This window comes from Falco biarmicus, chromosome 6, assembly GCF_023638135.1.
Source record: "Falco biarmicus isolate bFalBia1 chromosome 6, bFalBia1.pri, whole genome shotgun sequence".
In the NCBI taxonomy this organism is placed as follows: Eukaryota; Metazoa; Chordata; class Aves; order Falconiformes; family Falconidae; genus Falco; species Falco biarmicus.
This window is the reverse complement of record NC_079293.1, coordinates 14,661,791-14,805,969: the sequence shown is the minus strand read 5'-3', so window position 1 is coordinate 14,805,969 and position 144,179 is coordinate 14,661,791.

Here is a 144,179-nt window from a genome sequence, read left to right as displayed (position 1 = left end):
AACATAGCTTTCCTCAATCTAACAATGACTGTTAGGATCATTGGTAATTTTCTGACAAAACATGCATTCCCATTTAAAAAAAAAACCAAAACAAAACATCTTGTGTGTGACTAATGCCTTGACAGTAGTGGCCTCTGAAGTATAATAATTAATGGTCAAAATGAAACAATTGAGAAATTAGAGAAATCACCTAGGGTTGAAAGACAGCTTTCAGAGTCTTTGTTCCTTCTGCTTCTAGTCAAGCGTTTGAGTATCAAATTTCCATGCTTCTAGACAGTAGCCTGGCTTCCCATCAGTTATTATTCCATGAGTACCTTTGCTACCATTGCCTCGCTCTAGAAGTGTTATATCTTATAGGAAAAGATTAAAGCTTGACTAACTAATGTCACAGACCTAGAACATCTGCTATAGAGAATTCTTTATAGAGAATACTAAATTTAGGAAAATGAAAATTCTGACTCTGTCCCTCTCAGTCCTTCTAAATGTATGCAAATTGTTGTGGGTACATGGTAGTTATTTAGATGTACATGCAACACATATGCAGAAGGTATAACATCAAAAAAATTGCTCTTGGGTGGGAAAGACTTACAACTGACAGCTTATTTGTAGTCCTACACATACATTTATCTGAGTGCAAAAAAAGAGTTTGCTTGTTTTTTCAGTGACAGCAAACAACAAAACTCCCATTTTTCCTACAGAGACACATGTTAATTACTATGCAGTAGTTGAAACATTGTTAATTGGCACCCTTATTCAGTGTGAGTTAATTGTTTGCGTATCTGTGCCCTGAAACTAAGACCGGGCAGGTGGCTGCAGAAATATCAACTCAGTATTTTACGCTATAAATGATGTCTAAATCAGTAATTCCAAAACTGGACACTATCATTACTGCAAGATTAGGTGGTACTAAGGTTAAAACACCCTGATCCTTGAGGGAAAATAAGAGAAATCCAAAGAAGTTGCAAAACTAATATAAGCTGCAAAGTATGGTGTTAACTAAAGTAACAATACAACTGGCAGCTTCACATCTGGTGCTCTTAGTAATGCACGGGTTTCTACCAGCTACCAGAACCATGGGGAGTACTGGAGAATCTTGAGGAGGTTCAGTCTGGATTCTGAATTGTGAAGAAAACCAGGAAGTATTTCTTTATTTAGAGACCACATGCTGTCTGAAAAGAACTATACTGCTTGAGTTGGTTTTGAGTTAAAGGGACCCATGTGGTTACAGATACTGTTATAATCTGGTTCAGGCTGACTTTCAGGGACATGGGCCAGCAAGGCAACACTCTTGTGATAAACTCAGAAGTATATCATAAACTTCTGAATTTACCTCAGAATATGCTGACAATTACTGGCACCTCACCACCTTCCAAGAGCTTTGCATCTAGGAAGACTGTCTTTGGAATCTTCTCATCTCTCAAATGTAGTTCGACAAACAGGCTGGATTTATCTCACTCAGGTTTATGCATATTTTATGCAGATTTCTACTAACAACCTAGTGATCCCTCCTTGTCAATTGAAATAAATGGGTGCTTCTTCATGAAAGCTATCTGACCGTTTTGGAGTGGCACCCTGCAATGAGGGCAATCATGATCATGTCATGGAACTACATATCTGAGCCCTCACTGGTATCCATGATGGGTAACGTAATGTAGCATTTGAAAGCATCCTAATTATCTCCTTTCTGAAATACTGGAAAGGGCATAAGGCTTGATCAGTGGTAAAGACATACACTTTATTTTTTATAAGACTAGAAAGTGCATTCTTATAGCAACTAAAGGCACATTCTTATCAATGGTTTTTGTGATCCTTTGATTTGCTGAATGGCAATTTGGATATATCCTCTCAAGGATTATTCATCACAAAACAAATTTTCAGATCTCACTTGGGATGGAACATTCACATTTGATTTCCCCATACCTTTTAGAGGGAAAGTACTGAAACCCTGACTTATCAATACAATAGTAAACACGACATAAAACTAGCAAATAGGTCAGTAACCACTTACCAGAAGTTTATACCTGGTCTACCAATATACTTCAGATATTCTCCAGCATAGAACTTGAAAACATTTCAGTTAAAGAAAAGGAAAAATCTTAAAGAAAAAAGTAATTTAAAAAAAAAATATGTGAACCTTTTCTTCTGAGATAAAAACAAAACAAAACAAAACAATTTTAGAAAAGAACTCTTTGAGGAAAGCCCGGGGTGCTGATATTTGCAAAGTATTTGGAGAAATACTGCTGTGACCAGAGATACTTGACAGAGTTTCAGAAAAATAATTAAATAATTAAATGTAAAAATCAGCTAATTAAAGAGAGATCTATAAAAGATGTTGAGGTAGCCAAAAGGAAATAATGCCTTTGGAAATTATTAAGGACAGAGACTTATGTGCAGCACAAACTACGTCCCTTCTAGCATCCTGGTGCCTCTAGTCATAATTTGGCACTTGTCTCCTGCAACCCTTCTACTGAAGCTAACCTGATTCTTTCAAGAAAATTTGAAGTCTGAGAATATGGGGGGTGGGGGTGGGGGTGGGAAGTAGTCTTATTCACTGATTATGGAAATTCAAGTTTCCTTATGTTCTGAGGTGCACTGAATTGGGCTTATACCTTACACCTTCATTTTAACAGTTAAAACAATGCAAATCCAGTGGTGTAACTATAGCCTTCACCAAAAGTTCAGATTCCTCCCTTTAAAACTGCAGGACAGCTCTAATATAATGTTATCTCTTAGTCTATAAATTTCCAGTATGAATCCTGTTGCAGAAGTGAGGAGACCGCAATGTTCTTTTTGGTGTTAATATAATGTAAAAAAACCAAAAACCAAACCAAACAAACTACCAACAAAAAACCCCCAACAAAACCCCAAAACAAAACAAACAAAAACCAAACAAGTCCTTGCTGACTATTTGAATGTTCTTTCAATAGCGTTCCTTCATCTTTTGGGATTACCAGTCATAAAAGTATAGCATAGCTGATACATCTACCCAAACAGAGACATGCTGTTTAGCAGTAAATGTTTTGGTCACAAATTATAAAAATGTGTACTTCAACTTCCAAATAATTGTCAAATAATATTACAAGAGGCAAGATGGAAGAAGGATTAGGTCTATATGACTTTGATTTTATTGTTTTGTAAGTAACTAGGTTGTAACCAGTCATTAAAGGAGGAATGTTTGGAATTTTACAAGATCCAAGGGACTGAGAATCTTTTATAAAATCATGTTTTCTTCTTCTGCTGTAATGACAAAGCTGGATTTTACAAGAGGAATATAAATGTCATTCCCAAAGACATTAAAATTATCACTAAGTGATTATAGTTTCTGCGCTTGGATTGTGCATTTCCAATTTGTCTTTATAGTGTCAAAATTGCAAATTTTCTAATTGGTACATTATTAGTGTTCTATTAAATAGAATTTTAATAGCTTTACAAAAGCAGACATTACTTCACAAAGTATTAAAACATCACATCTGACAATAACAAGGAAGATATTTAGAACTCTGGAATGTTGGTATTTAAAGAGCAAGGGGGGGTGGGGTGGAGGGGAAGGCTACAAAATTCCCAGTGTGAGAGGAAATGAGGATTAAGAAGGAATGTATTTTCATGTTACAGTGGTTGTGATAGTTTTTCTTAATCACTCTTTATATAAATATATCCATTGTACAAGGACTGTGCCTGCTCTGCTGCCCAGTTTTTATGTTATTCCATTCTTTTCTAGTCCACACTAGAAAGACTTTCTGTTACTTTCTGGTTTTCGGCCTTTTTTTTTTTTTTTCCCCTGCATTTGATAGCTATCTAATCACTCCATTCTTATTGAAAAAGATGAATTCCTGAGTCTATTCTGAGACCTTCTGGTCCACTGACTTACTAAAGTCCTTGCACTCTTTGTGTAAAACTGCTTACTTCCTCAGGTCACAACCCATTACTTTTGTTGTGTATTGACACCTTTTACCCAGTTGTCTTTAGAGTATTTTAAGGCAATATCGGAAGTGGGGCATCTGACTGTAAGCTGCTTGCATGCAGGGATGAGGTGTGAGTGTCTATTATTCATTTGTGTGTTCTGTGTCTTCTTTGGAAGGAAATTCTGTTACAGATAGGGAAGTAGCCACCATGAGTCTCACATGGTTCCCTGCTGCGGGCAGCAACAGGACTGAAAGGGATATCCTGGGTGATCACTTGTCCCATGAATTAGAACACAGCTTTCAAAGCCTATTTATTCTTTGTCCCAGGACAAAACTGTTTTCACCACAAATGGAAAAACATGTATGAATGTTGTTACATGTCCATGTCAACATATGTGTGTGTGATGTTTTATACTTATTTTAATCTTTGCATATTTTTAGTCTGCAGCTCTTGTGAATTTGTTTTTGCAACAGTAAGTCTAGTCAAAGAGGTCCTTCAGCTTGTAAATTTGTGATTTTTTTTACTTCTCAGACCATGACCTGAGAAAGAGTTGCCATGCACAAAGATGAGTTTTTCCTTACTATGGATAGTTTCATCCTGCTTGAGGAATAATATTTCTGATCATTTGTTTCATCTCAAGATTCTGGACAAACCTTCAAAAACTCTTCTACCAGATTTTTAATTATTTCCTATTAATGGCACAGGGCTTGAACTGATCTATGGGAAGGCAATGTTGAGAATGCAGGACAGTCAATTAACTTTTGTTAGATTGTGTTTTAAAAAAACCAAGATACATGTTCTGTAAGAAATGTAATAAAGTTTGTACCCTTAATTATCTTATATTCAGAAAGAAAAATAGGTTCTATAGCAGATGTAAGTCTGAAATAATACTTACAAAGAGTTGCAGGGAGAGTATTTTGAAAGACCAAAGACAGAGCTAGGGATATAGAGTTCAGATATATAGAACAGATTGAGATAGGCATTTTCTGCACAAGAAAAAGAGTTGGACTGTAAGGCCCTAGACTTCCAATTGCACAAGACCTAGGTAAGCAGGTAAGGTAAAGAGTAAGTGGTCTCCACTAATTTTAGGGATCATTACCTTAGTGGAAGTCTAAAACATTGGATGAAGTTCAGTTACTTGGACAATAGAAAGGCATTACACCAACTGATTTTATACAGCAACATTAAAACACATCACACCAATATGGTCAAACTTACACAGATGTGCATTTATTCCCTAGGCCTCTTCCATCGGTAAAGTATGCTAAAGAAAACAAACCAAAACAGCTAAAACCAAACCAGAATCTCCCAGAAAGGTTTGGATTATACTTGCATCCTGCTGTACACAACTGCTTTTTTTTTATTTTTTTTCTATTTTGCATGTCTTCATTTTAAAAAATCAGTTTGAAGAATTAGAATTACAGCCCCATATTTATGTTGTGGATTATTTCTTGTGTTTAAAACTCTGTCTGACTCCAGAGAGTTATATTCTCTAGAGAGTATTTGTGATTTGAGATTTCTTAAGTAGTTGCCTGTGAAAAAATTATAGTTCAAGGACATGTAAATTAGTACCATTTCCATGAAAGCTGAACTGCACCTATCACACAATGTCTCTGAAATGTACTGCATTACTGGATTCCATCTCATTGGAGTGTATTTTAAATGCCTTACCAAGTTTTCCACTAAGTACACCAGCAATTCCAGAGGTTATCTTTAAAAATCAACAGTTATGCACAGGGGGTTTTTTTGTATTATCTGTATGGGTGAAGATGAGCTTATCAGCATACAAGCCCTTTATCTGTCTCCACAAGGTGAGTGTTGTCAAGGGAAATGGTAAGTGATACGTCACTTGTATATTACTGAGAAGCTGACAGGCACCATTAAACTACCCAAGATGAGAACAGACTTGCCATTCAGTATAAACAGTAGAGTACACAGAAACACCAACAGGCATCTAACTGATACCATCATCTTTGTTGTGGGATGATTTTTTTTTTCCAAAAGTAAAAAAAAAAACCACAAAACCAAAAACCACCAGTGGCTATTGAATTTCAGAATTATTTTCTCTTACTTCAGTTTAGAAGATTTTGTCCAATCTTACTGTATAACATACTGTCAATCTAAGGACAAATGTCTTTGTTCCATTTTTGGGTTTCAAGGTATGTAATTGTAGCCAGATTCTTTTGTTAAGATATAAGAAAGGTGTAAGGGCAACCTATCCATACTTCAGTTTTATTTTAGGGTATTTTAATGTGCAGTATTTGAAACAGTGCTGGTAAACAGCATAACGTTCAAAGATCTTAGAGCAATGAAGAGCAAGCATCACAAAAACTTTATGTAAAGCTTCTTTGATGTTGTTCCACTGAGTTTAGTAAGGTGTTTTACTGTGGAAAGCAGAATTAACAACACCTGATTCCACATGGACTTGTGTCTTCTGTTTTGATTTCTCTCCAGGAAGAATTAGCTCACACAGAAATTTGGCGTGCATTGAGTGTTCTTATGTACTTATATGTATTATAAATACTTATTATATGATATACATATATTTATACATTATATATATATTTGTCTTAATTTATATGGATTCTTTGATTATAACACATTTGTCTGCATTCCCTCAAGGTGCCATTAATAAGGTATTGTTCCTCTAGCTCGAAGTTTTGGGTAGGATTTTTCATACCATATGTAGACAGCTACACCTTAAACATGTAAATTCCCTTTACAACCAGTTGGCACTTCTAGAGTGTAATTCAACATTAAGATGTCTAAAAGATGTGAAAGAAATTTTTTATCATCATTTTAATTGTCAAATTTGATTGAAATTGGACACAACGTTCAACAGTCTTTGAATATGTGTGTGTTCCTTTGCAAGGTTCAAAAATCATTTCGGTTACATTAGAGCTATATCTAACAAAATAATCAGACCTGCACACAAAACTTTACCCTGTAGTTAACAGGATGGAAATGAAGTCTTTAGCCTAATACCGACAAACTATGCTCAGAGAAAGACAGTTGATTCTCTTTATTTTTCTCATATCTTATTATGTAAAGCAAAACTTTACACTAGAGTAATTTCAGTGCCAATTCCCCCATTTATTTGGAGGTTCTCTAAGTGAATACTCAAGGATTCATTGCATTGCCATTGACTATCAATTAACCTAGGGAGAGATAAAGTGTATCTATTGTTTGTGTTAATGCGTTATCAATTCTATTGTATCTTGCTCTGTTCTATCAGAGCACATTTGTCAGTAACCTCAGGAAAACATATATCTGTATCTTAAATGCCTTGCTTAGTGCTTTAAGCCTCTGGGTTAGTGTCACAACCTACAATTTGGCACTCATAAGCATTTTACTATTGTTCTAGCAAGCCTTTAAATATTAGTGTTGATTCCAGAGCTCTGTTTCCCTCTCACATTAGAACCCTTCTACCTGCACAGGTATACTACTGGCTTTGGTGAGCAGTATCCTTAGATGAGTTCCTATGAGACTGGATTTGTTTACAGTTATATGACATGTTACTGAATTTCTCAATGCCAGGTATTCTTAGTGCAGAAAAGTTAACTAGTACCAGGGAACAATCCTGGGCAGCTGAGCTGTGTCAGGTTTGTTGCCAAATTAGTCGTGTCTGGAATGCTTTTGCCTAGTGCTGGTTACTAATTCACCGATTTGTGAGTTTAGCTTGTCTGTTAATCGTGGTACTATTGTGAATAAGTGGTTTGGATGCATCTGTTCTGTTTTAGATGAGAAGAGAGTTTAATAGCATGTTTTTAGCTGTGCTGGTTGGTTTTAGTGCTAGTTCACTCCAGCGCTAGCTAGCTTCAGTGCAAGGGAACATGGCTGAGCACATTCAGTTTAGTAGCATAGACATACACTGTGCATCTATGCAAGGAGTAAGTTAAAGCCATTCTCCTTGACCCTTCTGCCAGAGCCCATAGTACTATGTGCATATTTTTCATCAACTATTTTAGAAAGTAACCTGACCTCAGACTGCTTATAAAGTGTGGAAAGATATGCTGTCACACCTAGAAAAGATTTTTCAGAACAGGGCACTTTCTGCTTGACAATGTCCAGGCAACTGGTTTTGAACCAACGGGTTGTTGAAGAAAGGTAAGTATTATAAGTGTTATTGCATTTAATTTCCATTGATGGCTAGGTAGCTCAAAATTTGCAGTACTAAGATAGTCATCCAGATCTTTCATCCAAGAGTGGAATTCAAAATACAAAATACAAAATTATAAATTAGTATGTAGGTAGGTTCCCCACAGAAAGCTTGAAGAGTGCAATACTGTAATGACAGCTCCAGAGCTACTATGCTGAATAAGAACTACCATGGATAATCAAATAAAATATAATGAAATTAAATGTATTTCTCTGCAGGACCTTCCTGCCTAACTCTAGGTTTCTTTACTTAGATTTCAGTCCTGATCTTCTGGAGTTCTCTGGTAGCTCTTTCTTCACAACACATAGCTGCTGAAAAGGTAGAAGCAGCTGGTCCTCTTTTTTCCACATGTATTTTTTTCCAATAGATAAGTAATTTTCAAACTTTCTCTGGATGTGGATATTATGATGTTATTTGTTTGTCATAGCACATGGTGTGCTTGAAGCAAGACTGAACCTCCTTTTCTATGAAACCAAACTGTGCCAGTATGAGCTCTTCATATTCTTTATTATGCTTAGGTAGAAATACATTTCTATTGAATCAGAAAGTATACTCTAAAGGCCCTTTATTATATTTCTTCCGGCTCTCAACTATGCTTTCAAATTTCTACTAAATAATCTTCTATTGAATCTTCCTATTACATCATTTTTTCAGTACATTAAAATTACCATCTATATGCATGCTTCTTTTACTCAATGTGTAGTCTTACCTAAGAAGACAATTTTTTTGTAAACCCAGCCAAAACTATGAGAAAAAAACAGAATGAGATATCCCACACATTTTGTGGAAAAAATGTACTTTTTCTACTAGAAATCCCTTGTTCTTGTATGATCCAAGGCTTTAATCTTCATGAAAAGACTAGTGTAAATTTTTCATTTGCTAGACTGGAAGAAAAAAAAATAAAATCTTCATAGGCAATAGATTGAGCAGTATTTTTTAAATACATGATACATTTTCTGGGAGTGATTTATCCAAAACCATGTTAAATTATTATTTTATTTTTTTTACTTGTAGTTTCTCATCCAAGTAAATAAGCATAATAATACCAATAATGAAGCTTTCACATAATCATGGAGTAGTAAAGCTCCATTTAAATAACACGCAGAATTAAGGAAAATGAGGTGCAATATATATAATCCTCTATGGAAAGAACTTGTTAGGATGTGAAGAAAAGGTGTATGAATGTTGTTAATATTGATCTATTTTTTCAAGAAGTTTGCTAAGAAAATACACACATTCCAACGCACATTAATTCTTTTTTATTATTGACACAAATCAAATTCACATGCAGACTACAACAGGACAAAATGTTATCAAGAATTCCTGGGTAATAAAGGGTGATTGCAGCTAGCAGCTATTCATATCCTGAAGGTGAGATAATTGGCTCTAACTGTGCTGAATTACTGTGAATAAGCACCTGGGCAAAGCTGCTAGCTGGGTACAAAAGCAGTCCTGATACCTGCATAGAAGTGAAAGTTGTGTAAAGTATATCAGGTTGTTTTTATCTTTAAAGTGGATTGTTTAATATAGATCGGGACATAGGAATAAATGCTGAAAATATATTGATTTTTAATTCTATCTTTTCATGTGGTTTTGCCATGGTGAATATTCTTTGTGTCCTTCTCCAGTGTTATGGAAGAATAGACTTTTCCTTTTCAATATGGTACAAAATTACTTTGATGTTCTTCTTTGTACTGTTCACTTAAAGGACCTTGCATTTCTTCATAGATCTGTTACCTGAATTTTGCTATCTGATGTTGAAAACCACAAACATAGCTGGAAAAACTGAAATACAGTTTTTGATTACTGTGGAATTTGTAGAGGTGCTTAGTACTAAAGGAAGTTTACATCTTTTATGCATAAAAATGGTGAGAATACTAACCTATACTGTACATAACAGTAATAGAACTGTTATAAATTGAGACCACAACGGTTCATAATCCAATTAAAATTTTATTAATTATAGCAAGTAGAATATGACCAAAAACAGCGCTGGACAACAGGGGAGTCTGCGCTCCGCCAACTGCCGTCCTGAGCAGTTCAAACAGTCCCTTTTTATACATCTTTACTTCCGTGTTCATGAGGTAATGGAGGTACTCTACGCATGCTTCAGTTGTTGTTAGGGTGTCGTTTTCTGCCTCCTGGTGGTCGTTGAGGCCGAAGTAAGAAGTCTTCCTCCTTTGTCCCATAGTTGAACCCTCACTCATATGTCCTTATATGGGGTTGTTTGTCCTGTTTCTGTTGGTTCCTGGACATCTGGCGGTTATCTTATCTTGCACAAGCGGTATCTGGTTTAGTTTGCGTAAGCGATTGCGGTTATCCTATCTTACACAAGCGGTGTCTGGTGGCTGTTTGCATAAGCGATTTCATATCTTTTGTTGCCTAACCTTTACATTGGGCTTAACATAAATCTTAATAAACAATACCCTAGTCCATAGTTTCTTACAGAACCCATGCATTATGATTTATTGGAACAATTTGTTAGTTATATTCCAGTGGAAACATTGCTGAGGTTGGTCTGATACTCTGAGGGAAGTCAATAACTGTCATGTATATCCAAAGTACTGCATATAAAAAAGTAATAATTTTGTGTTTTATCCGAATGTTACGTAATTTGATACATATTTTGTCAATGAGTTTTCATGTTGACTGTCATGGATTTCAATAAGAAAAGAATCAGTAGCCAGTGGTGAAAACCAGCAACATACCTTAAAGAGTTTGCAGTTTCACAGTTTTAATTCAGTCATCCAGACCTATTATATGTGCTGAAGCAAAGATTTCTTTGGGTTCTTTTTGTCACACATTTTCCTCTCCATTCCGGGCACTGACAGACACACACACACACACACACAGTGGATACTCGTATGACTAAATCACATGCTGATCTGCATTTATGTAGAGACAGTACTTAAAACATTTCACAATCTCAGCAGCCATGACATGATAATTCATCAGGCATGAAACAACAGAATTATTTGATATGTTTTGTGAGACAATGCATGTGGTGGAAGTAGAAACAGCATTGTTTTTTAGTGATACATTCTTTCAAACAAGCTTTCATGGACAAAAATGTGAACATGTGGATTCCCTTGGAGATACAGGAAAAATTCCCTTTCCTGTCTCAGAAAATTAAACTTCATATTTCCCATGAGAATGTTCTAGTCAGAAAATTATACACTTGCTAGTCCTTCCTCTGAACTAGAGAAATTTAATTTGAGATTCACTGAGAAAATAGCTTTGTAATCTCCTGATTAAAAGAGTATTCTAGTTTAAGCTGTCCACTTCAGGTCACTGTTCCCAGGGTTATTTTTAATTTTAAACCAAACACATATTTGTTGAAATTTATTTCTGTTATTAGGTTATTGATTAATGTAGATTAATGAAACTTTTACTTGTACCTCACTAAACTTTTCACTTAAGAACTTAATTAAGTTGCTCACCCTTCCACTGCACCCCAAACAATTAAGATTCGGTTTACTTGTGTTTTTCTAAACTTTAATTTCCAAAGTAAACTCTAAATGATATGAAATGTAGCTTGTGCCTTTCTTCCTCCACCATTCTCATCAAATAATCACCTGTATTATGATAATTCTATAGTGATAGAAGGATGGAAGATAAAAAACTAAGACAGAAAAGGAGGTAGAAATATCTGTATGTACGGTATTTAGCTAAAGCAAATGCAGTGAAAATTTTTCATTCTGGTCTTTTGGAAGAATAAATTATTTCTTGGTGACTAAAAGTAACTTGAAAGTGAGAAGGCATTAATTTTCCAGGATAAGAATGCAGAAGCCAAAGATGAAAGCTTTACAATTGTCCCTCTGGTTGGTTCCTTAACATACATAAGACTGTTCATACTTCTTGATCTGTAGCAGCTATATTTACAAGATTATTTTTGCTAGAATTTTTAGGAAAAAAAAATGTTTGAAACCCTCCTAAAGTCCAGGTCATTTTCAACTTGCTTGGACCTTCAAAAATACCTAATCAAATCAGCTGCAGTAAGAATTTTTCTAATTGATTATTTTTTACTGTTATTTCATCCCTTATATTTGTAGGTCATAAGACATTTATAGTCAAACTTCTGGTTCCTAGGGCATAGAAGGTACATAAAAACATGTTCAGCTACCAATAAGGTTAGATCCTGAGTGCTATATGTGGTTTTAGCATCTGGCAGTGATATCATACAAAATGTCAAAGACTTGGATGATGATAGACGTGAGGTTCTTCATAAAATCATCGTCAGATGAATATCTAAATCCTTATATTTTCTCTTTTCCCATGGCACGTATAGCTTTCTGATGCTAGCAAGCTCCTATGCGTGACCTGTGCATGTTTTGCTTTGTCCACAAACACGTCAAGTTGGAGACTCTTAAGTTAGCATGAAGGGAACTGGTGGTGTTCACCTAAGTATTTTAAATGCTCTTCCTTTGTGCAGATTCCAGAAAAGCTGGGTAAGGATGTCAAAAAGCAATTTTATGACTTGTGGTCTGACTAATAACTTGAAAAAAGGAATCCTGTTTTCAGAGTTGATGGTCCACACATTTCCATGGCAACCAGAGCATTTGCTTACATTGAGATTTCTATTTTGTAATCTTTTAACACTCATTTTTCTTGTTAGTATATTTTCTCACATTTTGACTTAAAAGTCAGCAGTCATATAATTTACTACATTGTATGTTGGGTGTCTCAAGGGACCAACTTGTAAAGAACATTTATTTAATTTCATGGGAGTTGTTTAGTTACATAACAAGGCAGGAGAGGTTTGATATTAAAAAAACAAACAAACAAACAAAAAAAACCCAGCTCTACAATAATTGCAATTTAGTTAAAATGTTCATACTGGTAGTCCTATGCCTGCAGTGTCTCAGGGTTAAAGCATTTGACCAAAAGGCCAAACAGATCATCATGCTATTATTGTCAACAGGCTCATGAGGAAAAATGTGGCTCCTAATCTTCATATGTACAAATAATGTAGCATTGTTGTCTTCTGTTGTTAGTAAGAACACAAAATTGTCAGTGCCTTTGAATATAGTGCTAATTTTCTTTTTTCTATTTGTTTCTTAGTATGTTTTGACATGTCTAATATTTAATTTTGAAAATCTGGGTTACTAGAGACGTGCCTTTTTTATTGTCATGTTTACCAACAGCTGGAGTTTGAAAATAATGTTGATGAGTTGGTGTTTTTTTCCGAATATCATCACAGATTTTTGTTGGAACACGGACATCTATCACATAAGGGAGAATAAAAGGACTGCAAAGGATGCTGTCATTTCTGTTTGTGTGAGAGAAGGCTGATGTGACTTTCAGCACTAGTTCGGAGACAATGGCAGTAAATTCAGCAGAAACAGAGGCTTCCTTTGTTCTAGATTTACTTCACCAGTTCCTACACAGCATAACTCTTGTCTTTGATGTTTCCTGGCTATACTAGGTCTTCCTCTCTCTCTACATGGTACCTTTATGCGTGCTTTACTCAGGTGTGTTCCCTCTCTTTCTGCAGGGAGTCAAGATGTTAAAAGGCATTTTGATATCCTATGACACACTGGTACGTTGGCATTCAAGTTAGATATTGCAATGCTAAATTTTAATTAATTTCCGAGTCTAGCTTAAAGTTTCTTCATATAATCATTACTGGTTTCCTCAGTGATAGATTAAACACTGGGAACATGCAGAAACTATTAGAAAAATATTAGAAAAATATAAATCCCTTTATATACAGTGGATCCTGTGATATGCAAAAACAAGTGTCCATTGTAGTTTTTTCTTGGTATTAGTTTGTTCCTACATCACTCAAAAAACTCTTTATTCCTCTTCCACAATGTTTTCACATATAACTGAATTATAGGTTTCATATCTCCCTTCCAAGGAGGCCAGATATGGGTGGCTCCTTCCTATGCAAGCTGTGCAGCCACTCAAGTCAGTCGCTATCCTCTTCTGCACAGAACGTATGTTATGATAACTGCTTTTCTTATATACACTTAATGAGCCAGTATTCAGCTGTTTTCATGCTTCCCATTTAAGACACAGGATTTTTAAAATGGCTATATCAGCATTTACACTAATATACATGAACTCACAATAACCATGTCAGAGTACAGAGTTTTACTATTATTCTAATTTTCTATCCAGGCAAGACATGACTATCAGATTGTGTCTGTGATGATATTGTGATTGCTGAAGAGAACTTCAGTTTTGAAACATGCAGCTTGCTTCAGAGTTGGGCTGGCAGCTTTTTGTGTTTGGCTTATCTGCTCCTAGTCCAGGAAACTTGCTGGGGTCCCAGAATTGTCTCTATATATGCATATGTACTCAGTGGTGTATACAAAAACACATCTATGGATAGATTTACATGGTAGATATAAAGCTTTTTTTTGGTGTTGAATAATCAAAACCAATCTTGTTTCTAATGTTCAGATATGATACTCATCTAACAGTCAATGAGAAAGACAAATTGTTAAAAAAATTGGTTGAAAATAAAGAAAATTAAAATGGCTAAAAATACAATATAATGTAGAAACAGGGACTTGGCAGTCCTACCTCAGTTTTTTTACCGGTTTCACTGTCCAAATTCTTACAACTTCATTCATTAAATTGGTTGTTTTCCTAATAAATAAATAAATAAATTAAATAAACAGTGAAATCTGGTGAACTTATCATTAAAAGAAAACCAGACAGATTAGCATCACTTTCAGTATGAGTTGACAGCTTCTTTTTAAACTAGTCCTTAGTTTAACTTTTCCTTTATCAGGCTACACAGTTTTTAATAGCCTGAGATTCATACAGTCATCAGTGTTAACCAGTGCATGGATTCAAAGCTTTTCTATGAGGCAAATTTATGACATCATTGTAACTGAGTGACATTCTTGATGCAGCTTAACCATTAGCTTCTGAAGTTTAAATGAGTTAATCACATTTAAGCATTTTTACTGGCTTTGTTTCTTCAGCATCAGGTGTTTCCATAAATACATTCTCTTATTTTACTATCCAAGAGTTTTAAAATCTGTAACTTTAGCCTGAACTCTGCACAATGAAGAAGATTGCTATTGTTCCAATAACAAGGTAAGTCATAGAAAGCAGCTCCTTCTGAGATCTGTCATTTTTGAAATATATTGTTAATAAAAAAAAAATATGGAAAGGAAAGAGAAGAAAGAGTAGAAGGGGAAATATAGGACATGAACAGCATAATGGCATGGTAAATGACAAAAAGGGAAAGGTGTAGCCAAATTGAACACATGAATAAATATGAACTTTGAGATAAGAACAGAAACCAAAACCAAAACCAACAAAAACCTCTAAGCCAACACCTTGAAGTGTTGATCATCCTTTTTCAAGTCAGTTTGCCATCATTTGGTGAGCATGTTTTGAAAACATCTTTAATTACAGTGTATATAATATACCATCAGATTAAAATTTAAGGGACTTTCATTGTAGGCAGTATTCCCTGTTGCATGGGAAAGATGATTAATCAACCTGGTAGAAGTTAGCACATTAAAGGAGCCATGAATGGGCTAAACAAATGGTGAAAATACCTTTGAATGGCTTTAAGTATCTTAAATGAAGAATCAGGTAGTTAAGAAAAGCTTCACTCTTCATAAACTTTCATTAAGAGCTAGTGACCTTAATGGTTATTGTATTGAAATGTAAAGAAATCATAGTAATCCCTGCTGAGTATGGTAAAGAACATTAGAATGGGCTGTTTTGCTTTCCTAAAAATTGAGTAATGTAACATAAGAGAATTGAAGGAGGAATTATGTTTCAAGATCATTTCTAAAGGAATAAGAGGACAGTTTTGCATTAACAAACCACTGATTTAAACAGAATATAAACAGGTGTCAGAATGCTAGGTTCAAGTGATATTCAGCTTCAGAAGGGTGAAGACAAAGATTCTGTTCAATTTCAGCCTAATAATTGAACACATCTGTTAAATTTACATTAAGAAAACCAGACAATCAACAGAAAATTGAACTGGTCTGAAACAGATGAAGGTGAATGAAAAAACAGTGGGGGAAAAAAAAACAACAAAACCCAAGCAAACAAAATCTAAACCTCCAGCCTAAAACTAAGCTGTTCCCTGTTTACATGCAGTAGAATTTTGGAAAAATGTGAAATGTTGTACATGACAAAGTAGAAATCTTTACAGAATGCTTTTTCAATCAAACCCTATATAGGATAGGTAGAAAAATACTGAGCGCTAACAAAAGATTTACACATCCCAACTGTATATTCTGGTGTTTTGTTTTAATTAACCTAACAAATATGAATAATAAAATGTAACAAATAAGGCAATATTCTTGGGTTCTTAAAGTATAAAGAAGGAAAATATTATGATATAACACCAAAGTGACTTCAGTCAGAAAAGATGTGAAGATGGATTCACTTATTGTTGCAGAAAATGCTGTTTCGCACTGTGAAACAGCGGGTCAGCCAACAACAGAATGGGTTAAGATACACTGCGTGAAGGCTGCTTTTGTTACTTCACTCCAAGAGATCATACATAATCAGGTAGGCTTTTTGTAGGAATTCTTTATCAAGTGGATACTGTTGTTCAGGAAAGATGGGGCAGAATTAAAAGTTCAATTGCTTTTATAGCCTATTGATAAAGCTTTCCTTTATCTAATGTTTTCTCTGGGCTGCCTATTAAATTCTGGAATAGTGTGAGCTCATATTTTTCATGTACAGAAGCTATTTTGCAGCATGCCTTTTTCTGATTAAAGCATTAGTGACCTCATTCTTTCTTTTCTTTTCTTTTTCTTTCATTCTTTCTTTCTTTCTTTGGGAATTCTTAGAACTCTCCAGTTTGTAATGCCCATTTCTTGTTAGAAATCTTCAGTATATAGCACCTAAGTCCTGGGCAGTGAAACTGCTCTAACTATATCTGTTCTAGTTAGACTGTGCTTTTTAACAAAGAAAAGGAAGTTTTTCTTCTCATTACTTTTCCTCCTTTTCTTAACTTCCCAGAAGCCAAAACACTGCACCAGCAACTCTGCCAACAAGTTGTTTGAAAGAAGGGATTCCTTTGACTGCTTGTCATCTGCAGTGTTGTACAGTGTTGATATCAATTGATGTCTATGCCAGGTTGTGAGTTTTGCTGGCCTACGTTTTGTTGCAAAGCTGAATTTATTGTGCACATACAATACATCAGCTTCTGTCATTTACTCCACTCTTTTCTTTTTTGGTTAAAAGCAAGTAGATACATAGAAACAGAACTCAACGGGCTTCTTTTCATCTCTCTATGATAAGCAAGTCTTAAACCATAATATATATCTATGCTTGTGTTTTCCTAATTCAGGCATAATTTCACCACAAAATATTTTGAAATGATGCAAATGTGTACATTCACATGTGCTTATTACATAAAATAATTATTATGTATACTATATATTTGTTTAATCTTGTCAAAATAATCTCTAGCATAGCTTAGTTAGTAAAATAAAGTGATAGCTGAAGCCAAGAGCATCCATAGTAAAAAAACAAAAAAAAAAAAACCCAAAAAAACCCCTTTAAAGTTCTTTAAGTATTGGCAACGGGTTAAAGTCGAATTTTCAAAAGATGTCTGGAAATATCTATTTCTTTTTGCTGTAAGATTCACAGTACTTTATGTACTAATCTGTAAGTACCATCAGAACAACTTGTACTGATTACGTAGCACCTTGTTAAATTGAATGAATTAAATACAGTTAAAATTATAGATTTCCTCTCTATTTAACTTTTCATTTATATTTCTAATATTCCATTATGCAGCATTCATCCCATTTATTTTTGTTCATTTCAGCTCTGTTCTAGTTTGTCAGTGTCAACTAATTTCGATTGACTGGGCCTACATGTATCTTTATCTAGTATGGAAGTATCACATTTATTCTTGCTGTCAAAACTACACAAATTTATTATTTACTAATTATTACATGATCATAAAGAAAAACTGGGGGTGGGGTGGGGTAGGGGTGAGGGTTTTGTTTGTTTTAAGAGAAGGATGTGATCTTTTTTTTTATGGACATGTTCTGTTAAAAAGCAAATGGATTCTAATGTGTGTAGTAATAACGTGATAACTGCACAGCTGGGAGCAAAGCTGATTGCTCTGTGTCTCTGACCCATTTGAATATGCAGCATTCTGGTGTATCATTGTTGTCAAGCAAAGTCCCATTGAAGTCAATGATGCAAGTACCTTTTTCAAGTCAAAGTAGCTCTGCATCATACAAATAGTATGTAATGGAACAACTGTCCAGGCTGCTCACTGAACAACTTACTGATCTTGCAATGCACAAGAGTAAAAAAGGTATCCTTTTTACATAGTAAGTACCATACCTATTCACACAATTTAGTATTACACACACACACAAAATTATTATAGAAATATTATTATAACATTGTTGGAACTTGCTTACTGGCCTTGTTTTTGAAAAAAAGCTTGAAAATATTTCACCAAAGGCAGATATCACATGGGCAAATTTTGATAAGTCTGAATCATTAAAGTTTAGAAAGTGCATAAGCAACTAAAATGAGTCTTATGGAAATATGAAGTAACTTTTTTAATAGAAAAGCCTATTGCCCTGCCTATAAAACTGGTGTTACTGGATGTAACTGGTCTTGCCATGCAGAGTAAAGTTAACCAAATAATTCATATTTATCCTTCTCAGTCTAGTACAATTCTGTTTCTAGATGTATTCAGTGATATTGTTTTTATCTTAAAAATATTAACTTCTCCTATCTTTTACTTGGTCTATCCAGACTACCAACTGTGCAAAGCATATTGTTTATGCCACCTACAAATAATATCACTAAAACTCACAGCATCATCAGTTGATTTTATGATCCTTCACTGCAGCTTAATTGCTTTATTTGACTACATAAAGCCTGAGCTGAAATTAACAGCTTCAAGAGTCCTGCATTTTTCCAAGGATGCTTGTTTCCTAGGTATCAATCAAGATACATTATAATGTATTACCATCAGAGAGATGAATCAAATTGCCTGGATCACACACACTGCATCATCAAAGGAAATATGTTTGGCTGCATGGTACAAGGTACATTTCCTATGGCAAGCAGTGAAAAATGGGTGAGCAAAAAATCCACCGCTGCTGCCTGAACGCCACCTGGAAAGAAAATGTGTAGGAAAAAGGTTGATATTACTTGAAACAAATTTGTTATCACTCCTTCTCATGACCTTTTGGTAAACCACTGGGTACATGGTTTTAATTTGATTAATTTTGAGAAAGGAAGGGGCACTTACAGAAGGTGTCTCTTCATTTTCTGTACTGTTTTGTGAATGTAGACTTGACTTACTAGTGAGATAATGCTGCACAAAAACTATGTGTTTAGACCAAGCAACATATTTATTATTCTTATTGTTATTATTGTTGTTATTGTTATTACTACTATTATTATAATTAATAAGAATAATATTAATTTACAAAACAATTACCATTCTTTTCATTTAAATCTGCAGATGTCAATGTGATGACATAATGTGAGTGGCTGTGCCTTTCACATGGATTTTGAATCCAGAAATGTATATGGTCTCCTTTTCTTCTTTTACGTCTCAGTATTATTCAGGCACATTTTTCAAAGGACAGTAGTTGCCTTTCTTCCGTCCTTGCCTTTTTCTTCCAAGAAGAAGAGGCAAGAGCCTTGCATCTTCTTGAAACCTTTGATTTTTCACTTAATCCCTTTACTACTGTATTGAGTTGCACCTGTTGAACTGCTCAGTGGAAGAAATTACTTTGCCTCTGTGCTCTGAAGCCTGGGACATGACTGGTTTCTCTAATCACTTGTAATCAGTGCTGAATCTGTGGGCATGTTGCCAAGGAAGCCATATCCTCCTTCTCTTTGGAGATTCATTGTTGATGTCATGACTTCTGGGAAACATGGATGATGGGGCAGGTTGCCATCCTGCATAAGCTAGAAAAGGCAGAGTATTGTGGGGTCATGTAAGCCATGACCACAAAGGTGTAGAAGATTAAGGTCAGAACTGTCCTGGAGTCAACACACTGAATCAACAGCTGTTTTCTGAAGTCAAAGAAATGTCCTAACAGTTTTCCAGCCACACTGAATGAAATAATCTCAACTGGATGCCACAAACATTAGATTCGTACTTGCCCCCTTTCTGCAGTCTCCTAGTCTGTTAGAAATGGAAGTACTTGCACAGAAGCTGTGAGCTGAGGAAGACCTGTATTCCCTAGTTTAGCTAACATGAGACATTCCCCTTTAATGGCAACAGTAACAGTAATTTCTGGTTCTTAAATGTTTTTTTATATAGAAATACGTATTAACAGCCTAATTTTAGGCAAAAATGAAAGCAGAAATGTCTTCCCCACTATGCCTCCCTCTCTAAAAGAAATCTCAGGCTATGACATCTTTGTAAGGGTGGAAGATACAGCAATGTTAAAAACAGATACTACTTGTCTTATATTATCTGTTCTGTACTAAGTTGTCAGCTTTAATAAAAAATTAAGATCTCCTGAGACACCAAGTATTCCATCTTGAGATAATTCCACAAAATTAGGTTTTAAAATATCTATTTTTACATGAAACAACAAGAAATACTTTAAAGGTAACTAAGAATCAGTTTTGTCAGAATATCCATTTTCAGGCCAAAAATATTGCCTTTTAAATTCAATTTCTTTTGGTCTGTCTCTGTTGCCTTTAGATTCTTGTTTTGTACTCTCCTGAGAAATACTAGGGTATTGACACTTTTCCTAAGAAATCATCCTGTTCACAGTTCTTGTTGAAACTATTATGTCTCTGTAAAATACATCAGCTTCAATAAAATTTCAATTTCCATCCCATCCTAAGTAGCTTAACAGCTTTAGGGACTGTGTGGCAGCAGCAAAACCTGTTTCCCTAAAACTCTTTGTCTTGCCTCAAAGAACCTTTGTGTTATTTTTTTAAAATAGAGACAATATGGTAACAAAAAAGAGTTTTGCCAAGGCTTGACATGAAAATATTTTAGCCTTTAAAATACTTCTAGAGTGAGAGAAAATTTGGGACAGCTAGGGGGTTTTTGTTTGTTTGTTTATTTGTTTCATGGAACCATAGAAAAACCCAGGTTGGAAGGGACCTTGAAAGATCATCTGGTTCAACTTTTCACAGGAAAAGGAGCCTAGATGAAATTGTCAGGCATGGTGTCCAATCACATCTTGAAAACCTCCAGTATGGGCTACTCCACCATGTCGCTGGAGAGGCTGTTCCAGTGAATGACTGTTCTCACTGTAAAAGACATTTTTCTTCTGTTGAGATGAAACCTTTCACAATGAAACTTGTACCCGTTGCCCCTTGTCTTCTCCATGTGGCTCCTTATGAAGATAGAGCCTCCATCCTCTTTGTACCTACCCATTAAGTACTAGCATACCGTGATGAGGTCCTTCCTGAGCTTTCTTTTTCCCCATGCAGAAAAGACCTAGAGTCCTTCAGTCTTTCCTGAAACCACTCTGAGCAAAAACCATGGATCACCACCCTCTGAGTACAGCCTGTTAGACAGTTTTCTACCTATCCAATTTTTAACTCGCCAGTTTCTTTGGTTTTAATCAAATTATCCTGTAAAGTAATTTTTTAAAAGATCCTTTATGTCTAGGAATATATCAGAGAGAAACCTGGTCTGAGAGGTGCCTATGAGCAAAGAAAAATATATGAGTATTTAAATTACTGGTGAGAATGATCCTGAAAACTTTACACAGCCCTAGAACTTAACCCATAATACTTACTGCAAAGTTACTGTGTTGAAAATACTTACAAGTGAATGAAGAACAAAAAGTGCATTTTTATACATTAATGAGAAAACATTAACAAAGCTAAATGTAGGGGTTTATATTCCATTACTAGATAAAAATATTTTTACTATGTTAAAACTACACTCATTTAACTTTGTGTAAATTATACTTACAGTAATCAAGCAATTTAGCATTAAATAGGTTCCAGAGTTTAAGCATATGTGAGAGCATCTATGAAGTACTCTTGTTAGGTGCTAAGACTAGCGTCTATATGAGATGAAGACATTCAGAGACCTGCTGAATAAAACCTGAATACTCAGGACTGTGCAAGCTGAAGTTCTACAGTCATGTAAAAGCCCCTTCTCCTATGAAACAGAACAAGATCTTAAAATAAAAGGGTTAGTCAGGATGAGTTTGGTACAATGCTCTGGGTGATGCTCTGTTTGTATTGAGAAAGGAATGTACTCTGAATAATTAGAAAAGATAAGGTGGGCACCTGAAGGAGATAAGGAGACCATCAAGTCAAGAAATCATTTAACAAAGTAAAACTGAAAGGTCTATTCCACCTAGATCCCACCTGTTGTGAATGGAATGATTGGGTGTCAAAATCAAATGAGTATGTATGTAAAGATGTTGTGTAACCTCTCATGAAAACCTTATAGAATACCTAACTTTTCACTGAAAACTTTGGAGCTAGTTTGTCTGGTGCAAATCGGCTAGCTCCCCAGCATTGCACGAAATAAATACCTTTGCTGCTTAAAGACAAAATTCGTCTCTGAGCAGTTACTCTGTGCCGTTTTGGCATCACCTAGGGCTGTTTGAGAATAAGTTATAGCAGTACTAGTAAGATTAAATTTATAGACAAGAAATTGAAAAAAAAAAAAAAAGCTGCTATAGACAGTATTTTAGCTTTCATTGAAAACAGAATTAGAGGGGAAAAAAATAACCTATACATTTTCCTAAAAACACTCAGAAAAATATTAAGGAAGAAAATGTAATTTCTGGGTAATATTGGTTGTTTATTTTGGTTTAGTTCTTTTCTCCGTATAAGACAATTTAATTTTCAAAAATTTAGCATGTGTTTACAAACTTATTTTGATGAAAGTGTTTAAAGTAGAGGTCTCAAAATTTTCATATTTGTATATTAATACATTGAATTTAAACTTTCAGCTTTTATCATTATTGCACTTCACTACCATAATTTCAAAATCTTGTTCATTCTCTTCCTGTTTGAATCTATTGGAGTAGTTGTGATTTAACCCCAGCCAGCAACTAAGCACCACATAACTGCTCTCTCACTCCCCCCTGGTGGGATGGTGCAGAGAATCAGAAGAGTAAAAGTAAGAAAAATCATGGGTTGAGATCAATACAGTTTAATAGGGAAAGCAAAAAGCGCATAGACAAGCAAAGCAAAACAAAGAACTCATTCACCGCTTCCCATCGGCGAGCTGGTGTTCAGCCATCTCCAGGAAAGCAGGTTTCCATCATGCATAATGGTTACTTGGGAAGTCAAACATCATAAAAGCAAATGCTCCTCCCTTCCTTCTTCTTCCCCCAGTGTTATGGTTTAACCCCAGCTGTAACTAGAGCACCACGCAGCTGCTCGATCACTCTCCCCTCACCCAGAGGGATGGGGAGGAGAATTGGAAAGGAATGTAAAGCTCGAGGGTTAATATTTGAAATATTGTTATATTATTATATAATTGAAATAAATATTAATAATTGAATCGAAATGAAATGAAATAAAATAAAATAAACCAAACCAAAACTAACAAAATAATCCAATAACAATAACAGTTACAATGAAAAGGAGGGAGAAGGGGAGAGGAATGAAATCCAAAGGGAGGGGAGAAAAGGAAACAAGTGACACACAATGCAACTGCTTACTGCCCGCTGAGCGATGCCCAGCCAGTCCCTGAGCAGTGATCGGCAGCCCCAGCCAACTCCCCCAGTTTATATACCAAGTATGACGTTCCATAGTATGGAATACCCCTTTGGATTATTTGGGTCAGCTGTTCTAGCTGTATTCCCTCCAGATATCCCATGCCCCTCCAGCTCTGTCACTGGCAGGGCCTGAGCAACTAAAAAGCCCTTGACTTGGTATAACCATTACCCAGCGGCAACCAAAACCATCTGTGTGATGTCAATATTGTTCTCACACCAAATCCAAACCACAGCACTGCGCCAGCTACTAAGAAAATTAACTCTATCCCAGCTGAAACCAGTACACCCAGCTATATGGGCTGAGCATGACACCATATAGTATAGAATATCCCCTTGGTCAGTTGGGGTCAGCTGTCCCAGCTGTGTCCCCTCCCAAGTTCTTGTGCACCCCCAGCCTACTCGCTGCTGTGGTAGGGTGAGAAGCAGAAAAGGCCCTGGCTCTATGTAAAACATCCCTGTGTTATCAACACTGTTTTGGTCACAGAATCAAACATAGCCCCGTATTATCTACTATGAAGGAAATTATCCCAGCCAAAACCAGCACAGAGTATTAGGTCAGAATAATGAACTGTTTATTCCTTAGGATTTGCTGAGTCAAAAGACCTGAAAAATATATTACACACAGCTGCATACTTTAATACATATGGAAATTATGTTCAAATGCACTTAAAAGAAAACAAAAACAAAAACAAATCCAAACTACACATTATGTCTTATACATATACACTTACACATAACTCACTGCTAGCAAATGGAACAGTGTCAAACCTGCCTGCTTTCCTTCAGGAATCTGTCATCCATACTCAATTCTTTATTCCCTACATTTGTGGGTTTTTTTCTCTCTTTCTTTTTCTTTTCTCTTGAATAGGTGAGAATAATGATCATTGTAGTTTTTGTTGCAGGCTAGCAAACCATTGCCTTTCTGGACCAAACCTTGAAGCCCTCTGGGAAAAGTATATGTAGCTGAGGCTTACTTCTGAGTAGTTATGTTCATTTTAGGTGACCATAAAAAGGATCCGTCTTCCATACAGCAGCACAGGTAAAGGTTACAGGACAGCCACAGGGATAGGTGCTTGCAGTGGTTTCATGGTTTAGGCTGTCTATGTTTCTTGAAGATAGCAATGATGATACAGGCATACCACCACTTCATGTTTTCTGAGCTATGAAGGTAGGCACACAACTTTCTAAACAAAAAATTTCACTATAAAATATAAACCTTTTAAAATTGTAGATTTTCTTAGCATTAATATAAATCCTAGTTACACTTGTAATAAACTCTTGTTTTATTAATTGCAATTACTTCATTTGAGTTAAAATCTTTCAGTATTTTTTTAAATTCCTTACAGGTAATTAAAAAAAAAAAAAATCTAAGGAATGCATGACCAGATGAACCAATGAGATCATCCTTCTTTGGAAGTTAAAAATGTTTGCTAAGTCAAGATCATTGAGAGCCCTGCCAAACTGACTTTCCACCTCCCAGTCTAGATAATCTCTGTCCTGTGAACCTCTAAGAAAAACTCCACAGCTGGGCACTAGAGGAAGAATATATCAGAATATTTCCCACGAGCTCTGTATTCAAATACAGTCTATCACTGATGCTCTGGGAGAGGTGAAGGGAGTAATACTCTCCAGTTGTTCATCATGGAAAAGAGACTTTCCCACTTCTACTAGATGGCTGAAGCATGAGATTTAATTATAATCATTATTATTGTAATCATGTAAAGCTGCAAGTATTATGAATACTGAAGAAAGTGAAATTCTTTGTGCTTTCTCCAATGTGGACAACAATGAAAGCAGCAGCTCAACCCAGATGTCACCACAGCCAAACCACCTTCACAAACAAACTGCAGAATTTTTCGCAGAAATTGAATCAAAATATACTAAAAAATCTCCAAACAATGATCAATTGATTACCTGTCTTTCTACACAGTTTTAAAACTGGAAAGCACCCCTCAGAGGATTTCCAATTCTACATACCAGTGCACACCAAGTAATACCAGGAAGATGACACCTCTCATCAGTAAAATCAGTTTCCCTTATTAATAGATTATAAATATGGAAAGCCGCTTCTATGCCTGCATTTTTAATTCTGTTTTCGGACCTAAACTAACAAACTGCTTTTTTGCGTTGTTATTAAGACTTCTGCTAATGGAGAGATTGTCTCAGTAACCTCCACAACTCTTTATAATCATGTCACACTGTTTCTCTCACTTAGAACCCTTAAGACCCCTGCGGCAAAAGCAGCAATTGCTTACAAGGGAAAGTAATATTAGGAAAGTATTTAATGTGTTTCTAGCTGTCTTTAGTGCAATATAGCAGCTGGAAACAAGGAGGACAGCTGCCATTCTGTGACCAAACAGATCTTCATGGGTCAACATCAAGTGATCCATGGCTCACTGGCAGCCCACAGACCCCAGTTTGCCTTAGGAAATGAATGACTGGTCTCGTTATCCTGGTAAATGCCTAGGGCACAGGGCAATGCAGAGGCAAAGGATCATTCGCTTCAAGCAATGCGCTTTTGGGGAAAATATCTGTCTTGTGTGCTTTGGAGTCCTGAGGAAATCCTTTCCTCAGGAGACTACCTCCTTTCCTTTGTAACTGTACTGTTGTTGACTTCCAGAGAGGAGCCTGAGCTGGAGCATCCACAAGAAGGAGTAGAGCAGAGTCAGAACCCTGCTCCTTTGGAATTCATCCCCTTACTATAAATAAAATGACCCATACGTAGTGAATTTCAGGGCTTATTATAAAAATATTATTTAAAAACTACAGCAAAAATAGACATGAAAACGGGCTAGATTTGCAAGCGTATGAGATTATTTGAAGAAAAAAAAATTCTGCTCCTGTGTGTAGGAGTTTTGTCATTTTTCTTTCTGGGAGAAAAGTGTGTGGAATAGCAGAACTTCTACAATTTTAATTTTACTCAAAATATACTATCTATCTCTATCAATGAAAAGTTTCACTTCAAAAGTCTGAATTTGACAAGTTATGCAGGAAAAAAAGAAAAAAAACTTAATTATTTTAGAACTTTCACCCAAAATTCTTCCACCTTGGAGGGTGGAGGCTGTGACTTAAATATGAATAGCTATTCACACTCAAAATTAAAGACAATAGGATTATTTTTAGTCACATTTCTGAGACCCTGATTCCAAGACTCCCCTCATCTATTTCCCACAAAGCAAGAGAAAGATCCTCACAGGAAATGTGAGCTGATACCCACTCCCGTATTTAAACAAATTAAAAACCAGATATATTCCAATACAGGTGTGAAAACAGATTTCTGTATGCAAGCCTGTGGTGAAAATTTATTCAATTCATTACTGCTTATTAAAACTCTTTCTCTTTAATTAAGGATTGCTTAACATGGACAATAAGCTTAGGGAGCTCAAGGACAACTTTAATGAGCAGGTGGTGTTTGTCTTAAGCCCCCTGAACAAGCAAGATATGAGCAGGAACATCCAGACAATAGATATCATGTGCAGCTATGTCATGACAGTAAGTCCACCATGCTCGAGCATCTGGCCAACCTCCCTGGTGTGCGTGAACCTTACAAATCATGAGATAGTGCACTCCTGCACTTAGTCTAAACTTAAGTTTGCATACACGGGGTGTGTAAACTACTTTTGTTTTTCACGAAGGGTAAAGGCAGGCAAACTCCGGGACTGGGCCAGAAGCCTCACCTACGGGTGGATGCACCACGTAGGAATTTTCTGTCACTGAGAGACTCCTGGCGCCAGCTGCAATGGGACTTCCCAGCCGAAGTGCATGCCTGGATGGTGTTAAGGTGGTAATCGGTGATGTATCCATTTCTTAGTCTCTGTAACACTTTGCAGTAATGATTTCATGCTTCGCTTCTATTGCTCTTTTATCATATTGTGCACTGTAACTACTACTGTTTCCTTTTATCATATTGCATGCTATTTTTCCTTTATTATAATGTAATAAACTGCATTTATTCTTATATTTTATTTGGAATTCATTTTTGCTTGGTATCCAGTCAATCAGCAAAACAAAGCCACTGATCTATTTCTTTAACTTTTATCTGGAACAGGCCCCCACAATTACTTTCCAAATTTTCAAACCTCAGGCATGGAATTAACCTTACTGATTTGAAGAAGGAATATGTCAATGAGAATGGATGCATAGGTAACCTAACCTGTTAGTTATCTGTAAAGATCCCTGGCTATGCATAAAATCAGCTTTCTCACACAGTTTCTGTAGTACATTTTTGGACACTATGGGATACATATTCGTGATATGGTAATTTGCAGTCAAGTCAGTGGCGTGTTTTTTTTGAGGTTTTTATTTATTTATTATTATTTTCATTTTCATTTTCATTTTTCCTTTCTTTATTCTTAGTGAAATGCCCAGGTATTTCAAAAGGAAACTTGAGCCATTCTTTGTAATACTGTTTCACTGCTGCTCCCCTCCCACATACTCTCAGTGCTTCTAAGCTGCCTTGGGTAAATTGGCAACCAAGATTTCAGGCAAAATCTTTCTGGCTATAATCCCTGCTGTCACTAAAATAACTTCCTAGGACCTATCTCTCAAGGGCATTTGTCATCCCATACTAAAGAGCACTTGCCAATGCAGTTGTTGAAGCAAACTGTAAGCCACTTCAATATAAGAGTTTGATCACAAACCTCAATCATTTCTGAAATCCCAGACAAATTCCCAAACCACTAAATTATGGAACAAGCAGAGTTTCTGCTCTCCACTCCTTTGCTAAAAACATATCTTTATAAATGGGGATTGAAAGAGTGATGTGACCAAACTTTGGATAAGCAAACTCTGTCTTAGTAGCTACTGAACTGAGGTGTAAACTAATAATCACACACTAAAAGCACTTCAGACATTAAGGATGAGTTGTTGTTGTTTTAAAACTTAGATATTAGATTTTCTGAAGTATCTGAGCTTAGTAAGTGAGGTTTTCCCCATTTTTTTTTTTTTTTTTTCAGAATTTATCTTATTAAATTAAGGACCCTGAATAATTTGTGGAACGTAAAATTAGAATCTAAAATCCCCATTTCACAGTAGCACCTACAGAGATAGTCCTTTGAGGCCACAAGGGATTTTCAAGTATCTTTTGCCTGACTCCGATGTCCCTCCTGCTCAGTACACTGATTCTATGATTTCCCAATATGGGAGCAAATATTTATATTATGTCTACAGAAACAGCTGGGTATCTAGGCCAACATTACATGTTTCATTTGAGGAGGTGGATTTCTAATTTTGAGGTACTACAGCACTAAGCATCATAATGTTTAATCTCTTCTTTTGCATTTCAAGGAATTCAGATCTAAAGTCACTGTGTGTGTGTGTGTGTGTGTGTGTGTATATATATATGTATATATATATATAAATATATGCACAGTAACATCTATAAAGTCCAAGGTGACATGTAAAAGAAATACTCTCACTTGGACTGCAAAAGTGTCTAAAGCTAAATGCCTCTTTCTGTCCTGGGCAATTCATTAGGAGAAAGAACAATGAAAAGGCTTTGGTGTTCAACTATGCCACTCTGCTATCTGAGAGCTCATATTAAGTTTGAAATCTGCAGCAAATCCAACCCAGTAACATCCATCCGTGCAAGGACAAGAAATAACCTGAGAAAGTGAGAACTCATTTTCTATTTCTGTTTTAGGAAAGCTTTTTGTACCCTCATCTCTCTATGAATCTGTGAACATGAGTTTATGCATATATCTTTCTGAGAAAATGTCTTTTTAATTCTTTCAAAGTTAACTGCAAACACCAAAGACCTTAATTTATATTAATGGGTCCATCCTAGACATAAATGGTGTTATGGAGATTCTATTGTTTAGTTTATTAATAAACTTTGGGTTAAAACTTTGTAAATTCTATACTATAGTGTGTGATGAGGAGAGGATTAAGAAGAGCAGAAACATAGCTGTCTGACAGTAAGAAGACTTAAGAAGAAACTGTTAAGTGGTAAGCTGCTGAGAAACCATCCTTGAGTCCATAATTCCTATATACTAACCAAGATAAATACAGTCTGCCCCAGGCTATCTTGTTCAAAGAGCAAAGACCCAAATGGACGTCATGTCCTTCAATTACAGGATTGTAACTACAATGATTGCTAAAATGATTGCTTATCTGAAGTTTAAGAGTAATATAGTACATTTCAGTTATTTAGAAAACTTGGATACTGATCTGATTTTCCCCATCAAGTGTTATCAGAAATCAGGAAAGATTAGGGTGCATCTTTGCTTGAATTTAACTCAATCAAGAACAGGAACACAAAAAATCAGAACAGTAGTAATTTAGAATGCATGGCACTTTTTCAGCCTGCATTGATTGCTGCAGTCAAAGAATTCGGACAAATTGTCAACATCAGATTTGGAAACCTTTACATCTATAATTTAGAAATGAGTTGATACATACATCCACTGTGGAAACCAGGGCCTATTGAAAATTGCTTTGATCTTTTCAATTGGAAAATTCTCATAGAGAAAAAATAATTTCCTGGGAGCAGGATAAAGTTTCAGATCTAAACAAGATTGATTTGAGGTCTACCATGTATCTAGATTTTTATTTGGTACAGAGAAAAAACATTTGAGGAATATGGACTGAGTAAGAGTTACACAAATGACATGTAATTTTTCAAATTATTCACTAATCCAGTTCCATTTTCAAAAGCTCTTCCATTAGACCTATTTCATTTGAATAGATAATAGATAATCAAAGACTCATTATAATACAGAATGGAGCCATCCAGTAAGTGCCCTAGATATTGAGCTACACTAAAAAAGATTTCTTGGAAGGGTTTTTCACAGACTTCTGAAATCTTGGTTTCCTCCCAGTGGATAACAGAAAAGTGTTTAAAATCTATTAACAGGAAGAGAAAATATCTCCTGCTCAGCTCTACTGAAAATTAGTAACAGTTGTTACCTATAATTTCTTTAAGTGAACTGGAGAACTGTTTGGGTTGACAGTGTTGTCACAGTTCCATAATCTGCATAAATTTACAAGTGTCAAATATCTAGCCAATAGTTCTGTAGCTCACAATTAAATTACTATCCTCTGCTCAAAAAACGACAAGAAACCAATATCTCATTCAGAATTTCTATGCTTCCCAACTCACTAATGACTTGCAGAGTGTACATGTTTTTAATTTAAGCAATACATTTTGGACAGGCATTATCTTACTTGTGAGTATGTTAAGATAGAAATCAAAAGAGTTATAGTGTTCAGAAATTTTTTGATTCATTCTTCTATTCACTGAGTAATATTGTCCCGGGATTAACAGATACTTACGATATAACAAGTATCATTCATGATCATGTGAACAAAACAACAAAGCATTTCCTTATTACTGCAGTTTACAATGATCTCACTTTGACACTACAAGATGAATGCAGAATAATATATAGTGGTTTAAGGCTACCATTTGTCTCAATTTACTTGGGATTGTAATGACATCTAAAGAAAACAAACATTTTATGGAACAGTTCACAAAATACTGATAAAAACCTCTAAATTGTAACTTTGCAGGATTTGAATAGAATAGAATAGTTCAGTTGGAAGGAACCTACAAAGATCCTCTAGACTGACTGCCCGACCACATCATATGCTGACCAAAAATTAAAGCATATTATTGAGGGCATTGTCCTAATGTCTCTAGACACTGCCAGGCATGGGACATCGATCACCTCTTCAGGAAGCCTGTTACAGTGTTTGACCATCCTTTTGGTAAAGAAATACTTCCTAATATCAAGTCTGAGCTTCCCCTGGTGCAGTTTTGAACCATTCCTACTCATCCTGTCACTGGATACCAGGAAGAAATGATCAGCACCTCCCCCTCCCCTTCCCCTCCTCAGGAAGCTGTGGGGAGCAATGATTCAAATTTGGTGACAAAGCAGACCTGCAAGCAAGGTACAGCAAATAAGATCCAAAGGACCACAAATAACTCTCGTAGTTGTAACATATAACAATATGTGTTATTAGACACATGCCAGAGGAATACAAAATGTTCCCTTTGTTTCCCTCTGACTTGGTCTGAAGGATGAGGATGAGGGAATCTTTTTACTGTTTGGTATGCTGCTCTTCCTGAAGATGTATTACAATATTATTTAGAAAAGCAAAATATGAATATGAAAGGAACTATGAATCAGCAAAGTATTTCACTGTCAAAAGAGAGAAAGGGAAAGGGGAAAGAGTACATCATAATTTTCTTAGTATTGTCTTCTGTTCAGCTGTCTAAGGCACACTGGAGTTAATTAGACTGTTTTCATGAGCGAGTTGAGAAAGGTGGCTCACAGAGGGTATGGGTTTAGAAATATTATTAAGTTTGGATTCTTCCTGGCTTTCTTGGTTATGATGTGCCTTTCTAAAGCTTTAGTTTCTAACAAAATTGGAATTGCAGTCACAGCAATTGCAGGAACAGATTTCCAAGTGCAAAAACAGTCTTGCCCTTCCCCTGCTCACAGCTGTTTGTTTGCTGGCTCCAGTACTGTATAGCTCTGAAGTGAACCAAGATGCAGAAAAAATAAACAGGCCAGCAACACAGACAATAAGAAACTGATTGGGAAACAAGATTGCCTATGGAAAATCTGGGAATCCGTTACTATGATTCCTTAGAGATGGCTAATATCCCTTAAAAAAGGATGTGTCAGCATAGACCCACTGTAGAAAACGAAAATGGGTCAAAGGGGCTTCACAGCAAGTAAGGATTTATGGAGGACCTGACAGGCCGCCATCTCCTTGACAGGCTGCTGGCACTTCTTACAGTGGCATTCCACTAGATAATCTCTGATTCTTCAGGGAGTAGGTAGGGCTGTGCTGAGCATATATGCTGGGTACATACTGACCACAGGCACTGAGTGGTGCCAGTACTGCACCCTGGCTGTGGGAGACAGAAGCTGGCCAGGAGGAATGAGGGGACAGAGCTCATCTCAAGCCTATGAACTTGTGCTTTCTGGGTCCGTGTCAGGAAGGACAGGAGTCCCATAGCAATCCGAAGCACTGTAACATGGAGATCCATTTCCTGAGGTTATGCCTCTGGTCCTGTGACTCCAAAGGGGATTTTTTCAGCCCCTGTTCATATCAGAGCTACTGTGGCTGCACAGACTGCTGTTACACATCTGCCATCCTTTCCTCCAAATGAGCCTCCCTGCTTGCTGACTCCTGAAAGAAATAACTATTATGACTGAAATGTTCAGGTGGCTATGGAGAACACATTCACTAAAGTCTAAAACAGAAAAGAGAAGGGGAAAATAGAACTCAAAAGTCAGTCACGCAATACACTAATACATAACTGAACTAGAATGAGCAAAAGACATGCATGCTGTCAATCCTCTGTGGCTCAGCCTGACTATTTTCCTACTGTTCTGACATAGCAGATAGTCACAGTCAGACCAGAGTTGGCCAGATCTGGAGCAACTATGGCCAGGGAGCCATACAACTATCACCTCAAGCTCATGTATCTTGCTTCTCTACAAGGCTGATTAACTTGGGCTCAGCATCTGATGCTCAACTCAGCTCAGACAGTGAGACCTCAGGGCATGCACAGCAGCAAAATTTCAAATGCTTAGATGAGTTTTCATGTAAATGTTTATGCATCCTGAGTGCTGCTTACCATTTTTGGAAGGTATTTATTGATTTCTCTGTTGGACATATGCACCTAAATCTACCTAATTTGTATTTTTATTGCTGAATGCTGCTTGGCTCTTATCTATAGAATTTTTTTTATAGCCTTTAACCACACCGTATGTCATCTGGAACATAAGAATATAGTTTTGAGGTTGTAAAGTATGTATATAGCACATAATGCAGCCCATGAAGTACTTCTTGACCTTGCTTTGAACAAGCTATATCTGGAACTTGAATCACTGTCAGTAACAGTCATTAGAGTACTCAGCTGGGACATCAGCTTCCTCCTAAGTGGTTTCCCAGATTCAAAACCTATAGTATTAACTTTTCTCTGTGATCTTGGATCCAAGTGATAAGATGTCTATGGTTCAGCTGCTGTGGCATCTTAAAACAACCCAAGCTGATACTAGAAAATCAAATTCACTCATTTGTATTAGGTTCAATATTAGGTTTAGAGTAGATACGAGTTTTTTGAGCTGCTAATGTCACACAAATGTTAATGACTGATATTTTTAAGCAATTCAAAAGGAACAAAATCATTTCCCAAAGGGGAAACTTCAGCACAATTACAATATGCTGTGAAAAATATTTCCTAAAGCAAATGATCAGAAAATGGCAGTTAATTAGTGTATCAACTATGAAAAAGAAGTTAAGATTCACTGTATTAAAAGTAGGACCATATAACATCATTTGCCAAAGATACACAAACTCTCAATTTGTGTGTAAAAATGTGAGTGAATCATCAGTGGACATTTTTTATTCTATTTATGGTTTTGTGTCCACAATATCTTTTCAGAAAATGAACTATCTTGCTTAGTTCAAAAAATTTTAGACTCTTTCTATATCTGCAATACATCTTGTGGCCACTTCTTTCCACTGAAGAAAAAGAGGGGGGTTTAATTCTATTTTTGAGGTTGTATTATCATGACTAAACATCATTACATGATTTGGAGTTCAATTCAGATCCAAATTCCTAGATTTTTTTTTTCCCCTGATACGGCTCAATTGCAGCTAGTAGCTCCTAAAGGCAATAATTTATAGCAAGTTTCCTAATAAAAATCGGAACATTTCTAGACTAGCATGAAGTGGTTTGAAATTTTGTCAAAAAAAGAGGGAGGAGACTGCAAGTTCTTCATTCTTCACCTTCAAATCTGAACCTCAGTATTTCTGAAGCCAAATACAGATTAAAATATCCTTTCATCTCATGTTTAGAAAATATAGAAAATCTTTATGAACTTGCCAAGAAGTCGAAGTTGCCAAACACTATTTGAATTTTATAGACTCCATACTGCATTATAAAATGCTGTTTGGATGATCGTGGCTATCAGCTGTAACCATAGAATCATGGAAGAGAAGACAGAAGACCTTGAGACACAATATAGCCCAAAATGGATTTAGACTCACTATAAACTTGTAACTCCCCCTGCATCTTTGTCTCATCTTTAAAAAGTATAATATCAAAAAGTATACTATCAAAAAGTAGACAACCTCTTTAGTAATGTCCTTTATAGCTCATTTATCTTTATTAGAAAAGTTTCCTAATCTTGTGGTTTAACCCCAGTAGGCAGCTAAGCCCCAAACAGCCACTTGCTCAGTGTCCCACAATGGAATGGGGGAGAGAATTGGAAGGGTGAAAGTCAGAAAGATAAACACCGTTTAATAGGTAAAGCGAAAGGTGCATCCACAAGGAAAGCAAAACAAAGAATTCATCCACTACTTGCCATTGGCAGGCAGATGTTTAGTCATTTCCAGGAAAGCAGAATTCCATCACACATATTGGTGACCTGGGAAGACAAATGCCACAGTTCTGGATGTCCCCTTTCCTTCCTCTTCCTAACAGCTTTTATTGCTGAGGATGACATCATGTCCTATGGAATATCCCTTTGGTCAGTTGGGGTCAGCTGTCCTGGCTGTGTCCCCTTCCAACTTCTTGCACACTCTCAACCTACTCATTGGTGGGACAGTGTGAGAAACAGAAAAGCCATTGACACTGTGCAAGCACTGTTCAGCAATAACTAAAATATGGGTGTGTTATCAATGCTGGTTTTGTTACAAATCCAAAACTGAGCACCACACAAGCTACTATGAGGAAAACTACACTCTATCCAATCCAAAACCAATATACATAATAACAAGCCTTATCTGTATTTAACACATTGTTTCTTGTCTTGTCTTATCCACAGCAGATAAAGTGGGAAAAACAAACAGAAAAGATTAAAAAAATGCTTTCTTTGCTTCATTTTTTACACAACTGGAAATAATTTTCATGTTTCTCTTGTGTTTTTTTCTAGATTAAATAAAGCTGGTATAATTTTTTTCTTCAGAGATGAAATTTCTCAGATATCTGGTCCTTTCACACTTTCTGAAAGTGAAGAAAGAACTGCTCTTTCTCTCTCTTGCTTTTCCTCCTCTCAAGCAAAAGAAGATTTCTTGTGTTCCAAAAAATCAATTTCACACCTGGAGAGACTAACCATTTAAACTTACAAACAAGTTCAAGAGATCAACATTGACCTGAAAAAAAATCAAAAAATCCTTTTTTTTTTTTTTTTTTTTTTTTAAATTAAGGCTTTATGACTTAAATGTTTATGAACTAGGACAGGATTTGAAAGATACCTTTTGTTCAGAAAAAAACAAGAAGATTTTTTGTGAGACAAACAAAAGACTCAAACACTGTGTGTTTTTCCCTTCATACCTGACACTGGTTATTCATTCTTCTTGGCAAGTACCAAAAGACTCCACTCCCTCAGTGTCACCTAATGGCTTAGGTAATTTAGGAAACAGTCGAACTCTGAATTCAGGAATGGAAAGAACAAACTTTATCAGTCAGTTGAACCAACTCCCAGTTATCTGTTTTCCCCACTCTTGCATTGTTCCTTTAAGAAGTAACTTCTATTATTCATTCCAAACTGCACTATTTCCTGTGGTTTACTTGATTTTTCATTTCTACCGTAAAACTGATTCATGTTTGTGCTTTAAAATAGGTTAATATTTGTAAGACAAACTAAGATACATATCTACGCATATTTTACAAAGCATAATATACCTGTATCCATTTTCACATAGCTCTGTGGATTTGGGATTTTTTTGCAATCCTTGTTTTCCTGAAGTAGGGAAACATAAATGTTCCAGTACTTTTACAAAATATTATTCTCATAGCTGAATAGCTTTGTAATTCAAAAAATCGATTTAATACAACTATTTTTAAAACCATGTAATAAAAAATACCTAGCAATGGAAGTATCTTACACACTGTCTACATTTTCACCTGTAATTGTAGATAAATGCAGTAGACACATGCATCACAGCCCTTTTATTAGATTTCCTCTGTAATTCTTCTATGTGATCCTACTATTTGTCCCTACTAAGGGACAAAGTATGAATTTAATGCTTACAATGAAGCAGACACATCTCTGTGTGGCTACTCTGCCATTCACATATACACAATTCAGAATGAGTATAGACCCTTGAGCAAAAAAAAGAGGTTCTAACGGCTGACAAACTTTTTTTGGAAGTTATTTCTCCTCCATTTTCCTATGCAAGCTCAGGAAAATCACTCGTTTCATAGCCTGGTTTCCCTAACAGCAAAAATAGGATAATTGTGTATATGGGGTTGAAGAAGACAAACACGTATATCAGTGCTATGTTCAGGGAGTGGGGAGAGAGGGCAAGTACCTAGACAGGCACAGGCCGTAAACAGATGTGATATGGCTGAGCATTAATCTGAAGCTTGCAACAAGTGAATCTACTGTTAGTATTGGTCTCAATAATATAGCCTGACCAAAATTTAGACTGAATTATTTTTATATAAATCACCATGAAATATAACATATTATAACTGAAGAAACACCACCCTCTGCTTGACCTTAACTATAGCTGGTGCACTAGAACTATGGAAGAGAACTATGCAAATTATTTAAGAATAGAGAGGAAAATGGGCAATTTAGGTGGTAGCTGTAATGAACAGCAATGACCTTAGAAAACCTGGAAGTACTGACATTGCAAAAATGGGACTTCCTTAGCTGGCAGTTTCTCAGACACAGTGTATGCAAAACTAAGGTGGTGGAGCAGACTGTATTTGCGTCGAAAAGTTTGATGAGACAAATAAATAAGAACATGTGATGTCCACAGTCTAGAAATGTAGCAGCAGACCTTGCAGCTGTCTTGGAGGGCTAGCATTGCACTTCTTTGTGGAAGAATAAGGAAGACCAGGAATGGAAAAAAAAGCCCAATTAACCAAAAACCAAAGTCTAAAGATCTTTATAAATTCTTTACAAGGGCAACAGTACTTCAGGTTTTTGAAAATCTATGAAGCTCAGGTGCAAAATATAATTCATTACAGTGACAATGCTACAGGGCTAGTTTTTATATTGGTAATGACCAAAGGAAAATAAAATAAAAATATATGTCATGTGTAATATATAATAAAATGTATATAAGTACTTTTTCTAAAAGACTTATTTTTAACATTAATGACATTAATGTCAGGTGGCCAATTTTAGCTGATTCAACTATAGCATCATTACATATATATATAGCATCATTACAGATATGTGTGACAATTACACAATATAAATGCGACTGGAGGTCAAAAAGATTTTAAATATGTGGTAGACTGAAGCAGGTGGATATTTAAAACATAAAATTAAAATATTTTTTTCTCCCCTTTCAACTGAGCAATCAAGTCACTATGTTAGATTTAAAGGTAATATCAGTATCTACTAAGGAAATATGCTAGTTACATCGTTCTTGTGATTTTAAGAGCTCAATTTATGAATCATTCATACAGTATTTAACAAGATGTGTAAGACATGATCAAACAGCTCATGTAGTAAAAAGTGAATTTGAAATAAAACTCACATTGTTTAAACTTTGGAAATATATGAGATTCCAAATTTTAATACAAGCTTTGGCATCCAGTTCATTTTAGATTGATCCAAATATTTCTTCTAGTACAATTGTTTTAATTTAGGAACATATAATATAAAATAAACTTCAAAGTGTAGTGTTGGGGTTTTACATGTTACCAAGGAACATTTTTTGTAACATAAAATATACCAACAAAATTATCACCTTCCATGGAAAGATACAGTCTCATGGACTTGTATATGGAAAAAAAAATCCACCCTAAATTTTATAGAAAATTTATAGAAAAAAAATTAACTAAATTTTATCTCCTCTATAACTGCCATGTAATAGAGAATAAATTATAGATATAAATCCATATCAATTCATCTATTAGTTGGCTCTGGAAACTAAAATACCCAACAACTCAAATAAGAAGAAACAGACAGCATTCCTGAGAGCTAACACTTTCCAAGGAAGGACCAAGAAGTAAGTAATTAAACTGTACATCAAAAACCTAAGCCAAATCTAGTGTTCAGTTATCTGTACTTTCTTTAAGTCAGGGCAATTCTGATATATATTCTGATGAGGAAATGAACATGAAGTCTTGTCAAACTACACAGAGAACAAGACAATGAAAAAGTAACTTAACTCCTTTCTCACAGTCTCTTCAAATAACATCTCATTTTTTTAGTTGTAACAAAGAAAGATAATTCAGTGCCTCTGCTGGAGCAGCTGACTGTTTCAACATACAAATGGAACACCTAGCCAGGTGAAGGAAAAAATGCATTTTCATATGAAAGCAAATATACATGAAATCCACACATTTATAATCATTCACTGGTTAGAAGGTACTATAGTTATATTTAAGGGTTTGAGAAGGTATGTCCTAAAGACAAAGGAATTAAGGGAAAAAGGTAAAATGGGTTACAACTTGGCTAAAAATCCTGTTCTCAATTTCACAAATAAAGATAGTGTGATTAGCACTATTATAAATTAAGTTCCTCGGAAGAAGGTTTATATATTTGTAAGGAATTAGTGGTTTTCACTGTTTCTCCAAATGTGATAAATATTTACCTTGTGTTTTCAGCAAGTGTTTGTTAAGGCAATTATTCAAAGAGTCTTAACAAGAAGCAGGAGAAAAAATTCTGACCTCCTCCCTAGACATACCATATAATGCCACACTGCTCATTTGAGGGAAACAAAGAACTAAGGTTCTTACGGGGCAGATTATCATGCTCTGGTTTTGGATCACCCTGAAACAGGACTTAATACTGCTTGTTGTACACACTTCAAAATAATTAAATTAACATATGAGCTCACTCAAACCAAACCTTAAATCTGTAGTGCTAGGACACTGATTATGTCCCACTCCAATTTTTTTTTTTTTTAACCCAGGTTAATGGAAAGATTACAGGATGAACCTTCACAGACCCTGCTCCTCCTGGTCTGACTCTTGCCATTAAGAGAAGCAGAAAAGGAATGTACTGTCAGGTAACAATCAGTAAAGTAGGACATGGTGTACCTGAACACAAGGATTCCCTGGGAAGGTAGGCCTATGTATAATAAGAAATATTATTAATGAGCAACTTTGACTACAACTGTGATATTACAGAGGGATTTTTGTTTTGGTCTGGTTTTTAATATGTGGAAGATACTCTTAGAAATCTTTCTAATCCTACTGGGCATAGTTCTGTGTTGTGTACAGCACAGACGTGAAATCAGGAAGGAAGCTAATGATCAACTTAGAAATTCAACAAACAATACAGGCAAGAAAACTCTCACAGGTTCTAATCTATAAGAAAATGAAAGTTGAAGTATTATGTACAAATTGATATCTAGATGGTGACTGTCATAAAAATAAAAATCTTGGTTATAGTCTCAACTTGAAAGGAAGCTCAGAACATTTTTAACAGATTTTAACTTGACGAATGGATAGATAAATGTATCCAAAGGAAATTTTCTCTCTCATAAAATGGAGCCCTAAGCATTTAGACGTGACTGAAGACAACAGAAGAATCATATGAGATAATTTGCCTCAACTGATTATTATCATTATGATTGATTGTCTTCCAAAATTTGAGATAACTACAGGGTAATCACTTAATTGAAAGTAATCTTCAGGGGACTTCAAGTAAATCTAGATTTCGGAATATAGTTCTCTGATGTAAAGCAAAATGGCTTTACTGGAATCTTAATTTTAATATTCCTCAGTGTGGGCTACAAAAAGAACATCTATGGAGAAAAAAAAGAGAATACATTTCAATATATCAAGCTGAAACCTAAACTAGAAAATTGAAACTGTTACAGTGTTAGGATTTAAGAACCTTTGGGAATGATCTCAGCATAAATTTCAGGGACCAATAGCTATCTAGATTTTAGGACTAATTAATATACCTTCACATATTAAGCAGTGCAGTGTTAAAACTTAGGGGGAAAGTCAATGGGTTTGTGTGTTTTGCTGGCTGTCCTGATTTCAAATGTCATAGAGTTGATTTTTCTTCCTAACAGTTGGTACAGTGCTGTGTTTTGGGTTTAGCATGAGAATAATGTTGATAACACACTGATGTTTAGTTGATGCTAATTAATACTTTCCCCAAGTCAAGGACTTTTCAGGTTCCCCATGCTCTGCCAGTGAGCAGGTGCACAGGAAGCTGGGAGGGAGCAGAGCCAGGACAGCTGACACAAACTAGCTAAAGATATATTCCATACCAAAGAATATCATGCTGAGTATATAGACTGAAGGGAGTTGGCTGGGAGGCGCCCATCGCTGCTCAGGGACTGTCTGGGCATTCGTCAGCAGGTGGTGAGCAATTGTATTGTGCATAAATTATTTTTTTCCCCTTGGATTTTATTCCTCTCTCTCCTCCTCTTCATTACAATTGCTATTGTTGATGTTGCTGTTGTTGTTATTACTTTTATTATTACTACTTTATTTCAATTATTAAACTGTTCTTATCTCAATCCATGGGTTTTATCTTTTTGTCTATTCGCCTCCCCATCGCACTGGGGGAGGGCAGGAGTGAGCAAGTGGCTATGTGGTACCTAGTTGCTGGCTGGTGTTAAACTGAGACACTGGCAAACCCTAAAAGAAAAAAACCCACAGTCCATTATACACATGAGAACTGTTAAATCAGTAACAAACCAATTCTTCTGAAAATATTAGAGCCAGTCAGATATTTTTCAATGAGATCCTTTTCTGTCAGAAAAACACAGCTTTCAAAGAATGAAAAAATGAAGTCGCACTGAGAAATGTTCATTTTAGTTGTTTCAATTTTCCATTCAACTGCTATCATGTTAGAAGAAGTAGCTTTCATAAGCTTGAAATATTTAACTTTTCTATATCTCTCAACTGCCTTTCATTCCCTTATCATATAGAGTATAAGTTATTTTTGTTTACTTTCATCGTCCCCCTTCTTACCCATAATCTGTCACAAAATGATGAAAGGTCAACTCCTGCGTCTGTATGCCTCACGATATCAACATTTATCGCCCACTGGTTAAATTTATAAACAAACTCCTCTGCACTTTCTCCACTTTAAGCTCCTATAACCAGCCACAAAGATACCTCATTGTTGTCATAGAGAAAAACTGTTCAGCTCACATAGCTGAATGACCAGGATCAGAGAGCTTTACAGTTACATAAATGACACATAATTAACTAGCAATCAGTGAGCTACGCATTCAGGATCAACCTCAGCAATACAACCAATAAACCACAATCCCAAACAGTAGGAAAATGTTAATATACACCTACAGATTTTCAAGTCCGTTTCTGTAATTATATGCCCCTCTTAGGCATTGCACACCCCTCACCCCCCAGCATTACCGGTTACCACCCTCCCATCCTCAGTTTGTGAGTGCAGGTCCCACATGTGCAAACCCTCCTGTAGAGACACGAGTGCTCCTGCTGTGCATGCACCCCTGCCACTGCTGGCACCCCGCTAAGACACCAGCATGGGCAGGTGCCTCACATGTCCCGGTGTGAACCTGGAGAAGAATTCCCCCCATGCCACCCCTGTGTTGTGATGCCTGGCTTGGTGTAGGCTGCCTCTGTGTCACATGGGGAGCTGCTGAGCCTGGCCTAGGCGGGGCTGGGGATGCCATGGGGTGGTGACACCTCGCAGAACCCAGCTAGGCTCACTTCTCTTTTTCCAAGGAGGCTTCCTCAACCCAATTACAGATTTTCATGTTCTATCTAGGTTAGCCACACATACATGTAGATAAGCTAGTGTGTTTTGAAATGTGTGGTATTTTACACATAGTTGTGCAATATTTTATTTATTACTTCTGGCAACTACAAGCCAAGTTAGAGATTACATGTTGAATTTGTAGTATACCATTTCTAAAGAAAGAAAAACCACAATAGCTTGATAAATAGAAAAAGCAAAGATAAAACAGGTATTTGCTTCAAAGGATCCATGTTTTCCATATTAGTGAATATAAAATCTTCTAATATGCTACATTTACAAGTACTTATACACACATTTTTGAAAGGAAATATTCTAAAGAATAAAATCCTATTGTTCTACAGTGTAGAAATGGTTTTTTTCTGAAATAATCCTCCCATTAAACAGTACCTGTTTCTGGGCATTAATACAACTAGCAACCCTCCTACCCCTGTTTATATTCTACTGAGTACCATAAAAGTAGACTAGGATTTTTGTTGTGTAGGTTTAGAATTTCACTTTTCTTTCAGGAGATATCTCTGCAGGGCAATTGATTCTGAATGGTAGTATAAAATAGACACTATTATTAGGACTCCAGGACTATACTAATGTTTCTAGGCCAGACTTGGATCACTTCAGATCAGTTTGTTCTCCAAATAGCCAGACACCTTATTCAGTTCAGGGAATACTGATGTTTGAGGGAGGGAGTATTGATCTCCTTGAGGGCGGGAAGGCTCTGCAGAGGGATCTGGACAGGCTGGACTGATGGGCTGGCGCCAGTTGTATGAGGTTCAACAAGAAGTGCTGGGTCCCGCACTTGGGTCACAACAGCCCCATATAACGCTACAGGCTTGGGTACGAGTGCCAGAAAAGGTGCCTGTTGGAAGAGACCCTGAGCTGCTGGTTGACAACCAGCTGAAAATGAGCCCACAGTGTGCCCAGGTGTCCAAGAAGGCCAGTAAGGCTTGTATCAGAAATAGTGTGGCCAGCAGGACTAGGGAAGTGATTGTCCCCCTGTACTTGGCACTGGTGAGGCTGCACCTCAAGTACTGTGTTCAGCTTTGGTCCCTTCACTACAAGAGGGACACTGAGGTGCTGAAGCGTATCCAGAAAAGGATGAAAAAGCTGGTGAAGGGTCTGGAGTGGAAGTCCCATGAGGAGCGGCTGAGGGAACTGGGGTTGTTTAACCTGGAGAAAAGGAGGCTCAGGAGGGACCTTATTGCTCTCTACAACTATCTGAAAGGAGGTTGAAGGCAGGTGGGGGTAGGTGCCTTCTCCCAGATACCTAGCAACAGGACAAGAGGAAATACCCTCAAGTTGTACCAGGGAAGGTTTAGATTGAATGTAAGGAAAAATTTCTTCCCTGAAAGGGTGGTCAGTCATTGGAACAGGCTTTCCAGGGAGGTGGTAGAATCACCATCCCTGGAGGTATTTCAGAAACACATAGATGTGGTGCTTAGCAATGTGATTTAGTGGTGGACTTGTCAGTCCTAGGTTCATGGTTGGACTTGACAATCTTAAAGATCTTTTCCAACCTAAATAATTCTACATTTTTTTGGCAAAACAGCTGGGGATTACCCTGCATTCTTCACACTGAATATACTGACGCCACACTTGTAAGTTAATGCTACAGCAAAATATAAATTAATTCCACTTCTACTGGTAGCAATGATAACAAGTAAAGTAGGTCACTACGCACATCATAAGCCTCACAGAAAACAAGGGCCACAACACTAGCACAAAAAGGATGAATTTTGTAGTAGTGTTTATCATCAGAAAAGCTTATATCAGAAGGTTCTGATTATTTAAGAGGATCACTGTAAAACAAAAATGTATTCCTTTCCACACAGAAAAAAAATAATGAAAAAAAGAAAAAAAAAAAGTCCAGACATCATCAGTTTGGGGATGGCTTGAACAGGGCTCTGAAAGACAGATTAGTGTGTAAAAACCCTACTCAAAGTGTACAAAAGAAGCTTCTGACTAAAGCAAACTTGGCATCTAAAAATGGTGCTAAAATTGCAGTGTCTATGGAAACTGTGATTTTATATCTGAAGAATTATACCCAGGGACAGGCAAGAGGGCAATGTCCATAAAATATGTACCACATCAAAAGCCAAACAGTAGACTGGAAACAGCAGATAGCTAAAGATCCTGACATTTGCTACTGCTGTGGAAGAGGGTCAGGCATCCATTCCAAAACTGTAGAAAATGTAATAAAAGGGACATATCTGAAGTGTAAACAATCCAGGAGAGACTATGATAAAGTATAAAAATTCTATTTCTATTGATACATGGATAGCATCACATTAGCTAAGAAGCAGATAACTCCCAAAAAGCTCGGTAAGTGTTGCAGCACAATCAAACTAGCGGACTGCAACCAGGCCTTACCATTAGCCAGATTCTATTGCCTGTGCTGTAGCTCCTTCCACCAAAGGTCAGACCACACTGCTCCTGCTCCACCTAACACACCCCACCCATCCCCCTCCTCAGGGCTATTTAACCACTTAGCAGGAATGAGCTACACCTGCATATCATCTATGTCAATCAACCCACAGCCACTGAGGCAAGGTCACAGCTGCATGTTATCAATGCTAATCAACCCACTGCCTTCATTCCTCTACAAGTAAGAATAAAAATGACAACAGTACAATTAATGGCTAAAATAGGAAACTAGCCTTCAAATTAGGAAAACGTTCAGGTTTGTATAATGAGTAGATGAACCTCATTTTGACAGGATCAACTATGGGTTTACAGTTTACTCAGAATATACTGAGAATCATGTGTCTGGTTTTTGACTGTCTCCCATAATCATAAAAACTTTGTTTCTGATTCAGAAGACAGAAATAGCATGGAATTGTTCAAAAAGTTAAATGTGTATTTCAGATGCTGCAATTCTGCATCTTAACAGGTGTTAATACCCGTTATCGGGGGTTCAGCATGAGCAAAAAAACCAAATGAGATATCTTGAGCACTGAAGTGTTAGATGGAAGTATGCACAAATGGAGTCTCCAGAAATGCACCATGATACATACACAGCTGCATGTGGGGATATATAATTTTAAAATCATAGTCATAGAACCATAGAATACTTTGGGTCAGGTGAGATCATTACAGTTCATCTAGTCCAACTTCCCCTGCCATGGACACGGACATCTTTCCCTAGATTAGGTTGCTCAAAGCCCCATCCAACCAGATCTTGAACTTTTCTAGTGATATTAGACATGCTGCTAAATGGTCTTGCAATTGGCACGTCTCCTACTTTAATATTGGTTCATGTGATTGAAAGACTGCTCAGAAGTGTTCAAATCTGTAGAATTATTTTGTTTAAACTCTACCTTTTTTTTCTGTTCCATAGGGTAAGATACTTTGCAATCAAGACCGTTTATTGAAAATGGAACATGTGCAAAAGTGCAAATCCATTAAAATAGAATAAATGGAGATCTTCCCATTTCTCTTCATGAACTGAGCTACATCAGTCGCTAAACTGTCTGATGGTTGCACCAAGTGGAGGATGTAATGACACAAGAGTGCTCTTGGCAAAGCAGCTGGGCTGCACTAGAGCTGTTGACCTGTAGTCACCAAGACAAGAACCTTCTGCTGCTGTCTTTCCTTCCTCACGTTTCTTCTCTAGATCTGCCACATACATTGACAGAGGACATTTCTTTGGAAACTTTCCTTCGTGATATTTGAATGTGTGCAGTGAGAGTGTACTGTAATTCACACAGTATATAGATCTAAGTTTGCTGGTTTCTTAGTTTAAACTTCAAGGCATTTTTTAATATTCTTTTTCTCACAAAAACTATTATTTTATTATTTGAGCAAAATACCATGGAAATTAAAGTTGGATAAAAAAGAGAATAAAATAAAGGAAAATAAAAATTATGGCAGTATATCTTCTTGTATTAATAATTTTAATATAAATTTGGTGATAATTAAAATTTATGCTATTTTAATTTACTTCTGCACCACTGTGAAGTACACAATATTATAAATATTTGCTATTTGCTTTAGACTGTTTTTTTTTTGCCTTGATGAATACTTTGCAAGTAGTACTTAATTAGTGTTAGCACTCTGACATGATATTCCAATTACGGAATGCTACTCCATAATTCAATTTATTTTAGATAATTATGTATTCTCTCTTTTTTCCCAACCCTTTAGTTGCTAAAGTGATCCCAAAGGTTCTTTATATGTTAGGACCTATGTTCATAATTCAGTGAGGTTATTTTGTCATTTACAGAATCCCTTGTAATGAGGTGAGTGGTATGTGTAAATGCATGCTTTATTTTTAATTACTTGAAGTACTGAATATGTAGTAATTCCAGTGTAGTGGAATATTTAAAAAAAGTTATTGGAATTTCTTAATTTTGCCAGAAAGTTTATAAAAGAGATCATATTTAATGTATAGAAATACAGATATTTAATGAAATAAATGATGTCTGTGACAAAAGAAATATATTCACACCTTTGTACCACATACAAAAAAGAAATTGCTTCAATTCAGAACTATGTAATTTCAAAACCTAACACACAACCTATCAGACAGGAAGAGAAAATACACACAGATGGAAAAAATAGGACAGACAAATCTTTATTGTTAATTTGATTCATATCATAGCAACTTAAAAATTCCCCAGAGTGAATCCTTGACAAATTATGTAACTACTCTAGAAATGGTGGATGCAAAACTGCACTTAGAAAGTGTTATGAATGGATCACTTTCAAACTAGAACTACATACTGAGATTCTCTTCCCCTGGATTCTATCTGGTACTATTCAATGCTATTCAGTACTCTTGAGAGTATGTTGGATGTTGGAACAGAAATTTAATATTTATTACAGACTTATATGGCACCACATTAGAGGAAACTGCAATTGCAGGAGGACTGGATTAGAATTCCAACCATTCTGAGAAACTGGAAAACTGGTATGAAAAAAAGGAACAGTGTTTAATGAAGTCAAAGACAACTCTACACTTAGATGGGAACAAATGATTTCACAAGCTGGAAGAACTGTGTGAAGGTAGACTGCAATTTTCCAGAGTGGGATTTTGGGATTACGTTATGAAGTAAACTATAGTAAACTACTCTTGAACTAGCCTGCTGTTCTGAAAAAAGGTAAGTTTTATGTTGGGATGTACAATTACGTGGTGCTTGTAAAGGTAATGTCTCTTCTCCACCTGAACATGTTAAATTATAGTGTGCGCTCTCTCTCTAATATGTGGATCAGCTGAGAAAAGTCAGGGCTAGAAAAATGTGATTTACAAGAACAGTTTGAAAACATTTGGACTGTTTACTGGGGATGGGGGGGGGGGGGCGGGGGGGGGGCGAGTTATAGCCTTCTTCAAATACACAAAAATGTGGTTGCAAAAACCAAAGATAAAATAAACTTGTTTGCATGCCCACAGTGGAGTGAACTGGGGGTAATGGATATAAATTGCATCAAAAGAGACTTTAATTACAGGTTAGGAGGAACATAAACTATTTTAAAAACCTATAATAGATTTCTTACATGCATTGTGGGCTTTCCCTCACCAGAAGTTTTGAAGAACCAGTTGATCCATCAAAAATCATTCAAGCAGATGAAGAGGTATAGATTTGATACCACTTAAAACCCACTTATCATATTCTGTGAGCCCTTTGGTTTTGATAATTTGTAATGTGCACATTCTAAATGTGGATGGTTCTTACCTATTAAGTGCTAATTAACAGGATGCACCAAGCTATGCAGATTGAGAATGAATGTGATGATTGATAAAAATGATTTTCAAGAATTTGAATCTTTAAGATGCTGTTAGATTTGGGTTTGAGTGAAATGGTTAAAAATCAAAATTGATGATGTAAACACCTTTTTTTATTAAGGTATAAGGATAGAAAAAGGAAATGCAGAATTACATAGCTGTGGGCTGGGAGATAAAAATATACATTCCAAACAGAAAACTGTATCAAAGACCCTTAGTTTAAAATTTTAATTTTCTAAATTAAGAAAAATAAATTTTCCAATAATTTCTCAATAAAGAAACCCAATATTTTAAATAGATGATGAAATGAGAAGTTTTTCCATTCATAATATCTGTTTATTCTATGTAAAATGTATTCCTGTGCAGGTTGTAAGGAAAACAGGAGCATATTTTTCTCTAAAACAGTGAAATGTTCTTTCTTATAGTGACATCAGTACCGGGAACATCTAACAGAAGATAAGTGAGATATAAACCAAAGCATTCAGTAGTGAAAAATACTACTTTCTTTTTGCATTCTGTTAAATAAAGAAAATTTAGCATTTGGCCATTTTAATATAAGCAACAAAGGGTTACTCTTAAATTCTGTTTCAGAAAGGTATACCTTTTCAAGAAATTTTTCTGGTGGGCGGAAAAAAGCCACATTTGGCCTCTGAGATTGTGACATTATTTCTGTGCTTGAGAAATGCACTAAAAACTTTTACTTCTCTAGGCAAAGGAAAGCTTTGACCTTTTTTCAGATTAAGTACCTGAATAATATGGTGATGAGGACGACATAAAGAACCATAATGGGAAGCTTCATCGTCCCTGAGGGGAGAAATTGATCTCACAGGTTACTTGTTCCAGATCAGAAGCCAAAATAAGACAAAATCTTCTCCAGTTCTAATGTGTACTTAGCTTTCTCCTCTGTAGTTTATGCTTCTAAATATAGCTTTTTAACCTGAACATTTAGCTTGGGACTTTAGTTATTATTTAAGATCCCACATAGGAGAATTTTGAACACAGATGTTACATTAAAATTTTAACCCTTTTTCAAAACTTCACTGTTTATGTAAATTTTTTAGGGAATTTAGTTCATATGTTACATAGGTAAGCAATAAAAGAATCTGTATTTACTAAATGTTTCCTAACTGCTGTTATTGCATTTTAGATGTATAAATTTATTACCTTCATGGAGTCATTCACTAGAGGTGTGTTGAAATCAATTTTATGCACTTAATCCTTTACTTGACTAGAAGAAAATAGTGTATTAATATGGAAATATTTTTATTTTACTTTTCAATAATGCTTTTCAGAAAAGAATTAGATTATTGCATATTTGGTCAACTGTACATAGTAGGGTTACAGCATATTTTCTTATTTAGGCTAAAATAAAATAATACATTTACATAAAATAAGTGAATTTATGGTCAATAGATTTCAAGTTAAACTTGCAACATCTTTAAAGTTCCACTTTTAAAATCTTTTTAAATGGCTAAAGTGCTTACTGATTTTCTTTTGTATTTCAGTTACACCTTCAACTGTATTTCTATGCAGCTTATAATAATGTAACGAATCATTAGTAGGAAATGTGTCAGTATCATGAGGCACAAATGGCTACAGATACTCATGTGGAATATTTACAGGCAATGATCAAAGCAATGTATCTATGTTGGGTTCCGTGACACTCTGCTGCCACTGATCTGAGAGTAAATCACATATTAGCTATTTGTTATTTATAAACTAGATCTAAACATATCTTTAATATTATCCCAAACCATCTCTAAATTACTTTATTACTTTGTATTAACTAGTCTTCCCTGATTTCCAGAAATGTGGTTCTTAGTGCCTCATCTTTCGTGTAAAGTATGGTGGAATTAATTTCAGGGGCTCTGAAGCAATGCATTGCAGCTTTTGCAGCAGTGTCAGGCACTACCGTGGTTAGTAGTGCCAGCTGGCTGGTCTCACAGTGGGGATTTATTCCTCTTGAATAAGCATCCTATGACCCAAGGAGGCCTCCCATGCTGTTCTCAGTGATTCAGCAGCTTGTAGGTGACAATCAATACACAGAGAAAAAGCAGTTAAAGTCCTTACACTACTCTGCTCATTGAAAGGAAATTTGACTTCTTAAAAGTAGTGACATTGATCGCACTGGTGTGTCTGAATTTTATTCAAGGTCTTCCCAAAGTCCCATTGGCTGTGTTGCCTCATAGCATAATAAAAAGATGAAAATTCAAAAGAAGATAAAATTATATTTATGTTAAAATTTGATTTTGCCTGCTTCATCTGGAAGTAAACAACCCACAATTAAATTAAAACTTATTTTCTTAGAGAGACACATGCAGAAAATCAGTGCTTGCTTCAGGCATTCTTTAGGCTTTTTTCTGCATTTGTTAGACCAACATGACCAAAGTTTATACTTTTATTTTTATTTTAATTTTTTAATCATCAGCTAACAGGCCATGGGGACATTATAAATAAATATATAAGTAAGTAGGAAATAACATTTATAAATAGTACTAATATTTTGTAATAAATACAACTACCTTTCTAAACTCATAGCTGACTGCAAATAAAATTAACAAACCATTTGCTTCATATGGTAGTTTATATTTTAAGTGTTGTAGAAAAACAAAGTTTCTCATTCATCTGCAGAGGTATCAGTAAAGATCTGCAGTGTGTGAGGCCTGACTGCCACTGAGAGAGAAAAAAAAACAAACACAAGCAAATCATGTATTCAATTGCCATAGCCAAATGACGATTGTGTCATTAAAGTAAATGAACTCTCAAAATGAATGTCCAGTGTCAAGAAGATTATTACGTTCTTGGTCCTGTACATATGTGGAGTGCAGAGATAGCCCAAGTGCAGGAATCCTGTCAATTCTTAAGTTAACTCTGTATTACTGTTCTAACAGTGTAGTGGGAAGCAGATATCACAAAGACTTCTTGTACTGTCTTTTCTCTTTATACTTTCCTGGAACAGTTTATCATGACTGAGTCATAAAGGTAACAGTTTGTAATACTGTCTTGCAAAAATCCACCAACTTTGGTAGAAACTCTTGTGAAAGAGAACTCAGCTTAGTGTAAAACATAAAAGCAGGGGCATTGAATGAGTTTCCTGCACAGAAAGAAGTCATAGGGTGGTGGGTTTTTTTCCTACAACAGAGCAACCAAGCAGTACCTTTCAATTAACTATTTTGAATTTGACTTACAAAAATAGTATTAAAAAATAACTCTTTTCCGCTCTCATAGAAGCAAATACACTACTTACCTACTGGAAAACAATCTATCAGATAAGAAAAACAGGCATATTTTATTCCTAAACCAGTTACTTATGCAGATTTTACACCAAATGAATATTAAAAACCCCTTCCATGTCAGCTGTAAAGTAGGAAAAAAGAAGTAAAAGTAATTATTCAGCAAATTTGTGGTGATTAAGGACTATATGCAAATCCTCATCCTCAAATAGTTGTTTTGAAATTAAATCTAAAGCAAAATAACCCCCAAACCCCTGCAAATCTCTCATTACACTGCCATTTACAAATGAGATTTCCAGGCGAACTCCAATTGTGTTTAGTTAAACGAGCTGTCAGATTGCAATTGGTATATTCAATATGGACGTTATTCAAGGGTAACATTGTTAACATATGCAATAATTATCAGAAGGAAAGGTATGCAATGTATTGATTTGGTTTCTATTACCAAAAAAGCAACTGTGAACTGCAGTATATAAAGGAGTTTGACTTGTCTATATTTGATCATTTCTTATCTGAAGAAAGGAAAAGAATACACTGGGTCCTCTTGATCTTTATTTCAAGTCACCAGTTGACAGTGTAAATGGCTACTAGTGTTAGGAATCCACTGCAGCAGGAGGTCAAACTACATGATTCTCACTGGAGAAAATACCTGGTTTACCACAACAGTACCTATTTCACTGTTGGAATCTGTCCCTTCTCTTATGTGTGCAAAAACGTCTGAATTTCTAATATGCTACGTCTTTGATTCTTATCAGAGTTTTGGAACATGCCTAGAATATCCCCTAAATAATTCATACTTAAAAATGCCAGTTATCTAAATGCAAGTATTTAGAAAGCAGATTGACCAACTCAACTGCTGCTGGAGAAAAAATAAATAATATCGTATCTCTTCAACAAACAGGTATGTAAGCCCAATCTTTTTCTTAGTGTTTAAGCTCCAAAATGGAATTAATGATCTTGGTAAAACCTCTATTTTAAATAATTATGAAGAAAGAGTTTCTCTGGGTTGCATTTTTTCCCCTGTGAAACACGTGTTTTCAATTTCTAGGTGAAATAAAACAAAGATGAAGTATATAGTTGTAATTAGTATAGTTATAAGTCGTAATTTTGTAAATTTACAGTGCAGAAGACAACTATTTTATGTATTTCTCAAAAATATGTATCAGCATTTCCTGTTTTCTTACAAATATTCTCAACCTTTCACAAAAGAGCTTCTTAGAAATGTTTGGGCATGTTTGCCCAAAGTTAAAATAACAAGTGTTGAGAAGATAACAATAAAGATCAGAGACACAGAAAATTATAGCAGACAAGTGCAAGTTTCAAGGACAAACATTGAACTTGTATCTGTGGAGTCTTTCCATTCCTCTGCAAATCCCATTTGCTTATCTTCTCATAACTTCTGCTTTCTAATATAAACCATCACTTTTTCTGCATCAACTTATGTTAGTAAGAAGGTTTTCTAGGGCTGAAGAACTGAATAGTTCAGTTCCTTCCTCAATTTGCAGCTAATAAGGTGTTTTACTTTGATGAAAACATACTGAGTAAATGTATATTTTCTTGGGGGGCTTGTGGTTGTGCTTTTTTTATTTCTTCTTCTGAGGAACTTAACTTTTAAAATCTTCTGGTACTCAGTTTTCAAACAGGGAAGTTTGCTAATAAATTCAGAATCTCTTACCTTCAAATGTCATCTGGAAGAAATGCCAATAATATATTTAAATATAATTTTCCCATATCTCCAATAGTCCAGATTCTACAGAATTGTTCATCTTGATGATTAATTATATAGGGAGCTGTATAATCAATCTGGGGTTTGATTTTTTTGTAATGACAGCATTATAAAACAAAATCTGGATTTATTTATGTGTAAAAAAGGGAGAGATGGACAAGGAGAAATGTAGAAAACAGCACTAATTTTGATTAATTAGAAGAAACAGAATATTGTTTCCAATTATCTGTTGGTATCCAAATACTTTCTGTCTGAAATGAAGCATTTATTAAAGTATGATGATCAGAAATAATATTATAAAAATATCAGCCTAAGCTGATTTAGAATTTCCTTTAGGCCATGGTCCTGAGATATTTGAAAGTTTGCCAATAAAATCCAACACTTCAGTTCTGAATGAGTCTTTAAATACAAATCTATTCATTCTCATTTCCTTTTGTCACTTTTTTCCTTCCATGCATCTTCTTTTTTCTTCTCTCCCTCTCTCTCCCTCTCTATGTATACAATCTTTGACATATCTGTCACCTGTGTAAATTTCTACTTAAATGGAAAAATGTTCAAATAACCGTTATTGGTTGTTTCAGAACACAAAGAAAAATTTCCTAAAATTTCTCAAAAGAGGATGAATTAGCTATGTAATTGCAGGAAGCCATAAGTAAACAAAAAACTCCACAAACTTTTGAAATATGTTAAAACTGAAATATACTTATCACATTATATAATTTAAAAATAGTTTGTGAACAGGACATAAGGTTGCTTTTAAATTGTATCCTTTGTCCAGTAACCTATGCAAAATAATACTCCTAATAATAAATTTGCTTAATATAATATCCCCTGTTAATCTGCATTGATATTTTTATAGCATGAAGTTCTGCAATTACTCTCTAGGGAGAAAATAAGTGCTTGCAATGCTGCTTGCTTTGGCTATGACTGCTGAAATTTACTTTGAGGCTTCTTATTTTATAAGCTGGCTTAGAATATTCCAGCTGTTTTCCTACTCATAATATTCCTGTTTTACAACAATGGCATTGTTTATTTTTCATGTGAGTACAATGCTTTATATGAGGCTTTCATTTGAGCTAATTTTGTTTCATTTAGAGTTTAACAACTAGTATTTTCTATTTTCTGTATTATTTCAGTGCCACTAGTTAATTGTAAAAGCTTTTTTAACTCTTCTGAAGAAAGGGAGGGAAATAATTTGCAGGTATAATAGGATGGAGAAGTTACCCACAAGTCATATGAGGTTTGCACCTTATCTGCCATTAAAAAAAGAAAAAAAAAAAAAAAGAAGAAAAAGCATAATTGGATATATCATATATGTCTTGCATACTGGGTTTCATAAAACACTGTCCTGCTATTAGGTCTGATTTAATATGGTGAAGAAAAAAATATTCCTTTCCCTTTGGAAAGACAATTTCACAAATGCATTAAAAATTAAAAAGGAAATTATAAGCATAATTTTATTTATTTTTTTTTTTTAGATTAAATTCACATATGTTTCTATGATAGCTTTCTGTTCTCAATAAACTCATTTAATTGCATTTAGGTACATAGTTAATCAGTGAACCACTTAGGTATTTTTTTCCCTAAATAAAATAAATTGACCATAGCACCATAATCCTGACTACCAATATCAAAACACTGATATTGCTAGCTAAGTGAAAACAATGTTATCAGGGTTTTTTTCCCTCACAGAAGCAATCTTTCATATTTTCATCAAATTTCCAAACTAGATTGTTCATAATTTCAGCAAATATACCTACTAGATGGAAGTTTTTCTATTAGGAAAGATCTCCTGTCTGTCTGAATGCACAAATATATATACAGTGTATATGTATTCTTTATGGAAGCTTTTTTTACCTCATTGTAGTGTCTGATGCATTGCCTGAATTTGTAAGCTTGGAAGCAAATGAACTACACACAGTGGGGTGCTGAGCTTTCTGAAGGAAGGGAATCTATGTTGTCACATGTGATGTGTGGAAAAGCATAACAGCTTTTAAAAGCACAGAACATTTCATTCATAAAAGATAAAGCAAATTCAGAAAGATATTTGTCCTTTAGACTACAACTTTCAAGCTGCTGTGTATGTCATAATTTTTCTTAACTTTTAATATTTTTGATGCAAATTTCCCCTCTACAATACCTTTTTGCTTATTTTATTGCAATAGCTCATGTTTCATTGAATCCCAATGATTCATTCATTAATAAAATGTAATAATGAAACATAGCAGCATGTTAATGAAACATAGCAGCACAGACAGAAATTACTGAAATGTAAGAGTACTAAGACCACAATACACACAGATGTTGCTTGCCCTAATAATTGTGACACTCAAACATATGTCTACTTTACCTATTTTGTAATGATGGATGCCCACTAAGAGACTACTTTTGTAGACATAAAATCTATGTGCTACTACATGTATTTAAACCTTTAAGAAATTTTTAAAGGAAGAGAACACATCTTTTTAATATCATTAGAAGGAAACACTATCATTTAGGGTAATGATTAATCTGCCAAAATGAGACGAGGACCCTAACTTTAACATGTGCTCTTGCACAAAATCTCACTGGACTTATCAATCCTGGCAGCTTTAGCAGGCTTCATTAAGCATTAGTTAAATTAACCATAAATTCTTAACATTATTGGATAATTGCTTTGTGATTCTGAGGTAACTCCAGAGTATACTAAAACTCCATATCAATACAATAAAGTTGTGCTTCTCAGTATGATATCACACTGTTTAAATATTGATTGATGGTTGATCTTCAGAAGCTGGAATGGACTTTATTGAATTCCTAAATAGGAAGAACTGAATAGTAGAGTGAAGATTTTATTGCCTGGTGCAAACGTAGCTTTCAATATGCTAAAAATAGTGGTGAAGATGACCAGCTGAAATTTGCAGAAGTGGTTATTATAAAGTATTCCAACACAGAAAAAAACCCACAAATACTAAAGATAAGGACACATTATATCATTTGTTGACTAGAATATTGTGGCATTCTTCCAACATAAAACAGTATGGCATGAGTTGATATTTCAAGCAATAAATGGGTTGGCTCTTTCTGAAAAATATGTTGTAGGTTGCCCAGAAGTTACAAACTTGAGAAAGAAATTACTGAATGAGTAGTATAACTTGTTACACAGGCAGATGGGTAAAGAGTTACAGTTACCTATAAACTTTCTACAAAAATAAAGAAAAGCAGGAATGATTTCCTTCCATCAGGGAGAACAGAGCATTTATCCCTGTTCTTAACTTCAGGAATTACTGGCGTAAAATTTTGAAAATAATCATATGTCAGCATATCAACAGATATAGGCTGAGTCCAGTAATGCACCTTGGTGCCAAAAATGCTTTGATATTACACTTCAGGCATCCTGGAAGGTTTAGAGCTCATCATAGAATCATAGAATGATTTAGGTTGGAAGGGATCTAGTCCAACCCCGCTGCCATGGGCAGGAACATCTTTCCTAGATCAGACTGATCAAAGCCCCATCCAACCTGACCTTGAACGCTTCCAGGGCTGGGGCATCCACAACTTCTCTAGGCAACTTGTGCCAGTGTGTCACCACCCTCATAGTAAAGAATTTCTTCCAAATATCCAATCTAAATCTACCCTCTTTCAGTTTAAAACCATTATTCCTCATGCTATCACTACAGGCCCTGGTAAAAAGTCTCTCCCCATCTTTCTTATAAGCCCCCTTTAAGTATTGAAAGGCCTTAATAAGGTCTCCCCAGAGCCTTCCCTTCTGCAGGCTGAACAGTCCCTACTCTCTCAATCATTATTCATAAGAGAGGTGCTTCAGCCCTCTGACCATTTTCATTGGCCTCCTCTGGACTCTAATAGGTCCACGTCTGTCTTGTAATTGGGGACCTCAGAGCTGGATGTAATATTCCAGATGGGGTCTCATGAGAGTGGTGTGGGGGAAGAATCACCCCCCTCAACCTGCTGGCCATACTTCTTTTGATGCAGCCCAGGATATTATTGGCTTTCTGGACTGCAACTGCACATTGTCAGCTCTTGTCTAATTTTTCACCCACCAGTATCTCCAAGTCCTTCTCTGTAGAGCTGCTCTCAATCCATTCATCACCTAGTCTGTACTGAAGAAATATGAAGTACCTGATTGCTTTTCCATGCCTCTTTGGCATTTATGAAACATTTCATGGCTGCAAAGTGTATGCCAGTCTATATGCTGGTCTTTTCCTGAGAACAGGCACCTATCAGTGCTTCTAAACAGTAACAGTTCCAGCCCAAGAACGTGAGTTTCAAATTAACAGCCTGAAAGCCAGTACTCTAAGAAGAATTAATTAATCACCAAATTACAGAAATGCCTTCCCACTTCCCTGTTGCAGCTGCTTCACAATAATTAAATCTTCGTGGCCTGTGCCTGAAAATATAAGCAGAACCCTGTCTCTGTTGCTTAGCATTAAGCAATGTGCAGTCAGGGAGTGAAACATCTTTGATTCCAGTCTATGGACCTAGAGTACTAATGCGTGGTAGGAACATTTTTATTAGGAGGTGGCTGCAACTGAGACATCCAGGGAAATTGTACTGCTTGCTGCTCTTCTGTAAGGAACAGGTCACCCTGGCTTCCACAGCTACAGCACTGCAAGTGCTACAGCACTGCACGCAGTGCTGAAGGGCAAAGCCAAGGAAGGAATGGCACAAAAGAGGCGTTCCTCTTGCATCTTCTGGTCAATTAAGAGTTTGTCCTTAGATGTCCTCTGGTATCTGAATTCTGAATTCCTCCACTCTTCCACCAAATCTGACAGCATTGTGTGGATGATATTAGAGCAATAGGTGAGCTTTATTACAGCCTTTTGGAGTTGTCTAAATTCTCAGCCTCATCATTGTATCTGGATAGCAGAGGGATTCCAGACAGCTAAACAACTCCTGCCAGCCCTCTAGGCTATAGCAACAGCTTCCCAACGAGAGGCCAGAGAGCCTCAGGCAGCAGACGGCAAAGAAGTAAAAATGTCCCCGCTTTGGTGATTAACTTTGTAGTCAAGGAGCTCAAGACAGGTATCATAAGAAGATAACTGGCTTCCTAGAAATAATGGCAGGGGCTAATTTCCTTTCTGGAAAATCAAAAGTGGACAGAGGAAAGTGCCAAAAAGAAGGCTGAAAAATCTCTCTGCTTTCTCTGTTTTTTGGTTTGGTTTTTTTTTGTTTGTTTGTTTGCTTTATTTTTACTATTATTATTTTTTATTATTATTCTGATAATGGCATCTGATAGCCCAAGAGAAGCTTTAAGAACTTCCCAGTTCAAAATCCCAGTGAGGATTCTCATGTGGCAGAAATTAGTCAATGGGATGAGGACACTGGAACACTGAGATGGAAACAAAGGAAAATCAAAGCTAGTTAAATCACTGTAATAGTTATAGTTCACCATATGTTTTGCTTAATCACCCATCCTGTTAAATCAAGGATAAGGTTATACATTTTGATTAGAGAAATCTCCATCAAGAACTGTTAAATATGGGGATGGGCAAGGAAATTACAGAAAAAGTAACTGTCCTCAGAAACACAATATATTTCCTAAAAGCTGTTGTATAGGGAATTGTTCCTTAAATGAAAGCTGGGAATGTGTAGCTGGAGACTGTGAGCAAATGGCCCCAGGAGGTAATCCTGTGAGGCTTCTCTCTGGGAGGTGTGCCATGCAGGTGTGTTAAAGTTAGCACATGTCCATTACACTAGAGTCAGGCTTCAGAGGTAAAATATAAGGTGTGAGGAATTTTTATAGTTTAGGAAAAAATAACAGAGATTTCTGAGTGTGGCAAATAGTTTCTAACCTAATTGTTCCCACAGCTTTGGGCTACAGAAAGGCATTTCAGATATGCAGTACATTTTCCTATAATACAAGGTATATGTAAACTTGCACCCTGTTATTTTAGTATCATGCTAAATAAAGCTATCATCCTGTATCTGAATTCAAAGCAGTCAATTTCTTTTTTAAATTTCGATACCTTACAAAATAAAAATTTCCTGTTGGGTTGACCTTGACTGGCTGCCACAATCCCACCCCACTGCTCTCTCACTCTTTCTCAACAGGACAAGGGCAGAAAGTAGGATCAAAAAGCTTGTGGGTCAAGATAATGACAGGGAGATCACTTATCAATTAACATCATGGGCAAAACAAACTTGACTTAGGGAACATTAATTTATATTACTTTATTACTCTATTAATAAAACAGAGTAAAATGGTGAGAAACTAAGACAAAACTAAAACCACTCCCCTCTCCCCTCTTTTTCCCAGGCTTCCCATGACATTGAAATCTGTTGATATCTAATATGCAAGAAGGTAAAACTGTCTAGGTGATATAATTTTAGCTGTAGTATAGAAACAACACAGGCTAAGACTTCAGTCTCCAAATTGATTACGAAAGATTAGGATAGGAACAACAATCTAAACCTGGGACATTGATGGGCAGTTGGGCAGATGTCTGGACATTGCTGTTCTATGCAATGAAAGAAGGAACAGGAGACCTGATAGCAGTGAGATTTACATGTTAAGGTACAATTCGCTTTCACAGTGAAATAATTGAGTTTGAATGCTGCACTGTCAGAGATAAAAAAAACCAAGAGCTGACAAGCCCTCCTAGCACTCCTGAATAAACATGATTATCTTGTTTCAATGCAGGTAGCTCAAATCTGTGTTACCCTGCTTCAGTACTTTACTATCAGAATTAATGTGGGCAGACGGAGCTCAGGTCAGTCTGTCCAGTGGTGGTGTCACAGGCAGAGTCCCTTGTATTTCTCTGTGAATCCAGCGTTGAATAGCTGCAGCTGTTTCTTCTTTGAAGTGATAATGAAAAATAGATTTTGACATTGTAATTGCCAGCACAGGGTTTTTTTCCTTAGATGTGAATGCAGGATAAATTCAATACATAGCCTCAATACCTGTTACAGCACTCAAAAGTGAAGAATTTTCTTTTTCCCCCTTAGATGTCAAATAATTCATCAAAATTATATGGGTGGGCACGTGTTTATTATGTCAGTAACTACACCTATTAAGTTGTACATGAGGCAGGTTGCTTGCACGTTCAGTCACACTCATAATTCCAATGCTTATCACAAGCTATTCTTCATAGCCCTTTTTATATCAATACATTCTGATATACAAAGTGAAACTGCACGTAAGTACAATGTATAGAATCTGAGCAATATAATGAGATTTTTAGTATGTTTCACTATGTCACCACAACTCACATTGTCTACTGCTAGAAACAGGCAGTTTTGAGGAATGCTTCACGCTAGTGTTCATGTTAAATGTGCACATTCATAGATGAAGATATGTGATACATTTCTCAGCAAAGGGCAAAGAAATAGGAAAGCCTGTGGCTTTGTTCTTATACATTTTTTAGTAGTGAACTGCGCAGGCCACAGCTATTTATCCATTTTAAATGGGAAAATTAAAATAAGCTGAAAAGAAGTGAAAGCTGGGGACATTCAAATGGGAAAGGATGGTGAAAGGTTAAGTCCTTTCCCATTTACCAGTTTGAATGTCCCTTTTACTTTTCTCTCCAGATTTTTAATAAATAACCTCTTTATTACCATTTTAATCTTTCAAATACTTTCCAAATAAAATATATTTTCGATATAATCTCTCTGTACATTTTATATAAACCTGATTTTATAACTTTATAAATTAAAATATTCAGATCTGCTTTGCTGAAGAATTCATATCTTCATGCAATATCCTAAAACTTAGTACTTACACCCATGTTCTTAAACAATATTATTGAATAAATCTGTGTTACGGGACGTTTTACAGTGTGAGGGTAGATAAGTGAAAAACAGAGCTGCAACAAGCAGGTTTTAATTAAATAAAAACCATGTTGGACCCTGTTGCTTCAAAACCTTTGTAGTTTTTCCCATGATTCCCTGCAGCAGCAGGAAGCAGAGGGAAGCAAAAAGCTGCCACAATGCATACATCATTTTTTCAATACTGCATTGCAGGGCTGCTCATTAAAAAAAAAAAAAAAAAACAACTCAAAATGTTACAAATATAGAGTTTATCTCTGGGGAAAAAAAAAAAAAGAATCTCAAATGAGGAGGCAATTCTGTTTCTCAAAGCAAAGCAAATCAGTAAAATGTAAAATGGGGAGAAATTAAATTATGTTATGTAGGGCAATATATTTCACTATCAATCAGGGCTTCCCTGAGGTAACAGTCTTTCCAATAGATCTTCAGTCTGAGATTGTAGGTAATAAACTTCCAATAATTTGTGAGACTAGGAGGATTAGTGGATTAGTGCACAAATCTTTGGACCCTGAAGAACTAGGTTAAGAGATCTGCTTTGGGTCAAAAGAGAAATGAGTTTGATAATCTCTGATTAGTCCCTGAGAAACATTTGTACAAATCACACCACCACCTTTTAAGCATTTCCTACTATTGAAATTCTTTACTTACATAGGTCAAAACTGGTGTTACATGCAAGGAAAAGCATCCAGCAAGGCCATGTCTTTCTGATTGAAACTGAGCTGCTAAGCCAAGGCATACCGAGACACTCAAACTGTACTCTGATGGATTATAACAACTCATACAAATCAAACATTAAATATTCACATTCTTTTTTCTTTTTTAAAACATCCATTTCACACTGCTTTTCAGTTCTTGTAGTGAGGCAGCCAGTGGAGTTCACTCAGTCTGTAATCCCATATAGAAAACTGGCATTACTGGTTTTCAGTGTAGAGCAAAACCAAACCCACACGAAGCAGCCCCAGCTCTTTCTGTACAGGGCTGACGGCCCATGAGGGGCGGCTGGGGCTGCCTTGGGCCGGGCACAGCCAGTTCCAGCCGGCTCCAACCGGCCCCCACAGGGCACAGCCAGCCCCACTGCCCTGGTCATGGGGGTCAGGGAAATGACTGTAAAAAAGGGCAAAACACCGCACCCTAGAGTGAGGGGGAAGCGGAGGAGAGTGAGGGGAGGACGGTAACAGTGAGAAACAGCCCTGTGAGCACCGACATCAGAGAGGAAGTAAGGGGAGGAGGTGCTCCTGTTGCAGATTATTTTAAGATTTTACTGAATCTTTCTGTATTTTTTGTAACAGTTAGTTATAAGAGCATTTTGATTTTAAGGCATTAATCTCCATATTAGAATTATTAATTCTATAATAGCACTATTAATTCTATTTAATATCAATATTAATTTAATATCAATTCTATAATAAGCACTTATTAACCAATGACATATGAATCGCTGTGCTGTTTGTTATCCGAGACTGTTACTTCAAGTCCCTATGCTATAGACCATAAAACCCTTAGTCTTTACTCTCTAGACCATAACCAGAGCACCTAAGTTCTATTGTGTATAGGATGAGTTATTGGACAGTTTGGCAAGGCTGATATCCAGCCTTCCAACTTGGCAACAAAACTTACTTTTAAGGTGTCCTGAAGTGAACTACCTTCATTATAATACTAAAAATCACGCCCACAGGTCAAGAAAACCCTTGTCCAGGTGAAGACCCTTCCCCTGTGCAAGTGTAGTAACAGAAAAGGATGACACAGCAAATATTACAAGTATATGCAAATTACTAACCAATCATTGTAACTGGGAGTGTATGACCTTGTAAATTGTGTATAAAAGTAACAGTAAAATCTACACAGGTGTGTTTGATTTGTGGAGATGCCACCGAGCACCCAGTGCTGCAATAAAAGAGTGCCTGCTTCTTAATACTACATTGGTGTTAAGAGGTTTGATTCCCGATTTTGGTGACACTCCAGGCACTGCAGCACATTCCTACAACCTGTAAAGACCCCATGCTCGTGTACATGTGTGTTTCCTGAAGGAATTCTGGCCTGTGGAGGGCCTGTGCAGGAGCAGGACTGCAAGGCTGCAGCCAGTGGAGAGGACCAGTTCAGGAGCAGGGGAAAAGTGTGAGGAGGGAGCAGCAAAGACAAAGTGTTAAGGACTGACCACAACCCTGATACCTCATTGCCCTGGGACGCATGGGGTGGGAAGGAGGTAGTGGACTCTGCAGTGAAGGAGTTAAGTTGAGCCTGGGAAGAAAAGGGGGTAGGGGATAGGTGTTTTTAGTTTTGCCTTCATGTCTCACCACCTTAATCTATATTAATTGGCAATAAATTAAATTATTGTTCCCTATGTCATGTCTGTTTTGCCTATGATGATAACTGGTAAGCGATCTCCATGTCTTTATCTTATCCCATGAGGTTCTTCATCCTATTTTCCCTCCCATCCTGTTACAGAGACGGAGAGAGAACAGCTGGGCAGGGATCTGGCAGCCAGCCAAGACTAGCCCATCACAATCGTATTTCTGAATTTTGTGAGTCCAGCTAAAAACATTTGAAAACCACAGCCATGAAAATAAGCTCTATCCCAGAAGTTGTCCTCAGATCGCTGCAGACTTATGCAAATGCTTTTCCATGATGGAATCCTGTATCACAGATAAAGGAGATCAATCAAATTAAACTAGAACCTGCCTAGATTTGGAAGTTTTCCAGGTCTGCATGTGGAATCTTATTTCAAAGTAATTACATTCTCAGGATGAAACACTATTTTAAAGTAATTATTAATGATCTGTTACGTCAATAAATTTGACAGCTGTAGACAAGTCCTTACAAGCCCACCTTTCCAAAAGACTGTATTTCTGGAATCATTTCTTTAATCAGTAATGAAAAAGTTAATAGATTCAATAGAATTTGAATGTGACATATGGTAAGACAGGACCAGTTACACTAAATCAGCATTAATGGCAAAACTGCTGTTGTCATTTGAGCTTCAAGTTGAGCAGTTTCACAAATTTATCAGTTGTACAAAAAACCACAAATGCATCAGGACATAATGGCAAACCTTTCTGAAGGCATTGTCTTGCTATTGATTTCACTGAGCACTGAAAAACAAGTGATTCTTTGTTATAACTAATTGTTGCAACAGCACTAGAAGCAGTTAAAATCTGTTTTATACTAACAAGTGTCAGGTATCCTTATAACAGTTCAGGAAAGAGTCCATTTTTCTTCAGGGATTTTTTTTTTCCTAGCTGTTTTTATTGCAATTCGGTAAGAACTGAAATATAAATGCAGTTAGGCAAGGCTGTTAAAATAAGCAAGCTTATCTTTATGAATAAAAATATTCTGCTGCTCTGAACTCACTGTTGCATCACTCTGGGCCAGATGAAAATTTCAATTTTGAGTCCAAATAAGGTTTAGAATATTATAGAAATGGAGCTTTATATAAAATAAAGAAGCCTTACTTATGTGGAAAAAAAAATTACTAAGTCAAAAAGACTTGTGTGTAACATGGTTGTAAGGCCAGATGTGATTGTATATAAAAAGATATTCTGGATCAGACTAATACATTCTTCAATCTGCTGTGAAGTCTTTCATTGCACACTTAGGATATTTGGTGAATGAGTAAAACTTCAGAAGAAAACTCTACATATGGTAAAAATCAGTCCCACTCTCGATGTTATCAAGTTAAAATGAATATAATTGCATTTATCTATAACTACAACAAATGCAGTACCTTAGTTATCTTGAGAAAGACTCTGAAAGATTAAAGTGATCTATGGTTCTTGTGAAAAATCAACATTAATTATAATCAAATTGGAGTACTTCAGACAGCAGATTTATTCATGTTTTCAAGTAAAAATATACCTTAGAATTATCAAGTTAAGGACACATTTCATCTGTGTGGAACAATATTAAAATAGTTATGTGACACCTATTTTACAAAAAGACTTAATGCTCTTAAAAAAATCAGACTCAGTAAAATCACCTATGTTCTGAAAACACAGTTATTTTAGGAGAAAAAATGTCTGGACTTTTTGTACAGTACCTTTTTACATCTGATTTTTTTTCTGCATAATCTTGTCAGTACACTATTAGGCTCACTAGGCACTTCTCATTTCTCTATTTTCATCTAAAAATAATTATGTAAACATTTTGTTTACCAAATCTCCATGGGAAATCAGCCATTTCAGAAAATTAATTAAGCACAAATATTAATTTAATTATTTCTAAACAATATTAAAAATTGCAACTATTGTTGGTCCAAGAATTGTAACAAAATTATATTACTGTAAGGAATACTTTCAAAGAAACAGAAGAAAATCATAACAATTGACTTTTCAGCATCACAGTGGGATGTACTGAAATTGAACTGTACTGGTAGCAAAGCTGGAAAACAATAGATACAGTAGCAATACATCAAAGAAATTGTGATATCTTTCATAGGAACATAAAATTTAAAGTGGCCTTTGAGGTCGTGTAGATTGGTCCCTGGCTGTGTCAAATCTATTTGATAGAAACACTACCATTGTAGGGAACTGTTGCCAGATCATTCTTATCCTAATAAAAGTTCTTATCCTAATAAATTCTAATTTCCATACTGAATTAATTCATGCATATGTTATAATCATTTCCCTCATGACAACATTTGTCCATCAGCTTAAATAGCTTTTCTTATTCAGTATTTTTCTTCTCTAATCATTTAGGGACAGTCATTACATTTCTCTGATTCTTTGTCTTTCCTGTACTGAACAATCCATGTTTTTCTAGACAGCTTTGTTAATGAACAATCTTCAGACCTGTTTAGTAGTTTATTTGATTACCTGCTGTATTTTGAATGTGTTTTTTTTTCTTTAGCTTTTTATATTTCAGTGTTATCACAGCCTTGTAAAATAGCATGGTACTTTTTTCCTCAGGTTTAGTAGCATCCTAAGATTATTCATTTTTTTCGTGGCTATCATGTATGGCACTAGAAACTGATAACACACCCAGAACTTACTTTCTTTTTTTTTTTCCTTTGTGTGTATGTGTTTGTAACTCAAGATATGAATCCCCAGTTCATTTGATCAACAGTGCTTAAAGCCACGTTACACTATTCTGTCTCATTTCCTTGCCTCAGTATGATACAATTTCCTGATGGTAATATTACTCCCTAGTTTTCTGCCATTCTCGAACTTCATTACACAATTGTAGATTATGTGCAAAGCAAGCAATATCAAGTATAAGAGCTGCTCCATAAGGAAAGAACACTCTCTTTACTAAGCAAGTATTTGTAAATTAGTCTCATCTCTTTATTTCTCCTAATTATGCTAATCCTGTCTTCACTAGGGAACTGTAATTTCTGATCTTTACTGTGTCAGAAGTCCAGCTGAGATATATTGTACTAGTCATGTCTAGTCATCAGGACAAGATTTAAAATTCATCAGGCACAAAGTAACAAATATACTAAAAATTGTGTTTTCCTCTCTTCTATTTTCATGTAAGTTTACAATGTGAAACCTGAAGTGACTTGTGTATCTCTTTCATTTGAAATGTATTGTAGAAATTATCTATTTGAAGTTGTTTTAAACATAGAGATGCTGATTTCTTACAGATATATATTACCAATACAGATATTTAATAACTTGCCAGTGTATCATACTAAAATTAGGATTATAAACATGAGGCAAAGTTTAGGTATCAATGAGTAAGACCTCAGTCTCCACTTTTTCAAATTAAGCTTCCCTAAATGACCTTGTTTAACATTCTGTCCTTATCCATATTACTAATTTCAAGCACACATTAGGCTCACCAAAGTTAATGAGATTATGTACATTTTAAATTAAGCTTATGTGTTGAGCATTTTACTGGGTTGTAGTTCTTTACATTGTCATGGACTTTTTGATCAAAACCTTTTGAAATTCAGGAAAAAATTTCAAACCTGTAAGTGCAATAGTTCTTAAAATGCAGTACTTTGTACTATGGTGATTTGACTTGATGCTCATCTACTGGGATTTTTGGGGATGGTGGCTCTTATTCATAGTGAATAACTCCTGGTTGGATTTTCTCTTCCCACTGTATGGCATCTTTTTACTGGCTATGTAGAAAGAGGATGGTGATAAAACATTTCAGTGGAATCTGTATTACTGGTGAGCTAGTAGGAATTTAATGAAATTCAGTCAAGGCAAAACCAGTATCTTGTAATGACAGAATTACTCCATGAATCAGCACAGGCTGGGCTTGCAGAGAAGGCCCTGGCATCAAAAATTTGAACATAAGCCCGCAGTGTGCTCCTGCCTCGGTCAAGGCCAATGGCATCCTGTGCTGCATTGGAAAGAGCACTGCCAGAATATTGAGGTAGGCTGCCCTGTCCCTCTGCTCAGCACTGGTGAGACACATCTGGAACGCTGGGTCCAGTGCTGAGTAAAAGTAAGGCTGTTCCCAGTAAAAGAAAGGCTGTCAAATTGGAGCAAGCCCTCTGGAAAACCACCATGACAGACAGCTGAAGCCCATGATATAACAAGAGAGGCTGATCAGGCTGAGGAACAGAAAGTTGAAGAAACACAACTTGTCTTCCACTCTGTTGTGGGAGGATACAGAGGAGACAGAGTCAAACTTTTCTCAGGACTGTACAGGAACGTTTGAGAGAGAATGAGCACCGGATGTAACAAGGAAAATACCAACTCAGCATGAGTAGAGAATGTTTTACAGTGAGATTGGTTAAGCCCTGCAATAGGTTACTTAGCCTTGTGGGATGTCCATTGAGGCCAAATCCTACTCACACTCTTCAAAATACTATGCTTTAAAAGCTGTTCATCAGATATATTTGCTACTAGCACCTCTACAGAGGAATCTGTGAAAAAGAGATTTGATATCATTCTAGAAGTGATATCTGAGCTTCACTGACGAATTGGGAAAAAAGTCCTATTTAGTCCTATTTGGGGTGGGTTGCTATTAACAGCTTTATGTAATCTCTTAAGACCCTTACAGTGGGGGGGAAAAAGGTGCTACTGCCAATCTGCAATAAACAAATCAGCTTATATATGACACTGAGTGCACAGTAAGTCATTATTTCACAGCCTGCACAAACATCTTGTTCACTTATGGATCCACTTCACAGTTCAGAAACTAACTTTCAAAATGTTAATAGGATTTGTCAATTAATTCAAAATACCCTCTGCAACACAACAGTCAACTTTGACTGATCTGCTTCTGGTTTGACAATTTGAGTCCAGTCCAAAGTGAAAAGAAACCTTGGTTCATTGATTTTAGGAGGCTTTGGATCAGTTTTATTAAAACTAATAGGGTTTGGATACAAACAGACAGGAGCAAGAGACAAGCTTTCTTGATAGCTGGCTTTACACAGAGGAATAACTTGATTAAAACTGAAAACAAAGCACGCAATGAATCACACGCTTGGACAGGCATATTTTTCTGTAAGGTGCCAACTAAGTGCTTAGTTAAACAGTACCCTTGTACAGTCCTCACCATCTTTTTTAACTGTGATTCAAAGGATGAGGAGAAAGGGTTGTGTGGCATTAAATGGTTCCATGGAATAAGGATGAGAATACAGGATTTATTTTCTCTGCTGAATGCCCTTACAACTGGAAGACTAATGTATCTTTTTTTATTTTTTTTCTTTCTCTACTCTCTGTTATCTATCTTGAATTAATTGCTTTGCAATGACCAGACTTTCTCAGACGAGGATTGGAGGGTAAGGAAAGTAGAGTCATAGCCACGTATTCACTGGATCTTACGGCTTTTGATTGATGCATATAGCTTTGGTCCTCCTAACCTCACAAGAACGTAGTGAATCTCAAGATTCTTATTTTTCAATAGGTGTGTTAGATGTTATTTCAGAAACTGTGTATTGACACTAACACTTTATCTTTCTCTTCATAATGGTTTTCCCCCCAAAATCCCAAGTGGATGGACCTACATGTAGAAAAGACTAAATCACATGCATCACCTTGCAACCCTGATAGAGACATCTTAATCCTGTACATCAGGAATCTAAGACATGTTTTTATGGTCTATCTCAATAGTTAGCATGAAGTTTTTCAGTTTCTTAGCTGTTCTCTTCATTGGCTAGGAATTCCGTGTAACAAAATTAGAGTCTTAGAACCCATGGGAACCAAAAGTTCTAACTTAGAGGTGCCAAATGTTCTTCACTGGAACCAACTGTTGGACTTGGTGCATCCAAACTGCAACCAAGGCTGAGGAGCAAGATACAAGACCGTTTATGCTATGCAATTTTCCTGGGTTGAAAACTCATGCATTTATATGCAAAACAAAGAATTCATTTTTAGGCTATTATGTTAATATTAGTGCAACTACAATGATACTAACACTAATAGTCCAAAGTATCTGATTATTAAAGAAAAAGCCTCACTAGTAATGCAGTTAAAATTGCTATACAAATGTTGTTATCCTCACTCTTTCACTGTCCTGATTCTTCAAGTCAACGGCAACAATTAGAGAAGATGAAGCTGGAAGAAGGCTGCAGTAACTTGTAAGCACCCCAGGTTCTTCACTTAGAGGATATGATTTTTTTTTTTCCTCATCATTGGAAATTATTTTTATGAATTTGTTTCTATAGTCTACCTAATTATTCTTCCCTCATTGGTCCACAAATTCTGCATTATTTTGAAGTTTAACTGTACGTGCTATGTTTTGCATGTATTCTACATTTCTTTTTTTCCTTTAAAATGCCTAAACCCTTTTTTAGCCAGCTCCCAAAATACCATTCTGTTAATAATCAGTAATTGGTCATTGGAGATTTACTTTTATACCTGTGTGCCCAAACGTTCAAGGTCCCTGCTATCAGCCATAACTGAACTTCTCTGCACTACATTTTTATTCTAAGGCAGAGCTAATTAATTCTATATGAGAAAAATACTTTTTATTTCTATCAGTTACTGATCTATATTAAAACAGATATAGAACTACTATGTAGGCTACTGTTACATGACAAAGGGACTATACTACACAAGAATAGAAAGCTAAGCTAACGACAAGAGTAACATTGTAGTTGGACAATTGCTGTTATGGCTAAACAAACTGAAGCAAAGGTTCAGGCAATCCAGACTAAGTCCAGAAAAAACAAGTCTGACAAGCTATATTTAAGTGTCCTTGCAGGTGTCTTAAAAGCCCGTGATTTGTTACTAACAATGGTAATATTTTATTTTATGAGCTACAGGGCTAGAGAAAAAATAAAGTCAAAATTTTTCTTACATATACCACAATAATCACCAAAGAAACATGTTCCAAAAGTAGCCTGTGTCTCTATAGAAAGAAACTTTATAATGTACATAATACTATATATCACATACATATCTGAAGAAAGCTACATATTCTATACTGACTGGCTACAGAGGTCTTCAACACAAGAAACTGTCTGTCATAGCCTCCAGGCCAACACAAGTTGAACTGCTCTGGAAAAAATCTTTGCTCCCTGTTTACTTCTATTTCCTGACTCCCCAAGAGATCATCCATGTTGCAGTCTAGCTCTCCTTTGTGGTCAGCCAAATAGATCTATCCAAGAAGACTTACAAGCACATAAGTACAGTTCTGATATTTTTGTTCTTTCTCAGTGACCACTCTATATCAATGAATCAGCTGTGCCAATTTGGGCTACTTTTGCTTCATAATCTGCCAAAGCTATCTCAAAAATACTTTCACCCCCAGTATTTTATTATGTCACTCCTCCATAACATGTGATATATATCCTTAGCAAAACATTGCAGAAATATCAAAATAGAAAGCTGTAACACAGCTCTGACAATATTTAAACTCTACCCAACTGAATAATATAGACTGAAAATATCAGTCATATGCTCATGGCAAGGGGCTGAGAGAGAAGGCAGGTTAAAAGTTATCCGACGTCTTCATAGCCATTCTGCTTTAGAGGTTCACACAGACTGAGAATGTGAGACCCTGTGCAACACTAGTTTGAGAATAGGACATTTCTCTGTTGGTATTAAAAATGTAAATATTTTAATATTTTAGGCACTGATTCTAAATTTTCCTGGTGTAACCTCCTTGTGTCACAATGCTCATGCATTTCATCGTGTCCACATTTAACTCCAATCTGGGCAAATCATGAAAATTATAACTTTTATTTCTCTTGAATGACAAGCATTAAAATAGCTCTGACTTTGGGCTGCAACTAACATGACTATTACATTATTCATTGTTCCCCACAGATGGTAATGTATAATTAGCAAAATAATAGAATATAGCATGTTATAATTTTTATGGGAATAGTAATCATTGAACACATGTAGCTGGGCACAAAATATTTAAGTAAAATTTAGCTTTGGATTTTTTCCCTTCTCAATATTCCCATGTAGAAGAAAACAGATGGTTGAAATTCTGTAAGTTTTATAGAATATTATTTATTTCTATTTTATTCTTTGAAATTTACTACCAAAGTTTTAAGAAAAACAAAAAAGCCAGGAAAGGGAACTTGCTTTCTGTGGAAACACTTAAAAAAATAATCTTCTATATTAGACACCATTAATGTAGAAAGGCAATCCAGATTAATAACTGGATGTAGAAACATGGTCAGGAGTAAATTTAATCTTCAACAACTTTGACCCATTTGTATGAGGAAGTCTTTTTTCATCAATCAGCATTCTCAAAGGTAAAATATTTTACTTAAATTTTTTTCTATTAGATCCATTAGAAATATGTTCTCCTTTATAAATGAATTTTTTATTTTCAGTTTGTGTGGCATGAATCAAAGAGTGTTCCAGAGTCAATTGTAATAAAATAGCAAATTCTTAGATCAAACATAAAATCAGCACCTGAATCAATATATGCCTGTGATATCCTGTGTTATCAACGCTGTTTTGGTCACAAATTCAAAACATAGCCCCATGCTAGCTACCTTGAAGGAAATTAACTCTACTGTAGCCAAAACCAGCACATCAAATTTCAGTATACTGGTGTCTAAGGTACAAAGTTATGATGAAGTGAGTCCATTGCATATGATCTCTCAGTCGTTATGTGCCTGCATGAACTCTGTGCTCACTCGGAATCTCAAGCTGACAGTCAAGTATACAATAATCTTCTCAGAATATATCAAGTGTGTTGAGGGAACAGGAAGAAGGATTTTGGCTTCACAAACTTGTACCATCGCAAGGATCATGCTATCCATTATCTTGGAAGGCCTATTTATTTCAAAAATTTTTTCAGGACTAAAAAATTTCTGGAAAAAGGTCTTGATTCTGTGTAATCTTATTTGAAGAATGTACTGCTCCACTAATGAGCAGACAAGTTGACTAGTCATGATCTATCAAAATCTGATGTGATGCTCCATTATTAACTGGTGAAAATTACAAACCCCAGAAATAACCCAATATAACCAAATTGGCACATATAATAGTTAACTTTTTTCCTGTTGGGTAGCTTGAAAAATTAGCATCTGTGGGCTTTTATTTTACACTTGGATAATGTATCTATGAATGCCTTCATTTAGGATTATATTTTCCCTTCTTCCCAACATTCTACCGCTTTGGGCAGTTCAAACATTGTTGCTGTCTAGACTGCAACACTGTCACTGTCATCAAATAGATGTTTTCCTGGGATTGGAAAGTAATGGAGATGAGGAAAATCTGAATAAAAGTAAATCTAGGCACTTTTCAGGGTTGTGAGAGAAAAATTTTCCAGGGGCTAGCCAGATAAAAGGCTTTTGTACCTTTACACAGGTCTGTCAGGTAAATGAGGTTTTGTGACTGTGTGCAAAAATATAAACATAAATACGTTTAATAAATTCATCCAATCAATACAAAATTTGCTACACCAGTAGAATATTGCCAGTCAGAATCAATATAATATGAAAACAAGAGGATCATAAGCTGCAAGAAATACTTCAAAATTTTCTAAACTGCGTCTTTTCTGAATGGGGAACAAGTCCTTAGACAGTAAAAATTCCTTATAATTTCATTTTAAAACCTCGTAATTTTTGACATTTTGTTCCAAAAGGTCCCAATATCTTAAAAATGCAAGCAATTCTGAACCCAGAAGGGTAACAAGTACATGAATGTGATTCATACCTTTTATGGATATTGATGTCTAGGTGCATTTCTTATATCTATACCTATGTGAATTGGATAACAGTATTAAAGTCTTTCTTTCTCCAACAGGTTCAAGGAACATCACAACCACAGTCTTTTGATTCTGTCAGAAATTTTAATTTCAGTCTGTATAAGAAAAATGTTTATGTATTAAAGAGAAAGAGCATGGGAAGGAGAGGGAGAAAGAGCATCAGAAAGAAAACCCATCTCAAGACTGACTATTATAGAATATCAGCTTAAAAATGTTCCCACTGGGTTTAACAAAATTTTCATTGAAGTGTATTTTCATCTTCAACATACAATATGTACAGAATTTTTTAAAATCTAAACTCCTTTTTCTGTCCTTTTCTTTCTTCAGCACTAATGAAATACTGTGACTGGAGCATTTATGTTTAACTTGTGTGACTCAGGACATTAGTCTCAGTTGCTCAGTGTTCATATTCAAAATTGAATGATCCTTCTAAAAATCTCTTACATTATCCAATGTTCAAGTTTCTTCTTAAAAATATAACACATGTGCTCTCTCACTTCAGATTGTTCTGGCTTTTTATCTAGTATATACACCGTGTACCTTTTGTGTTTTAATGTTTGATATTTTCATCATACTGAAATATGAAATATATTAAATACCTAGCAGATATTTTTTCTCTAGCAATGTTCTTTGCCAAAAATTTAGTATTTGTCAAATATTTCCAGGTTGTATACTTTATGAAATATAATTCCCAATCCACCTTGTAACTACAAGGCTAAGTATTTATATTTTAGAACTTCCACATTCCACCATTCTGCATAACCCACAAGTCTTACTTCTTTTTGGCACACCAGTAGCATTACCTAAAACCACACCAGCTACAGCACTGGAGATAACATCTAGTGGCTATGGTTTGCTATGCACCGTCAAACCAAGGTAAACCATAGCTGTCTAGAATATTGTCCACTGCAGCATCTCTCCAGTATCAATAACCATACATATAAAATTTAACCTCAAACTCAGAATTAAACATCCAGCAGTCTATATTCTTTTCAGATTGCAGCACCTACTTGCATTCTCCTTCTTCTGACATTCTATACAAGAATGATTATCAAATGATTATAAAATACATGCCTCCCTTTGCATTCTTGAAATGACAAATGTCAACCTAATAATTCAGCATTCCTGCCATGGTAACAAAGGTACAGATATCACAGTCATTCTTTTTGGCAGAAGTTTGGTGCTTTCACCTGAAGAACACAATGAAATTGGTTGCCCTGTACTGCCAGTGTTAAATTTTATTGACTGTTAACGCCAACATCATTGAAATATTGAAATTTAATTGAAACTTAAATAAGTTTATTAATATTTTTAATAGTATCCTTGTTGCATTTTTAGTTTTATAGCCTAACTTATGCAACTTTTCTCTTTGGTTTTGGGTTGGTTTTCTTTTTTTCCAAACTTAGGTGTTGATAAAAGTTCTTTATTGGTTTGGGTTTTTGTAGATGTATTAGAAAATTCATTCTAAGCATTCCTTGTATCCTCTAGTACATGGCAGAGGTAGCACTGACTTTAATGACTATCCAATCAGCTTCTATTTTCCTCTAGTAGAACAGAAATTAAAACAATCAGATTGAAAAGGTCAAAAAAAAACCCAAGAAAAAAATATGTGATCCAGTTATCTGAACCGAACTCAGAAGTTCACATCCTTTGTCAGTTCTGCTGTCTGCCTTGTGTGAATGGCTTATATTATCTGCCTCAGTTACCCCTGTAAAATAAGGGTAATTGTACAAAGCCTTGCACACATGACTTGTTAGCTTCATATTTCAAGACATTGTATGACAGGGAATGAAATAGATTCCAGATTTATTATAGATATGTTTTTTCATGACAGGGTCCACAGCTTCAGTTCTGTGGAAAAGACTATAACACATCAACTTCTGTTCCCACAGTGACTTTTTTATATCTGGGTTTACCTTTGTTTCTGGGGAGTTTCATTTTCCTGAAATCGGTGCTAAGAATGGAACCTTAAATATTTTTTTCTTGGTGGTATGCTTTTATCTTCCCTAAACTTTTTGGAGGTTAAAATATATACTGTTATCTTGAGAGAGACCATAAAAGTAAGCTTTTCTGATTTTTAAACAATACGAAGTACTGCACATATGTAAGCAAAATTTAAAAGGTTTATTGGACTAGAGAGATCAATATATTCCCTGTATCTCCTCTTTTCTGTAATAAAGAAATTCCATCAAAAGCATCATAGCATCCAGATTAACAGTTAGTTGTACAAGAGTAACCAGCTTTGAACACCTTTCTTCATCTGAAATCTGTGACTGAATAATTTCACAGAAAAGAGAGAACAATAACCTTAGAAAAGTATAGACCTTGTCAGGTAAGAAGAGGCAGAGCTGATACAACCACAGAACAGAATGTGCTCTATAGATCAGGATTAATTAGTGCAAATGTTACCACCAACTGGTAGAAATGACAGGGCAGAGAAAGTTCAGTAACATTCAATGAGTTCTTAATAAAGTTTTGAGCTATTTAAACATGTCGGGTGAAGTTATCAAAGTCAACTGTCTTTCTTGCCATTAGATTTTCTAGTGTTAAATTTTATCTGAACAGTAATGGGATACAAAAATAACTTGCTTGATTTGTAGAAAAAATAATATTAAAAAAACCACCTGTTTTGAAATTTTTTTTCTCACTTGCAGAAGTTGCTTTCCCAGGTCAAAGATGACAACAGCAAAGAAAGGAAAGAAAGAAAATGAGAATTGTTTCCTCAAGTTCTACCTACATCATGTGCTTTTGAAAAACTGCAAGTTCTCCATGAGCATTTTTCCATTTATTCATTTCAAAGTGAGAGGATAGCTATAAACCACTCTGGAAAAGATGCTTCACTTCTGCAAAGTAGTAAATTGTGTAGATGTGACATTGTCATAAGTTAACTCTGGATGACAACCAAGCACCACACAGCCACTCACTCACTCCCCCCACAGTCGGATGGGGGAGAGGATCATAAGAGTAAAAGTGAGAAAACTCCTGGGTTGAGATAAAGACAGTTTAATAGAGAAAGCAAAAGCCACACACACAAGCAAAGCAAAACAAGAAATTAATTCACTGCTTCACATCGGCGGGCAGGTGTTCAGCCATCCCCAGAAAAGCAGGGCTCCATCATATGCAGTGGTTACTTGGGAAAGCGAACTCTATAATGCTAAACAGCCACCCCTCTTTCTTCTTCCCCCAGCTTACATACTCAGCCTGACATCCCATGGTATGGAATATCCCTTTCTCTTGTTTGGGTCAGCTGTTCTAACTGTATTCCCTCCCAGTTCCTCGTGCCTCTCCAGCCCACTCACTGGCAGGACCCAAGAAACTGAAAAGTTCTTGACTTCGTATAAACGTTACCCAGCAACAACCAAAACCACCCATATGCTATTGACATTGTGTTTTGGATTTGGTGTAAGAACAACGCTGCACAAGCTACTAAGAGGAAAATTAACTGTCACAGCTGAGAGCAGGACAGATGTCATCCCAAGGGGCTAACAAATTAGACAGGAAAATATTAGATTTATTCCAATACTTTTTTCCAGAGTCACATCAATGTCGTAGGTTATGATTTAAGTATTTACAACTTCATTGAAAGATACAAGATTTATTTTAGAGAATATGCATTTACCTAGGAGGTTGTGTATTGCTCTGTATTTTGGAATGAAATAAAGTTAACATTACAATGCATTTCTTTTATTTTTAAAAACAGAGAATCCAGTTTTGATGCACAAGCAGAAGACACTGAGAGGCTGCACTTGTCATTTCTACGAAATTCCTTCAAAATGAATTTAGTGTAAAGCTAATTAACTGCTTTCTACTGAAAAGGAAATTTAAAAATAAAATTCATAAAATGTTTACAATTTCTTTTGGACAAGAAAGAAATGCTGGAATACTTTTAATGCCTTGACATGCTGTAAGTAGTAAGCTAGCATTGATATTCAGTTTCCAAGGAGTCATTGTCCATTCCTCTACTAATGAACATGAGAAGTGTGGGATGACAAAAGCTTGTTTTCTAGGCATTTAAGTTTTGGAATTTATTTTCTTACCTTCAGTGTGTTTCTGAAGACACTTATATCCTTAACTGTCAGTAAACAGTATATGGGAATTTTGGGGAGACATGACCTGCTAAACCTTAATTGTTCATATGCATCCACCTATGCAAAACCTGCTGATAAGCCCATGTGGGAAGTTTAAGGACTTGCAGGGAAAATCCCAAAAGCAAAGATCTAGTATACACAAATGTAATCTATTTACTCCACCTGAAAATTTCAAATGATGTGAAAATCATGTCTTTGATAAAATTGAAAAGCTCTTTGCATGTAAAGAAGGAGGAAAACACAGTTTTTAAAGAATAAAATTACAATGAAAGTTAAATTTAGAGAAAGAAAAAATACTTTTTCAAGTTATAAAATATGATTTCTTAGTGAACTGATACTTTACTGTGTACTGAGTAAAGTTCTATTGTACGTGGGTTATTTTCTTCATTTTAGGTTTGTGTTAGGGTTTTGTTTTTTTTTAATGGCTAGTGTGTGAATTCAAGAACACAAAAAAACATTTCTTCTGACATTCATAATCAAAATTTAATAAATGCAAATGTTAAAAGAAGAAAATAAATAAATAAAAGTATCACCTACAATAATTATTACTTAACACAATCAAAAAGTGAAAGATACCATGCTTCTTTTATTCGAAGTGTGCTCCTTTTACTCACAGTAGCCCATATAGTTGCATATTTCAATACCACTGCACATAAGGACTAAATCTCAATAAGCACTTATCTGCCACATGGAACCTTGCCATGCATTCCTTATTTCAGCAAATGTTTCTTCATGCTCCAGAAGATAAAGGCATGTCATTGTAGCAGCCTTTTTTCAAAATACTGAAAAGCTTTCCAGTAGACCTAGGAGCTCAGATAGTTTCAAAAGACCATTCAGTAGATCTAACAGCTACAACAGTTAAAATAACAACATTGTCAAGATATAGTGGCTTCACTAAGAAGCTTTTTTTTTTTAATCACCAATTCATGCTTTGTTTTTTGTTTTTTTTTTTTTCCATTACGTGTGTGTTACTTTTGTTGATGATGTTATGGTAAATTAAAAATTAACATTCTTTAGGAAGAAGATAATGACTTTAGTTTAGGTGCCAGGGACATCTTAATTTCTTTTTGTTCTCAGGATTCTTTATTCAAATATATGTGCATAAGAAGAGAAGAGATCAACCCTTGAACTGTCAATTTTAATATGAAGTGAAGTTGAACTAACACTGAGATTTCCAAGGACTTACATATATATTAACAGACCTCCTTGCATTCTATGATTTAGGAAAAAGTTTTCGTCTGTACGGACTTCAGTTCAGTGATAACAACTATTTCAGGAACTCAGAATCCTCCCTGTATTGCAATTGTTAAGTGGTACCTTTGCCACTCTACCAAGGAATTAGTCTGCTGAGTGTAGGACTCTAAGTCAAATCCCCTTCACAATAGTGCAAAGTACTGCTACAGTAGCAGTAAAGCAACAGGAAACATAGGTTGAGGCTTCAGTATTTCAGAAGAAAGAGAATGGAATTAAGTTTTCTATATCATTTTCCAATTTTTTGCTATGTAAACTGAAAACATGGTGTATTGCTAATGCTATATGAGTGTTACTGACAAATCTCAAGCAAACTGAGAAAGTACTCTACCAGTTTACATGCATGTGAGCCTAAATTTGCAAATTTTTATATAGTGTGTACAACCCAAAATCTTCATATGCCCTAACATCCACCTGAACCAGAATGTTCTGTGTGGTCCTGCTGAAATGTCAACAGTATTTGACAAAATCTAACTCAGTAAAGTATTGGTAATTTATATTTTTTGGTGGTGAAATTGCTTTGCCATAATACATTAGGTAAATTCAATATATTTCAATAAAAAATAATTTAAAAAGTTTTTTATGTTAACAGTCTCTATAAAATAATTCAACTCGTTATACATATAATGTTGTAAAAAAAAAAAAAGGACTGTATTAACAGAAATAGAAGCATTTAAAAGAATTTTAAAGTCTAAAGAGAGGAAGTCTTGGAATATCACCCAAAATTACATTATAGCTATGTTCTTATTTGTAGTACAGCTAAAATAAAGGTAAATCTTACTCCCTTCCCCTTCGTCAGAACTTAGTGCAATAAACTGTATAATGAATGACTATAGGAACAATAAAGGGAAAATAAAATATGTGATAATATGATAATTATTAAAATGACAGAAGTTTCAGATGTGCCATTTTTATCTCTAATGTGCATGGATTGCAGTTCAATGATGTCTTGACACATAATTCAGAATTGTTCTTAAAGTATTATAAAATAAATCAATCAATAAGGATGTGTTCATTAGTCTGCTTTTTGGAATTTCTTGACCCTTTTGTCTTTCATTTCTCCTTACTCTTATCCAGGGACCCAGCACTGATTTGACCACAACAAAATTCAGAAGGAAATCTGTTGTTGATCTTATTTGACTTTCAGCTTCTTCTGAAAGTTGGAAAGAGTCATGGCATATTTTTATGTTTGTATTTAGAATAATCTTGCTGTTTTAAATAATAAAAACCCTATTATGACTCAAGAGTGAGCATGAGCAATAAAGTTCTATAGGATGAAAAGAAGTTAATACTTTAGAAATATGAAGTTTAACAGGACTAGAAATCAGCTGAAACGATGAACATGTCTGAGGAGGAATACCCAGATCATATAGGCAATAGATTATTAGATTACAACCTCAGAGAGTGAAAGAACTGAAGAAAAAAGAAGCAAGAATGAACTACATAGCTAAGATCTGAGAGTTGATAAAGACTGAAGACTAGAAAGCCTACACTAGGAAGAGGTTAGAGATTCACATTACCACGAGATGCTAAAGGTGAGTGAAAGGCAAGGGACAAGAATTTCTTTGTCCAAGGAAAAAGCACATCTTAATCTTAAAATGAAATATTTTTGATTAGACAGTTACTTTTCTTTTAGTAAACTTCTAATTCTAAACCATCTTGGTGAATTCTAAACTATCTGTCTCCACCTAAAGCCATTCCATACACTCTCCTACTGGTATTACTCTCTTCAGTTCAGTGGTGTTGGTCTGTGTGGAAGATTCTAATTTTTCAACCCTGCTGATGAAACCTACCTGGAACTATGACAACCTGGGTTCCAGAACTCTGTTTTGTCTCAGTGACTCCTCATCTACTGGTAGCTAAAACTATTCTCAAATCTATTGTCAGACTTTGTATAAAATTTTCAGTCTAGGTTGATTGATTAAAAGTCAACAAAAAGATTTGGGCTGATTACTCTATCCACATCACCCTCTCTGTAACTTGCAAAATAAGATACCCTAGATAGAATCAGGACTTGAATCAAGATTTCATACATTCTTAAGTAAAGAAGAAAACTAAAGCCAAAAATTCTTTTTCTTATGTCATACTTTTGAATTGACAAGTCACAGAACAACTGCTTTACTTGCTGTACATATAAATAAAGCAGTTAATGGTCTCAGTATTTTTTAAAAAAGTGTGTATCTTTGGAAGAAATCTTTGTCTACAGGAGTGCTGAGGTCAGAATGGAGAAATGATACTTCTATATATGTGAAAAAAATATTCTGAAATGCACTTTTTCCTAATTCCTGTTTACACAGTAGCTTTTCCGAATCATATTTTGAAATACATTGTTTGCCATATAGCTGAGATAGAGAACATGTATTTAGCTTAATGTAGCACGCTCCAGTTTAAGGACCAGATTCCTAAAACTTTGTATTTGGAGTAAGTAACACCACCAGAGTTAGTCCCCTTGTGAATCTGAACTACTGCCTAATTTTCCACACGTTTCTTGTTATAAGGGTGCTTGGTTTGAGGAATTTGGTACTAATTTGTGGAAAAAATACTACTCAACAATAACTCAGATTATGCCCTTAGATTTGCATAAATAATCTATACATACTAAAAAAAACCCAACCCAACAAAAAAACACCACCATAGCTCCTAGTCAGTGAAACCTGAACACTTTATTTTTTAAATGCTAAAGTTTTGCTGCTTTATACTCATATTATCCATATGTAAAAGGGCAATAACATCTTTTATACTCAAGAAAACACGAATGACAATTTGGTCACACTGTGTCTCCTGCACATACACATTAAATATTGAACTAGTCATCCCCAGAATCCTACAAGCAAATGTGTATTACAGTTCACAGGACAGAGAAACAAAGCATCACAAAAGCAATGTGCAGATATCAAAAGCTCAGCCAGTGCTTTAAAACACAGAAAAAGTGAAATATGCCGAGATGATCCTTGGAAGCAAAACATTCTTCACTACAGATGAAGGCACAAAAATCTTAGTCATTCTGCTAGTTTCAAGTGGAAGAAAATTCTTTCTTCCCCAATCTCTTGTGATTATTTTAACAGAGAGCTTAGATTAACATAGTGTCTCTTGGCATGGTTAATCTTTGATCTGTCAGTCTTAATTTCTAAAAACAGGAGCTTTGTTTTCTGTCAATAGGTTGCAGGTTCAGTAACTCTTAAGAAGACTAACTAGTTCATAGAAAATAAACATAATTCAGCAAGTACTGCAAACTCAGAAGTTGAGAAGTGTTTCAATATTGGTATTTATGAGGTACAGACTAAATGTCTATAAACTACTCATGAAAAATACTAAAAAAAATCAGATCAAACAAAGTTTATATAGTGAGGCCTTATAATGCATTCTGAATAATATATAAAAAGAAATATTCAAGCGCTGTACTGATAACCTTTAAATCTGTAGTCATATTTTTAATGATTATATGATACTATGCTTATACGGCTTGACTTTATTAGGCAAAAGACTGTAAAATATGTCACAGATGGATGAATGTTGGCACAACACTGCAGTGTACAGAACATCATACATTTTATATATAAATATTTATGTAAGAATATTCAGAAACATTCTGGTAGAATGGAGGGTATGTTATAGTCTACAAAGGGACACAGTTTCTACTGTCCATTTTTGGGGAATAAATGTTGAGCTATTTTCTATCCAGATAAAGGATCTATTGATTTTTTATTTATTTTTAATCTCTGAATTAGTTAAAATGTTTTAACTACATGAAAAGACAAATTTTCCTCCATTAGGTCATTTCCTTCATTTAATGCAAGTTTATATATCCTCTGATATGCCAATATACGGCTGGAAAGCAGCCTTGCAGAAAAGGACCTAGGGGCCCTGGCAAACACCAACTTGGATGCAAACCAACAATGTGCCCTTCTGGCAAAGAAGGCAGATGGTATCCTGGGGTGCATTAGGAGTATTGCCAGGAGGCTGAAGGGAGGTGATCTTTACCTTCTAATTGAGCACTGGTGGGACCACACCTGAAGTACTGTGTCCAGTTCTGAGCTCCTTAGTGCAAGAGACATGGACATACAAGACACAGTCCAGAGGATGATTAAAGGTCTGAAGCATCTCTCCTATGACAAAATGTGGAGAGAGTTGGGGCTGTTCAGCCTAGAGACAAGAAGTTTCAGGGGATCTCATCAACATACATAAATACTTCAAATGAGACTGCAAAGAAGATGGAGCCAGGCTTTTTCCAGTACTGCCCAGTGACAGGACCAGAGGCAACAGGCACACACTGAAACACACAAGGTGCAATATGAACATCAGGAAACACTTTTTAGTTGCAATTTGAGTTAAGATGAACATCAAACATTGCAATACACCCATATTGATTAGCTGCCAACAGCTCACCTCTCACAGTGTCTGTTATGGGTCATAGGTTCTCCCACTTGCCTCAGCTAGATTGGGCACCAGTTGTAGTCAGAGTCCAGCTCAGTTTGCCTCACACAGGACACCAATTGTTGCAGCACAAACAAACTAGTAAGCTGCAACAAGACTTTCACCACATCAGATTCTATTGCCCATGCTGTTTCTCCTTCCTCCAGAAACCAGACCACACTACTCCTCCTCCATCTAACACCACCCCATTCTCAGTGGTATTTAACTACTTAGCAGAATGAGCTACAGCTGCACATTGTCCATGTCAATCAACTCACTGCCTTTGAGGCAAGGCCACAGCTGCATATTACCAATGCCAATCAACCCACTGCCTTCATTCCTCTACACTTTTTCACTGTGAGTGTACCTGAGCATTGGCACAGCTCGGTCAAAGAGGCTGTGGAGTCTCCATCCAGAGTTACCCAAAAGCCATCTATACAAAGCCTGCTTGAGCAGGGGAGTTGAACCAAATGACATCTAAACGTTCTTTCCAACCGTTCTGTGATTTTATAAATACATTTTTCAGACTTTTCAGTAAGTTTCTAATTTTTATATTTATTAATTTTATTGGTGAATATAAAAAGATGTGGGCTTTAAAGTTGATTTGAACAGATAATTACTTTGTTCTTAAAAGAGTGACTTGACAGCACCAAGTTGATTGGACACATTATAGAAAATACGTATGGTTCATCATCTGACTTAGGCATCCATAGTGGGTTAGTCTTGGCTAAAAGCTGAATTCCCACCCTGCTGCTATCTCATTTCCCCTCCTCAACTGGACAGTGGGAGAAAACCACATGTGAAAACTCATGGGTCTAAGACAGGGAGATCATTTCTCAGTTACTGTTGTGGGCAAGAGAAAAATATTTTGGGGAAAATAAATTAATTTATTGCCAACTAAAATAGATTTGTGTACTAAGAAACAAAGACAAACATTAAACCAACATGTTTCCTCCTGGTTCTCCAGAGTTCAACTTCACGCGTTAACTCCCAACTCCTCTAGCCCCCACTGATCAGCATAGGGGTAGGGGACATGGTTAATACACAGCTGTTTCTCTCTGTTGTTGTTTCTTTCATATCTTTCCCCTGCTCCAGTGTTGGCTCTTTCCACTAGCTGCAATCCCTTCAGGGAAAAATCTGCTCCAGGATGGGATTTCTATGGGCTACAGTTCTTTCAAGAAATACCCACCTGCTCTAGTGTGGGGCCACAGAATCACAGAATGGTCAGGGTTGGAATGGACCTCTGGAGATTATCAAATCAAATCCCTCTGCTAGAGCAGGTTCTCCTAGAGCAGGTTGCACAGGATCGCATCCAGGTGGGTTTTGAATGTCTCCAGAGAAGGAGACGCCACAGCCCCTCTGGGCAGCCTGTTTCAGTGCACTGTCACCCTCACAGTAAAAAAGTTTTTTCTTTGTATTCAAATGGAACTTACTGTGTTTCAATTTGTGCCCATTGCCCCTTGCCCTGTCATTGTACACCACTGAAAAGAGCCTGGCCCTGCCCTCTTGACACTCACCTTTGAGATATTTAGATGTCTTTGTAAGATCCCCTCTCAGCAGGCCCAGCTCTCTCAGCCTTTTCTCAGAAAGGAGGTGCTCTGTGGCCTGCAGTGTGGATATCTGCTCTGGCACGGAGCGCTCCTCCTCCTGCTCTGACCTTGGTGTTCCCTCTGCTGTTTCTCACTCTTTTCTATCCTCTCTCTGTTGCTCCTGTGTCTCTTCAGTTTTAGCATTACAAAATCTTACCTTAGATTTTAGCATTAAGGCCTGCACTGAATATTTCATTAACACTATTTTCCAGGATTGGACTAATTTGCTGATATTATAAGAATGTTATCTTTCTTTACATTTCACTTTGTCCAAACCAAAACAAGTAGAACAGAAGTATATAATCTGTTAGGGGAAAAAAAGTCAATATATACTTTATTATTAGACTAAGCAAACGATATGATTATTTACATTTCATTTTATTCATCCATCTGGACTTTTTTTCCAAATTATTAAACTGTGGGGTTAGTTTTGTATAAAATTATGAAGCAAAAGATTAATCACTGAGAAAAAGATCTAATAGTAACAGGATGTTTCAGCAGCTTTAGATTTAAACTGCAAGTACATTCTGGCACTCACAGATTTGCGTAACATTTCTGGAGCAGTTAGAAGGCTATAATGGTTTGTAATGTTCTTTTGCAATGTTCTGTCCTGGCAGGGATTAATAGAATTAAAGTCTCTCTGACTAAGATTTTATTTCTTATATATTGTTAAGCAGAACAAGAATCTTAGTTTTAAGGCCAAGTCTTTATTCCAGAGACCATCAGTAACTCTACTGGCACACTTACAGACAGATGAAGTAACATATTTTTGAAGAGTAAGCTTAATGTGCCATAAAGTATGTTTCACATTATTTGAGTTAAAATCTTTTGAAATCAGGGCTAACCAATACTGAATTCAGCCCAAAAAGCCAGGGTAAACACCTGACTACTTTCTTGGGCTCCCAGGGCATGAAATGTTTATAGTCTGTCTTTGTTATGAGAACAAGATTTGCAATTTGCCTGTAATAAATGTTCATTTGCTAATTTTACTTCACCTTAAGGTTTAAAGTACTCCCCTCATCTTTTGGTTTGTTCTCTGTTGCTGTTTAAATGAACAACTATATAGTCCTTACTTCTTAATGCTAACAGGATTATGAAACCGTCAGATCAAAGAGGCTTAGATAAAGCCATTGACTTAACAGCAACCTAATAAAGCAAAAGTAGATGCTTAGAAAAGTGATTGTCATAGTTTGTGAAAGAAGCTAACAGTGAGAAATGAAATTTTTTTTCTTCAATAGCTTGTTTCCAGACTAGTAATTTCTACAGCAACAAAGAATGAGGAGGATTTGTAGCCAGCCTCAGAGAGCCAAATTAAACAATGCCTGTTACAGCAAGGTCCTTTTTTTTTCCTCTTCTGGTTTGTTTCTTTTCACTGAATATTATCCTTCAATCAAAAAGAGCCTCTGCAAGTCTAGCAAGGCCTGGCAATTAGTGAGCTGAAATATAAAAGATACTCTTTCCCTATGCAAAAAAAACCCCAAAAACCCCAAAAAACCAAAACAAATCACAAAAAAACCCCAACCAAAACGAATCCTAAGCAGCTTGGCAGAAGAGAAGGCTCAAAAGATGTATTTATTTAAAAAATATTCATGTCAGGAAGCTTTTGATAAGAGGTACCAAAAGAACTAAGGGAAGAAGAGGTGCCAAAACAAAGAGAATTGTTGATATAGTGTGGTATGTGCTTAATATAGAGCACAGTTATTTCAGAAAAAAATCCATCAAAAAATTATTCTTTTTCTTGCTGTCAAGAGTCTTCCTTCAGAATTAAATTAACAATAATGTTTTAATGTTTTCAGTTTATTAATAAAAGATCTAAAAAGATCAAGGGGATGCACCAGGGCTTCAGCTCTGTTATATCAGTGACCTTGTAATTCCCCTGACAGATGTGGTTGAATATTCTAATAGATCCCATCTGATCACAGGCATGTCAACAGTTCACAGATAATACTTTCATCATACATTGATTGTGGGCCTATTCTATCTCACCTTATCATGTAAAATATTCAGAGTATTTAGAGATAAATCTCTGCAACATGAGTGTATTGAAGTACATGCACTTACATAAACCCAAAAATTCTTGCTTTGTGTTTATTTGTCCAACATTCCCAGTATAACTATGATTGCTTTTTACAAAACAACTGAATATATCTAATGTAATCCCATAAAGCAGGGCATGACCTTACATATCATTTCTTCCCTCAAAAATCAGCAAAGCTTTGTTTCCATATGGAAACAACTGAATTTTTCCAGCTAAAAAAGAAAAAAAAAATCTATTTTTTTTCTGCAATGTTGTCAAGGGGAAATAGTCAAATGAATTTTACTTACTATTCACTTTAAAATATGTGAAATATTCATGGAGCAAATGAAGTATCACAACTTTTCAAAGCAAAGACTGCTTAATAAGAATTAAATAATGATGTGATTACTTTCCAAATGACTATTAATTACTTTTTGCTAACTACTTTTTCAGTAATGCCAAGTTTAATTACATGATGTACAGGGTATAAATAACTAAGCATGGGAACAAAGGAAAGGCAGGGATGAAGTTGAACTAGCATATGGCCTGCAAGTGGTACACAATTATAGTCTTAAATCCATGATGAAAATATTTAAAATACAACAACTCAACAACCCAACAGCCCTCAACCATGCTTTGGAATATTACTCCTGCCTTCACAGATCATTTATTCTATTTGAAAAGTCATTGATATGCAAGTAAAATGCTATGATTAAAAGCCTGAGTTCCTCTATATACCTGGAGAAACACACGGTGGGTCCCGAGGCAGACTCATAAATCTCAGTTCTGTATTGAAGAGAATTCATTCTTTCAGGTAAGAACAATATTCTTTGTTCCTTCAAGAGGAAGCATCATGGGCCTGCAGAGCAATTTGCAAGCACTCTAGTGTAACAGGATGCATCCTTACTTAGCAAAGAGGTAAACTGAAGTGTGATTGTATTAAATTATTTTTTTCCCTTGACATGAATGAAACCCTTCTGTTTAGAACTGTGCCCTGAAAGGCCCTGAATGCCTATATGGTTACCCAGTTGCTTGAGCATTCAGCCCTTAGCAACATCATGAAGAGTGGGAGACTAACTATTTTATTATTTTTTTTTCATGGGAAAGCTTTTTTTATGTAACTAAGATTTTTGGCTATCACATCATTTTACACAGAAATGCACAAAGCACTGACTTTCATTCATTACCAACCAGGGATGGTTTTATCTACTGATCTAATTGTAGTTCCTTTTACTATTGTCTTCATCCCTTCTGCAAAGAAATCTCTCCAGAGCTGTTTCTTCACACGTTTTTAGCAAAACAAAATTTCTAGGGGTTCAACTCTCCCTGCCCCCAGCCCTATACCTATTTATATATTTTATCCGTATTCGGCTTTTTTATGTGGAGGATACTTGTGAGTGTAAGATGATGATTTCATTGTAATTCCCATGTGCCATATTGCACTATGGATATTGTACAGTTACATACACTTGACTTTCTAAAGACCATGTAGTTGCCATTTTTTTGTGAGCCAAAAGTTAAAAGCTATAACCAAGGACCTCTTTACTCAGCTGTCATTTAGTCACTTTAGTAAGCAAATGGCTATAGCCGGATTAAGGTAATGAAGCTTTGGACTCTGACATATTAGTGAGCATGGCTTTCTACAGGATGTTTTTTCATGATTTTATAATTTTGCCTTGGACAGTGTAAAATTAGCTCAGGAGCTCATGTAACAATTTCTGAACCAAGCAGTATGAGTTCATCATGTAAGGTGTCCCAAAATTGTTGCCAGCTTTAATACATTTGTTGTAAACTGCAATGGAGTGGCACAACTGCTACTTACAGTTGGTATACCCCTGGAGTGGTAATGAATTTTGCCAAGTAGTGGGACATCTGAATACTGAAGTTATGACATTCATACATTCTCTGAGTCATTGGGTAAGTGGAACATAGCTCAGCGTAGCTGTGGGCAACTGATAATAGTTACTCCTCCTTGCAGTCTACCCTACCACTGATGCATAAGCCATCCAAGAACATTGACTTGCCTTTGTTTTAGCGATCCCAAGCTATAACTTTCCATCAGTCAAAACCTGAGTAAGATCTGCAGTAATGCTTCTCAGCTTGTTTTAGCCATATCCATCTTCTTTTACATCCTCCCATAGTACCTGACCTCAAGGATTTGTAGGGTGCGTGTGTGTGTGTATAACGTTCATAATTTATTGGGGCTTAATTTACTTGCCTCATATTGGTGTCTAACAGCATCTCTGATATTGTAGGGTGTCCAGAATTTCTGGACAGGTTGACAGACACGTGACAGGACCTGTAGATCACCTGCTCAAGCTATGTCCGAATGATAGCTGGAGCTCATATTGTACACTAGGACAATTCAAATGATACTCAGTTATCTGTATATGGGCAGGTAAATTAAGTTTCACATTTTCAATTTGGGATTCCACTGTAGGCTAAGACACCTACTTATAAATGCCTACATGTGAGCTAGGTGTTTAAGTTCCTGTTAAAATCGGTGAGGATCTATGACTGGATTTCTCTGCTTCAATATAGACAGCTACCATCCTTTTGGTTGAGGCAGTACATCCTTTCTGGCTTCTTCTCTAGAAAAATATTGACCTCCTGTAAGTCCTGTGACATATCTGCCAGCCTGCAGAAACATTTTGAACATAGGGCATTTAATTTGGCTCTAAGTTCCCATGTATATGTAAGCAGCTGAATTTCACTGCTAGTCCATTCAGTCAGTGGAGCCTAAAGAGTGACTCAGCTTACTGTATAGATAGCACCAACTGGTTAGTCAGTGGAATGTCTGTCTAGGATCTATCAGTTGTATTGATGGGGACTTTTGTTGCCCAACTCTAAGTATGTGGTGACATTTTAGAAGTTCTAGGGTGTCTGATGCTGACAGGTATGACACAAGATCCATGGGAAATCCAGGCTGTTCTGGAGCTGGAAGTTAGACAGCATATGCTAAGTCATCTCACATAACTTTACATGCTTCTGTGTGTTTAATGTTGAACTCAGTCCTGACCTCAGTGTTTTACACTTTAAGAAGAGGTAGCCAACAGAAATTACCTCGGATGCCTAAGGATTTCAGCCTTTTTGGTAACAGAAGGCTGAACAGTGGCTATGGGGCACCATGCATTATCCCTAAAGAAGATCCTGTAATTAAATATTTTTCTTTGCTTTTAAAACATGATTAGGGGAGTTTTTTAAAAGAGGACAAAAGATGATGCCAAAAGGTGTGATTTTAAATAAAATCTTTTTCAAAAGATCCTTCATCTACACTCTACGCATCCATCAACTTCAAAAAGAACTTATGTACTGAAGTCAATTAGTGGTTTTTTTCTAAAAAACAATCTCACTCAGACTAGTAATGAAAAGGTGATGAAGCATAAGACAGTATTCTTAAATATTGATATGAATGACAGGACACTATAAACTAGATAAGTACTGACAAACAAGTTTCAGCTGCTGCATGAGTACAGTGACACAAAATTTCTGAAATGTGTGTCTTAGTCAAGTACATTGCATTAGGACATTTTTATATCATTATAGCAAGACAAGCACTATTGTATGTCACTGAAATGTAGCCTTGGAAATTTGACCAATAATTGCTACTGTCTTGTCGCGACGGAGGGAAGACACAGTCACTCAATATGAGTGATCAGCAGACTTCATTTATTGTGCCTTACAGTCACCTTTTACGCCTTGTTATAATTAGCTCATACATATTACAAAAGTTAAGCTCATTATTGGTTAGTTGCCTAAATACCAAGCCCGCCCCTAGTTTCTCTTCTGTAGTTATCTGTTCCCACCTGTAACATTCTTTTCCCACCGCGATCTTCCTGTTATTGTGTAACAAGAACAGCCAAGGATAGTGTATTTTTGCTTTACTTCAGATAAGCTGAGAGCGATGTGCATTTTTGTCCAGCCAGCTGGACTATGTCTATGTGAACTTTTTCAGCTAGCCAGTTATCCACACTGTCTCTTTTCTGAACAAATTTTATTTTAATTTTTATGTACCACACATCCATTTTCTGGGATGATTTGCTTTAATGAAAGTTAGAGGTGCAGAATGATATTTTGATTTAGAATACAAATTCCACTCAACTGTTCAACCATGGTACTAATCTGTAGTAATAATCTGAAGTCTATATTTAGAAGTCCACATAATATCTCTATGTATAAACTACTTTGTTTTCTGTAGAATAGAATCATAGAATCATTTAGGTTAGAAAAGAACACTAAGATCATTGAGACCAACTGTAAACCTAACAATATCAAGTCCACCACTAAACTACGCCCCTAAGCACAATATCTACATATAGTTGAAAAATGTTTTAATTAATCCTTCTTACAGTCCATAGGAATATGTAATATAGAAAGCATGAAGTGATATAAACATGATGCAAATTGTTTATTTTCAAGTATGTAAGTAAAGTCTGCAGCTAAACCAAACAAAAGCAAAAGAATATTGTAGAGTAATATGCAAATAATATTGTGAAGGCATCAAAAGCAGAAGTTATTTCTTTTGCCTGGAACATTCATTATTCTAATAATATTTTATCCACAAAGGATGTAAATGTAAGTGGAACAAAAAAGAGAGGCATACCTTCCTTATGTTTACTGCAAGTGCCAGCAGTACAGAAGCAGGAACTGCTGTATATATAACTGTTAATATTTATAACTCTGGACATGATCACAGAATAAATAAAGGCAGGAAATTAATTCCAAGTGTAAACAAGATGGTAGTCTCCTGGTGAATTATAGAACTATTCACTTTTCTTTTTTCTTAATTCTTGCACAATGGTTTTTACCAATGGATTTTATACCTATAATATAGCCATACAGACAACTATATATATGTTCTAAGTTTAGATAAAGGAAAATACTTATTCTCCCCTCTTCATTGAATAAGGGTAAAGACAATGGATAAAAGTAAGTCAGTATTTATATAACATTTGTAAATGTTCCTAGATAGCTACAGCAAGCCATATCTTGTCTTCTACCTAATTTAGTAGTCAATATTGTCAGTATTCTTATAAAAGTCTAATTTCATTTGGATTCATACTATTCCTCCCTTTACAATAATTTACTTTAAAAATATTTTTACTGTCCTAAAAATTGGTGCAATTTCAATTTCATGTAAAGTTTTGCTGTTGTGTGGAGAGGAACAACAGGAATACCCAATCTAACTCACTTCACTCAGTTAAAGTAAAGAAAAATTGTGATTATTCTTTATAAGATTAAAATGCTTAAAAGAAACAAGCAAAGAAACCCTAGGCCCCTCTTTAACTTGCTGTCTATTCAATTATTTCATTTCTTTCATGTTTATTTATTAAAATATTAAGTAAATTCTAAAGTGCATGTTAAAAGGTGTCATGTATTATATAAATCCTTTTCTGAAAGGATAAGACCGATATGTAAAGGATGAACAAAGGAATAAAATACGCCACAGCAAAGGCTGAACTCTGTATATTTATTTTGCACTGTCAACTGGAGAGACTACAGTTGTAGCTTTAGAAGAAATTGTTACAGTCCTTTAAATTACCTTCTCTTCTCAACATAAGAGATTTAGTGATTATGATTTTTTTCACAGTTAAAAAGCACTGACTTCAGTCAGTTACTGGCAGGGATAAAGTAAAAAAATAAAAACATAGTAGGTAGACAGTAAGACCAGAACAAAGAAACCAGTAGGTTTATCAGGACTAGAAAATCACAACTGGTTTCTTACAGATTTCTCTGTGTTTGACTGACTTGAGTAACTAAGAAAGTACAAGTTTTCCCAGAAACCTTTTGTTACCAGTAGGACACTTAAAAAAATCTCTCTCCTCTGCCTAAATGGGTATTTATCTGAAATTTTTGAGACATTAGAATTCTGTTCTTTGTAACAATGTAATTGTTTAAAGTATTACCATAAGACTTGTACTGAACTCACATGGCTTCAGAACTGAGGCTGGTCAGGCTTGTTTTCTCTGAGATTTTCTTGGTCTGCCTGCCAGTTGAGAAGTTTCCAGAACAAACCATGAGGGTATATGCTCAGTTTAGTTCTCTAGATGGACAGTATTAAATAGGAGCATGCTTTTTCTTTAAGTATTATTTTGGGGGTAGTTGTCACAATATAGGGTTGTTAATTTGCCTTGATTCTTGACTGTGCTACTCAGAACCTATCCATTCTACCTACCTATCTAGCAAGCTGAAGTTAGCCCAGAGAAGGGCTCCTGATCTGATGGTATGAATAAACTCAGAAAGAAAAATAACAAGTAAAAAAAGTGCTTGGGAAAAAAACCAAAAACAACAGACAAAACCAAACAAACAAAAAAAATCCCAACCATAACAAACAGTTGCAGCCATGTTTTCAGAAGTCAAGAAAGGGTAAAGAGAAACCTGGAAAAAGTCAAGCTGAAAGATTTTATAAAACATATAGAATATAGTTAAATGGCTTCTAGACCTATAAGTGAAATGGAATAGAGATATTGCATCAGAAATGATGGACTAGAGGTGAATGATAACCAAAACTTCCTCAAGGTTTTCAGGAAGAGTAATAGTTATGGATGGATACTAGTGGAACATTTGGTGAGAAAAGTGTTAAATCAGTTGGGCTAGGTAATAACTTGTGTTCCACCTTTTACAAATAATAATTTAAATTACAAAACTGAAGCAAAGTATTGTATAGATACCATTCTGTTAGAGTATGAATGATGTGATGGGAAAATATGTTGAACTTATATTTGTGAAATAGAAAACTGTGATCTAAGTAAGTATGATCATGTTAGTCTAATATTAATGATATGCCAAGCTTTAACCCTATTATGAAGGAGAAACAAGTATAGTGAAGTTTAACTGGAATTCCTCAAAATGGACCATCACATTTAAAATTAATTATAATTACCCATTGATAAACATTTCTGAGAGAAAAAAAAAAAAAAAAAAAGCTGGATGGAAATCTGCAGAATAGTACTGCATACACAATTGAAGAACTATGAAAATATCCTGAGAACCTTTCATAATAAAATTATTAGCATGCATTTAGGCATCAACATAGTAATATACTTTTTCTATATATACTTAACAATTTTAAATATGTGATAAAATAACCTACACCTAGACACTCATATCCAAATTCATAATTTGTCTGTTTGAAACTCAGAGTATGGTTCAGTCTATGCACTGTAAAGTATCTGCAATAAAAAAAGGATGAGCATGCATAAATACACAAATCAAAATAAGGTTATCCTCAGGATAGAAATGGCTCTAGTCAGGATCTTTTCTCCATTCACTCTTTGCAATTTATTATAATCATCCTGTATGGCAGCACCCAGCAGAGTTTCTATGCTATACTTAAAGCTGACTTGCTGCTTCCACCATGGCACTTTTCTTTTTTATTGATTTTAGCTTCACTGTTACATTCATCTTTTCCTAAAATTAGGCACATATATTTTGAGATTTATAGTCTTCATCCTACACCTCACCCTTCCCACACTTCCTTCTAAATCACTTTACTAGTGCTTAGCAGTAAAATGGATGTTTATCATAAATTGGCTTAGCATTTACTGTTGTTGGAGTTGCGCATGGAGAGAGAGGAAGTGAATGAAGTCTTCACCACAGCTGTTTTAGAGTTAAAAAATACACCCGAAAAGTCTTTTAAAAATTCATTATTTTCAGTTCTATTCATTTTGAGCACATTAATATAATTGAATCAAAGTCCTACCTCATATGCTTAACACAATTCTGGTCTATATGAAGATGTACCTCCTTCCTCTCTAGTGAAACCTGAAAGAATCAATTTTTGATTAATTCTACTAGGAAGATTAAAAATGACAATAAAAATGAATAAAAGCTTATGCATAATGAAGTTATTATCCAATTAATGTCCAAGAAATAAGATGCTTCAAATCTGAGCTTTTTCTCACTTCCAACACTCATTCCAGGAGTGTTTGCCTAGCCATGAAATTAAGTGATATGCAGGATTTGAGTACTTCTATTCTTGCTGTTCAAATAAAGCTCACCTGTAACCAGGAATGCCCAAATACTGGAAGTAAAAGGAGGCTAGTATGTTGAAAACTGGTTTCAGGCTACTAGATAGGTAGAGGTACAGGAACAGGTAGGTTTTGAGTGCAACAACGGTCAAGAATCAAGGTAAAATAAGAACCTCATTTAGCAACAACTACCCCCAAAAGAATACTTAATAAGTAAAGTCAAATAGCAGTCCTATTTAATACTGTTTAACTAAAGAAATAAAATCTCTGAACACATCCCTTCATGCTTTGTTCTGGAGACATCTCAAGACTGTACCCAAAGAATTATGCCCAAGAGCTATATCTCAGGTTGTCTTTAAGAGTTTTTTTGAGAAACCTAGCGCTCTTCAAAATTAAAAAGACCTTAGGTCCACCAGGAGACTAACTCAAGTCACTTGCAGGTCATGATTCAGAAGCCCTGAAGTGTTATATTGTCCCAGTGCTGCTCCATTCAGGTTGTTAAACTACTACTCTGGGTTGCCAGACAATTGTTTCTGAGGTGGGTTGAAATCAGGGCCAGTATGTCTCCACTGGCTCATCTCCTATCTCTCCAGGATGTCTATGTATCCTATTTAAAATACTCTTAAAACACCTTTATTTACGGCATGGTTTAACCCCAGCCAGCGAGTAAGCACCACACAGCTACTCACTTACTCCTTGCACCAGCAGGATGGGGGGAAGAGATTTGGAAAGATAAAAGTGAGAAAACTCATGGGTTCAGATAAGACCAGTTTGAAAACTGAAATAAAGTATTATAATAACCACAATTACAATAACAATAATAATAAAAACAACCTGTAATGAAAAGGAAAAAAGCAGAGAGAGGGAAATAAAACTCAAGCAAGAAAAGTGATGCAAATGAAAACAATTGCTCAGCACCAACCAACTGATGCCCAACCAGTCCCTGAGCAACAGCCCTCCAGCCAAACTTCCCTCAAATTTTATTGCTGGACCTGATGTCATATGGTATGGAATATCCATCCCTTTGATCAGATGGGGTCAGTTGTCCCAGCTGTGTCTTCTTCCAACTTCTTGTGCACCCCCAGGCTACTTGCTGGTAGAATGGTTTGAGATGCAGAAAAAGGCTTGGCTCTGTGTAAGTGTTGCTCAGCAATAACAAACACATTCCTGTGTTGCCAACACTGTTTCCAGCACAAATCCAAATCATAGCCCCATACTAGCTACTATGAAAAAAAATTAACTCTCCAGCCAAAACCAGCATAGTTTAAAAGATTCACATGCAAGGAAGTGGAAGTCACACTGGGAAAACAAAACACACTGGATTTTGGGTGGCCTACTGCGTGATGCCAGGCAGGCTTACCTTTCTTTGCAAGATTCTTCTCTTTCTGTTATTTCCCTTTTCATCATCATCACCATCATCATCATCACCATCACCATCACCATTATTATTATCATTATTATTATTTACTTAATTTCAATTATTAAAATGTTCTTATCTCAACCCATAGATTTTACCTTTTTCCGATTCTCCTCCCCATCCCACCACGGGGTGGGGGGGAGTGAGTGAGCAGCTGCGTGGTACTAAGTTTCTGGCTGGGGTTAAACCATAGCAATAAACTTTTCAATTTGTACACATTTGAGACCTATGGCTTTTATTCCCCTTGCCCAAAAGTTTAACTGATTCTTTTAGAGAAATTAAAACACTGATGGTCTTTTTCTTTGCAAAAGATCCCCCAAAACAATTTATTTGAACATTTTTTTCCTATTAGACTTTTCTCAGGTCATGAGTCTGCACTCTAAAAGTCCCTATAGACCTATGGCTAACACCATAGGTATTCATAAGGGAAAAAGTAAAGATGACTCTCAGCAAATATTTCATAGACAAGAGTAAGTCCTGTGTTTCCTGAAGGCCAAGTTGTTCCCACAACAGTGCACGTATGAATATTTCCAGACCTAAGAATTGCACAGGGTTTCCAGATTCTATACAAGGAAATCTCCTTATGTATACTTTATAAAACTCAGCATCTGCAATGAGAAATATGTTGTTAAACAAACGAACAGATCCACTGGACAGTCACGGACAGAAGAAGCTACTGTGAACTCCAGGTTTGAGGATTTTTTGAACTCAGAAGATTCTGGTTTTGTCACAGGGCAAAAATGTCAACAACCAAAACCCACATACCTTCTGTACAAAGAGCCATTAGAAAAATACAGATCAAAAAGGCAGATGAGCTCAGCCAATCTCTCTCTCTTCTAGTATAGCTCTTTCTGTCTATATTTTCGCTAATTCTGTGATACCCATCTGTCTTCTGGCCTGTTTATCTACCTTATTGAAGCTTAAATGCAAAAGAGGATGGTAAAAACTTCATCATTTTGTTTTTTGTAAGAATGATCCAGTTGAAGACACCCTTTGGGGAGAGTAGAAAATAAGCAATAAAAATCAACTCTTCAAAATGGAAGCTTTATTTCTAAACCTAGAATTAATTGTAGCAGTGGGAATGTCGCAGAAATCATGACCTTGTCTACAGTAAGGGCAATTAGAAAAAATAATCCCATTGCTGTTAATGTTAGCTCAGCTGAATTTACTAGGGCCTTAAAGACATCTAAGGAGCAAAATCCAGAGGAGCTAAGATCAGACAATAAACAATCTTTAATCAGAGCTTCAGGATCATCAGAAAAGCTAGATTCCTTAATACAAACAGCAGGTGGAGAAATAGCAGCAGGCTGAAGTGTGTTGCAATGTTTTAAACAATTTTTAACAAATCAGTACAAGACAAGATCAGAGACTAATGTTGAAAATTTTCAATAGGCCTTTTACTTCTGGCTTTCTATTTAAAAAGAACATGACAATTTAACAATTGACAAAAATAGATATATTTTGGTGGCTTCTGACTTTGGTAATGAACATTTCCTCATCAGGAATTTCAAATTACTTGAAAAATAATCTATAACCTTTACCTAGTTGTTAGAAAGAAATCTTTGGAAGGAATGCATTTGTTGGTGACAATTTCTTAAGCCTTCATTCTTTTATGTTTACATTTTATCCACATTTCTGAAAACATTTATCTGGTGCTATTATATATTCCTTCCATTCAATAAATAAATAAATAAATAAATAAACAAATAAATAAATGTCTCAGTTACATACAGATAAATATTACGAGCAGCTTAAAAAGAAATTTTACTGTCAGATAAAATATGAGTATGCAATCTCAGAGTCATCTAAATTTCATTTGAGATTAAACTCTCAAAAATCTATGCTGGGTTTGTGTGCCTTAGTTATGAGTAGCACGTTGGACACCTGGGAATTGTTTCATTTTCATGTGATAGGTATTAAAAAATAGGTCAGCTGAAATGCCTATTATGATGTGCACTAAAGTACCAGGAGGGATGATGGGAACATGGAATGAACTGCTGCATGTCAAAATATATCCTCATTCTGAATAAAAACGAATAATTCAAACCCTAGTTTTATGCAGAGTTTTTAAACTTCGAATGCCTGTGAAACTTGGAAAAAAATCAGGAACTTTCATTTCAAAATGGCTTTACTCACACCTGCTACCTCCAATGTTCAAAATATCTTTTGCCTGGGGAAAACTGGATTGTGTATCTTTTCCCAGGATTTTGACTTAGACTGCAACTTCTCAGTTGAATCCTGTAGAGTTAATATCAATAATAACAATCTGCAATGGGATGAAACAATGCTCATTTATGTGGGACCTTACGCTTGTCTATCAGCTTTAAGTCATTAGATATTTCTGGTATGTGTCAGGAAAACAAGGGAAATAACAACTTTAACGAGGTGAGGTTTTCCCAAAAGCTGTGGACTACGTATTTGCTGTTCTAATGGCTGAGGTATATACCGGGGGGGGGGGGGGGGGGAGAACCCAAATCCTAACATAAACTCACAGATTAACTCTTAAAAGCTTTGTATCTGTATAACACATTTGGGGTAGGAAACAGGAAAGTGATAGTAACTCAGGTAAAATTGACTTGTGATACAGAGCAAGTCACGGAGACTGGTCTGGGGTGATAGAACCAGCAAGGCTGTTGGCAGCTTATGAGAAATTAGAAAGCAAAAACCAGGGAAAACAGTAGTCCCTTACACAGACATCCAACAATGTGCTGAAGGCAGAGCTGAAGTGGAAGTACTATACACAAAGTCCAGCCCACCAGCCACCAGCCAGGACAAGATTCCTGCACCAGCAGGAATGAGTGCCCTGTGTCCCTGAATCCGTGGTGTGGTCTGGAGGAGACAGGGCCTTGGCTGCTGTCAGTGTGTGGCTTTGAGTGCTGTGGCTATGTTACTGAGTTTCCCTATTGCAATAGGGAGGTTGGGGTATATGATTAATGCCAAATTTTTTGAAAGCACTAAGTCAGTAGCTAAAACACAGCTCTAGAATATTAGCTGTTGTTCTAACAGTCCTGTGCTTAAAAACTTCAGCTGCAAAGCAAGTGTGCTTGCTAGTGCCCATCAGGTGCAGAATTTTTGAAATACTTTGAAAGTGTAATCAGATAAACATATCCCTAGTATGGGTAAAAATTGTTACACAAAACATGTTCCTCAAAGACTCTTCTACCTGTCTTAGAAATTTTGGTAGCAATTTTGCCTTTCTTTGTGTAGACAGTAGTTAAGAGCATACCCCAATGAAACCAAGGCTCTTACACGTTTATTTGCAGATAAGGGTGACTCAAAACCAGTTTCTGAGACACAGGGAAGTGCCTTATCATCCATTCATAGGGAAAAAATAATTAGATGTATGTAGAAGAATGTTCCTGCTTCCTGTTCAACCAGGGTTACTGCACAAAAAGTGACATTAGATTCAGTATGCCAGAAGGAGAGCGAGTACTTGCTGTACTAAGAATCAGAAGTATGATTTTACACATTAGCTGGTTGCTTAGGAAAAAGGAGGACTGGACTGGGCCTCTGGAGAGTTTTTTATACATTTCACATTTAAATCCCTGGATTTAAAAAAAAATCAAAACCACTAAGCCAAAAAGTATTTTCCTTTTTTATGTGTACTACTCTAGCCTATTTATTTCTGAAATTTCAACTGAATATTAATCCTTGCATTTTAGCCTTTCTCACAAGGCAGATGGGAGTTTGTGTTCTTGTAGAGATTAAATTTCACTTAAATTAAACCTTGATCTTAATGGGAAATATTTTAACTGGTACAGATTGTAGTTAACATCATAACTCAGTAACTTTAGAAGTCAATATTTTCAAAGAATACTTACTGGTACTTGGCCCCTCGAGGAAGAAGACACTTTCTTCAAGTTCTGATTCAAGCACTGAGGCCCTGGAAAGACCAGTATTGGAGTTTAATGCTCATCTTATTCCCTAAGGAGTAGTTCCTCATTGTTCCTCACTGGTGATTTTTTCAGATCATTTTTTCAAGGCAGCTGTTTATTCCAGTGCACAGCAGCTTGGTTCCAGTAGCTGAATTACAGGCTCCAAATTGTGTTTTGGGGCTTGGTCACTTCACTCATAACTTCGAGGTACCTGGTTTTGTTTGCAACACCTGGAAGTCTCCATAGATCTTAATAGCTATGTATTGAAAGATTGGGAATGAGCTATACATTAAAACATGTAATGAAAAGTTTTCTGCTATTCACTTCAACAACTCTGGCAGAAAAAAGAGAAATCGAGAATAAATGTAGAGGGAATAATGCATCTTCAGTAGTGGTTGACCAAGAAGTGCTTACTCACTACATTTTAACAAATACTTAATCAATTAAGTGTTCTTGCATACAGATATCAAATTACATCTTAAAATTTAGAGATATCTCTGTTTAATGAAATTGTGTCAAAGAAACCATTAGTCTGCCAGAGGCATTAACCCCCCACCCACCTACCCCCACGTTATGGCAATAGGAGGCTGCACATTAGGAGTGCAGCACTGTATCCACATTACAGGATAACAGAGAGCCCTGGGGCAAATTTTATTATGCAACCAAGGAGAAAGTTTTCAGGATAATGTCACAAATGGGTGATTTAGATTGCTTAAAGAACCACTGTGAAAGGTATTAACAAAAGTGGTTTTAATATGACGTTGTAAAAGTGCAACTTAATAAGTTCAATGGCAAGGTTCTCTCTGTTGCTGCATGGCACAATCATTTGAACAACGATTCAAAACTACGAAGACATAAATCAGTTACCAAGACAAGTTCAAAGTTACCAAGTCTAAAATCAAAGTTACTGTACTAAAAGGTGTTGTGTGTCATTGGTTGCTTACCAAAGATCTGCTGCTGGTTAAAGGTCTGTCTCCCCCAAGGAGAAACCTTGAGAGGTGTCCCAGCTCAAGGGGAGATCACCGTCATGCAGCCAAGCTGCCTAACAGGGGGACCTCAAAGAAGGGTCACTTAGGCTGTCGTATTTATGGAATAAAGTGTTTGGCTCAAAACCAAATATGAGCATGTGATGGGAAATGCATGCATGAGACTACTTGTACCCACAACTTACTTTGTTCCTTGATAAATGAGCTGTGGAAAACATACCTGCTATTCATGCATTAATCGATTGATTGGTGTTCCAAGCTCATATGCATCAATGCTCAGTGTCTCACTCTGCTCCTTTGTGGGTTTTCAGAGAACGGATTGAAACTAGAGGAGTTCTTGGCCCAGCTACATCTCAGGCCTTCTCCTCCTTTGGAGCCTGTATCAACAGCTGCTACCTTGGTTAAAGGGTCCAGTGTGTCTGTCACAGATAACAAAGCAATCAACTGAACTGTGCAGCAAACAGGAACGGATCCTACAAATTATAAAAGTTCAAAAAGGATCACTTCATATCCCATGTGTTCTTCAGTTAATTGAATTACCACTTGACATTAAAGGATATAGTTAATTTCTATCTGACCCATGACATTGGAAAAATAGAACTGCAACTACAGAAATAAAAACATTAATTTAGATTTTATTTTAATGCAAGTGTGTGGTTTGTCCTAAAAGCAACATTTGGGAAATTAATGTATGCTATCATCTTCTGAAGATTAAAATTCAACTTTATTCAGTACCTCTGTCAGGCACTTTGAGAAGCAGGCAAGAGAAATCTTAGGTCCTCCCATTTACAGGATGAAATGAGAGGAAAAATAAGAGGAAGGAGCCCATCTGTACTGCTTTGTCCTGCAACGTATTTTCAGATGTTCTATGTCACGTTACCAATGCATATCACTAAAAAAACCTATCAATCAATCAGATTAATAAAATAATATTTGGAATTACATTTGGAATTTTCAAAATGAAACTGCAAGTTTTTAAAACTCAGGAGTTTCCATTATGCTTCGAGGTAAGTTTTTTAAACTTTTGCATGATTCTGCAGAAGAAAAAAAAAATCTGCAGTTTCATTGATTCAGCTTTGAATGGTAAAACAGTTTCTTTGAAATTTATTGCAATAAACTCTGTTATATGCACACCTAGCACTAAGATACAGTTCATATTTGTGGCTGACACACATTTCCCAGACTTGCCTTATTCAGTCTCCTAGGTATGAAGTATGTTTGTGTGTGTCTTTAGTAATCCAGTGTATGGGTCCTTTTTCAGCACAAATATGCACTCCATCTGTAATCAGTGTTCTGAAGCACACACTCAAAAGCACTCCTGATAATTCATGCAAAGTAGTTTTGCTCCCAGTGGATGGTACACTTGGGTACCACCTGCAGCGGCACCTACTTTGTGGACAGGTGATCCTTCAGAAAGTCTTCCACCTCTACACTTACCTAATGGAAGTGGACACCATTGGGGCAGGTGCAGTGTGGATGGGTAGTGGTGGAATAGATCACAGATATGAGCCCTAGCCTCACACCCCTTTGGTGACAGGCAAAATCTTGTGGAAAGTGTTCCCTGTGATCAGACCAATTTGGGAGTCTGATGTCTGATACCTTGAAGTCTGCAGGGTGGCCAGAAGCTCTCCAATGAAGATCTAAAAGCATTATTGCACTCTGAAATAGTCTCTGCTGTTTCACCTATGTCATGACACATAAGATATACTCTGTTCAGTATTGATTTAACTAGAAACTGCTTTCTTAATCAATATTGTATCATCACATCACTGTACTGATGTCTCAGTAGTATCTACTGCACATAGGGGCACTTTTCTGTGTCTCTCCATGGTTTCTGTTGGCTTGTGATTCAGCTGTACTTTTATTGTAAGCCCACATATGACCAGGAAGTATTGTTGCACAGTAAGATCACAACGAATAATATTTTCCCCCCTCTCTTTCTGTCAGTCCCCTGCATATGGAAAATTTCTGATAGTAAATGGTATAGACAGCTGGCTTTATGCCAGTGCAACCCACAAGCCTGTTTTCTAAGACTACATGGTATTTTTCCAGAACCCTGATACAGATGTCCATTTACTGAATATTTTTGTATCTGATATCAGTGCTGTTTTCCCAGGCATTGATTTATGATGCATTGGGTACAGCTTAACCAGCCTTGTGTTGTTGCCTCTTTTGCTTGCATATGCATTCTGTAGTACTTGCTGGTTTTACGCTTTCCCAGGATAGTTCATTGCTTTGGGGAATGTTTTTTCTGGTGTTAGAGACATAAATCACAGGCATCAAAAATTTGCATATTAGAATATCTTCAGTATTTTAAATGTTACATATGGTTGTGAGCACTGTAACGTAAGTATCTGTCCTCTCTTCAAGTCTTGTACTCTACTGTCTTTGATGCCACATTTAAAAACACACAAAAACCCTCAACACATTTATGTCTGTAGTGCCTTTCTGCTGTGAGTTATAAAATGTATCAAAATACTTTTATCAACTGTTTCAATGACTGAAGGAGGATTTTTTGGTAAGAAGTGCCCTATGTAATGTAGGAGTTCCTGTATTTCAGTCTCAAATCTCACAATCTACATTAAACTATATAATGTTACTTGTCTACCCCTGTACATATACTCTTAATGAGGGATGCAGGACTTGAGGCTGATTAATAGTTCTTTGTATGTAGAAGACCATCCCATTATGAAGCCTATATGAATCTGGAATAGTGGCTGTTCCACATTTCAAACTTTGAGAAACTGTCAACTGTCCCTGGAAATAGCTTCTTGTTCACTTTTGTCCTTTCTTTGTGGAACAAATAGTAATAAAGTTTTACCTTTTTTCCTTTTTCTCCCATTCATCAGTTCTCTAAAACTCTGTGTTCAGTTTTGGTCCCTGCTATACAAGAAGGATGTAGACAGGCTGAAGAGGATCCAGAGAAGGGCCACAAAGATGATCCAAGGACTGGGAAGCCTGCTGTGTGAGGAGAGGCTGAAAGAACTGGGTTTGTTCAGCCCTGAGAAAAGAAGGCTTAAGGGAGACCTTATCACCATGTTTCAGCATTTAAAGGGTGGCTACAAAGATAGAGACTGCCTTTTTACAAGGAGTCACATGGAAAAGACAATGGATAAATGTAAAAGTAAAGTAAAATAATGTAAAAAAAATAATGGATATAAATTACACCCGGGGAGTTTATGGCTGGACACAAGAGGAACATTTTCCACAATGAGAACAATCAGCCACTGGAATGATCTCCCCAGGGAAGTGATGGATTCCCTAACACTGGACACTTTTAGGATTCAGCTAGACAGGCTGTTGGGCTATCTTGTCTAGATGATGCTTTTGCCAAGTTTGGACCAAAATGATCCTGGAAGTCCCTTCCAACCTGGTATTCTATGATGTTTCTATCATTATTTGAAATTGTGATAAGAATCTTAAAAATAGCATACTGAGTGGATAATTCTTTTAGAATATTTCACTAACTTACGCTACCATAAACTGATAATTATATGGATCCATTAGCTTAATCTGTCACGGTCACTAGCAATATGAACACAATTTTTTTTTTTCCTCAGGTTTGTGAAGTTTAGTAGAAAGACTGAATCTGCTTGCATGAAAAGTTGGGATGAGTGTCAACTTGTAACTCAATAATAATAATAATAATAATAATAGAAGTGCTGTATTTTATTTAGTTCCATCTCTGTCCCCTACAGAATAAATGAGAACTTGGTTACAAGCACAGATAAGACAAACATGAAGTTTTTCTGCTCAACAGATAATTCTGCATTTTCAAAAAACCTGTCCCTTTTTATTTGAAAAATATTGAAGTATTTTCAGAATCTGAAGTACACACATGCCCTCTTCAGAATCTTTAACATACTAGTTATTAAAGGATAAGAGAAATACAGGTGCAAGTTCCTGTTTAGTTTACTTGGGTATGATGAATCTGATGAAAATGAGCCTTCTTTATGCTGTATGTTCTCTAATCTCCAGGTTAGTGAACAACTAGATGGAATTACGTCTGTCTTTGCTAATGGCACTGTTTCACTAAGTATGAATAATTAAATACCCAATACTTGAGAAGGAATAGATTCAATAGCCTGGAAGTTAGAACAGTTAAGGAAAATTGAGGTTAACATCCTTGTTTCAAAAAAATACAGTCAATTTTCTGGAGAAAACCAACTCAAATACGAGAGGTTGAGATTAATCATTGAGAGCTAGCTCATGTTCATTGATTCTTAGAGAGTCAAAATAACATCAACTATAACATAAGAACATGTGTTTTCTATATCCCGTATGAGGATATAGAAATCTGAACTTTTCTGAAGTGAGTGAGGGAACATTTCTCTGGGATATTTATTATAAATTCCATTTTAGTGTTGAGGAAAAAAAACACAATTAAAAAAATGTTGAAACCAGATGTTACACTATCTCTTAGTTAAAATGTTAAGGAGGCTATCGTCTTAAATTCAGTATCACTGCAAATATTTGATTATCATGATGGTATTTTGTGTTGATATCGATGTGCCTTCTACCACTTGTAAACATGTTATTTGAGGATATTGAGGTAACAGATTACAAATAAGATTGGTTTTGGACAACAATCTGGCAAATAAAATATGAACATACTGAGACAATTACAATTATGTAAACTGTGTTATTCCAAAGTTTTGAAAACCTGTGGTTTTCTGGTTGTTTTGTTGTTTGTTTGGTTGGGGGGGGGGATTTTTTCCTCCAAAGACAACAGTATGACAATTGTATATCAACTTGAGAGGTGGTTTGTAGTTTCAGGAAAGAAATAGCTGTCTCCCAGTGTGCACTGGCAGATGAGAAGACTGCCACAAGGATTTTGGAATGACATCCTAAACCCTAGAGTTCATAAGGAGTTTCTCACATATGTTCCCGTAGAGCTTATGGGTTGGATTAATTTTTTTAAAAATCTTTTTTTTTTTTTTTTTTTAAAGGGTCTTCATTGATGCCAGTTATAAATTCATGGAGTGACTTGTCTAGAAAGGCATAGGAAATAATGGGAGTTAAGGCCTTCTTGCTAAAAGGCTAGGTATTCATATATTCATACATGCAATTGTAAACACGGTGATGATTTCATTTTCTGGACCTGAGGTATCCTGAACTTCATGAACAAGGAGTTCAGGCACAGGACATTTCCGTTTGTCAGGAGTAATAGGTTTTTTACTTTAAATGAGTTTGAAGGAAAATTTGAGAGAAATTGTGTGCACCATCAGTCTGAAATCAGAAAAATAAAAATGAAGACAGGAGCATAAGAAAGCTTTGCTGTTAGGAAGCATCAAGACCAGCTCTGAGCTCAAGTGAATGAGGCAGTTGCCCTGGGAACAGAATGCTAGGGCAGCAAAATTTTCCTACTTACTTTTATCAGACACCAGGAAAGGATTTCTCTCTGTTGTCTATGAGCTGTATAAGCATCCCCTGATGAAGGAAGGGGAGGGAGATTTGATCCTTTCCAACAGTATCAGTCATTGCCCAACTCCCATAACTTCCCTCTGATGGGCACAGAGCAAGCTAAGTCTCCAAAGCATTTTCTTTTCTCTTTGACCTTCCCCTCCTTGTGGCAAGAGAAAGCTGGTTCTTCATGTTCAGAATAGCAATGATAATTCTTTGTCATACTTCTGAGGAGACTTGAGCTGGTATTCTGAAGTAGTTATTACAGGGGAAAAAAAAAAAAAAAAAAGAAAAGAAAAGGAATTCCAGTTTTTAAGTGTTTAATAGTATAACTGCAGATTTAACAACAGGCAGTAATCTAATAGAAGAAATTATATGAGTACACTGAACATCTCTAGATATGAAAAATTTAAAGTAGCAGGTTCCACCTTCATGGATTTTATTGAATTTTCTTAAAATGTCTGAAACAAAACCAAGCCTGCCTGTTACTATTTATTTTAGCACTCGTATATATGTCACATAGTCTGTCCAGCAGCATGTCTGTCTTGAGAAGTCATAGTCATCACTGGTAACATACTCAAAAAACTTTTCATGTGCAAATCGCAAATGGTAGCATTCTGTAGGCTTGGGTGAAATCAGACAACTTCTACTAGTCATGTACCTTTCCTAAAAGCAAATTCAGAATGTTCTCCTATGATGTCTACAGCACCTAAGTTTATAGATTTCTTCTGGAGTTCATCTTCAGGCAGGAGGCAGATGAAATGACCTTTTTGCATTCAATATATTTTCTATGTGTAACTACTACATTCCTGACACTTTTATAGTTCAAGAATTGCATCTTTTCACTGACAGGTTCTTGAAATATCACAAAAGAGTTTTTATCTAAAAAAATTAACCATTAGACCATAGTGAAGTTTATTTAATTTTTATTGTATTGTGCTATCAGATTCTGGATCAACACTGGTTACTTTACATCACAAAATGATAAAATATAATTTCCTTTTCCAGGTGAGTGTGATCTATTGCATTGCCCTAATGTCATACTAATTCTTTACTTTCTACAGTGTTTGGAGAAAATTGTATCTGGATCAAGCGTAAGATACTGGTATGCAAAAATCATTTAGCTTTATAGTCTTAAAAATCTACATAATTATAAGTAAGCTGAACAAAATATATATACACACAAATGCATAAATTAAGTATGCACGACTGATAAGAATGACTCAGTACCCTGGATAGCAGATATTGGTCCATAACATGATTGCTGCAGCTCAGTTACTTCATTTTATTTCATCAAGAATTGCAAACAGATCTTATTTTAGGAAATATATTTCAAAATTGTATTAAACATGCTGTACTCTGCCCATGATTTGTGCACAGAAAAGTCACCAAAAATTTGATGAGTATGTTTAAACATATTCTTATACGTATTCAGATACATACATTGCCTAAACCAAGAAGATCTCTAGGGATCACATTCACTAATATCTTCAGAAAAATATCAGTGACATTTTACCTGAGAGACATTTTGCCTTAGATTTCTCCGTATGTTTTATTCTAAAAAAGTCTTAAAAAACAAAACAAAACCAAACCAAACCAAAATTCTATCAGACTCTATCAGTTTTAAATCATCATAAACAATTCAAGATAGCTGTCTCTGAATTACATCTGACAGTGATGCTGATGATCTGACATCCATGCTGGTAGAGATATATTAACCCAAAAATAATTGGGGCTGGTAAAGAGTGTGTTGTAAATCACCCAGGCCTTCCTGGATTGCATACAGTAGAGTTAGATTTTTTATGACTGGAGGCAGAAGAAAAAAGAAAAATATTTTAGCAGAAAAGGCACTAATCTTCCAGATAGAAAATGAGAGGAAACATTATTTCAATTGTCACAGAACTGAAGCTATGTTTCTTGCATATCCAGGGAAGGACCAGAACAGCAGTGACACTTCGTTAAAGAAAAATATCCCCAAGCCTAATAAGCTAGAAAATTCTAGAATTAAGGTTGCTTTTCAACTCCACATCTCCTTGGGAATTTGCAACTAGATATAAATTCTGCAGCTGCATACTTTTCTCCCCACTACCTCCTCTCCCCACAGGACTACCTCATGAAGTGTGTAAAATGGATGATCCTCATGTAAATAAATAAATAAATAAAGTATTCAATATTTTGTCTTATCTTTTTATTTTCACTCTACAGCTGTATATTTCATTTATTAGACTTTATTGAAACCATGTCCTCAAGACAGTTACTGCCTTTCTCATAGCTTTTTCTATCACAGTCATCACTATAGCAACACTACTTCACAAGCATGAAGAAACTTATTTCAGAAATTTCTGCAGAAGTGAAGTTTGCAGCTGAAGTTCTGTATTTGAAAAGGGAAAATTGATATATTAAATGAACTAATAAATGAGGTCAGCTGTACTGAAAATCTTAGCCAAATAAATATAAAGATTTTGTATTTTCTTCTAAATTGAAATCTGAACTGATTGCATCTAAAAAAAACCAAAACAACAAAAACAAACAAACAAACAAACAAAAAACCCAAAACCAACAGCTTGAATTTTAGAGGTAATTGGATATATAATTTTTCAAAGAAGTATACTAAGAATAGTCAGAAATCTTAACACCTAAAAGGAAAATTGGGCAGACATCACAGATTATGAGTAGATAGTGAGAATTCTTAGAAGTCAAACTGAGATATTCTTTGAAGAGGAAACAAAAGCAAGAAGTAGAAACCATATGACTGTTTTAGTAATATAAATGCAATTGGAAAAGTAGCATAGTTACTATGCATGAAACTAGTAAAGGCTAAAGGGAAAAGGAAAATCTTACTGACCATAGTGTAGCATAGGGAGTATAGGAATGAAGGGTAGAAATGGAAAGTATCATTGCTTAGTAAAACTCAGAAGCATAATAAACTCAAAATGACAATGCCCCATTATATATCCATTGCTGAATTCTGTCTAGGAAGCAATTAAGATGGAAGGAAGTCATTACAGGTATTCTTCAAAGACAGTTTAGAAGCAAATTTCATTTTATATTTTTGCTAATTAAACACAAAAATTAGGAACGTCTGAATGAAATTTAAACACAAAATTTGATCAATGCCAAGTGCAGAATGTGATGACTTTAGGGCTACAATAGTAGAAGTAGGTTAAAATATGATATTATAAAGTGAAACTTCATTAAATTAGGCATTCAGAAAAGAAGTATAAAGTTTTCTTGGAAATAATTAAGGAGAAAAAGGTATGGTAATAGATGTGACTTACAAACTAGGAATCACCTTGTAAAAAAATACATTTACATAAAAATGTAAATGATATATTTGTTTCAGTCAAAGGAGGTTCTAGTTCAAGAAAATTAAGTGAATTCTCAGTGTTTTGAAACCTTTTCATTTAATTTGTCTTACTGAGTGTTCTGAGTCTTCCCTGGGGAGTGGGAAAATTACCTGTCTGCAGTTATTAGACTGTTCTAAAAATGCCTTGCCTAGGAGTCTGGGAACTATTCAGTATCTTCTGGCCTGCTTACTTTCAGGAAAGTGGAACTTTCCACTTTGAGGCTTAGCCTGATACCTGCTTATAAGAAGGGTAGTAACAGGTGGTTTACTTTTAAAATGGACCTGACAGATCTATGAACTTTTTATTTTGAATGGAAGCCTCCAAAAGCATGGGATGAAGCTAGCTGGTTCTTCCAGTCCTCTACGTTGCCTCAGCTAAAAAGAACAATTCAGCTTAGAAATGGAAGTGTGCTTTTTTTATTCTTAATCAGAGTTTGAATACATTTTGGTTTCTTCAGTCAAAAAATTTTCCTCAAGGAGTAACAGAATGCAGACATAAAACTTTTAATTCCCAATAATCAGGGAGGACTAAAAAATACAGTGGGAATTCCATTGAAAGAGTTCTAAGTCAGTATGAAATACCACTTGGAGCTGGTGGTACCACCTCAGCAGCACAGGCAAAATTAGAGGTTCTGCATGGTAACGTGCTTCTACCCCAGGCAGTGCACAGAGAGGAGGAAAGATGCTGCAAAAGGACTGAGGGGAGGACAGACTCCTGCAGATTTAGGCTCGCTGTTCCTATTGGCCTCTAGGAAGAGATGAAAGGAAAGCTGATCTTAAGCAGTAGCTAGCACCCCACAACTGTATCATCCTTTCTTGTGATTCTGGACATCCCTTGGGAACATCTCAAGGGTTATTAAGTCTTAATAATAACATACTTTGCCTATGCCTGCTTGTCCTGACAGTACTTTAATTGAATGATACTTCTAAATACAAGTTTTAAAATAATTACTTATTTTATATTACACAAAATATTCCACATTGCATGCTACATTACATATGAGTATTATATTACATTATTGTTATATTATTTATAACTCCATCAACAGGTAAATACATAAAATATTGTCCTGAATTTGCTCTAACGTAAATAATCCACATAAAACTTTGAGAGTTTGCTTCCCAAAACAGTAGACCTAGATCATCTTACAGCAGAGAAGTTGTATATTTCACTATAAAACTAAAAAAGAGTAGACATACCCATCTCCCTTGAAGTTCTCTTTGCTGTGCCAAAGGTAAGTACTAAAAAATGCAGCACAATATTAACACTATTTTCTAAAACTTGTCTCATATATTCTGCATGTTTAAGTTTGATAAATCAGTCTGCTGTATTTGAGTCTGAATTCAAGTTTTTTCCAACTTTCTGAAGTTGGAAAGCATAGTCTGCTATTAATTTCATTAATAACCTCAGATTCAAAATTGAACATCTCTGCCATGTTGGGGATCTAAGCATTAAACAGCTATTAAACCTCATCCCTAATTTCATGCAGTAATGCAGCTTTATCTCGCTGAGGTCAAGATGAAATATTATAAATATTATCTTAAATGATGATAGTTTTAATTATTAAAATTATGAAAAACGTAGATTTGTTAAAGATCATTTGATCGATATTTTAACCTTTAACATGTTAATTAAAACACTATATTAAATATATCCAAAAGAATGACAGCATTAATTGTGAAGACAGCAAAATATAAAATGTAGTCTAGTCTACTTATTTTTACTGGCTATAGTAATGGGGTTTGGGTTCCGATTTTGGTTTAGGGGGGCAGTTGCTTTTTTCTGTTTATTTGAATAGTTATTAAATATAATACTGGCATATAGTCTTTATGCATGCCGGAAAGCTTTTGCTTTTACAGCTGTTTCAGCACATCCCTCTTCCTGACACTAGTTGCCTCATGTAGGCAAAAAATACCTGTATCAGTATAATTTATATATATTTCCCTAATTAAAATCAGAATGACTTTGGAGAATCTTTGATAAAATAACATTTATAGAAAGTAACTGTTTGTCTTGTGCAGCTATTTGGTGATTTGTGATTGTGATTTTTTACCAAAGCTAAAAAATATTTGTGGGCTTTTTTTTATATATCCATCGAGAACCCCGATTGTCTCTTCAGTTTAGATTTATATTGAGTCCACATCAAACCCAGTGTTAACTTATGCCAATAAGGGCCTAGGTCTTTTTTTCCACCTCCTAGATTAACTGATTTGCTAGAAAATTCCTGAGCTTTTATAAATTTTCTGGCCTCTTAGAGATCATTCTTATTACCTGCTTGACCCATTACTGGCAAAAAGAATGTTAAATCACTCCTTTTCCTGAAGTTACACCATTTTTATGCTTTTGATAATCTACTTTTTTACAATACTGTGCACTTCGTAATTTGCTAGAACTGTCCCTAACAGTACTCTCATCCCAGGTAAATAAAAAGATCTATAGACATTAGGACTGCAAGTCTGATTTGTCCTCAAATGCAGACTGTCTACATGAATGATCACTCACTATCTTTACTCAAAGAAAATAGCTGGTTGATAGGACAATTTCCTGAAATAGGGCAGAACTAAGTTATGAACCTTGTTCACAGGAGCCATTTATGTGTTTTGTTCACTAACTGTTAATATAAAATAATCCCTTAAGCACTTAGTGGAACCAAAGTTGTCTCTCTCCTGAGCAAATACCTTAGTTGCTTTATATGCTGTTCTTTCATCTAACTGACCTCAGATATTTTTTTTTATTATTCTTATTTTGCCCAGGGATAAAGCTTTAGACAGAGAATTGGAAATATTGTTCCCAACCTCAGAACAGCATATAATTTAATTCTGTTACTCTCCTAAGAGATTAAAGATGAAGGCTTGAAATCCAAAAGACTGAGGAAGTTTTTAATACTTGATCTTCACGTTGGACACATCCTTTCATCACTTGTGCTTTAGATTACAGCTGGAGTAATGCTGCTATTTCTTAGGCCTGTTGAGAATCTAGGCTTGAGATACCACAGTTATGAGACTTCTTATGTGTGACCCTTATGATATCTTTTGAGAGACAAAGGTAAAGTAAAATCTCATTAGAACCAGTGATATTCTTTTACTGCTTTTGAACTGCCTCTTATACCCATGAAAGCAACCGGTGACTGAAACTTGATAATTACAACACTTTTGTGTTACAATATCAACAATGACATATGTTCTGGCAGTTTAGAAGCATAGAACAGGTATGTTTGGAAATACTAGGTGATATAGGAAAACTTATGAAAAACACTGGATGAGAAAACCCAGAAGGTATTTTTGTAATTGCATAAATAATATGCTTTTACTTTATCACCATAGCCCACTTCGCAAAAAGGTATAAAATCCCTGATTGTGCCACTGCAGAAAAACATGTCCAAACATCAAGTAATGCAGGAAGTTCCAATGCACTGAAAATCTACATATTACATGCTTGATTGACCTTGGAAGTGAAGGAAAACTGCAAGTAGACAGCACAGTACAAGATAAACAAGGCTGACAGTGTCCTGACTTTTGTTCTTTTTAATCTACTTGCCATTTTGCTTATCTCTTGTGTTGTGATGATCGTTTGAGAAGTTGATTTAGTTATGTATGTTTATGCTAGGTCTTGCAGACCCTTCCAGACATAGTTTTACTTGGCAAAACATGGACCTTACTTGAGAAGGAACAAGGTCCTTAAGTAGTAGCTTCAGCAGGGGAAAAAAGCAGAGGGAAGAATAAAAGAAATACTCTATATATTTACAGGATTGTGAATAATTGCAATCCACTTATCTATTGGCAGCATTTTAAAATTCAGATTTAAACAAGAAAATTAAACCCACATCTGAACAGGAAATAATTTTCAATCCACTTCTCTCAAAGAAATAATACAGACCATGGCATCTTTAGCTCCTCCTTTACAGGCAATACATGTATTTGTTTCAGGCAGGAATTTCAAGATGTAGGACATGAAAAAGTTGCACAGAAAACAAATTCTGCCAGGTGAAAATGCAGAGTGGGTTTACAGCTGTATTGATTTCTAAGGAAAGGTGATGAGATAATCAGTGATGGTAACTTCTATTAGATAAACACAAAAGGGCTAATCTTCCACTTTAAAAGTACCAGTGTTCACTTTCCCAGATGGCACTTTCATACAGGAAATCTTTACTTGTTCTGTGGGACTCTGTTGAAAGGTTGCAATTTGCTATTAGATTTTATAAGTGGCTTAGAACATGTTTTATACAGAAAAATTGAGTTTATTACATCAAGCATGATGATTTTCCCTGGAAATGTGGCTATTTTTATGAAGTGCTATTGGAAGTTAGATTCTTTTAAAACCTAGTCTAGCTTGCAGCTGCTAAGCCTAGTTGAATATTTGGTGTTTTGTGTGGACTATTCCATAGACATGAAAAAAGGCTGCCAGAACATGACAGCTAAGGAGTGTGAAGGTTTACTATCAAAACTTCCTATTTTGGCTGCATATCAATATCTCTAACACACTGTGCCCCCACTCATTTTCAATGCAATTTATCTAATTTTCATATCTTGAATATCATAATGCAGCTGGTTTGGGCTTTGCTTGGCACTCCATTTCTTGTTAAATAGTTTAAACATTCATCAAAATATTTCTAAAGTTTTCATAATTATTCATTTTCTTTAATTCAAGTAAAATAATACCTGTTTGTCACGGGAGTATTTTTCATTTAGTTCAAATAGCTGAACTGAATGTAATCACCAGTATTTTTTTTCAAACGTAAGTTCTATGTACCTGTCCAGAAATAGCTAATACCCTGTTTTCTTCAAACAAAATATTACAGAAACTATATTTTAGAAAAGGTGCAGGTAATAATATACAGGTTACCTATACCATACATCTGTGCCATATCCCAATGTAATGTAAACCCCACTCATTTCTTTGATGCTTGAAATATGTTTTATATGCATACTGTATGTCCATGCATGTACACATACGCTTATTTCTTTCTGTACAGAATTAATAAACCAGTTTCTTCATATGTTTTTTCTTGTTTTATTCATATTTTATTTATAACTATTTTCCCTTCTGGTTATAGTGTTTTTACAAAGTTTTCCTGTTATTGATGGGTTCCTCCTGAAGGGTCTCATGGGAAAAAGTTTTATGACTATAAATCACACATATGTTTAGTGGTTTTCTCACTGCAGACTCCTGCTGTGTGGATGTCTAGCTGTCATTACAGAGTCTACCCCTTGGGCTGTCAGTTCTCTTATCCCTGCCTCTACTGTAATTGATCCTAGGCAAAATAACCTTTGCACACTGTTTGCTCTTTTTTAATGAGTGCTTTCATACTGTCTGCCCTATAAATGATAAATTGTTCCAATATAAAACAACAAAAAAAGAAAATATACTATACATTTATTTTTATTAAATATATAGTATAGTTTTAAAAATAATAATTTGTTATAATTAATGTTTTAGACCATTTAATTTCCTTCCTCAGGGATGGAATAATGAACTCAAAATCTTTCAAGTGAAGTTAAAACTTGAACTAAGCATTACTGTAACTATTAGTGTATGAAGAAATATAAACACAACATTTTCTTAGTTAACTGAGGTTAATTGCACAATCTTATCAAGATTCACCTCTATCTCATATGATTTTAAAATTGTTACAATAAGTGTTGTATGGATAACTTTCATCTAGACATATTTAATGAAATGAATCCTTCAAAATAGTACATGTGATAGATATTTAGTTCTTTATTTCACTATAAAAAGGTTCTGAAATGATCAGATTCAAACACTTAGGTCATGGTATGGACTACAACTTATTTCCACAATAAATTACAGTTCAGAAATCATAGTACAAACTGATTTGTATAGGTTTCACGATGATTTCTTGTGTTAAACACTTCTTTTTAGGCCGTGAAGTAGACAACACAGAGGACTCATGAAGGGTAATAAACAATCAATTTTTCACAACCTGCTTAAGGTAGCAATGAAATATTTTTATGTTAATGCAATTTTGGTGTGCTTCATGCTGTAGGATTGTTTTCATTTGATTAATATTTTGTTGATTGAAGAAGAACAATAATGAATGAGATTATTATGATAGGAGACTCATTTTCTTCCCAAGTTAGAGTTGTTTCCCATAGAAATTGATAAAGGACCAGCCAGTCTGCTGCCCTATTAAACACAAAATGTTTAATCATCTTTTCTGGCCATGTTAGCATAGTGGATGGAAAACCTGCTGCTCTGGGAAAGGAGCCCATGGCAGGAAGGATACTGCTCCACTGAACTGGTTTTTCTTTTCTGCTGCCTGGCCGTCTTAGCTCTTCTCTTGAGAACCTGTGAAAAGATATGGAGGGGAAGAAGGCAATCCAAACAAGACAACAAGAAGAAGATTTTAGCAGTTCTATGTGGAAAAGGCCTGAAGCTTCAGAGCTTGATAGATGGGCTAGTTCTGACTTTATCTGGCAGCTTTACCTTTCTGATTGGATGTAATAGCAAGGTTATAAAGACAATTATGTGTCAGGTGTTTGTATTTGTTCCTGACATACTAGTCCTTCCCTATATTTTACTGGGAATATTAACTGTGGAGTAAATGTCAAAGTTGATTACTTTCAAGGCACACAGAAATTGGCTTTACGCTACACTAAGGTAAGCTGTGCTTACAGGTATTTCAATAGTATGGTTTGAGGACTACGGATATCATGAAGTATGGGTTAAACCTTCTGTGGAAGACAAAGATACTTTATTTTTTTCAGAAGAAACAGCTTTGAAATTGCTAGCAGGGGAGCATACAAAGAAGGCACTTGGAAATAAAGGCAAAGCAGGGGGGGGAAAGAATAGAAAAAATGAAATTAAATTACATTTTATACATTTGCCTCTTCCCCATTTTTTTTTCTAATATGGAAAGTCTCTGGGGCTCATAAGAACAAGAATTTTTAAATTAAGTGTATTTTTATCACAAATCCATTCCTTCTCCTTCAACATAACTTATGTAAGACATGCCTTTCAGAGGCATGAAAAACTCCAGGTCAAAAACCAGAAATGAAAATAGGCAGAAAGTGGTTACCATAAACTATTATTTTTAGGCAAAAATAAGCATACAAATTAAGTGCTAATATTAAATGCTTTTGTTTACGTTGAATTTCTTTGTTTGGAGATATTGGAAAGAGTTTTCTCATCTCAGTAAGAAAATATTTTTAATAAGAAAACATTCTGATTTTTCCCTCATCTTATGTGAAAATGAAACACCATTGAGGTAGATGTGTAATTACAGGATAAAAGGGGATTTTTAAGGAAAACACTTGCAATAATATCAGCAGCACATCACTATCTTTTTGTATACTCCATGAATTTGTCTTGCTCATAAGAAAAAATTGATTTAGATGAAAAACATATTGAGACACACAGATTAAAAGGAATGTCACATTAGTATTTACTTCCATGACTTCTTTGTACTTGATGGGAAAAGCTATGATAATCTTGAATTACTTATATGAGTTTATCACTATATCAGAATTCTCTATAATCTGATGTACATATAGTGTATATATATATACACACACATACAAAAGTGAAACTCACAGGAGACAAGTTTTTTGAAAGAGAATATGCTTTACATTTTCAGTATGAACTTTACAAATTAAATCAGAAGAAAGTTCTGAGTATGTATTACTCCTAAAGTAGTAATTCCCTCTCATCTAACTTCAAAAAGAATTTACTTTATTTGTAGAAACATTGAAATCTGTGAAACAAAATGAAATATGCCCTATTTCATATGAGAAATTTCATATTTCACAGAAGTAATGAACAGCTACACCATAGCCAGTACACTACATACCCTATAATTAAATAAATCACTAAGAAATGTATTCACTTGAATACTTTATCTCCCAAAGTGAACGTTACAGCCAACAAACCTTCTGTCTGCTGCAGAAATGGCCTATAGTCAAGCACTTTTCTTCAATGACTGGAGATAAAATACTATAGCAAAGCAAGGTGGTGATATATAGTCTAATGAAATAATAGAGATTGAGTGACTATAATTCACAGAAGTAGCTTGGAGATTAAATAACTAAAAGCATACTGGAGATACTAATACCATTATATGTTTTTAATTTTTAATGCCAGAAGGTATAATGAGTTCACCTACTCTCCTCTTCTGCATGACACATGTAAGAGAGGACTACAGATAAACACTAGCTGCCACACCACATTCTCTTACGTTACGTTCAAGATGTTTCCTAATGTTCATTTAAGATTGTATTCATATCATCTAATGACACAAGAGACTATGAAATGATGCCAGAAAGGGACCTGCAGGTCATGGTGCACAGCAAATATTACAGCCTTGTGGAAAAGATGGTCAAATGCATTCTGGTCTGCGTCAGCAAAAGCATTGCCAGCAGGTCAAGGGAAGTGATTATGCCCCACTATTCAGTGCCTGTGAGGCTGCATTTGGAGTACTGTGTCCAGTTTTTATTCCCCTGTACAAGAAAGACATTGATATGGTGGAGTGACTACATCAGAGAATGACCAAAATGATTAGGAGGATGAATCATAAAATGTTTAAGAGGATGAGAAACCTAGGCTTGTTCAGTGTTAAGAAGGTAAGGTTTAGGGAAGATATTAATGAAGTTTTATGCAGAGAACAGAGACAGATTCTTCTTGGAGGTATACAGCGATGAACAAGAAGCTCTGGACACCAGTTGCAATGAGAGAAACTCTGACGTTAGGAAGAACAAACTAGATATTAGGGTAAAGTTTTTCACCACTAAAATAATCAAAAACTGGGACAGGTTGCCCACAGAAGATGGGGTGGACTCTATCCCTGAAGAGATTTTAAACTCTGCTGGCCAAGCCTTTTAATAGCTTGATCTAGCTGGTGCTGCTTGGAGTGAGGTCTTGGACTAGATGACACCCAGAAACTCTTTCTAAATAATTCTATGATTCTGAGATACATTAGCATAGGTGTCTACATTAGGAAGATAGCTTCCTTTTATAGTGTCTTGAAGAGCCAGACACCTCTGCAGGGCTCAAGAGAAATGGAAGGTTTGTGCCCCAAATGGCTTTCATGAGGATTAAGTGTCTCTCCAGGGATAATAAAGACTGAAAAGCATTGTTCTAATTTAGGAATACAGATTGTCCTGTGATTACTAAGGCAAGTACAGTATGTAAAGGATTTTTTAGACTAGTTACCAACTCTCAGTATTTGTGTGTGTCCATTCTTTAAGAATTTCAGCTGGTATGAATATAGCAACTGCATCTGTGAGTGAGACGACAAATGGAATATGGAAGGCACACAGAGTACAAGGTGTATGATACAGAGTAGAGGAAGCAGACTATAAGAGGGATGATTGAATTTTAGAATCTCCTTTTTTTCTGGCTGCATAAGTCTTGTCATGATACTTGTCACAGTCACAAAAAAAAATCATGAAAAGTACACATTTTTTCTCTTACCGGGTGGGTAAATCACCAGAGGAAATAATATGATATTTTTCATTTTTCCATTCTACAACACTGTTCTGTATCACCAGTTATTGATTGTTCATTTTGTTTTGTAATTTAGTAAGAATATTTTATTGCAGTAGAAAATGAAGTTTAAAACAGTCAGAATGATTAAAGTCCAACAAATGTATCATTTACATTCTGTCTATATTCTGAGATAAAAAAAGTCCTAGCTGTACTTTGCAGAAGTATTTCAAACCAATACAAGAAATGTTATGTATACATGGTTTGTTAACAGGTTAAACTTCCTGACACGAAATGAGAGTAACGTAATAGAAAATTATGCAGAGGTTTAGGAAATGAGGTACCATAAAAAGAAAGGAGGCCATATAAAACCTCCCCAAACCCCTGAAGAATATCTTCTTTTTTGTTTCCCCACATATATTGCTGTTAGGGACAAAGTTACTATTTCCTCCTATGGAACACAGGACTGAATTACATAGTGAGGGAGAAAATTGCTGACACCACATATGCCAACAGCTGACATTTCATTAACTGGACTCATAATTTCATCCTTTAGTCTTCAGCATTCCAAATACCTCCCTTTTCCTTGGACTTTCCTGATTCAACCAGGATAATCTATTTTAATTTAGCTGAAGAAGCACTGAGATTTCAAACGTTTAATATGCTTTGAACTGTACAACACATCTTATGCACCAGAATCCCCGTAAGGATTGATTTCAAGAAACATGGGCCATATCACAGTAGGCAGTCATATTTGCAAGCTAACAAAAGCAAAACGAGATGAACAAAGTAAACTAAAATTAGTAACAGCATGTTTCTTGCCTGTAGCAACATATATAATAAGTAATGGATGATGACAGATGACTTCTAATTTTTCCTCTTACTCCTACTAATAGAAGAAAGTCTGTGTCTGGGTGGGGTGGGAAACAGGGAATTTTAAACCGCAGATTTTTTTTCCTATATCTCCAAGGTGTAGAGCAAAATGCCATTAGTGACAGAAATGTACTGCTCCCTTGCAGATCTGCTCTGACTGTACAGCAAAAAGTGTTTGTGGTCTAGAAAGAGGCAGCTGGCTCATTGAAGAAGAGCAGGTACTATGTGCAGTTCTCACAGGAAAGGCGCTTTCACAGGCACCAGTTACTCTGCTTCCACAGAAAGAAGCCCACCTTGGAACTTTGCTCATTTCATGACTTTTCACCTCAATGAAAACACTGTTGAGATCATAAATTTGGTAAAAAACCAGAAGATATTGATGAAACACTTTTTCATACAATTATGAGTTAATTGGACGGATTGGAACTAAACGGACAACAATATAGTCTTTATTTCCTCTTATTGACAAAAGTGGAAAGTAAATTAGGAATTGTTCTGTATTGGTTAATAGAGAAGAAAAGAGAATCCCACCTCATCTACTCAGTGAAGCTCCTACAAGACTAATATGCATATACATCTTTTATATTTTTATCTTAATTAGTACATACACTGATAAATAGTGTTCTGTAAATCCATTGAGGTTATACTTAAGAGCCTGTAAGTTTTGCCTAATACGTTACTATGGCATTTACCTCATCTTTTCCATATTTTTATTAAGATGATGATGGATACACTAATGAAAACTATAATTAAGTATTTTATTTGATGATATATGTCAGTGATACAATTGAAAACAGAAATACAGCACTTTAACAAGGTGAGATTTTACAATGATAAACTTCAGCTTTTAGGACCGTACATTTTGCTATAATTAACATTTAGATTTTCTCAAACTGGCAACTTTTGATTATCCTAAGTGTTCTATCATGGAGTCCCCATTATTTTTTCATATCATTTCCACCATAGTTTCAGTGAGACTATTAAGGAAAGTAGTGAGATTGCCTGTTTGGAATTAGCTGGGACGGACTCTACACTTCATGGCTGACTGTTACACAGCAGTCAAAACCAAGGTATTCAATGCAACCAATCAGTCTATGTTTCAAGCTCTTAAAATGTATTGTATAAATAGGCTAGTAATAATTGAAAAATTTTATTATTTCTAAAGCAGTTTTCTTGCTGCATATTTTCTTCTTCATGTGTATAGTTAGACCTCCAACCGTAAACTTCTACCCAAGTGTGCCTCAGACAAAGTTTTTGGCATGAGGACTAAAATACATTTCTTGTTTTGTGTTTTGTCACATTGCTTTTTATAAACTAGAAAGAACGATAAAAGCAAAACAAAGCATTAAGATTAGATCAAGAGCTTATTATAACAGTGCAGTGTTTCAGGAAAACCTCTCCAACTATGGAGCTGTTACCAGAGTGAGAGGGGAAGTACTGCTGTTTGATAGCATACATATAGTTTCCTCAACTAGTGACGTTGGCTGTCTAATTCTCACCTAGCACATGTCTTACAGAGTCAGTGCTACTAATTATGATAGATACAACTACAGTAGGAAAAGGAAATGGACCAGAATACAGGCTTGAACACTAATACAAAAATGTCCATACAGTTTAACTGAAAGGACAACCCTTTGTCTGTGGCTCACATTAGCCAACACTGTCAAAATTGCTCAGGTTTTGTCTGGTAGCATATTACTTGTAAAAAATTGCTTGTTATGGGCAGTTTGGATGCAGCCACACAGGCTTATTTTGTGTAGTTCTGGGGGAAAAAAAAAAAAAAAAAAAAAAAAAAAAAAAAAAAAAAAAAAAAAAAAAAAAAAAGGTGAGCTCTATAAAAAAAGTTGTTGCTATTTTCATAAGGGCTTAAAAAGTAGTTTTTGATCTATTCTATTTAGCACAATTAATGGACAATAACACCTTCAAAGACATAGAAAACTTCCAACAGAAAAAAAAAAAGTGCCTATAAGTTTAGCTTAATCTTCTCATATTTATGTACTTTGACTAATATTTTGTCATTGATATGCCATTCATCTAGTCTTTGGTTGGGGGAAATTATATTCATGCTCCTTCATAGAAATTGAAGACATTTAAGTAATATGTATTATTACAGTATTTTTTCCAACCATTTCTATAGCACTCCAGTATACTTTTCTTCTACTTTCTGATTCTCTTCTTATAACCTAGAAATTAGTACAGGATACTGTTCTGTTTCCAGAATTAAAGCGGTTTTCTTTTTGGCACTCTAAGCTTCCCTTCAGGCCAAGGAAAGAATTAAATTTAAATCTTTTTCTGCCTGGGTGTTTTAACCACTAATCTGCTTTATTTTAAATAGCACATAATAGCACCCACATCTTTTCTTCTGCCTGTGCTGTTTTCTAAAAAAAAGCTTCTACTGTAAGAAAATGTATACCATTATTTTTATTAGGTGTGCTTTGAGTACACACACAGCAAACAGGGCACTTCAAAGTCCTTTGTAGTTCAGCCCCAATCACAACTAATTGTAAGGTATGTATGAGCCTGCATACAATTCAGATGCCCTTAAACTGTGTAAAAACACAACAGGAAGGACATAGAACAGGCACCATGTAAAGTAGAAGCCTTTTAAACTAACTTCGGCAATGTAAAATTTAGACAAGCAGACATAAAAAAAAATAAACCAGATTTCCTTTAGAGTCTTAAATATCTGTCTTAGAAGAAGTTGACTTGGAGACTAGCTGAAAAAAATTGTGTAACTATTAGAGGGTTAAAATGCCATTATATCAGTCCTTCCAAGAAAACAAACTCAGGGGAGTATCTAGTAGCTCCAGATGTACTGGGTTAGTTTTGGTTTATAGTTTTGTGCTATCTTTCAGTTTTGTCCAAGACCTGCTTTGTTTGCTTAGTAGCACTTTCAGCCAAAAGCAAGCATACAGAAATGCTTACAGAATTAGGCATTTGGAGGATCTTCACCTTTTATGTACAAAAAGTAGTTGTTAGTGTTCTACATCAAGTAAGAAATCCAGGTTTGGCCTCAGAGTATTTCTAGCTACAGCTTTCATGATGAAGACACGCAAACTGCTTTGTGGGACCTGTTCCTGTGTATAGAAGGAAATGAGATTTTAAGAGCAAGATGAGTACCAAGATAGAAATTAATGATGTTGATGGCTGGGACAGATAATCTGTGAGTGGAGGACTCAGGTCTCTAATTATTTCTAATTTTTCTTCCATGACTGGTCAATACAAATATGTAAGCAACCCAGACAAAAGAAACCAGGACCATCTTATCTTGTCTGAGCATCCTACACATAGACTTTACATTCTTTATGATTGCTTTCTCTAACCTCTTGTTTCTTGCATTTTTTATTTGACAGAAAAGATGGAGAATTCATCCAAATCTTTCTGGCTGATGAGAGTAGCAAATTAATGCTGAGAATTTCTATTCTCCATAACTTTTTTTTTTATTTTATTTTATTCTTGCAGCCTGCAGACTAGCAGCATTTAGATACTTATTCAGCTCCAACCATCCACTGTTTTAGAGGAAAATGATTGTGATAATTGTATTAAACATTGTTTGGTGTGTGTTAGGTATACTAAGAACACAGTAAACCCACTAAAAGTTAGGAAAATGTACTGCTGCCTAACTTAGGAAACTTTAAGTGGCTTAGCTATAGAATGGATTCTGAGATGCTTAGCTTTACTCAAAGAGCAGCACCTTGGGCATGACCTGTAGCAGAAAATTAAGCAACATAGACAAACTTATAGGTGAAAGTTTTGTTCCTATGGACCATAGCAGAAGTTGATTTGAGTTCTGTGATTGCACCCTCGGCTTTAAGTGTGTTAAGTCTGAGTAAAATCTAGCGCAAATTTTAGGTTCTTCACATAATATGTCACCTGGATCTTCATATTAAGCTGAACTATCTGTCTTTTAAATTTGCATACAGATCTGAGTCTGGACATTAGTTTTCCTGTGGAGACTGTCCATATATTTAAAAAAAATTGAGTGAAATTAATGGTATAATTAAAATACATTTAAGTGACTCTATAAAATGTTATTTATGATTGTCTTTTTTAATGTTCCAGTAAAGTAAGACTATATTAGGTACTTATACAGTAACTAGTGAGTTAGTTTACATATGTTCCTGCTGTAACCTTTATAAAAGAACAGTTGACATTTGAAATTATTTGTTCACATAGGAAATCTAAATGAGGTAAATGTCTGTAGATGTATCAGCTAGCATAATTCTAAAAATTCTAAGAAGAAAAAAATACATTCTAATGCAGAATATAGAAACTGGATGGATCGGAAACTGTGGGTGCTATTAATGAAGAATTATAGCCTAACCAAATTAAATATTCTATTTCATGATTCTTGAAGAAGAATCTAGACTTCTTAACATTTATTTACATTAGTATTTTGAAGAAATTATGTTATATTGGGAAAAAAAAAAAAAAACCAAGCCCAAAATAAATAAAAGTAAATATTAAATGATCTTTCCACGGAAAGGAAAAAATAAAATACCGTTTAGTCAAAAAATTGCTTTATCCAGTTTGATATATATACAAAAGCTAATTTTCCATCAAAACAGCAAGAAACATTTGTATAGCTATTTAATGCACGAAATCAATGCATCTGTAAAATTAGACAATTTAATATTTTTTTTTTCTATAAAATTCAGGGCTCAAGTGGGATTTTCAGCAAAGTGTGTTTTTTTCATAATGAAATTTCCCTTTTAGAACTTTCTAATCAATGCTGCAAAACCTGCAAAAATCACATAGACCCTTTTTCCTCTTTCCTTCTAAAACTAGATTCTGCAGCATACATTTTTCCTTCATACAATCTGTTTTCTTCAAATGTCTATGACCATTCTATTCCAAATGGAAGTGTGAGATAAGTTATAGTCTGAGTTAAACTGGGTTAAGTACAGAACAATTTACCACAATGAAATGTATGTAATTATAAATTTTTGGGTTAGCTGAGATCTCACACGAGATGATAAAGAAGAAGTAAAAATTGTCTGGTGGGCCATCCAGTATTTTATAAATACATACAATGTTTGAGCTTTAAATAACAAACTTCAGTAACAAATGGAAATAATTGTAAAGAGTAAAAATTGGCTGAAACTTCAGTAACAAATGGAAATAATTGTAAAGAGTAAAAATTGGCTGCATACATTACAATTTTTGTAACTCCCTTTTCCAAGCCCTAATCAAAGTCTTGACTTTAAAAAAAAAAAAAAAAAAAAAAACAAACCAAAACTTTGGGCATATAGTCATAATTCATAGGAAACATCCTCTTTTATATTCTATTACACTATATGAAAGTGTGTGCAATTGCTTTTTAGTATAATGCAATTGCAGTTTAATTGCCAAATCCAAGAGATCTGCCTCTGTATTTGAGTAATAAGGTAGAAAATGAATAGTCTAAAATAATTGCTGTCTTTTGAAAACTGCATATGAATGGACAAGACAGTTCATGTACTATTTTTATCATTCTTCACAGTTTGGCATTTTTGGAGGTAGAGGGTTTTGATAAAACATGTTTTTAGACAGGAGTTCAGGCTCTAGCACCATTTAGGATAAACAAATGCCTGCTTTTAACTTTCAATATATATGCTGCTGTTTTAGTGGGAATTAAATGTTTGCTTAAATACAGTAAGCATCTGTGACTGTTTTCAAACTTTGATTTATGTTTGTATGTATATCAAACGTTCACCATCTAGAAGATCAAGAAGAAAGAAGTAAAGTAACATTTATAGTTCTACCTATAGCAGTATATTTTAAATGTGAAATGTTTTGTTTCTTCATTGACCTTACAGTAAACAGAAGGAAAATAGCCATAGCTCTTCTAGTCTATTAAGTTAAAATATGAAAATTTTCACTTGTTAAATGAAATTTGGTAATCTGTGTAAAACTACTATCAAATCATACAAGTTTGCATTCATAATGAGGAAAAAAAAAGTCCAAAACAAACTCCATAAAACTATAACTTATTTCTGGAAGACTAATTTTCCACAAGTCTCTCCAGGAATCATTAAAAGGACTTAACATCAAAAAGATGTTCTCCAGATGTCCTTGGAAGTACATTTGTGTAGGAGATGAAAAAAAACCCAACCATGACAGTAAACAGCGATAGCTTCTTGAAAGCAATTCCTTCTTTTTCTAAGGAATTGGCAGCTATAGAGCTGAAAACTAACAAAATTCTTAATATAATGTGGTTTTCTATTTTATTATGTTCCGACAAAAAATGAAAGGGGGAACTTTCACTTTCTCCCCCCTCAGAATAAGAATTCCATTACAGATAACAAATCATTCAGTGTCTATTCACCTCTAATATGAACAGCACTTATTCAATCTTCTTTTCCAAGAAATTCTTAAATCTACTATGTAGCCAAAAGTACCTGATAGTGTTATTTAAAAGTGTTTTGTATTAAAAAACGCAAACAAACAGTAGTGACATGCATAAACATTTGGGACCTTAATGTCATGTTTTGACAGAAACGACTGTAAAACCACAAATGGTTCCCATAAGTTATGTGATCTATATTTAAATAGGAATACAGATAGATAAGAAGCTTTATACTGTGCTAATGATGCTCATTATTACAGTGATATCACTGAAATGCATGATGGTTTTTGTTCACTATATTAATAGCTAAGGTTATTAAATCACAGTTTACAATCACAGCTGTGTTCTCTATGTTTACATGAAACTGGTTTGGAAGGCAAGGTATGAGGATTAAAAATAAAATAACCTGAAACAGCAGTAGATGGAACAAACATTTGCTACAGATGAATCTACTCACTCAGTGTTCTGTTGTTTAAAACCTAATTAATGGGAGGAACAAACTGTAAACTCACTAAAGCTGCTAAATCAAACTAAATTGATAAAACTGAACCAAACAGCAAGCAGCAAGTAAAAAGGAAAAAAGGACTGCCCATTAACAACTGATATACTGTATAAGTAAATAAGTATAATTCTGATTTAAGATAATGTGTGGTCACCCGGAAGGACTTTGTAATTTGTGAACACAGCAACCCCATTATAAGCTTGACAAATTCCTGTGTGTGCCCATTTCAGCAGTGACCACTGTCTGAAGAAGTAGCTCTTCATTTTACTTTTCAGTAGAGGCAGAAGGTTAGGGGATTTATTTTATCAGCACATTTGTAACACTGATAAATAGGAGCAGGATAATATGAGATACACACAGTGTGAAACTGAAAAAAAGAGGAAAACCCAAAACCAAATCACACTATATTAGAATGCAAATTTTCAAACTGATATTGAGTCCTGGGCTATTATTCTTATGTAAGTCAGTTTTTTTTATATCATCACTAATTTTAAGGTGACTTCTAATTGTTGAAATCTGTGGAGGAAGAAAACTAAGACAATGAAATGAAATTAAATGGCAGCAGAATACTTATCAGGAAGAAGTGAGATTACACAGGTCTTCGATAAGAGTCCCCTTGCAGAATATTGTGTTTCAATCTATTACTAGCATTTTTTTTTTAATTGAAGCACTTAAATTACCATGGAGAAATTCAATAAAGCGCGGACCAGGGGTACCAAACATGAACTGTGCTTTGAATAACCTATGTATCCTAGAGGAAGAGAAAGATTAAGGAGCTTTAAATATTTTTGTCAAATCTTCAGGTAATAAAATGATACTAGCTGTAACTTATTTTTAAATTCCAAAATGAACAGGATACCTTTATCTATGTGAATGTATAAGTAGCTCAAACAAAATACAAAATTATGAATTATTTCTACTGCAAAAGACAGTCTTAACATGATGTGAGATATTCTAGTTGTAGCTCCAATGTTGTAGCTTTAGGTGCAGCTTCAATGTACCCAGTAAGATTATGCTTTGTTTCTTTTCTTGTCTGTCTTCCTTTTTTTAAAAAATGAGTTGATTGAATGTTTTAACATTTGAGGTGAATATAAAGCACATGTGTAAGGTGATTTGACAGAACAGAACAAATTGTGAAAAGTTACAATTATTATGATATTACTTTAAGTTCCCCTGGGACAATGGAAAATGCTGAATGAGGTATATCTTCCACACGAAGAAGACATACATTTTTATGAAATTTAAACAAAGCAGCATTTTTCATCTTTCATATTCAGTGTTCCAATGTATATAAAATATCTTTCATAATAAAGCCATCTGTCTTCCATTATTTCATAAGGTACTTCCCTTTTGCCACTTTTCTTTGAAAGTAGTAGGATGTACCTGAAATCAGTCTCACAGTCTCATTGGGTTTTATGATCTTTTTTTCAGAATAAAGAGAATTAAATTCTAACATTACCTCTTCATCCAGACTTATCCCATTTTCATCGACTTACCTTGTTTCTGCAAAATGCAGGGAATTCTAGAGTGAATGAGGCAGACTACAGTGCTAACAAAGCTTTCTGCCTTTGCTCACCATGATCTCATGAGTACAAGATTCCTTAAGTCACGGAAAGTTGAAATCCAGTGTTAAGGAAATTGCAGTCTTGCAAGATGTATAGACACACCTACACACAAATGAGACAAGAGAAGTGAGCTTCACAACTAACATGCAACATACTGTAGGCTTTGCAGACATAAAGTACAAAGCTAACCTGCCCTATGAATTTGTATGCAAATTTATGAAACCATAGCTCTCAGACCAGGCTTCAGATTTCAGAACTGTAGGTTCAAAACAATAGCAGAATGCTTTAATAAGAAAATTGCATGCATAGGGTAGTTAAGGGGGAGGTTTTCCCCCAACCCTTGATGTCCAACTAGTCTTCAGCTTCCTAGGAAAGACGAGACCCTTGCACCCAACCAGCCTGTCAGAGCTGGCTACAGAGACTCTGCTGAACAGTACGCTATATGGGAGAGTGATTTGCCCCTCCTGTTTGGGAATTCACCATGACAATTGTTCAAATTTCCAGAAAGTCACACAAAACAGATCTCAGCTGAGAACTTATTGTTATACAAATTTGTGACAGATTAAGATTTGAGATTGGTGTTGATAGCACACTGACTGCAAGAACAAGCATGAAATAGTATACACACAAAATCTAACCACTAATAAAATCCAGCTGGAGTTAAATCATTAAGCGGGCATAGAGTATAGTTCTTACCCAACAGACGTCCCTATGGGGATAAAACTGGTTTGGCCCATCGACTAATCCCAGTAGTTACGATGGAGTCTTCTCTAACTTCTCCCCTTCCTAACTTTTATGATATTTCTGTACTGCTAGATGGAGCTTGAGCGGCTCTAGTCATACATACTTTTGTTACTGCTTTGCCTTTAAAGGTACAGCCAACAAAATATATAAAGCACATGGTCAGTGAGGGGCGGTCGCATCTTGGAGGTAAGTAGCTTTGAGATGGAGGTGTGCTTTGGTATTACAATAAGCAAAGTTCATCTGAGCAAAGTGATTCTGCCACAGTTGCCAGTTCGACAGCCCCTATCTTCCCTTATCTTCCTTGCTTGACAGTTACTATGTGGTTTATCAGCACATGGTACCATCAGGTTCCTGCAGGTCCAGCCCATCGACCAATCCCAACAGTTACAGCGGAACGTTCCCTAACTTTTCCCCTTCCTAACTTACTTTTATATTATTTCTTTACTTTTAGGTGAAGCTTGAGTGACTGCTGTCATACATACCTTTGTTACTGATAGGTGTAAAATTATCTCACTTTACCTTTAAAGGCAGAGTCAAATAAAAATATAAAGTGCATGGTCAGTGAGGGTTGTTGTACCTTGGGGGCAGGTAGCTTTGAGATGGAGGTGTGCTTTGGTATTATATTGAAATTATAATAAGCGAAGTTCATCCCAGGAAAGCAATTTTGCCAGTTACTGGCTCAACAGCCAATATCTTCCTTTATGGCTACTATGCGGTTTATCGGCACATGGTACCATCAAGTTCCCCTTTCTGCAGGGAGTACAACAGAGCCTGGACGTGCTGTCTTCACTCCACTCCACCCCCATTCAGTTACTCTTAGCATGTGCTAAGGTTGCAGGTTGTGTTGCCTGGGGAACTACTGAGGAGTATATTCCATGCATACCAACCGCATTCCATCCTGGAAGTAGCAGCTGCAGTTTTATGTTAAAATTTATTTAATGTTATAATATAACATTAGTCATTTTTCCACAGTTCTGTTAAATGAATTGCTTTTATCAGGAGGAAAAAAAATAATGGAACTGAGGAGCTGATTGAAATTTGCAATGATAACAGGATTAATGTGTTCTTTAGCATTTTAAAAGAAATCTCTGAAAAGGATAATACTTTTTTCTGATTCATATACTCTGACGTGACTGGAAGCTGAAGTATGTTTTTTAATATATTTTTGCTTAGAACACTGGTATGCCAGTGTAAAATTGACCTAACTTGCTGCGTTCTCTTATAGACCCAGGAACTTTTCTCTGTTTTACTGGTACAGAGGTTTCCTGGATAATGGCTTCAATAAGAGGAGAGAGGAGTAAAAATGTTCTCCACTGCATCTGAGGTAAATGAAGATCATAACTGTTTTGGGATGAGTGATCATACAAAAACCCTGAAGTTGTTCAGATGAGAGCATTTGAAAATAATTATTCAAGATGACTAGTTGATAATGTGTTTTTTGCTTATTTTTCACATGTGATTTTTTTCCCCCCCTATGGTTGGATCGAGTTCAAGATTGACATCTCGATTCAGGTATGTACATGGGAGCAAAGTATTTAAACTCTCATTATGGTCAATGGTGATGTAGTCAATAAAGTCATTGGACCCTGGAGAAACTCAGATCACATATAGTAAACACCTTGGTTGCACCTGTGCAACCTTAATATTTTCGTTGTGAGGAAAATTTGCTTTGGTTAGAGTCTTATCTAGTACCATGGCTAGAAAAAGCCATTGGCTTCAAATATCCTAGGTCCATTCCTGATATGCCTCTTTGTGAGCTCCAAGGTTATGCTAGTATGCAAAATGAATTGCAGTATGTAGATACAGTTGTGAGTTTTGCTGCTCCTTATACAAACTAGAACATTAATGTAATTAATTTCTGGTGCCTATCATTGCAACCATGGCAGGCACTGTTTTCACTTACTAGGCTATGGATATCACTGTGGTTAATCACTGAAACAGTTTCCTGTAATTTGCTGCCTGTATTGACCAAAATCAGGATTCAGTCATCTAAAGATAGCCTGTTAAAGATATTCAAGGCACTCTACTTTCTTTGCCCAGTCTCTAGTTGTTTCAAAAGTGTGGCTTCTCCATAAAAGTCTTGTGTCATTTTTACCTATTCCAGCACTCTAGTACCAATGTGTCCCACTACAGACTGAATAATATAGATACAATAAAACTCCCCTTGTTTTAATCTGGCTTCCAAGGAAATTTAACAGCTACTTTACGAGTTATAGCTGGTTGGTTACATCAGGAACTTGAAAACAATGAAATACAGGAAATATTCCTTATCTCTTGGTGTCATTACTTCTGGGGGGGAAATGTCGTTGGTTTGTCATTGATTATTCTGTTAGCTAGAGGGCCTTTATAGCTTTACTTGCCAACTGTATTGATACCATGTAAATATAAGACATAAGAATGGTTTAAAATTATATAAAATCTTGTGGGGAAAAAAAAAAAAAAAAGAATTGTAATGCAATGAAAAATGGTAGACTTCTTATAAGGACATCTAATTATACAGTTTTCCACTAAACACCTTTGACCAAAACCTCTTCAAAAGGTATCTCATTATGTAACTCACTAATGTGGTTCAGACCCTCAAAAATGTCAGGATGAGGTCAGATGGGTTTTGAACTCAAGTGAAACAGGTTCCTCACAGCTTGTGATCATTAATTTGCAAGCTATTTGTCAGTTGCATGGTAAGCAGATGGAATGTACTCATCAGGGCGCAACTTAAGTGTTAAACAAATGAAAAAAAAGAAAATTGAAAATTATGTCACCAAGCTGGCAGGACTTCGAAATACTTCCAACCATGAGAATGAAAGAGAACTGGAGTTGATACCAAAAAAAGGCAATATACAGAATGAAATAACTTTTTGTAATCCAGTTCCTAGCTGTTTTTTGGGAGCTCTTCTGTAAAAAGTTCTAGCTGTTGACTTAGATTCAGGACAGCAAAAGGGCTTCAGTGATGAAAAATAACTTCAGAGATTTAATCCTTTACAGTACAATACATAGTTTAACTTTTTCTTCATGCTGTGATGACTTTTTAGGCTTGGTTTTCTAAATCTGAATCAGCAGTGCAGTCTTCAGTGCATTCTCAACACTGGACAAAGGATGAACTAGGCTTATAAAATTAATTTAAATATATGTGACTCTGAAACTACTAAGCTTCTACGACAGCAGTTTTCCAGTCCTTTCCTTCTGTTTCCTATCCTGCAATATTTCTTTTTTCTTTTTTCCTTTTTTAATAGAATATGTGTATTAGAGCATACTTCTGGTGTGCTGAATCTCCTAAATTACAATCTTTAGTCATATGATTTAAAGAAAAAAAAAAAAATCCTAACAGTAAAATAAGGTTTTGTTGTGGGTTTTTTTCCAAATATGTATTTTCTATTATTAATTCTAAACATCTGGATAATTTAGAGAACAGTATATGACAATGGCAAGTTTTAATTTATGTCATTAAGATATTATACCTGTATTTAGTCACTCATCACAAATATAAAATGTAATTTTCATTTAAGTCAAAATCAGCTTTGGGATTTCATCTTTCTTCATTGGTTGGAACTTTTAAAAAGTTTATATGGGTGATGAAATTAGAACTAATTTATCCAATTTGATATATCTCCCCAATCACATTTACAAAGAAGGAACTATGTTAAATGAGTTACGTTGATGAAGAAAAGAGAGGTCTCTTAAGAAATTCCCCTTGATTTATATAATTAAGTGTCTTGTTGGAGACAACTCTAGTGATTCTCTTCTGTTAAAACAATATTTTCTCCTAATTTATTCTAATTAAGCAGATTGTCATGAGGTCACTTATAGGGCTGTTCATCATTCTTTGAAGTTCTTTCGGTGAACCAAACACAAAGTGGCACAATTACTCCTGTCAAAACAGTTTTTCTACTTCAATATTGAATATAAGGAAGATATTCTTTACTATTTCCATTATTTCAAAAAAAAAAACCAAACACAACAACCCCCAAAACAAAAACCAACCCCCCCCCCCCCCAAAAAAAAAAAAAAACACAAACCAACAAACCACTACAGTACTCATGTCAAGTAGTAACTAATTTGGAAAGTGAACTGGAATATGGAAGTGGAATATGACACACATTACAGAAGTAGGAACATCATGTCCAAGCACAGGAAATCCTTACTAACAAAAAAGAGAGGAACTGTTGCACAAAACACCCACTCCCAAGAGGACCCCTTCTCTCTGGGTTATCCTCATGCCCCATCATCTTCATGCCCCAGCCCTATGCACACAAAGGGTTGCAGTTTGTCAGGCAGTAACTGCACCGGGGGATGTCACGCCCTCTCCAGTGGACCCAGCCCCAGAGCTGGACCTGGAGCAGGGGAGCAGTAGTCACTGGCCCTGGCCACTGTGACTGGCTCAGGCCACTGCAAGTCTAAGCCTGCATGGCTGGGTGAGCGCACAGCCAGGCCTTCTCCTGCTGAGGGCAGAAATCATATTTACTGGGCTACAAATGAAGTGTGGTAGATATTCCTGAAGACCTGAGTAAGCAAATTATGTGCACTTGAAGGAAGGAACTTAAATTTAGGATAGTCACAGTTAGATAGTCTAGTTTCCTATAAAACCTTTGGTTAACTTGCAACCGAAGTGAACTGAAGTGCTAGAAGGGATAGGAAATGTAAGTTCAACAGAAAGACACCCCCCACACACATTTTATTGCCTGATGATTTAAAGATATTGAGAGTCCTCAATCTAGTTGCATTGTTACTAATTCAGATTAGTAATCTTCCTGTACAATATAAAATTTCCAAATGGAATAAGTAATCCAAGGAGAAGTAAGAATTAATTAATGAAGAAGATGTGTGAATAAAATCATTCCTGAAACAGTATATTATTTATCAATAGTTTAGCTATGTATAGGTCTTTTTCATCCAGCATTCTTGTTTTTTGCTGAGGACTGAAATTGACAAAAGAAATACCTGGTGTTCACACTGTAAGTAAAATTAAATATTGTACATTGAAATTAAGGTTAGAATGGCATAGACATAAGATAGCATGGGAGTGGACTAATTATCTAATGTCAAATATTTTGTAATCTATCTTTTGCAATAAAAATGCTAGTGTTTTATCTACCTGATGATTGAGGAAGCAAAATCATCAGCAGTTTACCAGGTGCATTCTTGCTAATCTAATCAGAAAACACAAATTTCTTTTTCTCATCAAAATGCTTTTCTACTCAAACAGTAACCTCTAATCAAAAGAAACAAAGAGAGAATTTTTTTTATTTTTTTTTTTTTAAAAAGGAGGATGAGGTGGGGAGAGAAGGAGAGTGAAGGTTAAAATTCATGTAGGAAATATATTCTGCCATAACATGTTTGATGTAGAACAAGGATCATCAGATCTGAAGTCTGAAAGAAATCTTACCTGCATTCACAAACAGTCCTCTTTCAAGGAGGAATTACATGACAAGCATATAATGTACTCCATTTAATCATAATTTACTCAAGCTCTATTATAAAAAGAATCAGGATGTTTTTCATATTAATCCTGCAGGAAAATTGTTTTTGAAACACACATAGAGTTTTAAATTTTAGTTTTAGTTTTCAGTCTAATGCAGACATGGTAATTTACATTCATGTGTTTGTTTGGTTTGTTTTCTTTAAATTGTTCTTTATTCCACTGATTGTTTTGAAGCATGTATGGAGAGTGTTGAAACTCAGTATTTTCAAAAGTGTATCTCTGTATGTATCAGGTAATTGGAGATTACTCTGACAGAAGTGTTTTGAACACTAATAAGCCAGGCTGGTTTTAAACTTCAATCTTTAAAAAACTAAAACTAAGTTAAGTCAATAACAGTTCATTCTGTGCTAATGGTTATTTTTTGCACAACAATAATCATGAGCACCACATACACAAATCTGTGAATCATTTATATCTGAAGTTAGTTGTTGGTATACAATACCATGGAGCTGGTACCATATAATTAGTGTGATGGCTATGCTCCTTGGTGGTTCTTCGTTGCTGAGGTCAAAATGATCAAGCTTGAGAAATCTTCAACAAGTGAGCTTGTCTTCTTTTCCTCCATCCTTCCTCTGCATGCATGGTGCTTTTAGGCTGTTTGTCTCCCTCTCAAAAGGGAGCAGTTAGTCACTGCCAAAGGAGACATCTCGGCTGCTTCCAGTGTTGCTTCTCCTTTTTGGTTCTGCTAGTCTCAGTCACGGTTCTTGTGAATTTATCAGTGTTCTGCCTATTTGCAGTCTCTAGGGTTTTTTGTTATTCATATCCTGTTCCTTATCTAGAACTTTTTGCCACTTGAATAGCTCTATGTGCAAGAACAACTCCTTGTTTGCTCTGTTGGTGGCCAGTTTAATGGTTTTCTTCAGCTATAATGGTGTTCAGCTAATCTATCAGATCTCTCAACAGAGCTTAATGTTAGGAAATTATTTAAATATTATTGGATATCAACATAATCAAATATATTACTGTCCAAGAATTACTTGTTAGCAGAAGATTTGTCATGTTGAATCAGACCAAAGGGTCATGCTCATATGTTGACTCCTAGAGTGATCAAAGCTAAATATATGGAGAAAAGTATTAGAAAAGGGCAATCCTTACTTTTGTGTGTTTCATTCATCCTCCAGTCATTTGTAGATCAGGGAGTTTCTGAGTGAGATGTAGTACCTATGTGTTCACTGTCACACAATAGATTTCTCTGAACTTCTCTGTCATCCTTGGCACTTGTTTATGCTTTGACCATCCACAACATGCTATAACAATGAATTCCACAGCTTCTCTAGACATTATGTGAGGATTTCTCTGCCTTTTTTTTTTTGTTTGTTTTCAGTTTCTTTCTACTTCAGTCTCTTTAGAGGTAGGTAAGGTAGCCAACCCCTCTGCTCTAGTGACTCTAGCTTTGTTTGACCCTGTTAGTGATTAACATTAAAAGTTATTAAATCTGAACTGTTCCCAGTTTTTTACTGATAGTTGTTAGTCCCACTGATCATTCATCTAGGAAGAGTTGGAGTAATTAATTACACTGCAGAATGAAAAATCTGAAATCAAGGAGAAATATGGGACAAATGTATCTTTAGTTAAAGGAAATTTATACTTTCAAACACATATTTTCATGAATGAACATTCCAATAGTAGTAGTTGGTTTGATTATGTGAACTTATTTCATGACCCTAGTCTGTGCTATGGTTGATAGAGGGATTGGAAAGGTCATTCTTAAAAAAGAACACACCATTTTTTAAATATGTCAGTAGCCATTGTTTTAGGAGGTGAAGTGACAAAGTTTTGAAACAATTCTTTGTCAGTGTCAGCTATACTGCTGATTTCTCATCTTACAATTTTCTGATGTAAACATATCAACTAAGGCATTATTCTTTTTGTTCCTGTGTTTATATTTTTCCTTATTGATTTGGTGAAATTAATTATAAAAATATTTGTGGAGGTGAGCTACAAGTCTGTGTTTAACTTTGTAGCTATCAATTAGTAACTTCTCTGTGGCTGGTGTTTCCTGGTTCATAGTGAAAAAGTGTTTCAAAATTTTGTTCATATTGGTATTTGTTAAAATACTGTATTCGGTATTTTATTTCTAAGGAGATAAAATTGGTGTTTCTTTGTGCTTTCAGCATATTTTCTTTAAAAGCCATTAAACATTCAACAAAACCTGAACTGTCACAAAACCAGTGAGGTTATAGATGGAGAGACAGCAGTTTTTTTATAGCTTCAGATTAAGAAAAAAGCTACTTTTTAAGGCAGTCCATTCCAGACTACTGGCTGCAATTTAGCATTTCTTTCTAGATAGTTCTGCTGATCTGGGACCTGACTTAATACCTATAAAGGTTAGTTGCAGTTTGTTGATGTAGACATTAGATGAGCTCTGTTAGGATCCTTTGCTGTGGACAAAAGCTTTAAGATTGAAACTGGGCATCTCTGTTAAACTGTTTAGCAAATGTTCATTAAATTATAGAGTATGTGGAAAGAGAAAGAGATGATCAAAATAATCTGTGAAGAAAGGCTGTGAAGAAAGCTAACTCTAGAAAATCATGGAGGTATGCTGTAGGGCATAGGGGAATTGAGTCTATTGATTTTTATCTTTTGCACTATAACTTTTGTTCACCGCCAGATGGTATTTCCTAATATGGAGTGAACTATTTGCTTTTTCTTATTTTTTAAGAACATAAGATATTGTCATATTATGACAGTAGCATGTGATTTCTTACTCATTAATATCCGTCGTATTTCATTGAGTTAATTGGACACTGGAACCAAGACCAGCATTAAGTTGTACAAAGTGCTCTGTGAACTTTCTTAATTAAATGGCATTCTACTATCATCAGTAAACTGTACTGACTAGAGCTCAGAACACAAAACATTTTAGAACACAAACTATGAATTCACACTTTAGTAATTTAACATGGCTTTTCTGAGGCCACTATCATTTAATCTAAGCTACAAGTTCAAGGTGTGAAATTTGCACACAGATACGAACTTTATATGCTTATGTTGTATTTGATGGGATTCAGCCCACAGGTTCTGTAAAGTATATACCCTAATTCCAGGATTATTGTGGAATGAATCAGATTTAAAGGGAAGGAAAACCTATTTCTGCTAAACAGATTCCACTTCATATCTATGAATTAATGCCTCAGAGTGGAAGAACGAGTAACCTGCCCTTGCACCAAGTTTAAATGCTTCAAATGAAGACATCAGGTAGATTCAGGTCCTCAAGGACTGTGTAAGTACTTCAGCGCTGGATGTTACATGAGACAGAGGCATGACTAATGACTGGTTTCCAACAGAATGAGCTGTGAGATGTTCAACTCCATGAAGCCCAAGACATTGTTGACAGATAAGCAATCAAAACTTAATTCCTCAGAAAACTGCAGGTGAAAGAAAATGTAGATCCCCCTTTTGGGGTCAATTTTTGTGGGGATCTTGTATTTTATTGTGGGTTTTGGTGTTTTGGGAATTTTTTTTAATCGATTTTACTAGCCAGGCCAAAGCAGCCAGGAAAAGGTTATCTAACTTGTCTACTGAAAGTTCATCTGCATGTTAACAGTTTCTGTACAACAGCTGGGATTCTAGAAAACTTCTTCCTGCACAAGCACTAAATAACAGCACACCTTTTCTTACCCTGACTTCCTTGCAGATTGATAGATATTTATACATTTATCCTGGTTTGGAAATTCATTCTTAAAAAATATTTTCAGGGAAATTCGTTCTTCACTTGTTGAAACCATGAATATATTTTTCTGTCATTAAATAACACTCCATTCCTCTCATGTCTTTTTTATTTTACTTGAAAATATACCTGTTATTTCTTTTTTTGTTCAAGTACTTAATGCCATAAGAGATAGAAGGCATTCTTGTATGATAAATCTGAATTACTTTAGTAGTGCTAATGCTCTGCATTAGACATGCTGTATTGGGATCAGGCAGAGCTGCTCTGGTCAGACTTCTGAAACCTATCTGTCCAAAATTAGCCTACCTATTTCTACACAAAACTTCATTGTGACATTTAGACAGGAATTTAATGGATGCTGGGAGACAGAAGTGAGTTAAAAAAAACCCTGAGGATGAAGAAATTGGCTTGAAAGTTCAGGGACCTATCTTGAGTATAGGAATATAGATATGTAGTTAATAAAGTTCCATCTTTTAAACTACAGAAAAATACTTGTGGTGTATCTGATTCTGATCATGTGGATATGAAAGAGCTACAGATCCTCCATAAAATTTCAGTGAAGATGTAACAATCGGATCAGGGACAGGCTGAGCATTCCCTGTAAAATACTGGGGTGGTGGTGTAAACTGAGAGGCAAACTGTCCTTGCATTTAGTACACAGCAGTAAAAGCTGAGACTTAAAGTGCAAAACCTGATGTTCTTAATTAAGATGACAAAAACTTCATTCAAGAAACACAACAACAGTAGTCAGGAGCGGGGTGTTACTTGCTATCCAGTTGAAAATAGGGACTGAACATGACTGAATTGGTGGCATCTCTGTAAAACATGTATTTCAAAGTTAAAAACCATGTCTTTCAAATGTTCCCCTCCTCAGACAAGTGGTTTGATACCATTTATATAGAGAAAAATCACCTGTAGCAAGAGTATTTAATTGAAGTAACAGTTTAAATTTTGTTGTTGTTGTTCCCCATGCCCCCATCCTCTCCCAACCCCCCTCCTTGCTTTATGAGAACTTAATATGAAAATCACAGTATATGTAGAGAACCAATGGAAAGAAGATGATATTATGAAGTGTCAGCATGCATCTTCTTCACCAGACAGATGAAGCTTTGCTTCTCACACAGAATCCTTGGCAGGATCTCTGGACATGGGAAAAAACATGTGCAATGATACCCTACTATTAGAAGAATGAGAGTTCAGGAAAATCACTTCTAGATTCCTAAAATAAAATTCACTTCTCCTGTAGTATGAGACTGGTCTGTCACAAACAGTCTTTTCTTCAACAACAACAAAAGCTAGTCAAAATGAATTATTTTCTCTGAGTTACTTGAGCATATTGGTTTTGCCTTCTTTTAGAAGTAATTAATATATTAAATCTTGCAAGAAAATTTCTGCATTGGATTAGTCCTCAGGGTATTTCATTCCTACCAGAGGTAGAATTTTGGAAATCTTCAAATAATCTTTTTATACAGAATAAAAAAACTCTGAGGATTTTGTAAAACAAATATATCATATCATCAGTTTCTGCATTTGCTGCAGTTACATAGTCCGAGTGGTGTAAGAGAAAACGTGAATGTGTCCTGCTTTGTATTCCTTATGTTTGAGTCATTAAATCAATAGGTACTTTCCAAAGGTTTCCAAAAGTTGCCTCCCCCCCCCCCCCAAAAAAAAAAAAAAAGGTTAATTATAAAATAATTCAACATACTGTTGTTATTTTTTATGGAATTATTTATCTTTTACAGCTGAAGAAAAGGTTTGACATGTTAATAAGAAAGTATAGAGAAACTGAGAAACTTCAGCAATTAAAGGTGAATCATCAGAAGATGCCTGTTCTCTAGAGTTTCACAGTTCTTAACAGTGTGTCACCACCAAATAATAGAAAGTGATGTCTAAAGGCATGCAAAGCAAAGAAGTCATTATTACCATCCACTGTTGCCTCTAGTGTACCATAGAGGTATTTATAAAACAGCTCTGTTAACCTTATGTCATTTGCATCAAAACATATGGCTACTGCAATTCAAACACTTGCCTATAGTAGTTAAGAAAAGACAAGATAATACACGTCATGGGAGATTTACTGAAATACAAAAAAGGAGTTACTTCTGTTAAAACAGGAGAAGATTTATTGAAGATTATTATTTTCCAAGGAACATTCAAAAAAACCAACAAAAAAAAAAAAAACCAAACAAAACCCAACTAGACAGCAATAGGTGAAATTTCTACTACTAATATCTGTATTTTTCCTGAATCTGGAAAATTATATAGATACAAAATAAATCTTCAACATCTTTAACTTATATAAATATAGATGTAAATAATATAAATATATACATACAGATACTTTTTAAGATGTATACATACAAATACTTTTTAAGATGTATACATACGTTCAAAAAACATGGCTGCTAGTGACACAGTCTCTGTCAGAAAAAATTAATAATTTCTATTACTTGAGAATCTTATGATCTGGCTATTTGTGCTGTACACAAAAATGTTGATATGGCATGAAGGTTCCTCAGCGTGGTGAACACACTGAAATGACAGCTTTCTAGGTAAAAGTATAGGTACTCATTTAGAAACTTTGTAACATGTCTTATTTTAAAATAACAATATTTGCCCTCTTCAGTTATATCAAAAGAAAAATGTAGGTATCTTCTCTGTCCAGAATGAAGACAGAGGAATATGTCTGGGCACGTAAGAGTTTTTAAACTTATTAATGACTTCTCTCTCCATTACTCACTGCATGTGATCCCACTGCTCTTTTTTAGGACCTCTCTGTCTCTGCTAATATAGGCAGGGTTAGATATATTTTTTTTTTTTTAAAGGGTCAGGTACCAAAAGTTTATTGCACTGAGTTGTTTACCAAATTTAACTATAACTCCCTATATTAATGTCAGCTTATGATTCAGTCCAATATCTGCAGGTATGGGAACTTTCTTAGTAGTCTAATCATTCATAACTGAACCCTGATATTATTTGCAATAAAAAAATACCTCATAATACTATGATACTGATGCTAAAATTGTGGAAACCTGAAACACATCCTTTTACAGAAAATGTTCTAAGTTGCATGTCTTCCATTGCAAGGGTCATGCTTATGCCATACATAGGTGAGTTTTGACTACTACAGAAAAGTCAGAAGCATACAAAACCTGAAGCATAGCCACCCTTTTATAGCGATGATTCTCCTGAGGATGCTACCTCTACATTCTCCACTGTCAGAGCAGGATATCATTATGATTACCTGTACTATTATTTAGAGCTGTAAAGACACAAAGCTCAACATAGGTAAGGTATAAAGAGATTAAAAAGGTGACAAAAGCCAGAAATCTGACACTAGGTTTCAGAAACTCAGAAGTGTGCAATATGATTCAGACAGTTCTAGTTTTTTGTGAGTCTTCACAGTCCCTCCAGGCTATCCGCTGTATGGTACCATTATCCAAGCCACATTCATCTTTCTATGCCAAAGGCTATCTTCCATGCCCAAATCCAGTGTTTGATCCTACCATAGGGATTCTGGTGGATTCCAGACAACACTTTTTTCCTTATGGGTTGAAAATGGAAAAATATCCCTTCCAGCTGAATAAGTAATCCCTTCAAGAAAAAATGGCTCTTATCTTCAAGGAGCTTCATGGTCTGTACCTATAATTTTTCAAAGATCTTATAAAGCTTTAAATCAAGACTTTCATTAGCAGCTAACTTATTAGACATTACAGAGCTAATTATCAAGGTTAAACCTAGTCTTACAGATGGCAGACTTGAAAGGAGTAAAGACTTCCCTTCACTACCCTTCCTACCCCTCAAAAAAACATCTTATAATTAACACAATATCATTATGTGTCTGTATATGTGACAAATAGCAGTTGTTACGAATAGCCTTAATTCTGGTGTTTCCCAACTTTAACTATAGACTTTTTAGCCTTAATAGTGCTTTCCTGTACTCACTCATCTGTACTCATTCATATGCTGAAAATATGGTTTTATGGGTAAGACAGCTTTAATTGTTATGAATGGGGAATTTCCAGAGCATTAAAGCCAAACGGAAAAGTAGAGTAATCCATTTAATATATTATAAGTAAACCAATAAGCACTTGAAACTAATTCTTCAACTTAATCAAGATTTTCATGAAGTGTCCATGCAGAAATCTTTGCTACAAGACATGTTAAATGCACAGCTTTTAAATGGAAAATAAATGTCATTCAAATAGTTTTGCTTCTACTCATGCATATTATTATTTCTTTGTTTTTATCAACACTACAAGCTTTCTCATTTTTCATGGTTTTGGTTTCTTCATGGTACGATGAATGGATGTTCCATGAAAATTATGTTAAAATAACAGAAGAATACCATGAATATTCATTACTAATTATTATTCTTGTTTCTTGATTATGAGGGAACAGGGCAAAGCCTGTACATGCAGAAAAAAATGTAAAGAAGGGTTTGGAAAAAAGAATCTGTGTATTTTGGGTGCAGTTTTCAAAATTTAAATTTCTGTTCAGGATCAGCTTTTAACAAAAAAGTATCAGTTACTTTGAAGGGAAAAACCAAAAGAACAAAAATCCCATCAACAAATAATACCTGATACATCATTCAGATGAAATGGAAGAATCACAAGAATGTCATCACTCTTTAGAAATCAGAAGCTAATATTGTAACAATGCTCTTGGATGGCTGTGGTCTTCCTTCCCTGTTTGATGTGCTACAATGGCCTTCAGAGGGTGCTGTGGTCAGCTGAGAGGCTACAGAGAAAACACAGAAACATAAAAAGAGTCAGTCAAGTGCTAAAATCGCATTTGAAGTGCAACTCTTATGTGCATGAAATCTGCTCACTCTCACAGGCACCCCTACAGCACCTTCCCCATTTGGACAGTTTCCACACAAAGGATAGATCCAACTTCCAGTCCCATCGGCCAGGTGTGCACCCAGGCTGTGTCCTGGCTGCCCTTCAGGATGGGACCTGACTGCATGCTATACTCCCACATGTATTAACCTCTTTTGGAAGGCAAACCAAACACCCTGGCAGGGTGAGTGCTTGTATACAATCCTTTCTTAAATGTCCAGAGGAAAAAGACTATGAGGCACATTGTACAGCATACTTGCCCTGTCCCTATAGACAGTCGTGTCGTGCAGGACAGAGCTAATGAAAATATTGAAGTGCCTTTGTTCCCTTGTACAGTTAAATACCAGATACTTTTAACAGCCATTAGAAAAAAGAATTGATAAAATTCTCTATTTTAGCACATTCATGTGTGTGTAATTAAATGTGTGCATGCAAAAACATGTGTGTGTGTGTGTATATGTACATATAGTTAATCTACTTCCTTTAAGGATACTTCTTAGCCGAGGATTCCAATATTTTCCATAAAATCATCTCTCTAAAAAAAAAAAAAAAAAAGCATTCATGGAGGTATAGTTGATAAAAAAATAGAATGAAGAAAATCCATTGCCTATAAAAGATCTATACTGATTGGGATTTTCAGCATGAAAGAAACCCTTTGCCTCAAGTTGTATCAGTGATCAGCAGGCTTTAATACATACATTCTTGAAGTCTTTGTGTATCATTGTGGCTGGTGCTAGGCTAGTATTCCCAGTTGTTTTATCCCTGTAGCAGTCTCATAGCAAGGGTTTTTCTTAACTCCATCGTCTAATAGAAGGTGAAATGACCTTTTAAGACAGCTGAAGACATCTTTTTTGTCAATACACCGGGACAGGTATGTGTTTATGCCTTTGTAGAATGACCTCACACAATCAGCATCATCCACTACCAAATTCCTTAGCTCTATTGTAGTGTAATATCAGCACAGTTTTCTAATGTCTTCCACCTCACATTATCACTGGCATCACACAAATGGAGCACAAAATGCTAATGGGTCGCAAATCTTGGGTGTGGCTTATCTGATGTAATTAAGTGTCTGCATCTGAGTTCAATCACTGTAGACTCCCTTCAGAACCAGTGAGGTAAACAGGTGCTTTGAGGAGGAAATTATTCTAAGAAGTAGGCCTCTATATTTGTTTAGGTTATTTTATCTTAAAACTACACATCCACTGACAGCACAGAGATTTACAGACAGTGTCGGGATGATTAGATCATATATGGATAGCAACACTGGAAATGGCTAATGTTAGGTGAGATGCATGCTATCTAGACTCCCTTTATAATCAATGGAAAGACATGATATTTCAAGGGGATGATTCATCTTATTTTAAAGTAGGCATTCACAACAGGTGAATGGATGAATCATGCTTCTACTTTTCTATATGTTTTCCTTTCACTGAATTATAAAAATATCCCCAAAGTGGAAATTATTAGACCCATTCTCCATGTGGTTAAGTAATGGTCAAAGAACAGATCTGAGAACACTATACAA